A 144,179-nucleotide genomic window follows, 5' to 3' on the forward strand; every position below is an offset into this window, starting at 1 on the left:
AGAATCTGACTGCAGACAGGAGGCCCAGGGAGCCTTCACCTAACTTTTAGTCATCATACAGAGCAGGACCTCAAAGTGCCAACATTCAAGGCCTGCATTCCAGTTCAGGCTCATCATTTTTGGTCTCCTCACTGTAAAATGGGAAATAGTCACTGTCTCATGGAGCGCAGCAGGTTAAATGAGAAAATTGCATCTATTACAGGGCAGATGTTGACAGGGCTGGGCTATAGTTTTGGGGTTTAATTGTGGTAAGAATACTTGAGATCAATCCTCTTAAGTTTTTAAGTGCACAGTACAGTATTGTTAACTGACTTAGTTTAAACAATCAAACTTACATCGCATTTCGCTGGTTTCATATGTTCTCATGATATGTTTGTTCAAACATTAAATGAGTTCTTACTAAGCAGCAGCCTTGTGAAGCACTGAGAAGTCGATGGTGAGTAAGACACTACCCTACCCTCAAAGGTCACTCATGGGTTCTTAGAAATGTTGACAACGAAACCAACAGTGATGATTCAGTGCGATGAGCGCCTCGCTGGAAGGAAGGAGGGCATGCCACCCAGCCTCTGGAGGAGAGGAGTGGCGAGGAGTCGGGAAGAGTGAGGGAAGATGGCTCAGAGGAGGAAGCTCTCTGATCCTTCCTCACTTTCTTTGGCTGGCTCTTCTTCCGATGCCTGGAGCTGCGCACAGACCCCATCCTTGACCCCTCCTCTTCTCAACCCCGTGCTCTGGAAGGATAACACCTCTGGTTCCACATGCATGCTGTTGACCTTCAGGTCTACCTTCCCAACTTGATTTTTCTTCCAAGCACCAGATTTGATGGCCAATGTGTCAGCTGAGTCTTTCAGAAAGCAGAGGCTAAAAGAGTTAGAAGATTTTTTGGGAGTAATACCTGTGAAAGATAAAAGGGGATGTAATATTTAGCCATTGCTGTGTAACAAATTACCCCACGGGTTTTGTGGGTCAAGAATATGAGCGCAAGTTAGGTACTTCTGACTCAAGGTCTCTCGCAAGACTGCAGTCAAGCATCGGCTGAAGCTCTGGTCTTATCTGAATGCTCGCCTGGGGAAGGCTCGCTCATATGGTTATTGACAGCATTCAGCTGGCTGTTGGCTGGAGGCCACCCTAAATTTCATGCCTCTCCACAGGCCAGCTCACAATATGGCAGCTTGTGTCATCAAGGTGGGCAAATGGGAGAGAGAGCCAGAGGGTTACAGCAAGACCAAACTCACAGTGTTTTGTAACCTAATTTCAGAAGTGATTTCCCATCACTTTTGCTGATTTCTATTTCTTAAAAGTGAGTCACTATGTCTGGCCAATGTTCAAGGAGAGGAGATTACATACGGGCATAAATACCAAGAGGTGGGACTCACTGGAGGCCATCTTAGAGGGCAGCCTGGAACAAAGGAGGAAGGAGAATTGCTTAGGGAGAACCTCCGGACCACAATGCATATCTGACTCTGATGAAAGAAAAGTGAGGAGGCAGCAGGATTAGGAAAACAGATCCTTAGAACATGATGTTCACCTGATTAAGTCTGAACCAATTCAACAGGAAGCTCCGGAGCAAAGGTTGCCATTGTTAGAGCTCTGTGTTGGGCAAAAATGGCCTTGACCTGGTGACTACGTAGGAAGAGCACAATCTTGGTGGAAACCTGAGGTGGATTCTGAAGGCCAACAGCTGGAGGCTGTCAGTAACGGCCTTCTTTGCAGCTGAATGTCAAGTTCTTTCTCAAAGGGAGATGTGAGTGGCACACCTTCGGCCAGCGCCTCCATGGCATGTAGATAAATGTTTTTTGTACAATCTAGGCTCTCATCAAATGCTTCCACCAAATGCTTATCCAATGCATAAATTGTTAATGATGCTTATAAAAATATCAATTATTCATTATTTATGTGAGATGAATATTCATAATCGCATTGAGATGGTAGTCAATTTATAAGCCAGACACGTAGTCAACCAACGGGGCTGTCTGATCACTTGATACATCCTCAGAAGTTGAGCTCTTGCCTGCTTGCTCCAAATGATCTTGGCTTTGTGCACACAGCCTTAGAAAAGAGGCCTATGTGGACCAAGGTAGCTTTAGACCCGATGGGTCCCTCCGGCTCTTGGTCTTATGAACTCTCCTCTGAAAACAGAAACTCTCCAAAGTGCTGGTGGCTGGAGCGTGACCATGCATCCCACTTGTGGGAAGCCCCTCGCATACCATTAGCCCCTAGGAGAATGTCTGTTATTTCATCTGTCCTCCCCCATCAGCTCTTTCTCACTAAGGTTTTGCTAAATAAAGGCACCATTTAACCAAACTAATCTTCACATGTCATCTCCTGTGGCACATTCTTTTGTGAAGTGTAGCTATGTTGTAACAGTTTGTGATTATCTGTTGAATGTCAGTTGTCCCTCTAGATTATAAACTCCCTGAGGGTAGGAACAATGCTTGGCATCCCCAGCCTTTCCTACTGGGCTGGCAGAAATGCAGGGACTCAATGAATGAATGAGTAGAGAGACACACCCCTCTTTGATCTGTTTTGGGAATTGAGATTTTCAGGCATCAAACTTGCCCAAGGAATGAGGCCCGTGTATTTGCAGATTCTCTGTGAGGACAGACACAAAAAAGCTCATCTAACTCAACGGCCCTGGCATAATATGCCCGGTTTAGTCAAGTTCGTGGTCAGCTTATGTTTTGTTACAAGTTTTCATGTTGAAGAGCTTTCTGAAAGATATTTATCTACCTATCTGGTCAACCTATATTCATTAAGTGTGCCATTCTAAAAGAGATTGCTAGATTGTCTCTCTTTTACCCTACCTATCCATTTATTCTCCTCATTTGTATGTACTTTATCCACTCATATATCCATTCACTTATTTATGCACTCCATACCTTATTCCAATATGGATTCAAGGTAGTTTATAGAGATTCATAAAATACATCACTATAATATAAATTATGAGTAGGTGAAAGATGAAAAGGAAAAAGCATAAACTCAGTATGTATGGGCTGAATGCTAATAACTCAGACTCTTACCTGGCAAAAGAATGATGGGCTGGACTCTGGCAATCTCAGCATGTGCTCAGGTGTAAGACACTAGGAGAGATCTATCATAAAACACTCCCCGTGGACAGTTTTCTTCATTTAACCGTTGGAATAAATCTCTTTCTTTCTCAGGTTTGTGTGTGTTTTAGGGCGCTTTGAAGATTTCAAGTACTCATTTGTTCACTCATTGCTTCTTTTGTTGTTCTAGTATTTACTGAGTACTTATTATGTGCTCAGCACTTGCTAAGTATTGTGGTGCTAAGGAAAAACGTGCTGAGTGCCTGTTCTTTACTATCAAGAAGCCCCGGGTCTGAGCTATAAGACCTGAATTCTGCTCGTGGTCCTGTGGTTGCCTTACTGTGTGGCCTTGGCTAAGTCCATCCCAAATTCTGGACCATAATAATATCCTCATGTGCAAGCAATGGGCTACATGATCTTGAACATCCTTGACTAGATCCAAAGTTACGTTATACAGGACAAACCGGTTGAAGCAAACCAATTCAGCAATTCTGTTGGTCCCAACCCATTCCTCCAAGGTTAGATCAGTATAGCTTGAGAAAAATGATCAATGACTCCCGGAAGGAGTATTTTTAGCATTTTATCCTCAGCTGGCATGCACGCCACATGGAAGTGTTCTGCTAACAAGACCCCAAGGTGCTGTCACCTGCCCTTTGAAAATATTTTGGCCTAAAGAATAGTGCTTCTATAATGGAAGTCTACTCTCAGGATTCACAAGGATTTAAATGCAAATGTCCTATATAAAAAAATAATAACTAGCACTAATTGAGCTTGGCGAAGACCAGGCAGTCTTCTAAACATTTGAAAATGCATCAACTCATTTAATTCTGGCAACAACTCCGTGAGGCAAGTCTTAATTATTAACCCATTTTACTGAGAAGGAAACTACAGCGCAGAGAGGTTAAGCAAAATATCCTACGTGGTAGGTTGGAGGCGTGAGTCTGAGACCCCAGAGCCGGGCTCTTTCTCTCACCCCACCACCCCTCCTCCCAAAGTGTCATACTGTTGTTCCCCAGGTATCCTGTTAGGCTGTGGCTTAGTCTGCTTTAGAAAAATAATGTCTTATTACCTCTAATCTGTTTCTGATGCTTCTGGCTAAGAAAATAAGTTCCGGCAGATACATCAGAATCTTTTTAGAACTGATTTTCAACTCCAACAGCCTAATTTTGATTCTCAACAAAAAAGTGCATGAAGATACTTTTACTTTCAACCTAGGGCTGGCCCACATTTTTGTGAGAGGCAGATGGTAAATATTTCAGACTCTGGAGGCCGTGAGGCGGCTGTCACGACTCTCAAATCTGCTATAGTAGTGAGAAAACAGCCAGTAGTCAAACAAATGAACATGGCTGCATTCCAATAGAACTTTACTTTTGGACGCTAAATTTTGAATATTATATGGGTTTTATGTGTCATGAAATATTAGACTTCTTTTGATTTATTTTTGCAAACATTGAAAAATGTAAAAACCATTCTTACCTTGGAGAGTGAACAAAAACAAGCAGCGGGCTGGATGTGGCCCCCAGGCTGTTGTTTGCTAATCCGGGCTCAAAACTGCTCACTTATATCGGAGTCAATCTATGGGAACAAAAAAGGCTTTCCTTAAGAGAAAAATAAAACCTCTATGTACTCAGCTTTCTAATTTCTTTGCAATATGAAGCTATATTTTCTTGGACAAACTTTGTCATGTCTTCCTAAAGATTTAAATTTTTATGTCAATAAATATTTCACCATCAAGAGGGGTAAATTCCACTCTGCCTTGGCTGCCAATAAGCAGAAATCACGGCCGTTGTCTCTACTTGTCTCGAAATTCAAACCCAAGACAAAGTAAAATATATTTCTGTATATCTACAAATGCACACATGAAATATAGGTGTATTTTAAAGAATAACCGAACAGAAAGGACTTTAAATTTCACAGCCACTGCTAATGCAGGCAGCTAATCCTATTTACATTCATATTAGCCTCGGTATCTTTTTCCCTAAGATTTACCTATTTGTATGCTTGCATGAGTTAAACTGCCTTTTGCATGATATCAGTACTTTTGTAATTTAAATCTATAAAAGGCAATTTCTTTTAAATATACTTCCTAACAGTGGGTGAAAGAAGCACCAAAGATATTTGAAGCTGCTCACCTCAGTAAACATGTGCACTGAACTCCAGGCGATGGGCGCAGCGCGGGAATTAATCTCCTACTGTAGGAGTGGAACGGAAAATAAAATCAAGGCTGAGAAAGAAACAGCCTTTGAAAAGGGCCAGTTGGTGTTGTTATCGAAGGAAATGGTGTGTTTTAGAACTGGTATTTAGACAAGGAAAACTTTCTCCCCTTCTGAAAGAGTATTGAGGACTGCTGCTTTCATCGTGGTGATTTTTCACGTCCAAAAGGACTTTAGCTACATGATAAGCAAGTTCTACAATTTACTGTTGGTGTTGGCTGCTAAGCAGAGCATGGTTGACCATTTGGTGGCCAGGGTAAATTTTAAGATGTCGACTGTGACGCGCGATGGAACAGAGGAAGCAGTCCGAGTGGGTATGAATTGGGAGTAGGGGTGAGGTTCCAAATACATAGACCGTGTCTTGTCTGGTTGGAGTTACATTTTTCCTGCACATAATTCCAATGAAACATTCACCTTCACCATTGTCAGTTGACATAAATGAGATGCAAATAGGTTAACACGTAATCTTGCCCCAAAGAAGTAGTGTCTTCCCAATATGTACGGCACACACATCAACACGCTTCTCTCCTAAGCAGGGCTGGGATTTTCCTAGCAAAAAGCAACAGGGTGTGAAATCAGAGGGGACGGCCTTCCAGACCCATGCCCTCCCTTCTGGCTACATTGAGCATATTCTCCCAAGAGAACTGGCCCTCAGGTCCACTTCCTCTGACTCAGGCCAGGGCACATTTCCTGGAGCTGACCCGGTCACCGGCTTGAAGGAACCCATCTCAAACTTCAGTCTCATGGTGAGAGGAACCCCACGATGACACCAGGAAGATACAGTGTTCCAAACTGGGCATCTGGAGCAGATGGATGGTCAGACTTGGGGCCTGAGATCCCCTCAGAACTAGCCCCAGCTTCAGATGGCCCTCAGAAAGGGAACGCCCCTCCATTTAACCTCTAAACTTTGCCCTGTTCTCCTACCTCTGGCTGTAATGTCTACACAACACCAAGTATCTGGATGGAAATTGGCATTCTGCTCATTACCCAGATAATTACACAAAGCTTCAGCCACTGCTTCATGATTATTGGTTCTTGAGTGTATACCACATTCGTGTGCACACATGCACACACACACAGGCACAGACACGCACACATGCAGGCACAGACAAGCACAGACCCCCAAAATCCGCCACCCTGAAGGGAGGCATTATAAATGTTTCATGTGGAACTTTCACAACCCGTCAGACTCACCAGAGTTTTCAAATTAACTCCCTTTCTGCCCAAGGGGATCGCTCTGAAAGAGATTTCTCAGCTTCGAACCTCAGCAAGAAAATTCTGAATTTGAAACAGAATGCAAATAATGCATTTTGACTCCCTAATCAACAAATGGGATCAACTTGAATTGATTAAGAACCTTTGAAATTAGCTGTCTTTAATTCTCTCCGTGGTCTGCTGCTGGTACTCTGAAGATAGGAGGGGTGTGTGTGTGTATGTGTGTGTGTGTATGTGTGTGTGTTTGGGGCAGAGATTGCAAAGTCTGGTCTCATTTTCTCTTGGAGCTCATATAATGATCTTTTTTTTTAAAAAAAAAAATACATTTTTTTATTTTAATGGTGACACAACTCTAAGAAAGAAAGCATTCACCTAGCGCAATTATATGACTTTTCGGGGAAGTACATTTCCAATAGTTACTTGGCTGCATGAAACCTGCACAACTTTAGTGAAAAAAAAAAAAGCTCCATAAAATCTGAAATGAATGTATAAATAATATGCAACTGTCTAGACAGTATAGGTCACTTGCAAAGAGAGCAGGTCGGGAAAAAATTGTCCATCAGTCAGACAACCATAACTGATTCTGATGCTAAATAATGGTAGAGATATTCAGCTTTCTCTCTATGCGAAAGGCTTCACTGAGCATTCGCTCTTCCCAAGCCAGTGGTCGTCTACTTATCTCGTGCTTTATGCAGCCTTTGGAAAATGCACTTGCTATTTAAACATTAAAATTAATGCCCAGAGAATAGCGGTTGAGCAAGGGGTGCCACTGACCTGTGCGATTGGCCTTTGGTAAAGCAAAAATAGCCCTCCTCCATCAGCCGCATGAGCTTTCCTTACCCACAGAATCTTAAACAGATGTAGTTATGGAAACTTTCGGATAGCAAAAGACGCCCCCCCCAACACACACCCACACACATTTCATGGAACATTTTTGCTCCCTGGTAATAATGTGCGGCGACAGGCTCAGGTATTTCAATCTTGTACTGTAGCTGTTTTTTAATTATAATAATCTGTGTACATAGCAAAAAAAAGGCTTGAAAACTAAATCAGCCTTTTAGCACCATAGAATGTGACCACACTCGGAGCAGTCAGGGAGCAGGACGATGGTGGTTGCCGTTGCTGCCCTCCCAGACTGTGAACACAGATGGGGTTCATGAGTTTGTGCCCGGGGGTGGGGATGGCCAGCAGCCAGCTCCCAGCCCGCCCATCCCACATGCTTTTTGAGGGAGACCCAAAGTTTTGTTACCGTGCATTAGGCCCCATGCCTGCAGGAGGAAAGGTCCCTGCTCACCTTGCCAGGGAGGAAATGCGCGGGCAGACAGGTGGCTGTCCTGCTCTGAGCTGAGCAACCACACTCTCCAAACGGGTCAGACCCTTAGGGAAGGCGGTGACAACAACAAAATAATAATAAGAAGAAGAACAGCTACCATTTACTGAGCATTTACCAAGTGTTAGGCGCTGAACTCAGCAAGGTCTTTGTGTGGAGGACTGTCTGATTCAACCTCGCAAAACCCGCCAGAGCCGCTCTGATTTATTATCCCCATTTCACATTTAAGGAACTCGAGGCTCAGAAAGGTTAAGTAACTTGCCTGAAGCCAAACAGCTAGTAAGCGGCAGAGCGCAAGTTTGACTCCAGGCTCCTTTACGGCTGAGCTCACGCTCTTAACCTCTGTGGTGCTTTTGTCTCCTGGCTGCCAGATCTGCCTACCCCCTCAGGGCCGACGTTTCCATGAGGAACCGTGGGCACAGCGCCGGGGCCCACAGCACGACAGCGGTTGCTTCCTGCAACACACAAGATACATACTTTCACTGTGTCGGTCTAAAAACGAATATAATCCAGACTTGATTATATTTATCTTCTACCAAAGCAGTTGTAAAATATAATTTTAATTGTTTTTACTAGAAGAAGAGGCCATGAGGACAAAAATGTTTAAGACTCATGAAATTCATAGGGCAGCCCCGTACCCACTAGATCTTAGCAGTCTTTCGGAATCTATCTTCTCACTTTACCTAGAGGCTCAGGGATATGTCCCAGGTCATCCAGCAGGTGAATACTAAACCAGAACCTTTCACCTTCGGAGCCATTTCCACGTCCAATCCAATGAGCCAGCACCCGGAAGCTGCTTCTTTCTGTTCCTTCTTGTCGTTTTCCGCTGCGAGAAGGGAGGGTGTCCATCCAAAACGGCTTTTGATAGGCTTTTGTATCTTTCTACTCAACATCTCCCAAGTGAGTGTCTTTATGCCTTTTTTAATATTGTAAATAGAACAAGCCCAACTGAGAAATACGATGACTCTAGGGGGTTCTTCCGTTGAGTTTCCACCTTTTTTATTAAAGGCAACCTGGACAAGAAAGGATTCTGAGAGGGTGAAAATTGCTTATAGACCCAAAAAAGATTATTATGAGAAAGCATTTATTAGGCCGAACGTTTAGAACTGAAAAACGAAAACAATTTTCTTTCAAAACTGCCAACGGACACTCTGGAACACCTATCTCAGGAACGTACCTCTTGATTTTAAATTTGCCAGAAGCGCCCTTGCTCGGGACCTCTGCCCAGGAGCCGTGGTGGTTGAGCCCTGTTACCCGGGTGGCCTCCCTCTGCCATCTCTCCCTTCCGACAGCCAGAGGTCCCCGCCAGGTCTGCCCTGTGGCTGGGGCCATTTCATCCTCCCATCTCTTCCTTCTGGGCCTGCCTCTGTTATTTATTTTTAATGCCTTTGATTCATTTCCCTCCTGTTTGGACCAAGCAAACAGCACACATCTGCTGCCACCAGGAGGTGTCCACAGTTCATACTGCTCAATTTGTACGCCCCAAACCCACGGGAGGGCGGATTTCGCAATGCCTCTATCTCAAGTTTCAATTTCAAAGTATTATGCTGCGTTCTTGGCATTAAAGATTCATAGGTTGAATTAAAGATTTATTTTTAGGGGTGCATTATTATAAGGCAAATCACGTTCTTTTCATTTTAGACATATTGGCTATTACGATTTCATCTTTTTTGCTAAAAGCTCAATTATATCAATATCACTCGAGACCCTCCAAACTCTAAGCTAGAAGCCGGGATTCTCAGCGCCCCAATGCCTAGTGCCCTTTAAGGATTAAGTCATCTAAGAATGGGTCCCATCCTCCGATGCAGAGTTAGCTCCCTCATAAAGAGCCGAGCAAGTTGCACGTCTGCTGGCTTCCTGTTGTTTACAGAATGAAGTGTAAACTTCCTCTGTCTTATGAAGACTTCCCCAGGCTGGGCCCAGCCCCCCCTTTCACAGCTTCTGCCGTACGTGTTGCTCACCTCCACCCCAGGGGAGGTCAGGCCCTGCCCGAACGGCCCATCTTCTACCTCAGAGATTGCCTCGTGCTGCACCCTTCACTCAGGACCTAGGTTAAATGATGCCCAGTGTCCCTCACTGTAGGGCAGAGCGCTCACACAAGTCTGCGTGCCTTGGAACCCGGCTACCCGGCCACATTGTAAAACACCTGTATGTGCACCCCACCTCCCAGACTGAGCTCCCGCAGACAGGCATTGAGAAGTCCTCCTACTGTAACCGTGGGCTTCAGCACAGTGCCAAACACACTCCATAAAGTCTGGAATAAATGAATGAGCGAATGAATGAATCCAACTGCCCAAGCACTCTCATGCGTGATGGTCAACAGAACACGACAACAAAATCAGCAACATCAGTGTTTCGATTCTTATATTCAATAAGTCTAGAAAAACCTGAGTCTATGCAGGGGATAGTAAAATTCCCCAGGGAGCCTTCTGACACAGGCTGTGACTGGAGCAAGAGCCCAAGAATCGGCCAAATGGTCCAGCCTCGCTTGGAGCCTAGAGCTTCTGAGATGCGCGTGTTGGGCAGAAGGAGGAAAAAGTCTCCAAATGAGGGACAGCCACCTGGGCTTGTATGACAGCATGAAAGAGGCCATTCTAGAAAGAAAGGGTCACAGACTTTCAATTCTTAAGGATGAAGGAAGTGACAAGGATAAGGACCTCTGGGGAAGAGGTAGGTGCATGTGATGGACAGGGAAATTTCTAGAAGAATAAAACATGGCTCTCGTGACTCAGAAGCAAAGAGAGTGGCTCCTTTGCGAGGATGGAGGCACTTTTGCTTAGGGACTCAATTGCTGAGCAAAGTTTTCAAGGTGCTGTTTTGTACTGTGAGTCTGGAAGAGCAAGGATAAAATACACTGAAAGCGGACAGCTACTGCCGTGTCCTCACGTTGCTGAGAGCAAGCTTACACCCCCTCACACTGCTGGTCACCTACTTCCCCTTCACCCCCCTACCCCAAAGGAGAAGGAGCGACCTGCCTGGTTGGTGGAGCTCTGGGAGGGGCTGACCGTGGCTAGGCCTCTCCTGGCTCGCTTTCAAGTCTGTCTGCCTGTAGAGGGTATCTCCTCTTGCTCCAGCATCCACAGCATAAGCACATTGCCTTGGGCCTGGCATCTCCTTTCTGGAGGCGGGTTGGAAGGCCATTTCCATTGGTCCGAACTAATGAGATTTTTAAGATGGGAGACAACGATCCCATTGGCAGCAGACCAACGAAGTGTCTGCTTTGCAGCGGGGCCATCCTAATGCCTTTCTTGGAGGAGGATGTGAGAAGCAAGCTGTGGAAGCCCACGTACTGGGCCTTAGCTTCCAGCCGCATTTGCTAATTGACGCCAGCAACAAAGATGGTGTTTTGATGTTCATCTGTCTGATTGTCGTAGCTATTTCTTCACTAATTCTGAACTAAGAGGGGAAAGGGTTTCAGTTAGCCACTTCTGAAAGCCCAACACGTTGCCTGCCTTCTTTCGGCTCTGACTTGAATGATGGGCCCCTGGACCTCTGCAGGAACCCAGGGAAAGATCCGCTCATTCAGCGGACATTTCTGGTTTAAGGAGTCTGCCCCATTTGATCTCATTCGGGATCTCCATTTACCGTTCCAGAAGAGAACCCTGAGTCACACACAAGTGCTGGAAGTACGAGCTAAACCAAAGTGTGAATGCAAACCACCACAACAGCAACAAGAACTCCAGAATGTAACAGACATACTACCTGGTGAACTACAAGACAGACTGAATCCAAGCGTTCACCGGACTCAACCTGGAATAAGCGAAGTTTTACCAAAGAGACACAGAGAGATGCTAAAGTCAAGTTACCAAAGATACTAAAGTTCATTCAAACAGAACTGAACCTAGATATTTTCTTAAAAAAGAAAAAAGACCTCACTCACTGCAAGGAGATAAAATCAAATCTTCAAAATATTTTCTGAATTGGACTACTATTTCATTCTGTTTAAGTATCAAATACATATCAGATGGCATTTTTTTCCAGGCATAGAAAAATATTCAGCAAACTCAACCATGTTTATTGCTTCCCTCTCATGCTTTTAATTCCTATAAATTAAATCACATTCCCTTTTGGTCACCACCTTTCAATTCTATTTCATCTTTAATAGCATCTATGCATGAATGACCAACAAAAGTAGCCAAAAGATTTTATCTAAGTTGGTCTAGTATTTCGTGTTCTCTCAAAGAAAGAATTTTGAAATTCACGGGTGAAGCACATATGATGATGGCATTTCCTCTTCTTAAGAAGCTTGAAAGAATTTTTTCAAGGATGATCTTTTAATAGATTTCAAGTGGATGAAACGTGTCCCGTTGCCATCCGGGTAGTTAGCCTGTGGGGCGTCTAGTTCTGACTTGTCCTCTGCTCAGACCAGACAGCAGACAACTATTTGAAGAAGAGGTTTAGAGAGTCATATGCCTGTTCGGTAGTTTGTCCATTTGCTCATTCATTCACTCAACAAACGTTCAGCGAGCTCCACTGGGACAGGCCCACAGTGGATCCAGGGGAAATAGTAGTGAATAAATCATAGGCCTCCTTGCAGTTCACAGATTAGTGGAGGACACAGAAACATCCGTGAATAAATCACCATAGAATAAGGGCTCCCGAGAGCTGACAGAGGACTCTGAGAGCTCTTTATGCTTCTGACTAATGGTAGTGACCGTTTATTAATCCATAGATGAAACACTTATTTCCAGAGAATTCGAGTTCAAATAAATAAGTTTAGCCGACTCTACTTAAGTGCATTCTGTCTTGCAGGTGGTACTTCTAAACCTCACCAGGCCCTCTGAACAGCGTCAGTGACACAGCGCTTGGCAGGCTGGGCTATGGTTAGAAATGACACAAACCAATAGTTGTAGCCAAATGACTCTGCACTCACTTTGGGCCAGGTGCTGTTCAAAGCTCTATATGTCACTGTGCCCTCAAAACCGCCGGGTAAGGTGGGTGCTATTCTGACCCCCATTCATGAATGATGGACCTGAGACACAGAGAAGGTGACGAGCTCGTCCGAAAACAGTCTGTAAATGGTAGAGCATGTATTTTTATTGACTCAACGGCATACAAGCTAGAGGGTCCCTCTTGAGCTAACTGCTATTGCTTCTCTCTCTCTCTCATAAAAGTGATGTGTAGGGGCCGGCTCCGTGGCCGAGTGGTTAAGTTCGCGTGCTCCGCTGCAGTGGCCCAGGGTTCGGATCCTGGGCGCGGACACGGCACCCCTCGTCAGGCCACGTTGAGAAGGCGTCCCACATCCCACAACTAGAAGGACCTGCAACTAAGATATACAACTGTGTACGGGGGGGTTGGGGGAGATAAAGCAGAAAAAAAAAAAAAAAGATTGGCAACAGTTGTTAGCCCAGGTGCCAATCTTAAAAAAAAATAAATAAATAAGTGCTGTGTAATATTTCCAAATGCAAACAGACAGAGAGCCAACATAATTGTGCTTTGTGGGTTTGGGGATTCTAAGTTAATAGGAATTTTCTGTTTTGTCAAAAATTAAACTTTTTATCTTCTATGAATACACTCATATAGGTCTAAAACATACAGACTGTATTTTTAAAAAGCAGTAACTTGATATTTAATGGGTAAAAATTTATAATCATAAAAATTTTATGGAAAATATATATAAATAATAATTAATTTTTCCTTCAATGAGATAAACCAAATTTGAAACAAAATCAGGAAAGTTCAGGTCCCTAAATTCATTTAAGAAATATGCACATAAAATCATTGCAAAGTTCTGGGGTGTTCAAGAAAAATCCTAAGAACAAGGCCCTCCCTTACTTTTCAAAGATGAAAGAAGAAAGATTTATTGAACTCTAGTGAAGTAAAGATTTGAACGTTCGTTCTGCCTGAGGGACAGAATCTTAGTCATCACGCCTCAAATTCTCACAACCGGAGACACTGCTTTGAATTAAAACATTGTCACAGAAGGTCTCTATACTCTACATGGTACCTAAGAGGAGAGGAAGATCCTTATAACATATCAGCATCTTGTGATAAATTATAACCGCTTTATTTGTCAAATTAGTCAACTACAACCTTGGAAAACATTCAACAGAAATATGAAAGAATAGGACTCGGGAAAAGTAAATTTTAATTAACAATGAATCTTCATGGCTTTTCATGTCCTTTTGAGAATATTATTTCTCATTGATTTGTGAGAACACTTTATGTACGTTAGTGAAAATCTGCTGGCTGGCCCCTTAGCAGTCCTTTTTCCTTCTTCCAGTAACAGAATCGATCTCTGTTGTGAAAAACGCATTCCAGGTATTTCGTAGGGCACTGACCTGCCCCTTTCCCTGCCTCGAGCGTAGCACATAATCCATGGCTGGCCGGAAACATCGGTGGATAACCCAACTCGAATCTAGGAACAAAAGAGAAACACGAGCAAAAGAGAAACAGGAACAAAAGGGAAAGAAACCTTCCTCCAGCCACAGAGATTATTCAGGAATGGAGCTATGACCCAAGCTGAGCCAAAATCTTTGCAAAAGCTTTTCCACTGGAGCTATCGGAGAAGCAACTCTCTTTCCTGGGGGACTGGTAAGCTGGTGGGAGAGGAGGGCCTCGGCTCTGGCGACCAACTTGCCCTCCTCATGAAGAGAGCTTCCCGCACCTCCATCCCTGGGCTTTCCAGCTACAGAAGCTGGCAGACTCTCTCGTGGGCCTCAGCGAGGCTGAGCAGGATCCTTTTTACTTCCGTTGAAGGCAGCCTTATGAAATCACATATTGAAGATATGAACATTTTGTCGGCCACGTATGTGGCAAGGGTTTTCCTCAATGCTGGTCTTTTAATTTTTTTTAAGTCTCTGTCATATAAAACTTTTTCATTTTCAAGGAGTCAATCCTTTCCCTCTTTATTACCTAGTTTGGTTGATATAGTTCAAAAATCTTCCTCAAAATCCTTCTCTAACCGAAGTCCAACAAATAATTATTTTTTTCCTAGTAATTTTATGGTCTTTCTTTTACATTTAACCTTCAATCTGCTGTAAATTTGCTCTATTGTAAAGTGTAATTGGTAGCTAACTTTATTTACAGACGGTCAGTGGTCCCAGCATCATTAGGTAAACAATCCAGACTTTTCCCAATTATTTCAAGGCAACCTTTACTTTGTCCCAATCCATACTCATGCTTGGATTTGTGTCTCGGCTTTCTCTTATGTTGTATCTGGGGCTCCCTCTTCCTGCACCAGATCTGTACCAATTTAATGAATGAATCCTTATACATACCTGGTAGAAGAAAGTCCACCCTCATTATTCTTCTTTTTCTAGTTATTCTTGCACATTTATACTTCCAGATTAGTTTTAGAGTAATTTTTTCAAGTTTCATAAACACTGGCTGGAATTTTCTTGGGACCGGATATGTGCATGAATCTGGAGGAAGTAATGTCTTTATAATATTGGGTCCATTCATGCATAGATGAGACACACTTTCGAATTATTAAAGTGATTTTTATAACCCTTGGTAGAGTTTAATAACTTTCCTTACATTGGTCCTTGGCATTTTGTGTTTTTGTTAATTTTTAAAATGGATTGTTTTAAACATTATATTTTCTAAATAGTGTTTACTATGATGTAGTATATATATAAAACTATTGGTTTTACAATTAGGATACGAAGCCCTCTTGGTTCTAACAATTTCTCAGTGTTTCTTGGGTTTTTCAGGTGGACGATTTCAGTAACTGTAAGTGGCTGTCTATTTGCTGCCTCTTTTCTAAAACAGAAACCTCATTTCTTCTTTTGACTAATTACACTGCCGAGCACTTGCAGAACCTTGTTAAAATACGTCATCCATGACGGGACAGGTTGATCTTGTTTCCAGTTGTGATATGATTCTAGTGGGTATCAGTAGTAAGCAAGATAGGAACTATTGGTTTGAGATTATATATATGATAAAGTTGTTGTACCTAGATTAAGGAAGTATTCTATATTAATTTCACTAACATTTTTCTTTCTTTTTTTGCCTCTTATTTGTTTTTCGTTGGGGCAAAAACTTACCTGTGAAATGCACAGATATTATAGTTTGATGAGGTTTGAAAAATGCATACAGCCATATACCTCACACTTTTAATAAAATATAGGACATTTCCATCGTCTCAGAAAGTTTCTTCCTTTCTTTTCTCTGTTGATCCCCAACCGTGCTCTGACTCAGAGGCAAACATTGCTCGGATTTCTGTCACTATAGACTAAGTTTTTACTGAGACATAATTCACATACCATAAAATTCACCCTTTCAAGTGTACAGTTCAATGGCGTTTGTTTTATTCAGAGTTAACAGTCATCACTACTATCTAATGCCAGAACATTCTCATCACCCCAGAAAGAAACTGCGTGCTCATTGGCAGTCGCTCCTCCTCGCTCCTCCTCCCAGCCCCCGGCAAGCCCTAATCTACTTTCTGTCTCCATAGATTTGCCTGTTCTGGTCATTTCACATAAATGGAATCCTACAATATGTGGCCTTTTGTGTCTAGTTTTCAGTCAACACCATGATTTTAAGGTTTGCCTATATCACTGCATTTATTGGTACTTTCTTTCTTTTTATGGCTAAATAATATTTCATTGTATGAATATACCACATTTTGTTTACCCATTCATCAACTGATGGGTATTTGGGTTGTTTCCACTTTTTTGCTATTATGAATAATTCTTCTATGAACACTTGTGTACAAGCTTTTGCGTAAACACAGGTTTTCAGTTCTCTTAAGTATAAACTTTGGACCATAGGTTAGTTTTGCCTGTTATAAAAAGTGATATAAATGGAACCATAGTTCTTATGTCTGACTTCTTTTGCTCAGTGTAATGTTTTATTGAGATTCATTTATGAAGGTGGTTCTTTTTTACTGCCCAGTAGTACTTCTTTCTATGAATATATCACAGTTTGTTTATTCATTCTCCCATGCATGGATATTTGGGCTGTTTTCCCTCTGGGGCTATTATGAACAAAGCTGCTAAGAACCTTCTTGGACACATTTTTTTTGTAAGCCTATGTTTTCATTTCGTTTAAGTATACAGCTAGGAGGTGGACTGCTAGTTCATAAAGTAATTGTACGTTTAGCTTTACATGAAAATTTCAGCATTTTCCAAGTGGTTGTATCGTTTTAAACTCCTAGGTGATATAATCAAATTCTGGTCACTCCAAACACTCAAGAACATTTGCTATTGTCCATCTTTTAAAATTTTAGCTATTCTATAGCATGTATAGTATATCTCATTATGGTTTTAATTAAAACTTTTCTGATAACCAATATGTAGAATTTTTCTCACATGCTTAACGACCGTTTATATCTCTTCTATTGTGAATTGTCTGTTGAACTCTTTTGCACATTTTAAAATTTGTGTTGTCTTTTCAGTAATGAGTTATAAAAGTTCTTTATACATTCTAGATACAAGTTCCTTGACACCTTTATTTTTTATGAATATTTTCTCCTAGTCTTTAGTTTGTTGATTCATATTCTTAATGGTGTGATTGGATGAGCAGAAATTTTTAATTTTGATGAAATCTGATTTATCATTGTTTTAAATGTTATGGTTATTTCTTGCAGTATCCTTTCTGAGACGTCTTTGGCCTAAGATCATGAAAAATTTCTCCTATGTTTTCTTCAAGGAACTTTGTTTTTCTCCCCAAAGCCCCACTGCATAGTTTTATATCCTAGTTGAGGTCATTCTAGTTCTTCTGTGTGGGATGCTGCCAAAGCATGGCTTGATGAGCAGCGCATAGGTCCGAACCCAGGATCCAAACCAGCAAACCCTGGGCCGCCAAAGCAGAGAGCACGAACTTAACAACTTGGCCACAGAGCTGGCCCCTCTTCAGGGAACTTTATAGTTTTGGCTTTTGCAGTTAGGTCTATGATCCATCCGAAATTAATTTTTGTATATGGTATAAGGTGAGGGTCAAGGTTCAGTTTGTTCTATCTGGATATTCAGTTCTTCCAGCATCATTTGTTGAAGGTTTTCCTTTATTGAATGATTTTGCTGCTGTTATCAAAAATCAATTGACTGTGGAAATATGGCTTTATTTCTGAAATCTCTATTGTGTTTCATTGATGAGTCTATTCCTACACTGATCCCACACTATATTGATTACTATTCCTTTTTAGTAAATCTTGAAATCAAGTAGTATGAGTTTTCCAAACTTGTTCTTATTTTTGAGGTTGTTTTGACCATATTCATTTCTGCATACATTTTATAACCTGCCTATCAACCTACCCCAAAAAGCCAGCTGGGATTTTTATTGAGATTGCATTTAATTTAGAAGTCAGTTTGGGGGAGAATTGTCATCTTAACGATACAGAGTGCTCATATCCATGGACATATTTTCTCTCTCCATTTATTTAGGTCTTATTCAATTTCTCTCATCAATATTCTAGAGTTTTCAGTACGGTGGTCTTGCACATTTTTCTTAAATTTATTTTTAAGCATATTTTTTATGTTATTGAAATGTTTTAAATTTTCTTTTCCAAATTTTTGCTACTAATAAACAGCAGTACCATTGATTTTTATATACTTGCCTTTTATTCTGGAACTTTGCTAAGTTTGCTTATTAATTTGGCACTTTTCTTTTAGTTATCTTAGGGTTTTCTATGTGCACAATCAGGATATGTGTGAATAAGAACCGTTTTACCTCCTCTTTTCCCATATACGTGTTGTTTACTTTTATTTCCTGCCTTAATTGTACTGGCTAAAATCTCCAGCACTATGTTGAATAGAAGAGATGGACGAGTATGTCTTTACTTTGTGCCCAGTCCTAGGCGGAAAGCATTTCGTCTTTCGCTGTTAAGTATGATGTTAGCTATAGGATTCCCAAAGACGCCTTTACCAGGGTGAGAAAATCTCTTCTGTTCCTCATTTCCGAGAGGTTTTTTTTTTTTTCAGAATTATAGATGAGCATCGAATTTTGTCAAGTGCTTTGTTGCCTCTGTTGAATTGATTATGTGGTCTTTCTCATTTATTCTGTTAAGGTGTGGATTGCATCAATCTTTGAATGATAATTTGCATCCCTGGGATAACCTGAGATGGCCATGAGGTAACATCCTTTTTACGTGTTGTTGGATTTGGATATTTGTCTGTAATTGTCTACCCTCGTAACTTCACTGAATTTACAGAGCAAGACTTAGAGTTTATAGATCAACATCTTCTCTGTTCTGCTCTCAGGGCTCTGCTCCCCCAATAAGATGAGTTCAGAAATATTCTTTCTTCAACTGTTTTCTGATAGACTTCACGTGAAATTGATATCATTTCTTTCTTAAGTATTTGATAGAGTTCACTAATAAAACCATGAGGGCCTGAAATTTTCCTTGTAGGAAGGTTTCTAATTATTAACTCAATTTATTTAACAGATACAGGGCTATCCAAATCTTCTGTTTCTTCCCCTGTTAGTTTTGGTAGTTTCTGTTTTGCAAGGGATGTGTTCATCTTATCTAAATTGTCAAATTTATTGGCATAAAGTTGTTGATAATATTTCCTTGTTATGCTTCTAATAATGTGCATAGATAATGTCTCTAGAGATGACCTCTCCTTATTCATTCTCGATAGTGATAATTTGTTTTCTTTTTTTCTTGATTAGTCTAGCTAGAAAGTTATCAGTTTCACTGAACCAGTCAACTTTTAACTTTGGTAATTTTTTGTTATTTTTCCTCTGTCTATTTCACTGTGTGCTCTTATCTGTTATTTCCTTCCTCTGCTTGCTTTGTAATTAACTTACTAGTCTTTTTTATTGCTTTTTAAGGTAGAAACATACATCATTAATTTAAAGCCTTTCTTCTTTTTTAGTATATAAGCACACCCAGCTATAAATTTCTTTATGAGCACTTTTTCAAATGCATCTCACCAACTTGATATGTTGTGTTTTAATTATCACTCAGTTTGTAACATTGTCTAGTTTGTTTTATAATTTATGTAACCCACGAATGTTTTGGAAAAGTATTGCTTGATTTCCAAATATTTGGAAGTTTTTGAGATATTATTTGTTATTATTATTGATATCTTTAGAGATTACAATATGCATCCTTAATTTATAGTTTTCCATGAATTAATGATTTACTACTTCATGTCTAATCTTAAAACAATATCACCCATTTCCCTCCTCCCTTCCTTTGGACAGCTGTTCATGAATTTTACTTGTATATGTTATAAAGAACTAATACATTGCTATTGTTTTTGGTGAATTATATATATTTTTTAAATTAAGAAACAAGAAAACAGTCTTTTACATTTACCCATCTATTCATCATTTCTGGAACTCTCCATTCGCTTGTGGAGATCATCTTTACTTCTTTTATCAAGATGCACATTTCCATTTTCCTTCTTGAAGATCTCCCTTTAGCATTTTCTTATCAATACTGATAAATTCTCTCAACTTTTGCTTTTCTGAAAATGTCTTTATTTTCTCATTTTTAAAAATTATATTTTTTGCCTAATATAGACTTCTAGTTGACAGGGTTTTGCTTTCAGCACTTTAAAAATGTTGTTCTTCTGTCTTCCAACTTTCATAGTTAATGACAGGAAGTCAACAGTCATTCCTATTTTCCTTCCCATAATTGTAATGCTTCTTGTTCTCTAACTACTTTTAAGATTTTGTCTTTGTCATTAGGTTTTAGAAATTTGACTATGATATGTCTAGATATGGCTTTCTTTGAATTTATCTTACTTGGGGTTTGTTGAACTTGTATCTGTGGATTAATATTTTTCATCAAAAATTGAAAAAACTTGTGTCTCCAAACTCTCTTTACTCCCTCTTGGGACTCCAATTATGTGTATGTGAGATCATTTCATATTTTGATGACTCTCGGATGACTGAGGCTCTGTTTATCTTTTTAATAATTTTTTCTCTGTATTTTTGTTTGTTTTGTTTATTTTGCCCCATTTTCAAGCTCACTGATCTTTTCTTTTGCAGTATACAATCTGCTGTTAATCCAACGCCATGATTATTTAAAATTTCAGATATGGCATTTTTCAGTTTTAGAATTACCATTAGGTTCTTTTTTTTTTTTTATGTTTATTTCTCTACTGAGGTTTCCTATCTGGTCACTTATTATATCCATCATTTTCTTTAAATGTTTAGCCATAATTATAATAACAGCTTCAAAGTTTTTGTTTGCAAATAACAATGTCTTTGTCATTTCTGTAATTTCTATTACTTTTTTCCTAGCTATTGATCACATTTTTCTTTGCAGTCCTAGTAATTTTTTATCATATGCTGGACATTATGAATGCCGCATTGTTGAGAGTCTGGAATTTTCTGTATTCCTTTAAGTAGTTTTGTGTTTATTGCTGACAGTCATTTAATTTACTGGAAACTTTATCCTTTAGAGCAGGAGGTGTCAAACTATCACTCCTGGGTCAAATTTGGCCCACCACTTGTTTTTATAAAGTCTAATTGGAACATAGCCACACTCATTTGTTTACATGTTGTCTGTGGTTGCTTTCACATTGCAACAGCAGAGTTGAATAGTTGTGTCAGAAACCATTTGGCCTGCAACATTTAAGACACTTACAGTCTTGCTCTTTGTTACGAGAGGTCTACAGTGGTCTTATTCCTAAGGCACAACCTCTGGGATCTTGCTTGATTACCTAGGATGTTAGACAAGGTTTCTCCACTCTGTAGCATCGTAACACCTATGTGTCGCAACACTGTGCAACCTCCAAGACCTCTATTTGGGTCACACACACCTTAGTTGCTCTTCTCTGACTCTTGGGGACCCCGAAGACATGGGCTTCCCCTGCGCAGATTTCTGGATCTCCTTCTATGTACATATTTCTCTTCTCCAGTAATCTGCTCCCCAAATTCCAGCTGCCTTGCCAGCCCTGAACTCTAGATTCTATCTCTTCATATCTTGAGACCTTTGTGCCCTGCTTGGGCCCCACCTCTAGGCACTGTGATCCAGAAAGTACTTTCAGATAGAAAGCCAGTGTGGATGTGGGGCTCACTTCACGTGTTTCCCTTCTCTCATGGGCATGGTCCTGGTCTGCCTGTTATCCAGTGTCTGCAAACAGTGGCTTTATATCTGTTGTTCAGTCTAGGAGTTGTTTCCTGGGCCATGACTAGTCCAAGGCCAGCACTCTGACATGGATGTAATCAGAAATTTTTCGTTTGTTTTTTGAATCAGAAGTGGATGTTGAATTTTATCAGAGGCCTTTTGGGCATCTTTTGGGCTAATCATGTCTCATTTGTCCTGTTATTTAATGCTTTTTTGAATGTTCATTCTCAAAACCTCAACTTTGAGAATATATTTACATGAAAAGCTTCATCAGGAAAGTATATTTCTTTGGCCTGATTCAGCATGCAGTCAGCTACCCTCGCCTGTCCCCATCTCCAGGATTCCCGTCCTGCCCAGGCTTGACTCTCATTAGCTGAGCCTGAGAATGCAGCCCGTCTTGTTCTGGTCTTTCCTCACCACAGACTGAGCCTCTGGTTACTCTGATATCTCACCTTTGCAGCTTATGGAGTTCTGGCTTCTCACCAAGGCAAAAACTAGTTGCACTCTCTTGCTTTCTAATGCCACTCTTCCCTGATCCCTGGATTTATGTGTTCCTCAACCTATCCAGGCCCAGCACAAAAAACTTCTTAGGTCTACCTGAAATTTTAGTTGAACATCTATTTTGTTCTCCATTTCTTGGGATTATCTACAGAGAAAAATAAAAGGAAAGCGACATTTACTACACAGAGTAATAGAAAAATTATTAACAGACTGTTTAATTTTTAATTTCAAGTTTAACATTCCCCTGCAAAACATATACATATAATCTTTGGTCAAAAAACTGAAACAGGTGGCATAATGATGATAAGGTATAGAAGAAGGTATAGTGATTTTTTTTTAATGCAAATATGGTAAAGTTAATGCTGTAGAGTCTCGTGACAGATCCTTCTGTAGCTTTACCAACTCAGTGTGAAGTCCTCGGGAATCAGTCTTTTTAACTTTATTTTGTCTCACTTCCCTGATTTCTCTTCCCTTCTTGGAAATATTAAATTTCTGGTCACTTTGCCCAAGATGGCCTCTTAGCTTTTGTGATAAATATTGTCAATTCACGTTGCACTTAACTGCATCGTTATGAATTTTGTCATCTCCAAGTAACCTCTGATTCTACATATAACAGAGTTCCTAGTAGTCCTAAGTTTTAAATTTTCAAAACTGGAAACTCATCATTTTGGCATCATAAACACTGCTACGTTCTAGGGTAGGAAGAAATTTCTTTTTTTTTTTCCAGGCAGGTCCAATTTGGAGGTTGTTTTAGCCAACAGTGTATATGGGGCATATTCCTACCCAAGGGTCTTGGCAGAAGTCCTGAGTCCATACAGCAGCCAAAACAGAGGTATTTCCCACTGAGGTGCTCATTGTGGATTTGGTAATGAATGTGGGTGTTTGAACAGATCTGTGCTCCTGGAGAGTTGGAAATCTCTTTTCTCTTGAAATCTAGATTTAGACTGATATTTGCATGAAAATTACTTCTAGTTCCTGAGAAATGTGTTCATGTTCTAATCTAAACATCGCTCACAAGAGATTGTCAGTTACGGAGATGCCCCATCTCCCTTTCTTCTAGCGGGCCAAGAGATTTGTGATAAGAAACCGCATGGGTTTGGTACAGAGCTACCCAAGTTGGACTCTTAGGGTCCCATCCACGGCGTCACTTAAGACCCAATGACTTTGAGTTGAGGACATCCCTGTGGACCTCTGGGTTTGTCCAGGCCATGAGGTTTCCTGACTGTTACTAATCAGACTGAGGCAGGAAAGGAGGTTGGTCTTAAACCAGAGGAGAGATTTCTTTCTCTCTCTGAGGCCCGAAGGGAGGTCAAGTCAGGGCTGTGGGTTCAAGGAGAGACAGGTGTGGGATTAGTAGGGTGAACGACTTGTCCAGGTTTGCCCCGGACTGTCCCAGTTTTAAAATTGAAAGTTCCTGGGAATTCTCTTAGTCCTAGACAAATTGAGATGCTTGGTCAACCTAGGTCTTAGTCGTATGTTGCCCTTTATGTTGCAATACTGAGACCCCCAAGACTTCAGTAAAACCTGGTTGGAAGTCTGAGCTCTGTCTTCACTGTGCTTTGGGGAATAGAGGGAGGGGCGTGCATCCATGGTGAGGAGAAACCTGTGGCAACCTGCCCAAAAGTGACTTCCCAAATCTGGTGAAAGGCTGCCAGCTGAGACTATGAATATTAGCCAGGACTGGTTAGGGGAACACATACACCGTCTCCAGAGGCCCCGAGAGAAAGATGGGGAACGGGGTAGGGATAGGATGAAGGTTGGACTTCCTGTGGGGGCTTAGAGCATTATTTGAGTATTATAGAGAAATCCTGACCTTGAAGCTGGTGAACTTGGGGACATCTGGGTTACATATATTTCTAGACATCTTCCAAAATTGTATGGAAAAACACCATGGACAATGCCAACCTCAGAATTGATTTTCCATTTATTCCTTTGGTGCCAAATACACAAGTGACATTTTTCATTCCTAACACCAGGTGTCTCAACGCAGAACTGCCTCTACATTAAACTCTTCTGCAGTGGAAGGAGTTAGACAGCAGTTTTAAGACCTGGTTCTACCATGTCCTAGTTGTAGAACCTTAGGAAAATTTCTCCAGTCTTCAAAGCATCACTTTCCCCATGTTTGCCAGTCTTTTAGAATTACTCAAGAGAATTAAATGAGGTAATTTATGTCAAGCAGGGCCACATTATGAAATCTGTGGGCCCTTGGCACTCACGAGTCCCTTCCTCCATTTAAAAGGGTTAAAGGACAAATATAATCCCTGTGGGACTCATTATTATATCATTATTATTATATTAATTTTTAATTTCACTGTATGAGTTTATTAATATATTAATATATTATATTATTATTATATTCATTGTTTTCTTCTGATCTCAAAAGAAATTAAAATTAAAACATCTCCATAGGCTCTAGGCACTGAGCCTACTTGGCTCCTAAGTCAGCCCTGAGGTCCAGCGCCTGACACAGGATGAGCACACAGTAGGGCTCCCCAATTTTTATTCTCTTTCTCTTCCATTGCACATTGAAAGGAAATTTTTCAAAAACTTCAAGTGGCAAATTAAAATTCAAGAAATAAAGTAAAAAGAAAAAGTTCCCCAAGCCAGTGGATATCTGTAACAGCAGGTTTCACTTATAGTGAATATCACTTTACTGCTTTTAGCAAACTTCAAAGAAAATGTTGTAAGGCCATTCATTCTACATGTCTGTTTCACATCAGTCACAATTATATCCCAGCCCCACTTCTCTCCCCTTGTTATACCTCATAAATTGTGTAACTAGAATGTATGCGGAGGATATGGATTACATTAGGAATTGTCAGAAGTAGCCTGATAGTAAGCATTTGCAGTCAACCCCCTTCTGGCGTATCTGAGCCGCTCTCAAGCTATGTTAATACGCTGCCCCTGCAGTCACGGGGGATGAAAACACAGTTCAGAGAAAGGGACCCTGCATTCTCGATAGTTCCTCTAGAGAACTGCAACTGTGTTTGACACATTTAAACAACAGTGCTGCCGTTCTGTGACAAACATATTTGTTTACCTGTCGGACGGTCATGCAAAAATAAAAGCAAACATCAAATGTCCACCCAGAATGGAACCTTGTTTGTGGAACATGGGGGAAATGTGGGTTTCCAGAGCAGGTTAGTTGAGCCCTAGAGATGTGGTTCTGGCCGCAAGGAGTGAAATGCTGTTTTCTTATAAGAAATGCTTTCTGGCAAATGCCTGTCAATGATTGAAACTTCTCTGGGATTCCCAGCTTCGTTGTCCCCTGCTCTTCATTCACAACGAGACCCCCGGGTGTCCGCAGCCATCCTTCGCATAAGGAAACAACTACAGAGATGGAATGGCAACCTGGGGCCTCTCTGGCAACCATTTGGACACCACAGAGCGCTTTACCTTCCCTCCCCTCTCCCCCGCCCCCACCTCTGGCCCTCCCCCCTCACGTTGTAAAGAATCAAGGACTCGACTCATCTATGGCAAGCATATTTTTCTGCTTGAAAGACGCAGTAAAAAAAAAGTTATATGGTCAAAGAATACAGATTCCTTGTTCTAAATGAAAGAGCTTTAATAGATTTATATTTATCACTCATGTTGCATTTATAAGATCATTGAAATTCAAGACTGTCTCATTTATCTCACAACGTTCCAGAGGGAACTGCTTCCCACATGTGGCTTTTCCTGATAACCCAAGCTTTATACCCTTTGAAGCACCAACACTTGTTAAAACTGAATCTTTTTTTTTTTTTTGATAGAAAAATTTCCAAAATATCACACATGTTTTTTCAGTCTTTTTAAACAGACTTTCCTGAAACATAATTTAGCTTTCCTTGAGGGTCATCCTACGGCGTCTGCTAATGCATGGCGAGGGATTGTGGTGAAAGGACTCTGAAATTAGGCAGACTGGGCTCACAGGAAACTCCAAGCCTGCCCTATTGACCATGAAACGTTGGGCAGCTACAAATCTCTGAATGCTGCTGTGTCCCCATCCACAGGGACGGACTAAAACCTGGCGCCTCTGAGAGACGCTGGGAGTGTTAAGTGACCTGCTCCATATTTAAAGTCTTTCGCATGATGCTTGGGAGATGTTAAGCATTAAAAAAAGAAGTGTAGTAAAACGTAAATGTATAATAAAATAAATTAAATGAATAAGCAAAATAACGTAATAAAACTATAATGAACTGAAAGAGCATTGCTGTGATACAGACATGGCTTCAAAGGCTTTTTAGGAAGCGTGGTTAATTCCACCTGTCCCGAATGGCCCCAGAGATCCTTCTCTTGTTTTCCTAACTTTTCTTTTTACAGTTCAGCAGTCCTCCCTTCTCATGGGAGTCAGCGCCTGCTTCAGGTTAGGCATCTCCTCCAGAGTTTTGCTTCTAACATCCTGTGAGATGGAAACCACATAAGCAAGTTGGGTAGAAGTATTTTTAAGGAAGAGCAAGTGAATTCTAAGGTATGGTTTTAGGTAGATTTTTCTAAGGGGGGGAAAATGTGTGACCTTTAATGCATTATATTAGTCAGGATGGGCTAGGTTTTGCGGCGGGAACAAACCGCTACAAAGCCTTGGGGGGCTTAGCACAGCAAAGCTTGTTTCTCTTTCATTGTATGTGTGCACTTGGGTTCCAGGAGGGCTCCCCTCAGCATTGTCACTCAGGGACCAGGCTAACAGAGGCTCCATCTCCACTTCCACAGTGTCTGTGGAGGGCAGGGGAAGTGGTGGATTGCTCACGAGGTCTTACAAATTCTGTAGGAAATAACATACGTCTTCATGCTTACATTTCATTGGCACACAAACCAGCACGGCCACATTTAACTTCCGGAGGGCAGATGAATGTAGTTCTCTTACGGGCTGGCGATGGAGACGGAGGAGAGCTAGGTTATCTCATGCACGGCTTTGGGTTTATCTGTGTTAGCTAATGATAATCCCAGCTTATATTTACTTAGTGCTTTTACCACGCGCCATGTGCTGTGCTGGTTGCTTCTTATGTAATACCTATTTCCCCTTTTACACGTGAAGAAATTGACTTACACTACGTAAGTCACTTGTCCACAGTCATAAAGATAATGATAACATGGCTAAATTGAAACTCAAAACAGGTCTGTCTGACACCAAAGCCCATGTTCTTAATGGACTTTTTCTGAATCTCAAATACATTCTAGATCGCTGAGGTCGATAATAACCTTCAAATAAGTGACTTATGTTATTGTTTTGTCTGTCCAATTTATCCACCAAAGAAGGGTCAAAACTTCCTTTGTTCCTTTCCTTTCCTCCATTGCCTTTCCACCAGAGGGACTGCTTTCAATTTAGCACATACGTTCCGAGCATTTACTCTGTGCTGAGCTGTGGAACATGCCGGAGGGATTCCAGGACAGGGTACAATCAACACGACAGCTCTTGACCGCTGGGATTCTGTAATCTTTTAAGGGAAATGTACTGAACAAAAGAGATATAAAATATAAGATAGCTATATAAAAATAAGAGAGAGTTAAACAGAATATAATTATGTATTATGTGCTACAGACAGCTCTGTTTGCTATTGACAATATTGGATGGCAGGAAGAAGGGTCTTCAGGGACTGGCAGGATTTGAACAACAAAGGCATGAAGCCTAAATTAGCAGAAGATGTATGAAAAATGAGGAGACTGGCCTGATGGAAATAGAACATGTGTGTTGAGAGTTGGAGAGGGAGCTAAGGTGGCTGGGAAGAGCAGGGGTAGGTTATGAGGGACTTTAAATACCACGGAAAAGCCTGGACCATATCCCACAGGCAAAGGGAAAAAGAAGGATACAAGGCATGTACTACTTATTTCGTTTTCTAAATGTTTTAAAAATTTAGGACATTTCAGATAAAGTTGAAATTTTCTTTGCCCCCAGCTCCTCCTGGTTGCAATCACCTCTTCTCTCTCCCAAGAGGAAACTGTTATCATGGTTTGGTGGTTAATATACCAGTTCACACTTTCCAAGTTTCTTCTACTGGTGGGCATGTTATGCAGTCTATCTCTATTCTTTTATGGCTATCCTTAAATTAATATTCACACCTAAATTAAAATCTAGAATTAATCAGTACCACTCACCTCCTTCCCCATAATATATGCTTTAACTCTGATCTGCTCTCCCATCTTTCATGGTTTTATTACCTAAAAATTTATTTCTACCTGATTTTTAAATGCTTACAAAGGAGTCATTTTTAATTCTACTATTGAAGGTTTATTTATATTTACCCACACATTATTCATTTTTTTAAATGTTTCTTGCATGTCACTTCTTCTTTTCATGGTAAGGTAAATCTTCACGTACTACTTGACAAAGTACTACTTGCCAAAAAAAGTCTTTTGATGCCCAAAATTGACTTTATCTTACTCTGGAATGATCATTTTCCTCTCAGCAATTTAAGTGCATTGCTCCTGTACGTTTATAATTGCATTTGTTTCACAATAGCTGTGTTCTGCCAACTATTGTTGCTTTTGAGAAGTATGCTCTCAGTCTAATTGTTATTTGTTTGTAGGTAATTTGTTTTTTCTTTCTGGTAGTTTTTAAGGTTGAGACTCTGCAGTTAAACTACTGTGTTTAAAAGTAGATTTGCTTTTAATTACACTGGATGGGACCTGGTACTGCTTTAATTTGAAGACTCATGTCTTAGACAATGGAAATTTGACTATCTCTTTGCTTCTTACTCTGTTTTTTCCATATGAAACTCTTAATAGACATATGTAGGACCTTTCCATTTGGTCAATTTTTATATTTTCCATCTCTTTGTCTTTGGTGTTATATTCTGGGTGATTTCCTCAGATCTGTCTTCCAATTCATTTATTCTCTCATCAGCCATATCTACTTTACCATTCAACTGGTCTATTAGGTTTTCATTTCAATTATTTTTCATTTTTAGAATGTTTGGCTCAAATCTACCTGTTTTCAAATAGTTTTATTCTTGGTTTGTGGTTACTATTTCATATCTTGAAATGTTTTAAAGTACTTATTTTAAAGCCCTTTTTAGATTGTTGTTCTATTATTTCTAGTTCTTGAGATGCAAATTCTTCCGTTTGTTGCATTTATTAGCTCAACTTCACTGTGGTTGACTTCTCCCTATGGTTTCTGTCCTTTTTGTTTCTGTAGATTCTTTCTTACGGAGATGAGAGAGAAAGTGGAGTCCATGGAAATTTCACACGCTCTAGAGCATCCCTGTGGGGTGTTGTTACCATTACTACTTCTGTACAAGATTTTAGGATAATTTCTTAGTTTGGGTCCCTATAGCACATGAATAATAAGAATTCAGACCTTATATCACTTGTGGCACAAATTCCCATTTCTTTTGAGTGATTCCTATTACTCTCACGGCCTAAGAAAATTACAAGTTTCCCTGTTATTCCCCTAAGCTAGTGGATAGTTTCTTGTATCCAACTCAGAGGACACTAGAGAAGCTCTTCAGGACCCCTGGCTTTATGCAGATACCCCGGTTCCTGCTCCTGGCACTCATGGGGCTCAGGCTACATGATCCTGCTCACAGAGCTTCAAAGCTTCAGCTGCCAAGAACTCTCTCTCCTCCTGATTCACATGTGAGCATTTTCATTTCACTTCCCTCTTACTACTGTAACTTTGGGTATTCTCTTTTGTTCTGGCACTTGATTTTCTTTTCTTGGTTTTGAGTTTCAACCTGTATCAAAAATTGGGGAGGGAGTATATTTTCACCAACATTTATATATGTATGAAGTGGGAGAGTTGATTTTTTGTTGTTGTCTTTTTTTTTTTTTTTTGCATTAGCTCAGATTGATGCTGTTGAACTGCAACCATGAAAAGAGAATGTTAAATGAAAAATACACATAACTTGGCAACTGATTACATGGAATTGACTTAGTTTGCATTTCTCCTTACCATAAAAAAGGAGATTCTGAGGCATTGACTTGAGAGCAAGTAATCAATAAGGAAGGTGAAGGAAACACCAGCAGGGAAGTGAAGAAGTTAAACAGGGAAGGGAAAGTGGCCAATAAAGAGTGTTACCAGTTGAGTTACTATTCTGGGCAAATGGAACTTAATCCCCCAGGGGAAACTCTGGAAGTTCAGTTATCCTACCCAAGGGGTGAAGAAGCTGTGGTATTTATACAAACTACTGTATGTCATTGGTTGAAGGATGCTTCCAGAGGTAATTCGCCAACATTTCCATCCTGCCAAGTGAATGGGTTTAGTTATATAATGCTGTGCAATAAATTATCCCCAAATCTAGTGACTTAATACAAGAATAAATAGTTATTATTTCATATTGGTTTTGAGGGTTAGGAATTTTGGAATAGCTTAGCTGGTTGGTTCTGGTTTGGGGTTCTTCATAAGGTTGCTTTATGGGGTTCTGCACGAGTTAAGAAACCAACAGGACTTTAGCTATCTGAAAACCTGACTCAGGCTGGAAGCTCTGCTTCTAAGATGGCTCACTCACACGGGTGGCCAGTCAGTGCCAGATTTGGGCTAGGGGCTTCAATTTCTTACCACGTGGACCTCTCCATTTGACCACTTGAGTGTCCTCAGGACAAGGCGTATAGCTTACCCCAAAGTAAGTGATCCGAGAGAAAGCAAGACCACAGTGTCTTTTATGACCTTGTCTTGAAAGTCACACTGTCATGTCCACCACATTCTATTTGAGAGAAGCGCGTCAGGTCAAGAAGTCTGGCCCATGTTCAAGAGGAGAGGAGGGAGGAGTGTCAAAGCACCTGTGACCATATTTTTAAGCATCACAGCAGGCAGCCAGAGACAGCCCTCACGAAGGGAAACACAGGTGCACGTGGAAGTCAGGCAAGCCCAAGTGGTCCTGGCAAAGGGGAACGGGTGGGGCACCAAAGCACCGTCTACAGGAATAAATAACGATAAGGCCAACCCATTCTCAAGGCATGGGGAAATAAGCTTGACTGTGACAGGAGGAGTTGCAAAATGACATTGCAAAGGGCATGGAGACAGAGAGGGTGAAGATTTGGGACATTTTAAAAGTCACTCTGCTGTGACCACTAGGAAAGAAAAAACACTGCCAACTAGATTACGATACCCCATTAATTATAAAATGTATCCCTGTTTTAGAGACATGAATATGAGAAAAAAGGACACCTTACAATCATCAAATATAGTAGTTACACAAAGAATTTCAGAGTTTCACACATACAACTGTTGCAAAAACAAACACCTCTAACTTTTATCTTTCATCTTATATAGATGTCACTAAATATTAAGCATAAGCAGTAGCATGATACGGAGTTTTAGATTTTTATCCTTTACTGGGCCGTATCTCAGAACTTGAACAAGTCATGTAATCTCTCCAAGCCTCAATTTTCACCTCTGCAAAGTGGGGATAAAGCACTGCTTTGACTGTCTTATAGATCAACTAAAAATGAATTCAAAATAATTTTAAAATTACGACATTATCAAGATGCAAGGCGTTACTAATGTGCACAAGCAGCTATGAAACTCACAGGTAGCATGAAAGAAAGCAAACTTTTTTTCCTGGGAAGCTCAAGAAAAACAAAGCTACTAATTCCTCATGCTGCTCGTCAAACTGAAGTGATTCCTGCTTAAAGGCAAAATGGGAAAAAATGGGAGATGGTTGTCAGGGACTCGAGTGCAATCTTAGACAAGCAGATCCTGCCCGTAAATGAACTGAAGAAAAAACCGAGTTGGTCATTTTCTAGCTGGCGCAATAAACCCAGGCACAGGAGAGCAGCATACCTCCTCGGCTGGAGCCAGCAAACCTGGTTATTGTTCGCACATGGCCGTTTCCGAACAGTGTCTGCACAAGCCGAAATAGAGACAGAACTTGGGGCTTTCAGCCAGAAAAACCCAGGCTGCCACTTGGGGAGCTGAAGCTTCCCAATATAAAGAAATGACACACACCTGAGCAGGTCTGATATATATTCCTTTCTGCAGAGGGCAGTGGAACATATTCCTGGGCCATTCATCATGTTGCTAAAATTAGATCCTGCTTAGAAGGAATGATATATTACTGATTACATAATAAAGATAGCTATATTTCTCATGAGAAACAGAAGGGAGAGATATATCTAGGCGTAGGGCAAATATATCCTTGATATGAAAAATGGCTTCATTAAGTATTTAATCTTTATACCATTCGTGTGAAATAAATGCACACATACATCACACGTGTTTTAAAGTGACTTGATAATTAATATTGTTACACTTGAGAAAAATCCTGGCTCTCCGTCAAGAAGTCATGCCATGAGTCAGAGAATGCAGGCCGAGACCCGCCCTCCGCCGATCTCTGAATGGAGCGCCTTGGCTGCGGTCGAAAAGCCAAGGGAACCACCCCAAGCGCACGGAGAGGGTGAGGCGTGGCTTCGCACGGAGATTGAGTCTGAGTGTGGCGAGGCGCAGGGGATCCCTGGGGCTTTCCGGAAACAGATGTGTCCTAGGTTTCTAGGGGCGGCGAAGATGGCGTCTGAAAAGATCCCAGGGACCAAAGGTCCCCTGTTAACTGACTCCAGCCTTCATTCTCCCCTCTTCACAAGTAAACCTGCTCCCTGTACATCTCATTCTGTTTCCCTCCTCTGAGATCCTTGCCTTAGAGGGCAAACCACACATCTGTTAAAACCTGTGGCCACAGAGGAAGCATTTCCAAATATCCCGGTGATGAAATTCCAACTTAAAACAAACACGAGCGTGTTTGATTGGAGTTTAAACAAACACAGATTCGTAGCACCTCAGGTGTCAAAGATCAGTAAAAACAAATCTGGATGAAATGAAAAAACAAAATAATTCTCAGAATAATAGCTTTGAATAATAGGGTGATCTAACTAAAGATTATTCTAGAGGTTATGGTTAGTAGTAAAATACTAACAGGCTAGAAGGGGTTAAAAATTCATCACTTGTATGTTTGCGCTATAGGAAAAAGACATCCACTTTGAAGTCAGATGGACTTGGGTTCTGGTCCCAGCTCTGACATCCACTAGCTATGTGATTTTTAGGCAAGTGATTTAACCTCTTTGAGCTCTTCTTTCCCATCTATAATATAAAAATCAAAATCCTTTAGCCATACTGTTCTAGAGGTTGAGTGCACACACAGCATCTCTTGCAGTGCCTGGTCCAGAGCAGGAAGTCAACAAGCACCACTTCTCCACCCTCTTGAGTCTTCCGCCTTGGATGAGCATAGGAAGGTGGAGCCAGGAACTTTCTCCCTCTCAGTGGTGAAAAATTACTTCCCCCTATTTTACCAGACTAGAGGTAAATTTTAAAGTTCTGGAGCCTTTATAGGGGCTCATTCATAGGGAAAGTCCTTGAAGTGGTCAGGATAAGCTAAGCTCTGCTGCAATAAAAAACAACCCCCGATGTTATTTATTAGCACAATAAAGGTTTATGTCTCTTATGCTATCTGTTCAACGTGGGTCAGCAGTTGGCTGTGCTCAGTTTAGTCACTCAGGGACCCAGGGCTCCACCACCTTTTGATGCCACCATCTCAATGCAAGGTTGACAGTTCATTGTCAGAGGGGAAGAAACCACAAAAAAAGAGAGCGGTGGCTCTTAATTGCTTCCACAAGGAAGTCATATATGATGCTTCCTCCCTCACACTTCAAAGGCTGTAAGGAAGTACCATCCGCCCAGGCGCCCGGAGGATGGGAGATGCAGAGTTGAGGTTCCTGTGCCAGAAGCGAAGTGATGAACTAAGTGCACCTGGAACAACCAAGTCCACAGACACATCTGATACCCCAACTGCGGCAGTCACTGCAGCCCTGCCTCGCCCGGTCCTCTCCCGGGAGAAGGCAGCTTGGCGATGCTGATGCCGGCCCACCAGTCTTTGTCAGGATCCAATCCCAGCCCCGTCTCTCCCCCAGTTCAGGCTTGTAAGAGGCACTTGAAGTTTCCACTATTAACTTATCTAAATAATGTGTACACCTTTCTCAAGTCACATCTGAGTTGCCAAACTTTTGGACGCTTCATGGCAGCGTGATCAAAGTGGCTATTTTCTCACCGGGCACACCTTATTTCCTCAGATCAAATGAAACTCCCTCTATGGCTGAGGCTCACACACTTTGTTTCTTTCCCAGAGGCTTAGTCAGTATCTCCCTCGTTTGCTTCCCATCTGCAGTTGAGGGCATTAATGGCCCCCGTTTTGCACCCTCCCCTGTATTCAGGCGCCTTGCCACGTGACTTTGCAAGGCCTCTTGCTAAAGAGGTGGGGCTTATTCCTCCATGAATTCAAAGGCCTCGTTGAGGAGCTGTGTTCAAGGAGGTTGACCCGGCAGGGGACTCGGCAGCAGCAGGAGTCGCCAGCGGGTGAAGAGTCAGGAAGGAGATGCCACTTGGATTCCAGGTGGTTCAATCTGTTTGAAGCAGGACCCCAGCCAGCAGCTTGGACATGGGGGACCAGGCCCTGACTCGGCAGGAGCTATGCAAAGAGTAGCCAGGCACAGACGAGCAGGCTGAAGTTTGCGGGGAGGGTCCATGAGGAAGCTGGAGAACAATCGGCAAATCGGCACAGGAGGCCAGGACCAAAGAGTGGGTGCTGTGGCGGCACCACTGGGCTCATGGGACACTATGGTGAAGATAGCAAGACTAGTTCCAGAAACCACCGACAAGGAGAGAGGGGCTCCTGAGCCCTTCCCAGGCTCAGTCAGAGCTGGATGAGAATCAGGCGCCTCTGCCCGGCAGGCGCGGGGAAGGCGGCAGCTGACCCCTGCACCCTGTCACCACTTTTCTTAAGAGGGGACCACTAGCAGCCTGCTGATCCAGTGGTCCTCACCCTGGTCTGCAAATGAGATCACCTGGCACACTTTAGGAAGGACAAGTACCTGGGCTCGCCCGCCAAGATCCCGATTTGATGGGCCCTGGATGGCAGGATATATCATTAATAACGTGCAGCCTGAGTTGAGAACCACTTAACCAGTCTGCCCCAACCCTCCTCCCAGGACAGGCCTCCACAGCCGTCTTTCTACACCCCAGTCTGGTTAGGCACCTACCTGCAAGTTTTAAAGAAGAAAAGTTAGTATTCACACATGCGTACAAGGATGACAAAAACTACTTTTTGAGAATAACTTTTTAATCTACTGATTATATATACGAGTTATTTAGAAAGTGTAAGGAGACCAAATACAGGCCTGTGCTCCCAGCTGCACCTGGGAACGGCCTCCACAGCAAGGGCGCGAGTCCTCAGGAAGCCAGGGGGCGTGCTGGGAGCTGTCAGCGTGCTGTCCACTGAAGGGAGGGCTTACAGGACTCATTGTGAAGCAGATCACAGTGACTTAAAAATGACACGTTAGCTGATCAATGTATATTTTTATCCATTCTCACCAAACTCTGGAACCTTAGAGTTCTTAACACAGAGTATGAGGTGCTAAAGAGAAAATAAAAGAATGCCAGGGGACGCCACTGACGGGCTCTTTTGGCCCCAGGGCCAGGGCAGGCTGCTTGATTTGAGGCCTGAATGAAGAGAAGACGGCCCTTAGGTGACCATCTGGGGAAAAAGACTTCCCGGCGGAAGGGACGGTCAGCAAGAACGTTCTCTGGGGGATTTTTGCTTGGTGATCAATGACGAAAAGCCGGGTCACTCACAGCTGTACCCACCCGGCTGCTGGGCACCCTGAGCGCCTGAGGCAAAAGCGAATACCACACAACAAACAGCGAATAGGAGCGAAGTATGTCTTTAAAGCCCCATGAACAAGCACAGCGAGTGTTACAGACAGTATTCTGGGGACGGTATTATGCTCTTTTGCATAATATTTATAAGGAACAGAGACTGGAATGGCCCTCGTCAGTTTTCCCTATGAGAGATATGAAATAATCTTTTATTAATCTTATTTTAAATTTGTTACCATTGTACATGATCTCAGAAGACCAAGTGGAGAGCATATTACATAAATCAAAGGAATAAATGAATATGAACGAAAAGACAATTATATGCCCAAATAAAAATGTCCGCCCATTCTGTTACACTACAAAGCATTTTGTAAATGTAAATATTGTACATAAGTGTTAAATAAATATATTAATATAATCTTCCTCTGGGTTTTTTAAAATGAGAATCTCAGCAGGCAAAGAGTTATAATTTCATATTTAGAAGTTCTCTCAGGCCCACGTTTCCAGCCTCTCACGGTTACCACAGGGAGGCCATTATTTCGGTAGAGACAGTGCAGGCGATGGCAGAAAGCACTGCGCTGGGGGCAGACAGAACTAGGGCAGGTCCTCACTTCGCCATTTATAGCTTGTGGTCTTGGGCAAGTTGTATCGTCTGTCCAAGCTCTTGTTTCAAAACGTGAAGATTCTTTTCATTTCCCATTGTTGTTGTTGGAACGAAAGGAGATTATTCAGAGAATGCGGCACAGTGGCCGTGCCATCCTCACCTTCGTCATTGCATCATCCTCTCCTCAGAGGGAACGGGTGCGTGTGCAAGGCTCACACACTTGTAAACTTGGAAATACACAAGATGGGCTCACTCAGGACAGGCTGTGGTGTGGCTGCTCCCCTCCCACGGGAGGACTCGCTGGACAAGGAGCCCTCTGTGGCCTCATCAGTCAGTCCTCGGACAGCTAAGAATCCCGGAAGGACGAGATCAGCCTGTTGCTAACTGGTTGTGTGTTTAGCCTAGCCAGTTTGGCTCCTAATTCTTCACTGAGGAATTGGACAATAATCTTAAGAACGGTTTCTCGAGAGAATGCTTCCTGCAACAAATTGTCACCTGGAAATTCACAAAGGATACCACCAATCCATACTAATAGAAAGCCAACTATACAATAATTATTTACTTTGGAGAACTGTAAAGATTAATATTACCTGTGATGGAGAAAGATATTCCAGTTTAAGCATATTTCCTGTGTTGCTACAGAAGTATCAATATATTTTCCCCTCTTTTCCATTCAAAACAAAGACAATGAGTGCATTAATTAGAAACAGTAGGATTTATTCCTGGTAACAACCCAGAATGTAAATGAAAAGGACTCCATAATCAGGAGTCATCCATCAAGACCTCATCTGCTGGGGAGGTTACGCCTTCTAGAGTTCCCCTGCTGTCTGTCCTGAGTCATTCTGCTCTGCAGCTTTGGACCCTGCACAGAGTGACCGCTCCAAATATCCATGGCCTCGTGCTTCATCAGAACCACACGGCCACCTGTAGTCAACCAGGAGTCCTTGAAAACTCAGAGTATTTTAACGAAAGCGCGTGGATGTGTCCTTATTGACCACCGATCGTTCCTTATTGATCATTCCAGATCGGGTGTATCAGGAGGACAAACTTTGTTCCCTGTGGGACCAAAAAGAGAATAAGTTTTAAAAAAACAGGCTGCCTCTTTTAGTGGCTGCTACTGATCGCTAAATGATCTTATAAACACAAATTCTTAAAGGTCTAGCACGTTTGCAAGCACTTAATAAAATAGATGGATTCTGTAAAACAAACTGGCTGCTTCGTCTCATGGAAAAAAAGAATCAACCCAGAGTGAGGACTTGGCTTCAAGTCCAGTCATTTACTGAGTAGCTGAGTGACCTTGGGGCTGGTCATTTCACTTCTCAGACTGTATTTACTCATCTATAAAATGGGAATGATAATATTTATTTCAGATTCCTCATAGCACAGTGGTGGAAATTAAAACAGATAGAGCATGTGGAGGTACTCTGAAAACTGTCAGAGGAACTGCCCCGTAAATAATTTCTAAGAATTACTGAACACCATCTCCTTAGACCATATCAGCAAGCGACACGTGACAAATGAGAACTCATTACTGTGTCATATCCCATTGTCTCTGGCTGTTTTCATCCTGAGCTGCTAGGGTGGGCCTATGCCGCCCTGTTGCATAAATCCTTGGTAGAGGGCATTTCTCTAAAAGTGGAAAGAACTTCCAGCTCCCATCTCCTCCCATCTCTTTCCACGTGCCCATGTTGCCATACAAATGTCACTCGAATTTCTTAAAGCTAGAAGAGAAACACAGGAAGTCTTCAGACACCTCTGCTTTAGGTTTCCCGACTCTTGTCAGGATTCTTTATAGATTCAAATGGCCTCAGCCTCCACTCCTGAAATCTCTGCATAACAATGACTATTTATTTACCATTTGTTGAACACTTACTGAGCACAACCTACTCTCAGGATAGGTTGTTAGGTAGCATACAGACTTCCTTCAGCATCAGAGTAAATAATGTCAAATGAGTAACTTTTTCATCCAACAAATATTTATTCAGTGCCTACTCTCTGCCAGGGACTGCACTGGCAAGGGGGTGGTCATAAGCTAAGAATGAATCCAGTCCCTTAATCCTCTGGCCCTTCCTGGCAACTTTCTCCCTAAGATACGTTGATGTGCATTGCATTACGAAAATCTCTTCAGGGGCCACCCCGTGGCCGAGTGGTTAAGTTCGAGTGCTCCAGCTTCAGCGGCCCAGGGTTTCACTGGTTCGAATCCTGGGCGTGGACATGGCACTGCTCATCAGACCATGCTGAGGCAGCATCCCACATGCCACAACTAGAAGGACCCATAACAAAAAATATACAGCTATGTATTGGGGGGCTTTGGGGAAAAAAAGGAAAAATAAAAAAAAAAGAGAATCTCTTCAAATTAAAAACAAACTCATGAGGATTTTCTATATTATTTATAAAAAGATTCACATTGGGATCCTTTCAATTTCATTCATTCAATCAGTGAAACTACAAATATTTGTAAGGTGCCTCTTAAGAGTCAGAGATTGTGCTAACAAATCTAAAGATAATATTTTATCTGTTAAAGGCTTTCTTAACTCACAGCTATTTCAGAAATACTAGGGAACACCAAACGCTAATACTTCTTAGTTCTCAGTTATCCATCTTGACGGGGAAAGAAGATAGTTGGGATAAAAGGTACATATATAGAAATAGACATATGGATATATATGTTGCTTTTGATATATACATTACAAGTTATACACACACACATACATACACGTCACTGTGACCAAGAATTTGAGACTCTTTCCACTTTAAACTTTTAAAAAGATCTTTTGAGCTTATAAACAATCCTCTTATTTAGCTCTGTGAAAGAAGTATTTACAAACAGTAGAATAGCTAAGAATTAAGGTGCAAAAAAGAGGGAAAAGGAAAAGTGAAAAGCAGTATGGGTAATGCAGGAACCAAGCAAATTCTTGAATAACCACCATCATTTTTAACGTGTTTTCCGTGGTTCCTGAGCATCCAGATCCAGTGAACACCACTCTGTATCATAAAGCTTGTTTTCAGATGTGCGGGGGCCTTCTCTCTGGAGAGATGTGGACTCCTTCAAGGAAACAGCCCTGCCATATTTCTTTATACCACTGCAGTGAACAAAAAAATTCTGGGCACGTAACAGACACTAGGTATGTACTTGCTGATTAACAGACTGAGTCCTGGAGAGGTGACACTAGTGCAGGAAGGGCTGCAGAGGCCAAGACCAAAGATTATTCCCATTTGTTGAAGGCAGTTAGAATTTAGTGGCTAAGAAGCCAAGTTCTGTCATTTTCTATTTCTGCATCTTGGGCAAATTACTTAATCTAACTGTGCCTCAGTTTACCTTCATCTGTAAAGATGAGGATAATAAGAGTGTCTATATTGTAAAGTTGCTGTGAGAACTAAGTAAGTTAACACAAGAACAGCATTTACAACACTAGCACACAATAAGCGTACAATAAATGTTAGCTGCTATTATTTGTGATTCTTTTCTCTTGTTTTTGAGAATTCAAGCATCCTTTAAAATGAGAAAATAAGATATAATAGAGTAGTTCACTTCAAAGATAGTAGAAAATTTAGTCCTTAATTTTAAGCTTAATTTAAATAATGAAACTCAAATTTGACTTCCAGGTAAAGATGGAAGATTGCACACAGGTATCTACTTTCACTCGTCCTGGCAGAAAACAATCTTTTAAAGGGATAAACCCACAAGGGTTTGGAGAAGAAGAGCAGAGACAACAACAACACAATCTCTTCGGTCCGACCCTCACATACTTGGAAACTAGGTTTATAACAGTTTTGGCACTGGTTGCAGAACGGTGGGGAAGGAGGGAGGGTGGGGCTCAAAATGCAACAGAGCATCCAGGAGATATGGGACAGCACCAGAAGATCTAACCTGTGTGTAATTGCCAAGCCAGAGAAAAAAGACAAGGATAAATAATATGTGAGAATTTTCTAAAGTGAATGACAGGTACCAAACAACTGCTCCAAGACACTCAAAGAACACCAAGCAGAAGAAAAGCTCTTCCTGCAAAAGAACCCCCACACCATAGGAAAATCCCATTCAAAGTGCTGAAAACCAGAGACAAAGAGAAAATGATGAAGGCAGCCAGTGCAGAAAGACACATCCCATGGAAAGGAACAAACAATAAAGGTAAGAGTTACAGTAGACTTCCCATCCGAAACTATGCAAGCCAGAAGGCAATGGAATGGTCTCTGCAGCTGAAAACGAAATCCATCAAGTCAGAATCCTGCACCCAGTAAAAATGTTTCTAAAAAAAGGAAGGAGAAATAAAGACTTTCCTGAACCAAAAACCAAAACCAAAAGACAAATCTGAGTGAATTCCTTGCCAGTCGAGCCACACTATAAGTGATGCCAAAGAGACTTCTTGAGGCAGAGGAATACAATAGCTGACAGCAACCTGAACCTACACAAAGAAATTAAAAGCACAGGAAATGGAATAACTAAAGCTAAACAAAGTTCAAATTCATTTTTTATTACTTTTAATTGCTCTGAAAGATAACTACCTACAGCAAAAATAGTAGTATTGCGTATTTAGCATATGAAAGAGTAAATATGTGGCAGCTAACAAACAAGAATGGGAAGGAGAAGTTGTTGTTCTTATACTAGACACAAAAGAGAATATTATTTGAAAGTAGATTTGATTTAATAAGATGTATATGGTAAACTCTAAGGCAACTACTTAATTTTTTTCAAAAGAGGTATACATGATATTACAATACTAGAAACAACATTGAATCATAAAAAGTGCTCAATTAATCAAAAAGAAGGCAAAAACAAAGAAAAAAAGAAACAAAGAACAAATGGAACAAATAGAAATAGCTGGTTAGAGGGTCCATTTTAATTCAACCATATTGATAATCACGTTAAATGTAAACCACACAAATTAAAAGAGAGATTGTTAAATTAGCTAAAGAGCAGGAACCAACTATATGCTGCCTCCAGAAATACCACTATAAATATAAGGACATGGAGATGTTAAAAGTGGAAGGATTGAAAAAAGATATGCCATGCAGACGCTATTCAAAGGAAAGCTGAAGTAGCTTTATTAACATCAAAGTGGGCTCGGGACAAGAAATACTACAGTGACAAAGAGGCTTATTACAGAATGACAAGGGAGTCATTTCTCCAAGAAGACGAAGGCACTAACAATTTTATGCCTATAAATTCAATAGCTTAGAACAAAGGGACAAATGTCTTGAAAAGTACATTTGACAAAATTAGCACAAGAAGAAATAGAACAATTCAAATAGTTTTATATCTATTTTCATAATTGAATTCATTATTAAAAACCTTTCAACAAAGAAAACCCCAGGCCCAGATGGATTTACTCACAAATTCTATCAAAGGCTTAAGGAAAAAATTAATATCAGTCTTACACAAACTCTTTGAGAAAAAAGAAGGAAATACTTTTCAAGTTGTTTTATGAGGCCAGCATAACCCTGATACCAAAATCTACCAAAGACATTACAAGAAAGGAAATTATAGACCAATGTCCTGTATGAATAAATACACAAAGTCCTCAATAAAATATTAAAAAATCAAATTCAGCATTATATGAAAAGGATAAATGTTATTAATATGCAGAGCTTGTGCCAGGATTGCAAGGTTGGTTTTACATTATGAAATCAATAGTTGTAATTCAACACATTAACAGAATCAAAGAGAAAAAAAAACATCTCAATTGATACAAAAACGTTTTTGACAAAATTTCACACTTGTTCATGAAAAAAACTCTCAAAAAACTAGGAAAAGAAAGGAATTTCATCAACCTCATAATGGACATATACAAAAAAACTCCCAACAGTTAATGTCATACTTAATGGAGAAATATTGAATGTTTCTTAGTTGGGGAACAAGATATCCACTCTCTCCACATCTATTCAACAATATACTGGAGGTCTTAGCTAGTACAACAATGTAAGAAAAAATAAAGGCATACAAATTAAAAAGAAAGGAATAAAACTGTCTTTTTTGCAGTTGACATGATTGTATGTATAAAAATCCTAGAGAATCTGCCCAAAAAAACTACTGGAACTGAAAAGTGAATTTAAGAAAGTCATAGGAATCAAGGTCAATATACAAAATTTAATTCTATTTTGATTTTTTTATCAGCAAACAATTAGAAAATGAAGTTAAAAAACAATTCATTTACAATCACAGGAAAAACATAAACTACGAAAAAATAAATTTAAGAAAAGATATGTAAGACGTGTATTCTGAAAACTACTACGTATTGCATAGAAAGATACTAAATAAAAACTTCAACCATATAGGGAAAGGGAAAATTAACATTGCTAAAGTGTCATTCCTCCCCAAATTGATAAATAGATTCAGGGCAATCTCAATCAAAATTCCATGAGGCTTTTAGTAGAAATTAACAAGCTGATTGTAAATGTGTATGAAAATGCAAAAGATGAAAAATAATAAAAATAACCTTAAAAAGAAGACCAAACTTGGAAGACTTATACTACTGCTTTCCAGACTTACTGTAAGACCATAACAATGAAGACACTGTCTTATTTTCATAAGCAGACATAAACAAGTCAACAGAGCAGCACGAAGCCCTCAAATACATCCATACATGTACGGTCAACTGATTTTCAACAAAGGCACACACACCCGATGGGAAAGGGAAGTTTTTGCAACAAATGATTCTAGAACAATTGTATATCCATATTAAAAATTTTAAAAAGAAAGAAAAAAACATGACTTCTACCTCACACCATACACAAAAATTCGATTGAGATAGGAGGCCTCAATGTAAAATCTGAAACTATAGAGCTTCAGTGTTTTCCAAACGAAAACACAGGAGAATACGTGCACAATCTGCAAAGATTTCTTTGCTGAGACACAAAAAGCACTAGTTGTAAAAACAATCATAAATTGGACATAATCAAAATTTAAAAGTTCTGCTCATCAAACACCATTAAGAAAATGGAAAGATAAGACACAGACCGGGAGAAAGATTTGCAAAGCCTATTGCTGACAAAGGATTTGTGATCTAGAATATACAAGAACTTCTACAAAGCAATAATAAAAAGACAACCCAATAGCCCAAAACTGGAAAAAACGGAACGAATATCAATAAGCGAATTTACAAACAGTGGTATACTCATACATGGAACACTGTTGGGTAGCTAAAAGGAATAAATTTCTGCATGAATCTCAAAGACGTCATTCTGAGCAAAAGAAGCCAGACATAAAAGATCACCGCTGTATGATGCCATAAAGCAGTTCCAGAGCAGGTACATCTCATCTATGATGAAAGAAATAAGGAAACTGACTGCTTCCTAGAGGGGCTGACTGCAAAGGTGTATGAGGGAACTTTCTGGGGCGATGGAAATGCCCCACAGTTTGGTGAACATTTACGTGGGTGTATTCATTTGTTAAAACTACATTGAAAATCTGTGCATTTCATTGTATGTAAATTATACCTTGGTTTTAAAAAAGAGTGATTAAAAGAAAACCTACCCTGATGGTAAGTGGGTGAAGCAAGTCACAACGGTTCCATTTCTATAACATCCCAAAACTGGCAAACTGAAACAACCTTTTTCTCACTGTGAAATCAATTTCTAAAAAATTTGCCACAAGGGTTGAAAGTGGCTGCCTCTGGGGAGGGGGAACTGGGACTTCTATTTTTCTCCACAAAACTTAGAACTATTTTACACTTTAAAAATCTGTGCATATATAACTTCAGTGAAAATAAAGACCAAAAAAAATCATAGCCATTTGCAGGTTGGTGATATTGCTTCAATGGAGAGTTGCTGGCATTCATTTCAAATGGGAAATTATTTCTGATGGGTGAATCTGGCAGAAACGTCAGGCCGTTAAGTCCAGGAGACCGAGTCCATTTGCTGTTGGTTGTATAATAGGGGCCACCTTGTTACTAGTGAAGCATAAAAGATGGGGGGTGGCGGACACTCAGCACATCAAGTGTGACAATGCACTGGAAAAGTGTGCATTAAATTACAGCAAGGAGTAGAATTGTGACAGAAACCCGATCTGCACTCCCTAATTACAAAGTCTCACTTTCACCAAACTGACACAAATGTGAAGTCAAATTAAATATTGTCTAATTAGCCAGCATACACAAGACTTCAAGACCGGCGACTAGGTATTATTCCGTAGAATAAAGGAAACACAAGGACTTGCAAATCCTCAGCCAACTCAGATCTGCCATCTAGCCCAGGCCCTACACAGTTAGGCCATTTTGTTTTCACACATATGCCCTTTCAGGGCCCTGCTCGTAATATTTACAGAAAAAGGCCATGCTGGTAAACAGTTTCACACAATGAGGTGTGAGAGCTGATAGGGTCCTCTTCAAGCTCTGAACTCCCCTGACGAGCTGCCAAAAGTTGTTATGAATGGCCCCGCTGACAGCGCGATGACGGATAAAGGGAAAACAAACAGCTCGGGTAATTCGTGAAAACACACAGCACCAAGACAACTCCGAGTGGCGAGTGACAGTTAAGATAATGGAATTCTGGAAGCTTTTCTTAATGGGTCCTCTCCATACAATTATTCTGTTAATAGATTCTCTCTTAATGTAGCTGGATCTTCAACTTTTTTCCACCGGAAAATACTCACGATGATTAGAGGCAGAGGTGCTGGCCTCGTACCTTTATACAGTGGTGAGTTTTTCATACAATTTCCTCTTTCTAAAGCAGGATGAATTTTAGTTGAGGCCTGTGTCTGCCATTTAGAGAAAGAAAACATCCTATTTCCATTTCTATTACTAGAACCATTTCAAAGCTTTCTTCCCTCATTTCTTTCATTTATAAACCATTTGCCGCAAACCTTTGATTAGAAAATAAATATTGGTTTACACACTCAGCTGCTAATATTTTAAAGAGAACAATTTAAATGTGGTTGAAGTCAATTTCCAATTCACATAGCCAATTTTGGGTTCATTTCCTTAAATCAGGCGTGACCAAGCAAGAAAGTACCAATTTGTCAATGTTTTGCCTTTGTACCCAATGGTTTTGCATGAAGTACATTGTGGTTTCTGTAACAATGGCCTATTTCTCAATTAATGTTTTAGAAATATAAAGACACATATAAAGCATGTGTATGCGAGTACATAAATACCATCGGATCACGTGCCTGGAGAAAGAGAAGGAAGGAAGGAAGAAGAAAGGAAGCAGAAGACAGCAGGCGTGGGGAAAACGTCCAGGAGCTATGTGTCTGAGGGCCTGGCCACCGTGAGGTCTGGGCACAAGTAGCTTGTTGGGAATGCACACTCTCAGTCCTGCCCTAGCCCAGGACTAACTGAATCAGAATTTGCATTCAAACAAGCTCACTGGTGATTCATTGGCATATCAAGGTTTTGAGAAGCTCTGTCATTAGATGATGGAGTTTTCTTTAATAGTTTAAGTTTTATAGCTGTAGAAGCTCACAAAGTATGATGATCTATGTTTTACAAAGAGCTTAAAACTGTATCATAAATTATTTGAAAGCTACCTCAAAGTAATTTAACGTCTTCATTCCAATTTCTTATTTTCTTCTCCTGCCCCTGGAAAAGTCTTAGAGTGTCTTTGAGCCCACCAAACTTCCTAGAGAAGTCCACCCCTTCATGAATCAAGTTCCTTTTATTCATAGACTCATCCAGCACATTTCTGAGTGCCAGGCGTGGTGCTAGAGACTGGGTTTTACAAAGTCAGTCACTGTAGTGAACCATAGGACTTCTCTGACAGTAATAAAGACATTCTTGAAAATCATATCTTGATTGCAGTATCAACTGTTTAGCTGCTAGAATACCGAGGAGAGCATCTCAGAGGAGAGACGAGAGAATCACCGGAAAGACCTTGACAACAGAAGTGGCCTTCACCCACCTGCTAAAGTCACGCAAATCCACCATTGGACACGCATTCCTCCAGGTTTTGTGGTCATTCGTATTTATAGGGTCTTCTTTACCCATGAAGGGAGCTTGAGATCTAGTCTAACTCTCAATAAATTTCCTAGGTTTTGATAAAGTTAAATATGTATAAATTTAAAAACTTAAGGTAGACAAAAACACTATAAACAAAGACAAAAGACAAAAGGTAATTTGGGGGAAATATTTGCAAGATCTAAAGGCCCATTTCCCTAACTGGCAAAGGGTTTATGTAATTCAGCTGGAAAAAGACACACCCAATGGAAAAATGGACAAAGGATATGAAGAGGTAATTCACACACAGAAGTAAAAACACAAACAGTGAATAGATGTGTGGGATGGTGCTCGAGCTCATTCATAATCATAAAAATATTAGTATATTGGTATGTGATACACATTTTTTTAATGGCAATACAAGAAACACCTAATAGTGTTCAGCTATGTGGGAAGAGTGAGAGGTGGGAGAAAGCCTTTTAATTTTAATTATGTGTTTATCTTTCGAATTTTCTAGAAATGTTAGTGTGCATGTGTGCACGTGTATGCGTGCAGGCATTGTGGGTATGTGAGCAAGCAATGCCTTGGCATTGAGATTGTAAGCCATCTTGTTTAATTAAGTCCCCAATGTAAGAATATCGGGGAAAACTCTTGGGAGGGAAATTAATCTCTGTGAACTCATCTTCACCATCGAATTTCCACAGGCAAGCACATTTCTCAACCACAAATTAGCTAGACTTCCCAAAGAACTGCTGTGTCCTCTGGAGGAACGATGATAACACTTTTGGAGGTCATGGAAAACTTTGGGAATCTGGTAAGAGTATGATCAGAAAAAGTTAGCTGCACACAAAATTCTGGGTCCATGCAGGGGTTTTATAGTACTCCTGAGACCCAGCCATAGATTGTGTGGGTTCAAGGCCCTGAGGTTAAGGATTAGCTGCCCTAGAGAATCTTGAGGTCAGAATAACCCTGACTTTATGATGTCGTGCACAGCCCTTTGCCTGGGCTAGTTGGGCTTCAAGACCCTGCCCAGGGGTTGCTCCAATGGGAAGACCTTCCTGACTCTCCCACACCCAAACCAGCTGGATCAGGGGGCTGCTCTGGCGATTCAGTGGCACTCCATGGCAATCCACGCTTGTCTCTACAAAGTGTACTATCTCTCGTGCTCTGTTATTATGGTTCACTTGTCCGATTCAGTGTCAAGATGGTGAGCTACTGCTGGCCAAGGGCGCTGGTTTTATTGATCTTTCGTTTTTCAATACCCAGAAACATTAAAAATGAGCAATGAATGAACACGTGAATGAATGTCCAGTACAAATCACCAAATCTTCTTGAATAACTATGTACAAACCTGGTATAATCCATCCTGGGCAGCAGAGCCGTCTTTCTGGCCCCACCATATAACCGGCATGATACTCTTTGGAGTCGTGAAGAAGCTCTGGGGAATTACGACTTTATAAGCTCAGGTCCACATGGATCTCACATGCCATTTCTCTGATCCAGGGCTCTGACTCCTTCCCTTTACCCCACTCAGGCCTCTGGTGCATTCTCTGGTCACGAGATGGATCCAGCCCGTGAGTGTAGATGAGTGGCTCAAATCAAACCATCTAGTCTTTGGAAAAAGAAGAGTGAGTCATCTGGTCACCATCCCTCAAGAAGGGCAATTATTTTGTTTCCTAAGTTACACCTAATTTGGTAAGTTAGGCAATTGGTAAAAAAAAAAAAAAAAGGGAGGGAATAAATATCATTTGGACATCCATTAATCCAGCCACCAACTTGCTTCCTCTCACCAATACTGGCAGGCTGGTGAGGAGGAAGAAGACAAAGAAAATTACAGGGACCGGGCCTGTGGCCAAGTGGTTAAGTTTGTGTGCTCTGCTTTGGCAGCTCGGGGTTCACCACTTTGCATCCTGGGCGCAGACCTACACACTGCTCATCAAGCCATGCTGTGGTGGCATCCCACACAGAAGTAGAATGATCTACAACTAGGATATACAACTGTGTACTGGAGCTTTTGGGAGAAAAAAAAAAAAGAGGAAGATTGGCTCAGGGCCAGTCCTCCTCACCAGAAAACAAAAACAAAAACAAAAAAAAAAAAGAAAGAAAATTACACTGTAATGTCCCATGCCAGCATACTCTAGGGACACTAAAATGTTGCAGAGTGGACTTCAGCCCTCCTGCCTGTCCTAACCAGAGAGAGAACATTAGCAATGATAAAGGGAACTCTGCAGCCATAGATGTGTGTGGGAGTTCTAGACCAGCATCCACGACATCATAACCAGGTAACTTATTTTCTCTGGGACTCAATGTATTAGTCAAGACAGGCTAGGGTATGCTTCAGTAACAAATAAACCTCGGAACATCAGTGGTTAAATACAACACAGGTTAATTTTACTTGCCTCAAGTGCTCTGTGAACTGGATGATTCAGCAGGGGTCCCTCGTCCACGTGATGACTCAGCAATCCAGGCTGCCTTATTTAGTGACATTGCCGGCTCCAGACGTGGCTCCCGGGTTGCTGTGACAGCGGAGGAGAGAGCGTTGAGCCCTCACACCCCCTCTTCTTTGTTCCCTCTGGAAGTAACACACGCCAATTCCATTTACCACTGACTAGAACTAGTCATGTGGTCCCAAGCTAACTGCCAGGGAGTTGGGGAGTACAGTCTTTACAAAATTACAGTCCCATTTTGTTCCTGCTCAACACAAAGAATTATCCCTGCCCCATTCAACGTCCTCGTCTGTAAAATAAGAATGATATCTACCCCACAGTGTGGCCGCAAAAATTAAAGTTACGCATGTAAAGGGTCTAACGCATAGCAGACACTCAACGAATGCTGCGTGGTTCTTTTCATTAAGCCCATGACTCCCTCTCTGCTGGGCCGTTGCAGAGGCTTCTCAGCTAAGGGCACAGCAGGTCGTCAGGGAATGAAGCACTGCATGGTGTGAGCAAGCGTGCCCGTGGGCGTGTCCACTATTATAGGGAGAAACGCTGGGTCTGGGCATGACACTCAGGGTGCCATGGGCCGTGGGAATCTGCTCAGAAAGACCTGCTCACCACCCCCAAGCAGTCACATCCCCGTGAGATGCCTGGACAGAGCTACATTACAGCGCTTTCCCGGGCTTACACCCGCAGCCAGCAAAACCCAGCAAATTCCAACAATACTTCACACGAACAATGAACTCAACTTTTTGGTGGTGACGTTGTCTGTTTCTTTTTCTGTATATCCTGCTAATTTGTTGTGCTATTATAGGTATAACTACTACGTGATAAAGTTGCCCTTAGTTTGGTCAAATATACTCAATTTATGTCTAATCTGAGGGTCAGATGATACATTTTTAAATGCAATGTGATTAATTTTTAACTCATCGGGTGAAAGAAGGAACAACAAAGAATCAGGAATATTCCAATAGGAATATATGCAGTCCCGGAACTAGGTAATATAATCACATTACCTTAGCATTTCCTGGCTTCCCGGCTGCACGCCCATGTCCTCTGACGCACTAGGCCTTAAACCCAGCGCTCACCCTCTCCGCCATCAAGCTGCATTTATCCAGCTGAACTGAGTGGGGCGCTGTGCCCAGCATTCTCCAGAGGCAGTGGTGTGCTACCTTCTAGAAGCTGACATTTTTCCAGTGACTGCAAAGAAGTGGGATAGAAATACAAAACTTTTAGGTTAATTTCCTAGCTTCCCTTAAGCATCTCATTAATGACAAAAATACTCGTTTTGAACAGTTCCATATTTTTACTTGTGGCCTTCTACTACGAATAATTTATAATAAGAAAATATAAATTTTGCATTGTGTCTTTGTGAAAATAATTTAGCTAAGTAAGTTAAACCATTTATTTCAATTATTTTCTCTAAATACGAAAGCAATAATCACAAAATAATAACCAAATATAAGTATTCTCCAATAGCCCACCTAACCTAAAGATAGACAAAGCATTTCTAATATTCTTAATTCATTTCATTTGCCTTCAATTTATTCTTGAAAGAAGAGCAGCAGTACAGTGGCTTTGTTTAGGAAGACAAGCCGGCTTCCAGCGTTCAACAAAGGCGCCCGGGACCTCATTCTGTAACGGGCCATTTGCCCAGTGTTGGCCTCTGCATGGCGGCGCGATTGCAGTGCCATTTCACGGTGGGGTCATCTGAAAACTGGTTTTTAGGGAATAATTATCATCTCTTATTCTGGTCTTTCAGGGCTCCCCAGAAAATCGTTCAGCTGCTCCCACAGCTCAGCTTGTCACCCAGCTCCCAGGAACGCCCCGCTGGTATGCCCAACATGCGCTAAACACAGGTACTGCTGGTCTGATTCTCAGTGCTGTGTCACATTTATGACATACAGCCAATGAGTTAAATCCCTTTTGACATATGACACCAGCCTCTGACACAATGCCAACATAAAATGACATACTGAAAATGATAATACTTAAAATTGTGATAATATATAGATCCAAATATCCAGCATGTCATAACACTTTCAAATGCTAAAATGTAATGATAATAATTACTTCGTCCCATTCTGAAAATGCATTCTTCTCAGAATAACGATAACCAGAAATAATAATAGCCACTAACATGTTTAATAGCTGTTACGTACAGACATTGTTGTGAGGACTTTATATAGATCGCCCCCCATCCTCCTCTCAACAGCCCTGTCAGGTAGGTACTCTCAAATCCCCATGTGATGGAGGAGAAAACCTGCCCAAGGTCCCACAGCTCCTAAGTGGCAGAAGCTCTATTAACAACCTTGCTACTTACACCTCATTTGAAAGGAATCTAGAAATTTCAGTGGGCCTTTTAAAACTTACCCCATTAACTAAATTATATCTCTGACATACACAGCTGCATAAGAAACCCAGAGCATATAAATGGTATGCTGGGCTTGCTGCATGAACGTCATCTGGCCAATGACTCAGCCTCTATGGACCTCCATTTCTTTTTTTTTTTCCTTCTTCTCCCAAGACCGCCCCCCAACGCCCCCCCCCCCCCCGCACCAAGGACATAGTTGTATATCCTAGTTGTGGGTCCTTCTGGTTGTGCTCCGTGGGATGCCTCAGCATGGCCTGACGAGTAGTTCCAACCCCAGGATCCGAACTGGTGAAACCCTGGGCCCTTGAAGTAGAGTGTGTGAACTTAACCACTCGGCCACAGAAGGTAGCATGCTGAAGTTTCCTTGAATGAAGCCACCTAGAGCAGAGCTGGTGTAGGAATGTCATCTCAAGGGCCAGTTCCAGTCACTTGACTTGAACTTGTGTTGAGAAAGGTTCTGACGACACACTGGGCTCATAAAAGAGGGCCGCAGTGGCTTAGGGACGGCTGTTAGAACACGGGGGGAGGACAGGAGTCAGTGTGCTGCATAGTCACTATTCTGGACCTGCTAACTGGCTAACGGGCCCTCTGACGTTCATCTTTCAAATTTAAGGCCCATCAAAGATTCAGGCTATTATGAATATCAGATTTATATTTAAATACTCTAAGTCAGCAACTGTGAATTCCCTAAAAAGTAAATGTTTTTCTTTATACATATATTTCTTGTGACATTTGAGCTTATTTAAGAGCATAAAGAAAATTGTTCTGAGTTAACAAAGGCCATAAGCTGAACCATTTTTTAGGTTTTTCTAAAATTAGAGTTGATTAACCCATAGAATCAGAGATTTTTCAGAGAAAGATAAGTTTTTCCTCAAAAAGTCACCATGGTAGCCTTTTGTTTACCACCAAAAAATAGGTTTGTGGCTCACACATTTGCATCGATGGCTTCGTAATCTCTAGGCATTGTTGAACTCCCAACAACTGCATATTATCGTGGGGTGGACTAGCTTGTGGGATGTGTTGCCCACTGAGCTGTCTCTGGAATGGGAGAGGGGACATACTGGCCCCATAATGCCTGGACTCTGTTTGCATCGAGGACCAGGGTTCAGGCTGTAAGAGTGAGTTGGTGCTGATGCCGCAGCCAGCCAGCCCAAACCCATGGCCCCCTGGAGAAACGGGGCATCATTCCTAATGACTGACAGTGAGCATTCGCATCCGAAGTGCCAAGCCCAGGTGTCTAAAGAAAGGTGCTAAGAAGTCCAAGACTCTGGGTTGAAGCCTCAAATGGGCCAATTAGCTTCACACAGGGAAACCTCCAGCCCAACTCCAACCACAGTCCACCCCACGGGTTAGACGGGCAGAGAGACAGAAACACAGACAGAGAGACTGACTCGAGCCAAGCTCAGCATGGCTGTGGAACAACTCACAGAGCAGGTGCCCCTGAGAGGGGGCCCCCCCATTCCTCCCCAAGATAATCACAACTGAGGCACGTTCAAGGCTCAGAATGTGCCACTGCCATAGGGGACAGGGGTCTTCAGGGTGCTAAGTTGGTCAGTTAATGCTAAACCCCTGATGCCTACAGTCTCTAGCACAATTCCGTACACACAGGGGTGTGCAATAAATATCTTTTGACAGACTACATTTTAAAATAAAATTCAGTCTATCACTGTTCATTTAATCTAACAAATTATGACAATGTTTCTATTAAATCGGTTGGAGTAAGTAGGCTCATGCAGTAACTTATTATACTGTGCTAAAAATTCTGCCAGAAGTCTGCAAATTAAAAACTTTTAATCATTATCTTTATCACTATATTTTCACTTATCACTTAATTTATCACATTATCACTATATTCATTCAAAATATAAAAGTGGAACAAAACAAGGATTAGGTTGCTTTATTTTTGATATGGAAAACTATCTAGAAGACTTCAAAGACCTCTTCCAGCTCTGAGAAACTCTAACAAGCAAAAGAAAAAAATTCAAACATCTGACAGGCCAGCCACGGCTACGATTTTCCGGATCAGGAGGCGTCCGGCTAGCTGGTGTTTACTCCCGCCTCACTCACGCTTTCCAGCTACGCACAGAAAGGGTTTGTAAACGGCACATTTCTCGTGCCATCCTGTAAGCAGCGCCTTCTCAGGCTGGCTTTGCCTGTCACCAGCAGAGCTGTCAGACTGTAGGAAACACTCCAAGGGCCTGATTCGCCCTGAGAGATGCAGAGATGACCTTTCATATGTAACACGCATTTTCTTAACTGATTCAGTGTACCTTATGCATCTGCTATATGAAACTTCCCAATTGAAATTACATTTACTTATGCTTTAAAAATGTTGCTTCTGGGAGAATGCAATCTCTCAGTCAAAGATTGAGGTTTCTAGCACCTTACCTTGAGAAATGCCTCAAATTCTCTGCACCTCTGTCTCCCTCATGGCTCTAATTACCAGGAAGAGCAAAGACGGAAAATGAATTCAGGCAGCGCATGTGGGGAGCCTGTCCCCCATTTCCTCTCCCCTGCAACCCCATGGAATGCTTTTTGAAGTCAGAAGGAGCTCCCTAGGAGGTGAGGGCTGACTTTGGCTGCCAGCAAGCAGCAATGTTCAGCTACTTAACACTGGGCCACGTGGGGCAGCCACAGAAACACCACCAGGAAGGGCAATCTACTTACTTCGATGGTATTCTCCTTGCCCTTGAATCCTTTCAAACCTAAGGAACTATGGGAGTAGGTGAACTTGAGGGAAAGAGTGGGGAGAAACATCTTGTGATTTTAGTCCACAATTTGTATTGTATGGTAAATCTTGGAACATGTCCTACTGTTTTTATTCCACATTGTCCCATGAGTCTGCAACCTCAGGCTGTGAGAGGGCTGCATTTAACACAAAGCCCAGTGGGACAGAGGACTTGCAAAGCTGGCCTGGGCTCTTCGGTGTTTTACCTTAATTGTAAGTCAGAAGGAAATATCTGTAGAGTAAGTCCCCAAAGTGTCTTTCCGGGCTAAGTACTCTACTTAATATTTAAGTTACTCCAGAGCATAGCTTCTTTTATCCTGTGGACAAAGGGCTTGTGAGCATTTGCCAAAAACGATTTGGGGCCGGCTTTTGTGCCCCTCTCCGCCTTGGTAAGCTGCAGATTCGAGTCCCACTGTTCCACGTGAGGAACTGACTGCAAAGTGATGGTGCTCACTCTGCAGATGGTCGATGGCTGGAAATGTCAGGCTTACATTTCTCCTCAAGGCTGGCAGGAGTGGGACCAGACAGACGGCCTCTGTGATCTTTTCTTCCTCCGAGATGTCGTAGCTCCAGCCAGTGATACTGTGATGCGGAAACACAGAGGGAGGAAAGCACCACAGAGAACCGAGAACACAACTATGCCAGCAGAAGCTCTGGCATCAGACAGACCCACCGGGTCCAAGGCCTAGTGCTCTCGTTCATGAATCCCATGAACTTCAGTGAGCAGCTCGTCCTCTCTGAGCCTCAGTTTCCTCGCTTTTAAAAATAGAAATGACAGGGACAATCTACGCCTGTCTGAGGATTAAGAGAGAGCATGCGTATTACACACGGAGCATGGTGCCTGGCAGAGTAAATGGTCACTAACATGAGCTTTCATTATTGAGATCGAGAATTAATTTCCAGCCCCAGAACTCCAGTCTACGCACTTTTCTCTGAAAGGGACAGAGCTTCAGTCATCACAGCTGGAACACAGATGTGGGGGGAGTGACAAGAAGACTGAATCTTCCTCTCCACATGGATCCCAATTTCAGGCCTTCATAAAGCAGCATGTGGTCCGGATCTGGCATGTTACGAGGCAACATAGGTGCTTCTGATGGCAGCTTCCTCCAGGCCAGGCAGAAGGAAAACTTCCTCCAGTCTAGAACAATCTGGCCCCACTTTGGTTAACCTTGTTTATTCATTCAGCAAATATGTATCAAGAAGGTACCAGAATTTGAAAAAAGAGTGATAAAAGACAGAGCTTGCAGCCTAGAAAGGCAAAGAGACAGTACATGATAGAGAAAATGGAGATCCAGGAGGGCGTCTCTGAGGAGGTGTCAGTGAGCTGAGACCTGAAGGAAGAGATGAGAGTTCCAGGCAAAGAGAACATAAGGGTTAGAGGTGGGGAAGGGAACCAGGAAGATCAGGAAAAGTCAATCAGTAACTGCAAAACACCTAGGGATGGCTCAAGAGGCATCCACAGTCAAGGGTGCCTCCTTCCAGAAGCTTCCACATGGAGATCATCTCGCCCATCCACAGAGCTCTGGGAGCACAAGCACACAGCAACTTTCAGAACCTTCCCAGCTACCTACAAGTTTAACTAAGATACTGTCTGTAATGAGACTGAGGTAGATTAGACCCAGATCACGAGAGGGCTCAGAGCTTTTCTCAGCTGGAAAATTACAAGCCTCCCTTTCGCTGCATCGACTCAGAAAGGCAGAGAGCGTTGGCGGCAGTGGGGAGGGCGTGATTTCCATCTACCTTTTCACTTGCTTTGTCCACAGCCAGTCGCTACACAGCTCCCTTCCTCGGAATTCAAGCTACTGACAGGTACAGAAATTCTAAGTTGTACGCTAATTACAGGCAATTAAGAAATTTACTCCTATTAGTCCCTTTTTCTTGGCATGCGTTAAGACCAAAAAGAAAAAAAAACAAAAAAAAAACGAAAGAAAAGTAGATATCATTACTAGGTGACTGTCAATTCTCCTTCCTGAGCACAGGTCTGAGTCTCCATTCATGAGTCTGTCCATGGGGCTGCCCTGTCTGTCCTCTCCACGAGTGAGCACAGATGGAGCACACGGTGCATATATACAGCACCGTGAGAACAGCACTCTTCAAAGGGGTGAAACTTGCTCCTGAGGTATTTACAAACTAGCAGAAGGGGTGGATATACATATAAACTATTTATGCAACTGGACATAGACACCAGACCAGCCATAGGCCAGCAAGACCCAGAGCACGCCAAGAGGGTTAGGCAGGGGGCTTATAACCTATCTCTATCCGCAATGATCCGGTTCACCTGTGCCCTTGTGCATCCTCGCTCTCCCCCCAGGATGTAAGCTGCAGGAGAGCACAGATCTGGCAGAGGCTGTTTAGAGAAGAGGTGCTGAGGTTGACGGGGGGTATGTTTTACCACCAGCCGGCAGGCAACGCTCCGTGGTACTCAGAGGGATGGAGATTCTCAACTGCTGAGTCACAATGAAGTTGTGTGTTCTCAAGACTAGAGAGCAAAACACTCAGAAAACAAAACAAAGCATCTTCTCTGAGCCGCGGGGCTGCCCTTGCTTCCAGGGCCCTACTGCTCATCTTAAGGCAAGGGGACCCAACCAAGACCCTTCACCAGGATTTCATTCCAATAGATTTTCTTTGAACTAGTCCTCTTTTCCCTGGACACATTCGTTCTTCTCCCACTTCTCACCCAAAATGACTTCCTCTGAGATGCTTCAGCTGTAAGAATTTCATGGCCCTGACTCTAACCTGCTTTCATTTTCTTCTGCTTAAGTTTTTTTCTCTAGAAATTTATTACATCTGCAACGATTAGACCAACACATGATCTAAAGTAGATTTCTCTGCTTGTGCACACATCTGTTCTTTTTCTTCTCTAATAATTTTTCTTAAATCCCTGATGGGGCATCTTCTAATTCCCCATCTCCCGAGCCAGCACATCCCATCAGAAGTCCCCCATGTTTTCTGGCCTCAGTCATGCAGCTCTAACATTACTGATGTTCCTAAGCTATGGACTTAAACACCATCCCTGACTTTATTGGTAGGAAGAAAGGATTATAACCCACTCCCCACATCTAAAGTCAATGGGTACTTTGTGAAAATTAGAAAAAGACCCCCTTTTCTCAAAATGTTTTATTTCCATTTGCTGAAAAACTGTGAAGATAAATGTACAAAATCCAGCATGTCCACAGTATGAACAATGTTCTGGTGCGTCACACACCTGCAGAACCATACACGGTGGCGCCAGGAGAGGGGAAAGATCACCCTCCAGGTGTGAATTTAGTTATCAGTAGACAAGAATCAGACGCAAAGGGCCTATCCCTTAGCTTCAGCACAACATCGTAGTAGGACTGAACTCTAATGTGTATTATAACCATCTTAACCACGCCAGCATAATTCAGGCCTCCAGCAGGGGCGACTCTTTTTAGAATAAGGTCTACTAAGTTATGTTACAATGGATACTTGCACAGACTCCAACTATTTCTCCACAGATTACTTATTCATTTCAAGGAGAAAACTTGGAAGAAACTTGACAGACACCACTGGTCAAAATGAATATCACTAATATGGAGACAAAGCAACATCGTGTGCGTTCTGTTGTGATGAACTGAGAAGAACTCAGCATCACTTCTGGGGTTTTCCTGTATTTAATCATAAGGAAACAACAGAGAAACCCAACCGGGGGGACATTCTATAACACAGCTGCCCTGGACCCACTCTGAACGTCAATGTCATGAAAAATTTAAAAAGCCTTTTCTAGATTAAAGAAGGCCAAAGAGACATGACAACAAATGAAAAGGATAACCCTCAATTAGATCCTAGATTAGGGGAAAATGCTATAAAAAACTTTATTGGAATAACTAGTGAAATTTGATTACAAATTAAATATTAGGTAATAGTCTTGTATTGATGTTAAATTTCCTAAATTTGATATCTGTACTGTGAATGTACCTGGGGGTAGGAGGTCATGAAATCAATGAGAGATGGTTAGACAGAAAGCAAAGGGAACAATGTGAAACAGTGGTGAACCAAAGTGAAGAGTATACAAGAATTCATCGCACTACTCTTGAAAATTTTCTATACGTTTAAAAATTTTTGAAACAAGAAGTTTGAAAATATGTTTTGTACTGTTTGAATAAATATATTATTCTGGTGGGGATAAGCAGTCATCGCAGACTTTCACTCAAGATTAACTTCCGGTTTAAACTGGAGGATGAAATTAACAGATACTTCCGTGACAGCATGTAAGCAAGGAAGGAGCCATCAGCAAATTAGACATTAAAGGCATTTCTGAAATATGGGGGCAAGTAGTTGAAAATTAACTATGAGAATGCACTGTGTACATTTAATCTCTCCTCTTTTCTAAAATCCCCTAAAATTATTACAAAGAAATAAAAAAGAGCACAAGGAAAAAGATGAAAGAAGACACGACTGCATATAAGACATCAAAATCATCTGAAAGGACATCAAAACAATTTAAGAAAGCAGAAAATGGATGGAGAAGTGATAAGTTGGCTTTAAAGAGCAAAGGAAGCTAGAAGCTAAGTTCTGTAGAAGAAAGAAAGATAAGAATGAGGCCAGGGCACCTAGAGAGAGGAACCAGGTGTGGTGTCAGTGGGTATGAGGGCTAACCTGGAGATGGGCTGAAAGTCTGTGTGTGCAGCAGTCAGCTCCCAGATCCCCTCCCCTCTCCTAGGCATACAGGCAGGAGAAATGGAATTAGAGGCTTTAGGCTTAGAGATACCAGGCATAGAGAATGGCTGGAGCAAGGCACAGGGCTTGAGAAAGGAGCATCCCGAATGGGGAGCTCACTGACCCCTCCCTTTTCCTGCCTCCAGAATGCCAGCAGCTAAGTGATGCTCCCAAATAGAAGATTTGGGACTCGAACCTAAAGAATGAGAGACCTCCAGTTCCAGGAGTTCAAGAGTCCCCCACAGCCAAGACTGGCTTTCCACTTGACCATCCTGCAGTGAAATTCATCCACCAACAACTCCACAAACATACGCAGAGGTTCCAACCAGCTTCTTACCACCTTCATCTTAAATATTATCGCTAACGACCACAAGACGTTTGAGGAGATGCCCAAACATGAAAGATAAAGACCTAAACAGAAAAACAGGACCTGGAGGAAATTGAGACCATGCAGAGAAAGAAAACAGTGTTCGAAATCAAAATATTAACAACTTCAGAAAAATAAGGGGAGATAGTGTATCTATAGAACAAGAACAGGCTGTCAGAGAACAGGAACAGGAGGAGTAAGACAGAGCTCTTAGAAAAGTGTGACACCTACAGTAAAGACATTTCCAGATGAAAACATTTTACTTTCACGCATACTTCTGTAGAAAGCTGTGGAAGGATGTGCTCCATGAAAACAAAAAGCAAGAAAAGAAGATATAATACTAAGAACAGAGGAATCCAACACAGGAAAACACAAAGATAACTTTCAGAATGACCGTCAAGTGGCAAAGCAAGAAAGCAATCAATCCAAATTGGAGAAGGACAAAAAAGTTTCCTGGAGCAAGTTCTCTAGAAAAGAAAAACCAAATAACCAGAAGAGAATTGATAAATTATTATCTGATACATATAACTGTTTGGAAACAATTGATAGTCTATAACGGATTTGATGAAGCATATAGAAACTAATCAAATATGGAAACAAGCCATTATTAGCTTCGAGAAATTTTTTTAAACGATTAGAGAAGTATAAGTACATTATTTTGCCCAGCAGTAAAAACCAAATCCTCATTTAACTAAAAATTATATTGGAAAAATAAAGTTTCAGAGCTTTAGGGATGGTAAACTAACAAAGCTACGTACTCATATGTCATGAGGGAAGTCAATAAAACATAGCTATAACTGATAACCAAAGAAACAGCAGAAATCATTTTATTTAGAAATGTGAAGACAAATGCCAGAAGAAACAGCAAGAAATTTTTTAAGGGTTGCCTCTCAGGAGCAGAGAGGGAGCGAGGAAGGGAGAGGGAAAGACCTCCTGTTTTTCTTTATAAGCCTTGTAGTGCTATTTCATGGTTAAACAATTCATCATTGACAGCTTGATGAAATAAAAATAAAAAAGACAGAAATAGATTAATCGAAACACCAGAGAGAGTAAATCACAACCCCAAAATGTATAGGTATAACTACAATAGAAATGAAGGATGTGCTTCTTAACGGAGCAGGGAAAGAGCGAATTCAGAGATGACGAGTATGAAAGACCCAGAGCGGGCAAGGGGCTATCTTTCAAGATCACAGAAAGACCGGCCCGAAAACACTGGGCTCTGTTAGCAGGCTGGGACTAAGGGGAGGAGATGCGGCAGCTAGAATGCGACATGCAGGAAGGCCCACTCCCAGTGTCCTGCCACCCCTGCCTGGCCTTGCCTGACGCTGAGCGCGGGCCTCCACTTTGGCCCCACTGGGCCCTGCGGCTCCCGCTAGTGTGGCCGGCCTGTGAGACCCCACCCTCACCACCGGGACAGCGGGTTTCACCTGCAGTGTTTGCCGCTGAGAACTGCTCGCCAAATGGAAAGACAAATAGGTTCGGGGAAGGCTCCCTGCTGAGGGCTAGAGCAGAGGGCGAAGCAAGGAAAATGCGAAGCAACTCCTCCAAAACGGGGGGGACAAGAAAGTCACGAGGCAGCTCTGGCAGTGAGTCTAACACAGGAAGAAGTGCCACACTGAGGCAAAGACTTCCTTCGCAGGGAAAGGAAACAAGAGAGACATTTTACATCAATTACCCGTGCAACGCACCAGAAGATACAGTAGACCCGAACCTTCACTCCGAGAAAAAACAAAGCATCAAAATATATAAACAAGTTCTTGGAAGTACAGGGGAGCTTCTGACCAGTGTTCTGACCGACAGTTGAGGTATATGGAAAATAAGAATGCGGAATATTTGAAAAAACCCAAGTAACAAGCTTCATTACTAAAGCACACTTAAGATACTTTTCCTAAAGAGAGAATATGCCCTTTTTGAACATGTGTGAAATGTTTGCAAAAATTAACTGACTGCACAGAGAATCTCAATATATTACCCAAAGTGGACATCATACGGGCTGTATTCTCTAGCTGCAATGAAAAAGAAAAAAGAAAAAAACTAGAAATGAACAACAAATGGACAGCTCTTCCCCTACCCCCAAAAACTACTGCTCTAATTTTTTAAAATGCTCTTTTCAAAATAACTCTTTGGTTAGAAAAGAATAAAAGTATAAAATTATGCACTATTCTGTTATGAAACATAATGAAAGCAATATATATAAAAACTACTAGACACAGCCAAAATAGAATTTAGAGGATAACATCGCCTAAAAATATTTATTAAAAAACGAGAGATTAAAAAAGAAACAAATTAGACATTCAGCCAAAAGACCCAGGAAAAAGTTAATCATATAAACTAAAACAAAGTATCAGGAAGAATCAAGATGAAAGGAAAATCAGACAATTGCAAAAAGAATATATCAATACAACCAACATCTTTTTTAAAATGAAAAGACCAGTAACATAAAACTGGCAAGTCTGATAAAGAAAAAAAGTGGAGAAATGAAGTTAAACCACATTTGGATTAAGAAAGTGGACATAATTACAGATATGGGAAAGATTTTTGAATGAAAATATTATATAGAACCTTACAGTGATAAATTGAAAAATCCAAGTGAAATGGGTCATTTCAAGAAAATACAAAAATATTTAGAAAATAATAGAATATTTACTCCCTTTTCTTCTCCAAAAATAAAACAAAGCACATATTCATTCGTTCAAAAATATTCATTAGCTGTTATTCTGAGCTATCACAAGCGGTCAGGATTAGAAAGTTATCCATCCCTCCTCCAGATTAATCTATAAATTCAGTGTATTCCTAATCAAAACCCTGAAGGAATTTTTTTTTTTTTTTTTAAAGATTGGCACCTGGGCTAACAACTGTTGCCAATCTTTTTTTTTTTCTTCCCCGCTTTATTTCCCAACCCCCCTGGTACATAGTTGTATATCTTAGTTGCAGGTCCTTCTAGTTGTGGGATGTGGGACGCTGCCTCAACGTGGCCTGACGAGCAGTGCCATGTCCACGCCCTGGATCCGAACCCTGGGCTGCCGCAGCGGAGCACGCAAACTTAACCACTCGGCCACGGAGCCGGCCCCCCGAAGGAATTTTAAAATGGAATTTGTAAACGGATTCAAATGTTGATCTGAAAAAGCAAATGTAGAAGAAGTTAAAATTTCTTTTGAAAAAAGACAGGAGACTCCCTTAAGAGATGTCAAAGCATACCATAAAAATCTCTGCAGAGCGTCCCCTGGCCCCCAAAATACAAAATCACTCAGAGTCATAACCTGTCGGGACTGGACCGGGGTGTGCGGTTCCAGAGGGGCAAGGAGAAAACGGAGAAGACTTTTTGCTTTTCACCTTGGGATTCGTTTTCTATTGCTGCTGTATAAATTACATAAACTTGGCAGTTTAAACAACACAAATTCATTGTCTTATGGTTCTGGAGGTCAGAAGTCCGAGCTGGGTCTCCCTGGACCAAAGGCCAGGTATCGGCAGAGCTTTGTTCTCTTCTGGAAACTCCGGAGGAGAATCTGTCTCTCGCCTCTTCCAGCATCTGGTGGCAGCCGGCGTTCCTTGGCTCATGGCTCCATTCCCTCACGGCAGAGCCAGCAGTCGGCCACGCTCAGGGGAGAGTTGAGACCCTCTCACGTTGCTTCATTCTGATACTGACCCTTACGTCTCCCTCCTGCACATTGAAGGACCCCTGTCATGACACTGGGCCCATCTGGATGATCCAGGACCATCTCCCTGTTTCAGGCTGGTTGATTAGGGACCTGAATGCCATCTGCAGTCTTAACCCCCTTTGCCCTGTAAGGTAAGGTACTCACAAGTTCTGGGAATAGGACATGGTTATCTCTGTTTACCACCTCTTTATACCTTTCTAAACTATTTGTATTTATTAACATAAATATGTATTACTTTTTAACTTAAGATTAAGAGTATTTGATACAGACTATTTTAAAAAATTTAAAAGATTTGGGGCTGGCCCTGTGGCCAAGTGGTTAAGTTTGCACACTCTGCTTTGGTTCGGATCCTGGGCACTGACCTAGCACCACTCATCAGGCCACGCTGAGGTGGCATCCCACATGCTACAACTAGAAGGACCCACAACTAAAATATACAACTATATACTGGGGGTCTTTAGGGAGAAGAAGAAGAAAAAAAAGAAGGTTGGGAACAGATGTTAGCTCAGGTGTGCCAATCTTAAAAAAAATTTTTTAAAGATTTAAACACATTTAATTATAACGACAAAAAGAGTGATGTTGCAGGATTAGATAAATGGAATATTCCAAAGAACTGGCAATCCAGAGACATATATAGGTGTAATATAGCATTAGACAAAGGCCATGTTTCAAACCATGGAGAAGAAAGTGGAGAATTTACCAAAAGAAACTGTGGATGTTACTGGAAATAAAAGGTTTTCTCTTTATCTTATACCACAAGCCACATAAATTCCATGTGGGTTAAAGATCAAAACTTGGAAAAAAAAAAGTAATAGAAGAAAATGTAGGAAAGCATACTTGTAATCTTGGGGTAGGAAAAGACTTCTTTATATCTCAATCCATAAAGCAAAACTTGGTCATAAAACAAAGTAAAAATATAAGGAACAGACTTAGAAAAAAATACTTGATAAAATGTAACAGAGAGTCAAGAGCCATCATCAATAGAGATCTTTTGTAATTTGATAAGAAGACAGCACTACGGGAAAATGACCAAAGACGACATGGACAGGCCACTTCTCAGAAGAAATGTCATGGCAATAAACATATGAAACAACATTCAAACTCCCTAACAAAGAAGGGCAAATTCCAAGAAAAAACAAGGTATTCTGCAGACACACTGTGCTGGGTGAGAATTCAGACTGCGGTGTGACAAAGCTTCTGGGTTTGAAGTCTGGATCTGCTGATTCCCGTGGCCTTGGGCAAATTACTTAACCTCTCTGTGCCTCAGCTTCCCTGAGAAGGGAAAATAGGGATTATAATACATGTGAAATAGCGATTATAATACATCTTAACTCGTTATTGTAAAGATGGAGTGAGTTAATGTATGTGAAGTGCTTTGAATAACGCCTGGCACAGAGTAATCACTCAGTAAATGTTAGTTCCATATTTTACTGTGACGCATGCACAAAGATGCACACATACATGCCACAAACACAACTTAGGCATCATCTGAAGTTCACTGTAACATTACTGGCCATAGGAAGACAATGGAGATGACTTTAAATGGCATCAGTAGGCAACAGATAGATAAACTTCATACCTCCAGAATTTGGAACGACAATTAGCTGTTAAAAAGAATGAGGATGATCTGGGCACCAAGATAAGAAGATGTCTATGATAAATTAAGTGGGGAGAAAAGCAAGTCATAGACTTCTATGAAATGAGCCAAATTACATTCTTTAAATACACTATATGGATTACATACACCTAAATATGTGTCTATGCAAATATATAATACACACAGAAAATGCTATAAACATCTGATAATGTTACGAAACCGTTAGCAAAGCGGACCACCAGGGAGGGAAGCAGGACTGGGGGGAGGGTGAAAAGGAGAGCTTATCAAATAAACCTCCACAGTGTTCTTTTCTCTCTTTTCTTTTAAAGTAAGCAGGTATTGTCCTAAAAATTACAAAAAATAAAATAGAAAAGAATTCATTATCAATTAGAATAAATTCTCAAAACACCGACACAAAGACAATGGGGAGGAAAAGAAGTCCACTTGTCCTGCAAATGCTTTTCCTCAAGAAGAGACAGAGTGATGGGCAAAGGGCTTAGTCTAGTTACGCTCCAAAGAATGTCAGTTCAGCTCTGGTTTCTCAAGTACTTTGAATGCGAACTAAAAATGCGAAAGTCAGACATCTTTCAAGGACAAAGATTCTTTGACAAATAGCCTCCATTAATTGTTTCCATTGTCCAGAATATTTTGTAAGTTTTACATCCCCAGGAAAATAACATTTGCAAAGTTCAAACCAGAGACCTTCAATATTACTGAGACGACATAAATAAATTAAAGTAAGGCCAACTTAAGCCAGTTGTGTTTATCAACCTGATCCCCTCTGAAAATGAGAAATGAAGTCAAATACCCTTTAATGCTATTTATTAGTGGAGTAATAGAATACATTTTGACAACTTGAACAGTTGTAACGGGCGGCTGTTAAAGTCTCTACAGGGCCTGTTTAGAATGAAAAACAGGGCTGAGAGACAGCTCTATAACTGGGTTTTAAGAACAGCTCAGCCATCAACGGTATCCTAACCGAGTACTTTTATCCAGTTAATTCTCGGAGGGAATCCCTCAGGGTCTCTAGCCGTCTACCGCCGCTGCTCATTAGAGTCCAATATCCAACTTTTCTCATTGTAACACTGGAAGCATTTATGCTTAAAATGTAATTAAACTTAAAACAAACACAATCTGTATTCCCTGACAGTCCCGCTATTTTTAAATTGACAAAGGCATGAACTTACAGCGGATTATTTAGAAAGCACTATACGTTGCAGCCACTTATGGCAAGACATTTGCCCAACTGTTCATCCCGCCTGCAATTAGAAATCTAAATACTTGGGTAACGGGTTCCTATTGGGAATTAAACTTGCAGATCTCTTACAAACGAGTAATGCGGTAAGACTTGCTGTCCAATGAGGTGTCTTATTGAAATATCCCAGGCCGTTTCACTTGTCACAGCTGTCGTTTTAGCCACTTGCACTCACAGTGTATAGCTTTCATTACGAAAATAGAAATTTGTGTCCTAAGTGCTGTTACATTACTAATGCTAAATATTTAATTCCCCGGGGTTCCAATTATGGTTGAGCACTGGCAACATTGATTCTACTTTTTAATAACAACTGTAAAAGCAATTTGAGCATTTTTCAATTAATTAAATACATAGTGAACGAGTAACCTCTTGTCATTTTGCCCTCCAGGACCTAGCTAATTGGTGTAGAATAAAATGTTTTGAAAATTAACTGATATTCCGGTCCGCACACTGTTCTACCATTAAATTACAGTTTGCAAGATGAGGTTTGTCTTCTAATAGTTCCACTCAATAGAGTCTGCAGATGTGAGAAAGGACCTGCATTTTACAGACTTCACGGTGCCTCTGAGGAGAGCGGAGGTGAAAGTGGAGCCGAGTTCCTGTAAACACCAGTCAGCATCAATAATACTTGGCATTGTTCACAGATAAGTGCAACACACTGCAACAGAGGAGACTTTCCCAGTTTTCAGTACATGGATCCACAATTTAGCTTAAACATTTTAAAAGTTTGCTGTAAGAATTCCTATCCTTAATTACATTCACACAAAAAAGTTCAAAGATAAATGTTGAGATCTCTTTCGCAAGCGAAAGTTACAAATCAAAGGTCTGGGCAAGTGCTTCCTTTTTAAACACTTTGTCGCAGTTTCTCCTTCTATGGTAGAACAATGTCATAAATAAGCTCTAAATTGGTTTTTCAGCTTTAAAAGTCTGGCGAGGATGAATCATAAAAGCAGATGCCGTTTTACCCACATTTTAAAATGAACCTTTTTCTGAAGTGCAATGAAATCTGATTAAAGAGACCATCTCTGTAGAAAAACGTCTCTGACAGGTGTTCCTCCAGCTCTGAGGCTTGATTGGCTGTAATCTAAAAGCCATGCTCAGAAAGGGAATGCCTTTTCGGCAGCTGTCTTTCCAACAGAGACAATCCTCTCAACAGGTTTCACCGAACCAGGCCTCTCGGCAGCAGCATTACTGCTCACGGGGTGAGACACAGAGAGTGAAATTAATCACTCTGGGAGAGAGGGAAAAAAATAGGGAAAATTTAATCATTTCCATACCAAATTTTAGGGTTTAAATCTTTAATATTTCTAAGAGTTTAGTAACATCTTTGAGAAATGAACTTTAATTATAGGATTAACTGGATAGTACCAGTCTGTTAATATAAATAGATCAGGCTAAATGTCTGATTTTTTTTTAAACTAAACTGGGTAAGGAGAACATTTTAGAATTTGGGGGCTGGGTTGACTTCTCAAGAAGCAATTTCCAGTCCAAGAGCAAATACACCTCCACTCATGTAGATGAAAATAAAAATATAAATTTAAGGTTTATTTAAACATTCTATATGTATTGTAAAATCTTAATAGACCTTAATAGACCTTCAAGAACAATGGCTTAATATAGCCTATCATTAACACATCTTACAGCAAAAAGACACAGAATTTGTAAATGACATATTAAATCCAGTTGTGCAAATTATTTTTGCCAAAGACTATTTTTTCTAGCCCAAAGAACAGCTATATTGTAAAATCTAAAAGTAAAAATAAAGATACAAGTGGTACAGATATTGTTTGCATTAAGAAATGGGTCAGAATTTATTCCAAAACACTTAATAAGTAACTAATTTTGAAAAATAATAATTTCACTAATTGACTACTAATATGTGGCCAAAACACAATTAAACAAAACAATACTTGGTTCTCTCAAAACACTGGACAATTATCTACATAATAACTAAAGCCACTATATTTAGTCCCAGGGTCCCCAAATTATTGCAGCCACCTGACCAGTTGGTCTTCAGACCCCAAATGAGCAGTCCCAGCCCTGTCTAGAGTGGCAAGATCACGGCTAGTCCAAGATGACAGACTTCCCCTCAGGATCAAAAGGGATCAGGGTCCCCTCCTCTCCTCTCCCCTGGATGATAGGGTACTTCATATTTTTGAAGGGGTTGGCAGCCCCCATGGGCACAGTGAGAACTAAATCTACCCTATTACTCACTAACACGATTTCTTAGGGGCTAGTGGGGAAAACCCCCTGGTCTGGGAAGCAGAGGATCCGGGCTCAGTGCTGAGGACATTAACAGTGGTGTGACCTTGGGCAAGTCACTGGGCCTCTGCACCTCCGTCTCCTGGTTCTGACGTGGGAACAATACCATCCCTGTGTTGTTCCGAAGATGTGATGAGAAAACACGCTGGAAACCGAGGGGAAGCTGTAAGGTACCTTGGGAATGTAAGATAACCAGGACTTCCAGCCTAACGTTCATCTGCCAGGACACTTAACAGAGCATTTTGCACTCTGTTACCATGCAAAGAACCTAATGCAAAACATGTATGGGGCATCTATAATATGTGCATAAAAAAGAAAAAATGAGAGTCATAAGAACTCCGCGGTTTTGACTAGAGATTTGTTTTTTAGAATTAAGGTTTTAGCTTTAGTCCCAATCAATTACAAACCAAATGAACATATTTGAGCACTTTATTAAAAAAGGAAAAAGCAGCAACGGATAAAGAAGAGGAGGAGCGTGAGCAGGGTATCATCACAACATAGGCATCGTTTAATAGACTATGAGCTTAAAATGAGGCCTGTTTTAAACCCGATTTTCTTTTCTAGGGAGTGTTCAACCAGCTGCCTGGTTCTCACCCACAAAGCCAGAGCTCCGGGTCCTGCTGGAGTCGGCTTCTGCAGAGCTCTGCAGAGCAGGGAAGCACGCTGAGGAAAGGAGTTAACGATGGATCTCCCCAACTGAACACCCAACTGGCTGAAACACACACAGAGCCACACATCAGTGAACACGCGTTTTCAGGCAGACAAGAGTTCCTTGAAAGTTACCGCACAACTGCGCCATGTGACTGGCCAGGGGGCCCTGGGAGTCGCTTCCCCTGCCTTCCTGCATGCTAGCCAGCTCCAGCACCCGGTCTCCAGGTCCTCAGCAGCATAAAAGTGCAATTCGAAGGGCAGACGAGGGACTGCAGGAAGGGCCCGTGGGAGACACAGCCAACAGCAACTGGAGAAGCAGGACTTGTTTTCAAAGACTGGCACCTGAGCTAACAACTGCTGCCAATCTTCTTTTTTTTCTTTCTGCTTTTTCTCCCCAAATCCCCCCAGTATATAGTTGTATATTTAGTTGTGGGTCCCTCTAGTTGAGGTATGGGGGACGCCACCTCAACGTGGCTTGATGAGTGGTACCATGTCCACACCCAGGATCCGAACCAGTGAAACCCCCGGCCGCCAAAGCGGAGCGCGTGAACTTAACCACTCGGCCACGGGGCCGGCCCCGAAACAGGACTGTTTTAAGACATGCCAATGAGAACTAAAAAAACAGAAAAACTGAAACAAAACCCTCAGGTCCTCTCATGAGAGGGGAGTTAGACCCTGCAGTTCTTTCTGATGACCACGAGTAATCGAAGGTCGATGGGACTTGATACATCGTTTTCAAGATGAGGGAGAGGCACGATCCATTTTAACAAGGTTTGCATCACAAACAGTTAATGTGAATTCTTAAAACTTGGTTATCTTGAACAACCCACTCCCTGAGAGTTCCAGATTATCGTGGTTTTACTGTAGTTAGATAGTTTTATGGGTAATGTACTGTGGTATAAATATAGTTTAGCCTAAGCGTCTCCACTAAAAATATGTATGTCATAAAAAGACAAATAAAATAGGTCAGTAACCAAACCCACAGTAAATAATTCAAACGTAAAAGTACACAAGGTTAGAATAAACTAAGATAAATTAGTCCTCTTCAAAATTGACAATAAATTTACTTAAAAATGGACTTTCAAGACGAAAACTTAAATGTCCAAAGATAAATGGTGAGAAAAGAGGTATAAAATTGCCAACTTCTACCCTTTTCATAAAATTATATATTACACTCATGAGAAGAGGCTGTCGGAAAGTAAGCCTAGCTTATGCATGTGTGTGACGATCAAGGAATTCTCACCATTCTTACTCCATTTCACATCATAAAGATATAGCCGGTGCTCATTAAACTGTTGCTGAACTTAAATATCATTTGTAAGTGTTTGGATGTCACATAAAAAACGGTGGACAGCAGGAATATCATCAGCTTTTCTTGGAGGTGTCCAGAGATCTAAGACATAGGAAAGAGCAAGGGAGGAGTCTGAGATTGTAAGGGAAACCACTCCACTGATACTATAAAGCACACCTGACTTGGCATCTGGGGACAAAAGGTGCCGGGCGAATAACCTCCTGTGTTGGTTGGCTTTCAGAGTAGGAGAATGTGGCTCATCTGAAGACACTCAGAACAGCACCCGGAGATGAAGAGGACAAAGTCGGAGTCCCGGCCTCACAGCTCCCCTGGCACCAGCGTCGCGTCTAGGGGTCCCATTCCATCAGGCCCACACAAGATGTCCTGATTTGTGACTTTGGGGAAACAGGGTGGCCTCCATGGAGCCCGAGGGCAGGAGGAGGTGACAAAGGCTGTGTGTATCATCAGCAAGCTTCCTTCATCTCCTTCCTTGGTGCTGGTTATGTCAGGGTTTTAGGAACTCCATTGTTGGAGATTTTAATTGACATGGCTATCCGGTTTGAGCATTTTATCAAGTATATGCCTTTACTGTCTACTGGCCTAATTTACGCATTGCTGTACTGCCTACTACTCTTTTGACCTTTGTAGTTTTTCCCGTGGCTGTGAAGTCCAGACAGTACTCCAGACCACGGACATGGTGACCCTCCAAGTCCCTAGCCTCATTTCAGTTTAGGAAAAGCTATAGTCTACTCTCCAGCTCCAAAATCCACACAGCCCACCAAAACACAGCAGGACGCTGCTGACATCACACAGCTGTTCCACCGCAAGGCTTTAGTCCCCAGGTAGCTTCATAGTAATAATCTCATGTATCTGTCTCATAAAGACCTGGTTCAGGATGAACTTTACAAACACACTCCACTCGTATAGGACATTTCAGGCCTCTGCAGCTGACGGGCGAGTAGTGGCAGATTACTCATTGTTTATGCTATTTTGGAAGGGAAAAAATTTCTAGAGATTTAGAAACTCTAAAGGTAAGCCTTAGGTTGTTTAGAGACAGGGCAGAAGAAGGGGTCCATTTTCTCTCCTTTGAGCGGGAGTTGGCAATGTTGTAGGAGCAGGAGCTGTAAATGTTATCAGAATGCTTTTGTAGAAGTGTCATCGGAACACAGCCACACCCACTTGTCTATGGCTGCTTTTGTGTTGCAATGACAAAATAGTTACAACAAACACTGCGTGCCCCACAAAGCCTAAAATGTTCACTATCTGGCTCTTTGTAGACAAAGTTTGCCAAGCCCTACTTTCCAGGGTCTCTCTCTGAGAAGGATGGGAACCCCAGGAAAGCTGCCTCCACCCTGGATGGCTACCCTCCCCCACCCCCAACCACAAACAGCCTCTCCCCCGTCTCCCCAGCCCTGAGACGTCCAGAAGCCAGCATCACTGTTATTTGGTAGTTACTCCTACCTAATGGCCTAAAACACACCCCCATTCCAGTTGTGGGATGCCCACTGAAGACACAGGGCCATGAAATTATCAGAGGTGTGGATGAATTTCTAGCTTCCAGCTCCACACTCACTCAACACTGACCGAGCACCTGGGCCTGCCCCTCCTGTTCATTTGATGTCAAGTACAGGAAAGCCCCAAGGAGGAAGATGGTAGAGGATGTGTGGGTTTCACCAGACAACAGTGGGAGGAGCGGGGGGGCCTTCCAAACAGAAGAGGCAGCAGGTACGTAGGCATGGAGGTGGCAGTGCATGCTGGGGTCTGCTCCAGGAAAAGCAGCCGCTGGCTGTGAGAGCTGGACCCTGGAGAGGTGGGAACGAAGCAGAGGAAGCGCGGGTCAGGCGGTGAGTACTCTTGTGTGTGGCGCTGAGAAGTGAGGAGCGTTAGGCAGGAGGATATTTCTAAAGGATTTAAGCAAGGGCGTGATATGGTCAGATCTCCGTGTAGATAGCTCTGACAGCAGGGGTGAGTCGGTGGGGGGGATGGCTATGTGCTCCCCCATCCTGCTGTACCCTCCCCGCCATGTCCACTCTGGAAACCCCTCATCAGCCCTCCCTCCACGCTCCAGGCAGTTGGACTGTCTTCCCTGGGGAACTCAGGGAACCTCTGGACAACAGCAAAAATGGGATCATTTCCACCCCAAATCATTTTTCTCGACTGCCTCCTTGTCCCACGCTACTCCATTTATCTGTAGTGAAGGACCACTTGTTTGTTGTTTCTTGTTTCTAATTTCCAATCTTCTGCAGACAAGTATTTTTGTAAAATACAAAATCCTGCATGTGGATATCATGGCAATGTCAAATTGCTATACAAGTTTCTAAACACTCTCTCTTATTTTTGGTATTTATCCTGTCACAAGCTGATAAAAAATGTTTGTGTGAATGAATTCAGTAAAGTTACAGGATACAAAATTATACAAAAATCAGTACCATTTCTATACACTAATAATGAATTTTCTGAAAAAGAAATCAATCGCATTTACATTTGCATCAAAAACAATAAAATACTTAGGAATAAATTAAACCAAAGAAGCAAAAGGTCTCTACTCTGAAAACTAGAATACACTGATGAAAAAACTCGAAGATGACACAAATAAATGGAAAAGTGTCCTGTGTTCGTGGATCAGAAGAATTAATATTGTTAAAATGTCCATACTACCAAGAACCATCTACTGATTCAATGCAATCCCTACCAAGATTCCAATGGCAATTTTTATAGAAATAGAAAAAAATACTCCTAAAATTTATATGGAACCACAAAAGACCCTAAATAGCCAAAGAAATCCTGAGAAAGAAAACAAAGCAGGAGGCAGCACTGATTTCAAGTTACACCATAAAGCTGTAGTAATTAAGACAGTGTGATACTGTCATGAAAAACAGACCAAAGGAACAGAATTGAGAACCCAGAAATAAACCCAAGCATATACAGTCAACTCATATCTGACAAGGGAGCCATTGTGAAGTTCGGGCAAGAGGCACAAGCTCCCTAAAAGGCCGAGACCTAATCCTAAGTCTACAGAACGCTTCCCCTCCCCCCACACCCATCACAACATATTAAAGGCCGACTTACAACAGGTCCTTCACCCAGTACATTGTGTCTGGCTGCCAAGAAAAAACTACAAGGCACACTCTAAGGCAAAAAACACAATTTGGAGAGACAGAGCAAGCATCCGAACCAGACATAGCAGAGATGTTGAATGGGAATTTAAAACAATTATGATCAATATGCTAAGAATGCTAATGGATAAAGCTGACGGCATGTGAGAACAGATGGGTAATGTAAGCACAGAGATGGAAATTCTAAGAAAGAATCAAAAAGAAATGCTAGAAATCACAAACACTGTATCAGAAATGAAGAATGTCTTTGAAGGGCTTCTTAGTACACGGAGGAAAGAAATCTCACAGCTCAGGAAAGAGCCTCTGAGGTTGAGGATATCGCAATAGAAACCTCCAAAACTAAAAAGAGAAAAAGACTGAAAAAACTGGAACAGAATATCCAAGAACTGTGGGACAACTACAAAAGGCGTACCTATGCATAATGGGAATGCTAGAAGGGGAAAAAGAATAGAAGAAAGATTTGAAGCAACAGTGACTGAGAATTCCCCCAAATTAATGTCAGACACCAAACCACAGATCCAGAAAACTTAGAGAACAATAAGCAGGATAAATGCAAAAAAACCCCCCAAAACCCCAAAAAACTACACCTGGACATATCATATTTAAATTGTAGAAAAGCAAAAATAAAGAAAAAGTCCTGAAAAAAGCAGAGGAAAACATACCTTACAACAGAGGAGCAAAGATAAGAATTACATCTGACTTCTCAGAAACTGTGCAAGCAAGAAAGTAGAGTGAAATATTCAAAGAGTTGAGAGAAAAAAAACACCAATCCAGAATTCTGTGCCATAAGAAATTATCCTTCAAAAGCAAAGAAGAAACACTTTCTCAGACAGACAAAATGTGAGATAATTTACTGCCAGTAAGGCTGTCTTGCAAGAAATGTTAACAAAAGTTCTTTAGAGAGAAGGAAAGTGATAATAGGTTAGAAACTCAGATCTAAACATAAACACAAAGAAAGGAAAATATTGGAAAAGGAATAAGTGAACGTAAAATAAAAACTTTGATTTTCCTTTTCTTAATTGATCTAACAGATAATAGTTTTTGCAAAATAATAACAGGAACAATATATTTGATTGCGTATGCATATATATATGCTTATGTATGCATACATATAAGTGAAATACATGACAGCAAAGACACAAGAGACAGAGGGAAGAATTAGGATTACTTTCTTATTATAAGGTAGTCGCACTACCTGTGAAGCAGTACAGTGTTATTTGAAAGTGGACTTGTATTAGTTGCAAATGTATATTGCAAACACTAGGGCAGCCACTAAAAAAAGTAAAACAAGAGTGTAACTGATGCACTAAGAAAGGAGAGAAAATGAAATAATATAAAATGGTCAATTAAAACCATAACAGGCAGAAAAAGAGTAGAAGACAAAAATAGGAACAAAGAACAAGGGCAATAAATAGAAAACAGTGACAAATATGGTAGATATTAATCCAGCTATATCAATAATCACTCTAAACATCAATGGTCTAAAAACACAAATTAAAAGTTAGAGATTGCAGGAGTGGATTAAAAAAAACAAGACCTAAGCATATGTTGTCCACAAGAAACCCACTTTAAATATAAAGACATATAGATTAAAAGCAAATGGATGGAGAAAGATGTACCATGCTAACACCAATAAAAAGAAAGCAGGAGTATCTATAGTAAATTCAGACAGAGCAGATTTCAAAGCAAGAAAAGTTATCAGGGCTAAAAAGGGGCATCACACAATGACAAAGAGGTTGATTCTCCAAGAACACATACTGATCCTTAATATGTATTCATCTAACAACAGAGGAAATACTGATTCATGAAATACTGGGGCAAAAACTGATAGAACGGAAAGGAGAAATACATGAATCCACTATTACAGTTAGACTTCAACACCCTTTTATCATAAATGAATAAACCCAGCAGGTGGAAAATCAGTGAGGACATATTTGAGCTCAACACCACCATCAATAAACTAGATATAATGAACATCTATTGATTACTTCTTCCAACAACAGCAGAATACACATTCTCTTCAAGCTCACATGGACCATTTACCAAGACAGACCACGTTCTGGGCCATAAAACACACCTTAACAAATTTAAAAGAATAGGAATCATACAAAGCTGCTCTCACACCACAGTGGAATTAAACTAGAAACCAATAATGGAAAAATCGTTTAAAAACTCTAAATACTTGACTATTAAACAACGTACTTCTAAGTAACACATAGATCAAACAAGAGATCGCAAGAGAAATTTAAAAATATTTTGAACTAAAAAATGAAAACACAACTTACTAAGTTTTGTGGGAGGAAGGGAAAGCAGTGCTTAGAGGGAAATTTATAGCCTTGAATGCATATGTTAGAAAAGAAAAAAGATCTAAAATCAATAAAATAAATTTCCACCTTAGGAAACTAGAAAATAAGAGCAAATTAAATACAAAGTAAACAGAAGAAAAGAAATAATAAAAAGTAAAGCAGAAATCAATGAAACTGAAAGGAGGAAATGGATGAAACCAAAAGCTGGTTCTTTGAAAAGGTCAATAAAAGTGATAAGTCTCTAGCCAAGCTAATGAAGAAAAAAGGAGAGACGACACAAATCACTAGTATTAGAAATGAAACAGGAGACATCACTACAGATCTGATGGACACTAAAAGGCTAATAAAGGAATACTATGATTGCCACGCTCACAAATCTGATAACCTAGATGAAATGGACAAATTCCTTGAAAGACACAATCTGCCAAAACTCACACAAGAAGAAACAGACAATCTGAATAGTCCTATATCTATGAAAGAAATGGAATCAATAAATAATAACCTTCCAAAACAGAAAGCACTGGGTCCAGATGGGTTCACTGGTGAATTCTACCAAATATTTAAGGAAGAAATTATACCAATTCTCTACAGTCTCTTTTGGAAGACAGAAGCAGAGGGAATACTATCTAATTCACTCTATGAGGCCAGCACTACCTAAAACCAAAACCAAAGACATCACAAAAAAGAAAACTACAGACCAATATCTCTCATGAACATAGATACAAAAATCCTCAACAAAATATTAGCAAGTCAAATCCAACAACCTATAAAAGAATTATACACCACGGGTGTATAAATATACACCATGGGTGTATAAGTGGGATTTATGCCAGGTATGCAAGGCTAGTTCAACATTAGAAAATCAATTAATGTAATCCATCACATCAACAGGCTAACGAAAAAAAAATCACATCAATATATGCAGACAAAGCATTTGACAAAATCTAACATTCATGATAAAGACTCTCAGTAAACTAAGAATAGAGTGGAACTTCCTCAACCTGATAAACACCACCTACCAAAAAAACTGCAACTAACATCATACTTAATGGTGAGAAACTAGAAACTGTCCCACTAAGATTAGAAAGAAGGCAAGAACGTCCCCTCTCACTACTTCTTTTCAACATTTTACTGGAAGTCCTAACTAACAAAAGGAGACAGGAAGAGGAAATAAAAGGTATACAGAGTGGGAAGAAAGAAATAAAACTATGCACACAGAAGACATGATCATCTATGTATAAAATCTGAACAAATCAACAAAAAACTACTAAAACTAACAAGCAATTATAGCAAGATAGCAGGATACAAGTTTAATATATAAAAGTCAATTGCTTCCTTACATACCAGCAACGAATAAGTGGAATTTGAAATTAGAAATAAAATATCACTTACATTAGCACCCCCAAAATGAAATTCTTAGGTATAAACCTAACAAAGTATATACAAGATCTATATGAGGAAAACTACAAAACTCCAATGAAAGAAATTGAAAACTTAAATAAATGGAGAGATGTTCCATGTTCATGGACAGGAAGGCTCAATATTATCAAGATGTCAGTTCTTCTCAACCTGATCTATAGATTCAATGCAGTCCTAATCGGAATCCCAGCAAGTTATTTTGTGGATACTGACAAACTGATTCTAAAGTCTACATGGAGAGGCCAGAGACCCTATTTTGGGTCAACACAAGATTGAAAGAGAAGAACAAAGTTGGAGGACTGACACTACCCGACTTCAAGACTTACTATAAAGCTACTGTAATCAAGACAGTGTGGTATTGGTGAAAGAACAGACAAATAGATCAACAGAGCAGAATAGAGCCCAGAAATAGACCCACATAAATCTAGTCAACTGATCTTTGACAGAGGAGCAAAGGCCAAGCATGGAGCAGAGAGAGCCTTTTCAACAAATAATGCTGGAGCAAGCGGACATCCACATGCGAAAAAAGGAATCTAGACATAGACTTTATGCCTATTATGAAAATTAACTCAAAATAGGTCACAGACTTAAATGTAAAACATAAAAGTATAAAGCTCCTAAAGGATAACAGAAGATCTCGGTGACCTCGGATTTGATGATGACTTTTTACATACCACCAAAAGCACGATCCATGAGAGAAAGAATTGAGAAGCTGGACTTCATTAAAATGAAACATTTCTGCTCTGTGAAAAACAAGAAGACAAGCCACAGACTGGGAGAAAACATTTGCAAAGACACATGTGATACAGGACTGTTATCCAAAACATACATACTACTCTCAAATCTCAACAATAAGAGAATGATCAACCCAATCAAAACATGGGCCAAAGACCTCAACAGACATCTCCACAAAGAAGATATGGAGATGGCAAATAAGCACATGGGAAGATGCCCCACCCCATATGTCATCAGGGAAATGCCAATTAAAAGAATGATGACATACCAATACCTACCTATTAGAATGGCCAAAATCCCAAACAGTGACACCACCAAATGCTGACAAGGATATGGAGCAACAGGAACTCACATTCATTGCTGCTGGGAATGCAAAGTGGTACGGCCACTTCTGCAAGACAGTTTGGCAGCTTCTTATAAAACTAAATACTCTTACCGTACAATCCAGCAATGACGATTCTTGGTACTTACCCAAAAGAGTGGAAAATTTGTGTCCACACAAAAACCTGCACACAGATGTTTATATCAGTTTTATTCACAATTGTCAAAACTTGGAAGCAACCAAGATGTCCTGCGTTAGGTGAGTGGATAAACTGTGGTCCATCCAGACAATGGAATATTACTCAGCCCTAATAAGGAATGAGCTACGAAGGCACAAAAAGACATGGAGGAAACTTAATGCACATTGCTAAGTGAAAGAAGCCAATGTGAAAAGGCTACATACTGTTTCATTCTAATTATACGACAGCTGGAAAAGACAAAACTGTGGAGAAAGAAAAAGATCAGGGGTTGCTAGGATTAGTGGGAGGAAGGGATGAATAGGAGGAGCTCAGAGAATCGTCAGGGCAGTGAAACTATTTTGCACGATACTGTAATGGTGGGCACACGTTATTATACATTCGTCCAAATCCACAGAAAGTACAACACCAAGAGTGGACTATAGCGTAAACCATAGACGTTGGGTGATGACGACGTGTCAATGTAGGTTCATCAATGGTAACAAATGTACCACTCTGGTGGGGGATCTGCTTATTGGGAGGCTGTGCATGTGTGGGGCAGGTGATATCTGGGAAATCTCTGTACCTTCGCTCACTTTTACTGTGAACCAAAACTGCTCTAAAAATAAAGTCTATCAAAGTAAAGAGCTGTGTTCTGTCACAGTCTATGGACCACATTTAGAGTTGCACTGTAGACTGTGGACTTTCGAGGTACAGAGACCTTGATTCCTCAACCCTGTGTCCCCAAGTATCTCTGAGAACAGACTAAGGTGGGGGATTTTGAGAAATTTTAGAATAAAGAATTGACCTAACCTGGTAGAGTCTATGAGAGTAACACTGACCTGATTTGGTAACTGGGGCAAGAGTGATGCCATGAACCAAGATGAAACGTTCAGCAGGGCAGAGACAGAAGGTGGCTCAGGGCAGAACAGACAGCGGAGGGGTGATCAGGAGCTGTCCCACTAGACAGCTGAAACTGAGACAGGGCTCAGGCAAGGGAGCAGTACTGAAGCAGAGGGCAGCGCCCCAGAGAGCAGCAACCTTTGAGGGGCACACCAAGGGAGGGAGCCTGCAAAAGCGACAGTCAGGGGCCAAAGAACCCAGGGACAGCAGCATCTCAGAAGCCAAGGACACTGTCACGTGCACAGAGAGGTTAGGTCGGGTGAGATCTAGGCCTTTAGATAACTAGAAGACCAGAGGGCATGGGGACGAATGGACAGTGAGAGTGGAGAAAGCTACCATAAGCACATTTCTACAAACGCATCCTTCTACAAGCTCGGCAGTTAAGAAGGAAAAGATTCCGAGTGGCGCTTAGAGGAAGAGACTAGGTCTAGAGGGGACTTGTAGAACGGGAGTGATTGAGAAAGAGAAATGAAGAGCGGGGATGTTAAGATCCGGAAGAGAGCTAAGAAATCAGGAGAAAATGGAAAAGAGAAAACAAGTGGTTAGCTAGACAGGAGAAGGGATACCCATTCCCCTGAAAAATGAGGGACAGTAGTAAGTAAGGTTGGGCACAGAAACGGTACAGAAATGTGCTGTGGTTTGCTCAAAAAATGATCTAATTTGGTTTTAAAATCAAAAGTCTGCAATAGTTCAGCTTCTCAATGGATGTCAAGGTTTTCAAAGTCAAAATGTGAAGGAAGTACCAAGTTTCAACTTCCTTCTAACTCTAAAACAAGCGTATTCGATCTCAACTCTTTTCATCCTTACCCTTTTGGGCAACCAAACCATCTTAACTTCTCAGGCCCCTCGGGAATAGCCAGGAGCGACTGTCCACACCCGCTCCAGGTTCCTGCCATGAGGAACAGTTCCACCAGCCCCACCTCATCAGGCAGAAAGTCCCAGGAGCCCTGACCCTTTCTTTTTCTTCCTCCTGTGAACATGGCAGTGTCCTCTGGAGGTATAAATGCTCACTATTATGGGATTTCGGAGTCATAAGTTGTCCTCATGAGGTATGTCAATTATATTAAGCAGACACAGACAGGAATATCATAAAAAGCTACCTTCAGGATTTCTAATCTACCAGCTAGACTCTAAACTCTGTGAGGGAGGACCACGCCCACTGTGGCCTCTACTCTGTGGCCCACACTGTCTAGTACCTAAGACCTAGTAGGTGCCAAGTAAGTACTTAGGGAATGAATGTTTGAGGTAATAAGATCCAGGTAACAGTCCATACTAATCACTTAAGTATATGTTGTAATTCAAACTCATCAAGTTTCTAAAAACAAAAATATTCTCCAGAGCTTTTTTCTTGGAAATGTTTCGCCTCTCTCTCTTTAAATCTCCAGGCACAATTGAAATTTAGTGCACTTAATTCACTGACATGTTTGGGGACAACTGCAGCTAGGAACACTCACTTTCCTTCCTTTACACACTTCTGAACCTATGCTTTTCAAAAAAGCCCTGCCCAGTAATACTGAACAGTTCATCTCAGACTTTCTTTTCACAGGATAATTACAACTGCATCATACAACAATAAAAAATTAATAATGAAAGAAAACACATTTTTTGAGAAATCTGCCCTTTAAGAGAAAAAAAAGTTGCACCAGTACGAAAGAATGTTCCCGGCCTGCTGCTAGATTGTGAGTTGCAAGCCCCTTGGATATTCTAGCAGCGCCTCCAAAGCAACTGCCCCGCCCACAGAGTGTCTTTTCCCCATCAGACCTGCTTCTCCTCGGCTCCCCGTCTCACACCACCACCGCCACCACCTCATTGCTGAAGGCCTCTGGACAGCCTCGTTGACACGGGACGCCTTTACCTTCGTGTGTCACCAGTCCTCACTCCTCTTACTTTCCGCATCTTAGTTTCCCCCATCAATCCCACAGCCTCGCCCCTTCCCCTGGCCGCTCTCTCGGCTCAGGCAACTGTTCTCTCACCTGAACAATTACTTGCAAAGATCACCTAACTGGTCTCTCACCGTCCCAGCCTGCTGGCCTCCACTGCATCCCACCCGCCACCCAAAAGTGGTATCTCTCAGCACAGAGCTCCTCAGGCGAAGGAAAGATGCAGCCCAAGCTCCCCGGCAGGCACACGAACGCCCTCTGCAGCCTGGCCCCTCTTCCTCTCTCTCTCCCACCTCTGCACACATCCCTCCTGCAGCTCCCAAACTCCTCGCAGACCCCCAAATGCACCCTGCTCGCTCTTGTGCCTGGCCTGTGCTCCCCCGTGTGAAGCCCTCTTCCTTCAGGGCTCAATTCCAATGCCCCCTTCTCTGGGAGGCCTTCCTTGACCTTGCCCACCCTCTGTCAGGCTCGGTTAGGACTGTGCCCCCGTGGTCCCACAGCACCCAGCCTTTCCCTCTCAGCATGCTGTGCTGAAATGGTCTGTGTATGCCTTGTCTCCACTGTAGATGCTAAAGCTCCAAGCTCCACAAGGGCAAACACGGCATGCTGTTCACCATCTCATCTCCAGGCCTGAGCCCAAAGTGCACTTTGCTGAATTCAGGAAACATGCTGCATTCATATTTAATTCCCAGATTTATCACAATGCTAAAACACAGCAGGTATGCAGAAATAGCAATGAATAAACGAAACATTCTATTGGTTAAAACTCAGTTCTGAGATCAATACACTTTAACTTGCTACTTGTATCCATATTAACTTGTTACTTGTACTTGTATTTGGAGCCAAAATGTTTGTATGACACGTACAGATGGCAAGTAGACATTTATTTCTGACGTCTATAGAATAAAACATTACTAAGAATAGGATTGTGATAGAAGCATCTGTAAATTGAATTTCCAGAATTGGGGACGAGCATCTTCAAGTTGGCAGCATTTGCTTTGGAGTCTAAAGATCCTCATTATCACTTAACAGAAAGTCATTTCATCTTCCTGAGACTCAGTTTCTTCATGTGAAAAACAAGTCTTCTCCAGCTTCAAAAGCCTGCAACTGGAAGTAGCATGCTATTTTTATGCACTGAGTTTGAAAGGTATTTTGAATAAGAAGGCTCCTGGAAAAAATTACATAGTGTCCTAGCGCGTCTTGCAGCTGACACTTATTCATACACGAAGTTTAAAGATGGCAAGTGGGTTAAGGTAATTCAGCAATAAGTTGCCCTAAACACATTTTGTGGAGAAAATATACATAAACAATTATAGACAAAATTATAAAGTGCCTGGTGTTTTAAAGGAATACACAGAGAATACAGCAATCATGGCCGAGTCAGGAAGTCTACTGGTAACCAACCTATGATTTGCAGGATTTGTAAAATTTTTTTTAAAAAACTGTCCAAAATTGCACCGTTTTCTTTTCCTTTTATTTTTTTAACTGCTAAACAGTATTACAAGATGATTCCACAATGCCTGGTCATTACATACACTCTGAACTTTCAAGTCACCAACCTTTCACAAAACACAATGCATTTTGGCCTCCTCATTGGCAATGCCATAGAGTTGAGGATATTGGAATCGATATTATTACATTTAAAATCCCGATTATCTTACTTTTGATGCCTTTTGTAACCACTTTGGTCAAATCTATGATTCATATAAATTCAAAGAAACTCTAATAGACCCTTCCATCTCTTCCTTTTTCCAAGGTCTCAAGTTAAAGGGACCTCGGTCTATTAGAGCTTCCTACTTCAGCCCCTAAAATTGCATGCATATTTAGAAAAGGCTCTTCTCTCTCTTACTACCTTGAACACTTTAAGAAAAATGCACAGAAATAGTTGTATTTTTTTAGGTTGCTCAAAATAGTTTCTTAGCAAAGCCATCAGCTCTCTATATAATCTTACAAATGTACTATTCTTTAGGAAACTTTTTATCTATATGAGATCTTGCAATTTTAACTTTGGAGCTCTTCCAAAAGAACTTTAAGTTCTTTTGTTATTTTACGCCTAAAATAAACAAAAATTTTCAAAAGTATTATGGTCTTATAGATAATGCATTTAAGACCCCAGAAAAGTATAAAACATCTTATTCCTTATCAAACATAAAAGGAGGAAAATAATATTCTGTCTTATACATAGACACATACAAACAGATCGAGCTTCATTACCTGAAATATATTTCCAAGCCCTAGTTTTAGGCGGAAGAGTATCCATTTGCTTTTTTACTCAAATCCACATATTTAAATTCAAACATTACTCAAAAAAAAGCTTGCTGCATTTCTGGCAAGTTCCTAAAACATAGCAAGCTGTTAAATATACTTTGGGGCAGTGACATAGCCCTTTGATGCCCCAGGAAATTCTAGCCAGACCAGATTCCACTGCACTTCCAACCAACCACACTGCAGCTCATCTCCCCTTTCCGATGGGCGCCCTCTCCACATCGCACAGGCGCACAGCGCTCCTGCAGAATTCCAGCCTGCCGCTCTCTGTGAGGCCTGCTCCAGGGTCCCAGCTCCCTGGTCTCTCTCCTGAAGCGTGAAGGCTCTGGATTTGTACTAACACATAATCATGTTGGTCTCTCTCTTTTTCTTTTTACTTTTCTCCTCTCCCCACCCCGCAAGCAAAGAGCCATGAAAACCAGGCTAAGAGAAGAGGGGCTGTGTTGCTCTTCTTTACTGTTAGCTCCCAGCGCCTAGAACTGCTGGAACCTGGGGCGCTTCCATTGCTGCTTAATGACCAGTGACCACTGATACTTAAAGATTCCAAGTGTACACATATCTTTTATTTAGGTCATTTTTAAGGGCAAGGACTATTTTATTATCTTATGTCATTTATATCACTATGGTCATGACCACAATGGGCTAAAGGTGAAATTACATTTAGAAGCATTGAAAGATTGAAAGAGCCTAGTGTCTCACTCAAAAAAGCTAAAGATTGATAATATTGGCTTTTGTTAGAAAGATCACCATAACTAGCTAATGATATCCAATGTTTCTAAAAAAGAAATGGAACTGCATCTTCAGTGAGAGTTCTAAAGTCAATATATATGGTAGAAAATAAGAGTAAAAATTACCCTTGAAAATCTTTCCAGTGGGTCTCCCTAGAAATATAGCACAGATGGTTTTGTACATACCTCACTAAGTCTCAGTAAGCATAACAGTATAATTTCCAGGTTTGGAACTAAGCCGTTTCTCCCATTAAGCATCTGTAAAGTAGTTGCATTTTCAGGAGCCATACTAGGAAAAGATACTTTTCGTTTCTTCTTTCCCTCTTTTTCCTACTAAGTGTATAGAGTTGAACTAAATGAGCGTTAAATGCAATTCTACTGAACACAAATTGTAAAGATAGTGACTTAATTCTACACACAAAAACTATGGGGGAGAGGACAGTGACAAACGCTAGTCTCTCAATTCAGAAACTATCACAAGGCATTCTGGAATGTCAGGTCTCTGTCAACACCTGGAAAATCCCCCAGTTTTTCCAAGTAACCTGTCAGCTTTGCAACATCTTTTCTATAGTGTATGTCTCCCTTTATTCCATTACACAAACATTTTACCCCAAAAAAGAAGCAATTTTTTTCAAAAGCACTACTCAAAAATAAGAACAGAATCTAGGTTGTGGAAAATGTTTTTGGATATCTGGCTACACGTTATTTAAGATAGTCTGTATGTTTTAAAATCATAAACAAATGCAGTTAAAGTAAAAATGCCACAAAAATGTGGATGTCCTCCTTGTCTCCGCTTCCACACACACAGAATCAAGGTGAGTTTCAAAAAGCAGTTCTCTATGTAATTATCAGATGAGCCACAACTGCACTCCTGGGCACTTATCCCAGGGAAATGAAAACTTACGTTCACACAAAAACCTGCACAAGAATGTTTACAGCAGTTTTATTCATGATAGTCAAAACCCAAAAACAACACTGAAGCTCCCAACAGCCCCAATGGTGAACGGTTAAACGAACCGTGGGACAACCAGACCACGGAATACTACCCAACACTGAGAAAGAACAAACTCTTCATACAGGCAAGTCGAATCTCCAGAAAATTATGCTGAGAAAAGCCAAAATTCCAAAAGGTTACAAACTATATGATTTCATTTATATAACATTCTTAAAGAGACAAATTATAGAAATGCAGCACAGACTAGTAGTTGCTAGGGTTAAGGTGGGGAGGGGATGAGGGGGGGCAGGAGAGAAGGGAGTACGCATTTAAAAACGCACTTCAAGGAGTGCTTGTGGTGATGGAAATGTTCTGTATCTGGACTGTATCAATGTCAACGTCCAGGCTGTAATATTACACTAGATATTGCAAGATGTTACTGTTGGGGGAAACTGGGTAAAGTGCAGGGGGACCTCTCCATTCCTTAGTACAACTGCATGTGAAACCTATAATTCTCTCAAAATACAAAGTTTAATTAAAAATAAAAACAGAAATACTCTACTAGCCTAATAAATTTATTTTGCCACATTGAGATCTGAGCTTAAGAATTCATCACAGCACTTTGACCCTTTGTAAAAACTACAGAAGTGGATGAAGTACAATCTGGGTCACTCACAAAACAGCAACTCCCAGCAGCGTCTACAAGCGTCATCAGCATCTGTGAGTCTGCCCAGCTCCCTCGCCAGGGGCTCTCTCCGGCCAGACAGACCCCTTTCTCAGTGTTCACACCACAGAGGCCGGAGGCCTGCCTGCCACAGAGGAGTCCTTCCGTGTTCCTACAGCTGCCATAAAGGCCACAACAAGGAATTTCCCAATGGCAAGGCAACCTGTCATTATTCTACCCAAATGTAAGAACTCTGTGAAAGAAATGGATGTCAACCTTCTTTATGTAAATCAAACATTCAAACCCATAACAAATGCTCTGCCAGTTAGGGCAATTTTTTCTGGTATCTGAGTTGAGCTAATAGATTTGTCTCAGGAAAAAATGTTCTATTCCAGGGAGACTAATATGGAGAATAAAATATATATACAGATGCCTTTCAAGTCTTTTTTTCTCCCAAGAATATACCAGAGTCATGTTAGAAGGTGATTTTAAACCTACTCTAATAATATCAGATTGCCAGAAGAATTGCTAGGATGGAGAAAGGCATTTTTTAACCCTTTTTTTTTCAGGTATAAACATTCGTTCAATCCAATAAAGACATTTTAGAAAAAAATTCAATATATAAAATTGATTTAATTTTTTCTATACTTTTGACTAAAACAGAAAATGGTGATACTCTACAATACTAAGCATTTCAAATAAAAGTGGTGATCAAGAAAAACATAACCTTCTTCTGCATGACAACTGAGGATTTTAATTGGAAAAATGCTGTAGTCTATAAATAGGAACATCCAAACATATTTAAACCACTTGAGCACTTGATTTTTCCATGTCCTTTGCATCTAGAATGAACAGACCACAGGAAATTTCAAAGACCGATAGCTGAATCTAAAAGGAAAAAAAAAAATCCATTTAGTTGTCACGATCACTGTCACCATCAATCCCTAATATCTTATACTTCACCGACCGCACTTAACTTCGCCGCGCTGCTTCATGCTAGGGGAAGACAAATCACTAATCAATTCTGTACACTAATTAAAAATGCTACCTTTAGGAGGCATTTTAATAACTTCGTAATAGGGGTGAGTATTTCCTCTAAATGCTTATTTTAAAACATTTCGATAACACATTAGTGAGGACACACTGAACATTTGCAAACACTTAAAGCTACAGTCTCCATAAACTATCAAATTGCTCCCCAAAAGTGGTGGTACAATTCCGCAACTGGCTGAGGTCACGTGGAAAATAGAATTATATGCTAATTTGTTTCTATATTAAGTTATCATCGAAGGTCAGACCAAACACAGTAAAATGAATTCTGGAAAAAAATTAACTAAGTAGATCGGTATGTACCGTATCAAAGTCAACTATTTATCTTAATAGATACAAATACAAGAAAGATTTTTACGACGAGGGCATTTTCTCCTTTTCAAAAAATAAATGTTTTAACCAACCCCAGGCAATAACTTGCATGATTTAAAAACACTTTACATAAATAGTTTTTCCCTAAAGGAGAACAAGGGCAGGACATTCTTTTCAAGGGGAGACAAGAAACGGAGAAGGGCACAGTATCCAAAAGAGAAGAATTTCCCCAGAAAAAGCTTTACTTTATCTACACATTTATTAAATTTAATTCAGGTAAATAGGTCTACACATGTACTGTGAAATGAACACACGGGATTAAAGGAACGATGGGGTCACGAGGTGCTGACTGTAACACAGTTATTATTTTACTCCAAGATAAACTGGATGACAACACAGATGCTTTCCTGAGCGTGGATTTGTCTGAAGAAATTTGTTTTATTTTAAAAAACTATTGAGGGAAAATCTTGGTCCCTTTTTCTCCCGCAGGGCTAGCTATGGATGGGCCTGCTCCTTGGGCGAGGTCTGTGGACGCTCCATCCACTCAGAACTACACACTAAATGAATGGCTGAAGAATCTGGGCCACCGGTTTCATATATGATGATGGTGCATCCCTCATATTTTTATTTTCAAAGATCCTTTCATAGAAAAAGGGAAAGGATTTGGGGAGGGGCGACAAAGAAATGAACTCCCACAGCATTTGAAACCAGGGGACCAGGAGATTTGCTCAAGCAGCCAGCTTCCTGCAGGACAGAAAGCAGGGGAGGGACAGAGAGCGTCTGTGTCATGCCCTTAGGCAAATTCCGGGGAAAAAGAAAACAGTATTTTTTGTTCTACAGTTCATCCTTTTTTCCATTAAAAGTATGTTTATACTTTTCATTTTATTGCAACATGTCCAACGCCACGCTCCAAGAGAACTAGCACTCACAAGGAGCCATCTGAATTTCCTTTAAATCACAACTCATTCTTAATTTCTAAAGAGACTTTACCTATTGCTTTTAGTAAGATTTTATTACTATTAGTTATAAAATACGTTAGGCTCCCATGAAACGTCAGTCTGACATCCTGCTCACATGCCTACTTTTCTGCTATATATCACCGGCATTGTTTACCCTATCTTGTCCTCACTGACTTAGATATGGAGATACATATTCAGGCATAGAATCTTCAGGTTCCTTGAGGGACTATAAAATAAAGCTATATACTTCCCTATCATTCTCATTTGAAGGACCTTATGTATTGGGATCTTAATCCTTAAAAAGTTGAGAATTACATTAAAAAAGGGAGAAAATTCCGACAAAAATAAAAACATGCACTGATGCCTAAAACATCATGACGTAAGTACATTAATCTTCATTCCCACTGAGAGCAATCTGATGTCCCGGGACTGGGGACTATTCCACCATGAAATACGGCACATTAAATACTACAATAACCCATTTGAGATGTCTTAAGATAATTATTATGTCATCTACAAATGACTGTACATATAGTTCTATTTTAATATTCATTACTGGAGGTTCCAATGTAAAATACGTTGAAATGGAAAAAATATTCAATCAGGTAAAGATAAGATCAAGCAAACCAGTAGCCGTTCTATGACTAAAGTAAGACTCCAAATAAGATTTGAAAAAGAATCGATAAAAGCAAGGGCAAAATATTTGGACCCTGGTTATCACAAACAACCTATCATTCCTGATGGTTTGCACAGAAGACTCCTCTCCACCAGCTAGCTGAAAAGAATGAAAAGCTTCTTAGAACCAGCTAAAAAGAAAGTCTTTACCATGCTCCTTGAAAAAGCTCATTTTCACATTACTCAGGCTTCATTATGCTAAATCAATATTCGTTTAGTCACTGGGGTTATTGACATATTTTAAAATAAAAGTATACCCTTCAGCTACTGCACTCATTACAGGTAATTTGTCTTGTCAGAGAGCAGGGAATATTATCCTAGTCTTTCAGGGGCTGACAGCCCATGGAAATACCTCCCCATGGTTACAACTGTAAATAATTTTAAGGTAAAATATTGAAAAATCAATGACTGTTTCCTACAATCTGTCACAAACAAATCAATCATAATCTGTACTGCCAGAGAGTATGACGTGAAGGAGACGGGAGCAGATGCAATGCTTGGCTGGAATCTCTCATTTCAGAATCACTTCACATAATGGTGTCATCATTTAAACACTTAACAGTCAGTGCAACTGCCACTGTAACATCTAGTTGGACAAAACCACAAGGAGGGGGAGGAGAAAATGCCATCACTATTATGTTAACAAACATTTAATTTAAATGGTTGCTGCATTAGTAAAGTCCAGCTGAAAACAGTTTTACCTGCCTCCTTTCACAGTCCTAAATTAATCAAAGCTGATTTTTTATGTACTACTGCTTAATAAATCAGCCCATGACTCAAAATTTGACTCTCTAAAGCACATATACCTTTTATTTTAAAAGTCCATTATAGAGAATAAAATTTGGAATTAATAAATAAGACACTTGGGTTGTAGAATATCTATAATTCTATCTATATAACACAGACAAAAGATAGTGTCACAGATGTCAAGATTATACTTTTAAAGTAGGTTTAAAGGTCTCAGTTACCCAGATATTAAATTTTATTCTTTCTTTATATTAATACACATTACATTTCAATTTTGCAATATTGTAGCATATTTTAAGATGACCAGCAAGACCTGGTCAATTCGAAAGTACCCTTGCATTCCATACACAAGCTGTACCGTAGACTGATATTTTAAAAGCTGGAGTAATAACCCAAGTATATGAGGTGTAAAAGTTGGTCAAGGTCATAATATTGAATTGTTTTGCAAATGTAAACTGCTTTCCAAGTAATCACTTTGATATCATCATTTTTTCTAGGCTCCACTTCAATGGCTTCCTCAGCTGCTTATAACCTCTGCCCAGGCATTAATGAAAGAATTTGAGCTTGGTATATTTCCCCTTGCTGCTGTGTTAACCAAAAACATTATTTGATTTAAAGAGTCTTTTTCCCGAAGGTTTTTGTTTTTAAATGTATATTGGCCTTTTGAATGGAAGAAACTGATTTTAGCCACCACATTGCTTACCATTTCCTAACTGTATAATTAGACACCATGAAGCCCTTTATTGTTCTATTAATATCCATCCAATAGATACAGTTCAGGGAGTAGTTATTTTTGTTTACTAGAAAAGTATATTGTTTTTCTTAAAAAGGAAAAAAAATAGATATAAATACCAGTACACAATTTAAGCCTGCATAAACATTCTTAGACACAGTAATTGGTCTTTTATAAAAGGGTTTTACTCTGTTTTCAATTTAACCTGCATATGCAATATGGCGACATAGCATAAGAAGATAAAAGCTTTTCTTATTGATACAAATTGAACGTAACTGTTGTTCCTCAAGACTCTTAGATTCATTCTTTAACACCAACATTAGGTTTTTGAAACTGAAAAAGCACATGGGTAAATATCAAAGACATCGTCCAGAATAAAGCAGCTTCCATTCCACGAGAATCCTGGTGACAGCTGCAAAGGAAGCAGCAAGCCAACCCAGCGAGAGGAGAGGGAAGTGTCACCGGAGCCCAGGATGACACGAAAAATGGACAGGGACCTAAAGCTGTGAACCCGGAAAAGCACCATGTGTACCAGCTCCCGGCCTCCAGCCCACGGGAGCCGCCCAGGCTGGGCCTAGCTCACTCCCTGGCAGAGCTCTGCAACCAGTTGTCCACCACCAAGGCTCCCACTCAGAGTCTGGCTGTGGCCGCCAGGAAATGGCCCTGCAGAGCGCAATCCCCCAGAGAAGGCACGAAGCCTGGGAGGGCGACCAGGACGGCTGAGCAACACGCTAGCTGCACGTACCGTACGTCCACCAGGCGGAAAGGAAAGCCAGCAGAACTGCGCGGGCCTCCATCACAGGCCGCGTTCTCAGAAAGCAGCTATTTTAAGGGTGCTGAGCACGCCTAGATGAGATTCCTCAGCTCTCCCAACACAGCCCAGAGCCCTCGAGAAGCAGCTCACAAACTCCGTGCGGGAAAGTCACACCGTTTTCATACCCCGAATTTAAAGAAACTGCTGTGTACTAGATAAAGTTCTTATATGTAATAAAGGCTCGGGATTACAGAGGAAAGAATTCTTTTAAAAGAGATAATATTACCTCCCTATCTTCAGAATCTCCTCCTTCCACAGCCAGTACAGTAGCTCCATTATGAACTGTAGGTTCTTAAAAAGAAAAACAGCAATAGTTAGCTTCATCTTTCCCACCACTTCCTTCCTTCACGGAATTACAATTTAATTACCAATACTTCAATTGATTTATTCCTGAATGATACATTTCTCAAAAAGCATACTGTAGCTGTTTCCACTAGAGAACGTTTAGTACAACCTTCTCAATTAATCAACCGTAATCCATTACTGTTGAAAGCACGTTTTCTTCATATTTTCAAAAGAGTGGGGAACCCCACACCTATTTTATTTAAAAGGAGAATTAGTTTTAATACTTTGAATACTATTAATACACATGAAATATGAATGAATAATAAATTTTGGTGGACAACAGATATAAAACTCAACCAATTTGTTTACATGTTTAGATTTTTTCCTATGTTTATCCTTAGGAAGAAAAAAACCCCCAATCTTCCTGTCTTTGAAATTCAACTTTACACGTGGTTAAAAACAAAAAGACTGAGCTTAAAGGCAAACAAAGAGAAATCAGGTTGCTCACTGCTTAATATTTTCTTTCTATCTGTGCTGTATATTTTCTAACTTGCTGTAATGCTTGAGCTCTTAGTCAGACGTGAAACCTCTTCTCCATATGACTCAGTGATAGGGGAACATAACTAGTTTAAAAACAATTACACCTTGCTTCCCAGGACATTAGAAATCACTTTAACGCCTCTGAAAGTATTCACAGAGAAGCATTCGGTCTACTGCAGGCTGTACTAACTAGAGTTGGCTTCCATAAAATTACTTTTTTTGGCCATACAACCATCTTTTTTACTTAACAAAATGTTCTCTATCACTACACCCAGTTCCTTGCTCTCCTCACTAGACAACATGAATATTCTGCAAAGTAATTTTTTCTCATAGCTTTTCTCATCTCACCTTATTTTGATGAGAAATGACAAGTTTTACACACACCTGGGCACTCTGTCACTAAGAGAGTTTGGTGCCTATGACTGAAGCTGATACTCCCACTAAATTTATTCTTAAAAGAACTGGGTAATGAAAATAATCAAAATCTGTAATTTGGTATAAATAGATTATTTCCTTTAAGTAACAATTCTGTTTCTATAAAATATCATAACCTTAGTCTTGATTTTTATGAAAAGCACTGAGTTTATAAATTTCACTTCCCAACGATATCATTAAAAATAAATTATTCACTGGATTTCCATGAATCAAAAATTTTCTATTTACGGAAACTTTGTTTAATGCATTAATAAAATTTTAATAATCAAAGGCCTCAAGTGACAATCTCTACATTCTGTACTTAGTCCCTATTACCAACGTAAATACTTTGGTAAAGCCAACACGGACGTTACTTTGGGTTTACTCCGCACACAGCACACCGTGTGCAGACACTCACTTGTGCAGGAGCCTGGGGAGGGGCAAGGACAAATTTCAGCCAACATCTGGAGGAGCCCCAGAGTCCAGAGTGAACTTAGCTGAAAACATCCAAATGTATTATAGAAGCATCACACTTACCACCTACACAGAAAATGGATATGATTCTGTTTAAGGAAACACAGAAGACTAGTTAAATACTTTGGGGATACTAGATATGAATATCTAATCTAATTTTCTCCAAGGTATCACCCCATATTACTGCAAATAAACAAATAAAGGCTGTATCAAGGTGTGGAATATCATTAGCCTGAGAAAAGGCTAGAAAAATGGATTATATAAATGACAACTGCAGGAGAAAATTATATTCCCTTCTCCCGAACAAATGTTAAGTGCATCCTTACTAATAAAGACTTAAACTCAAACTACATTAGAATATACTGGTTTTCAATTCTGAAGCATCTAAGTTAATTTGCCAAGCTGAACTGGTACTTAGGTATGTTCTAGCTATAAAAATACTGCAGATTTATGCAGAAATAAGTCATGAGTATCACACTTTACAGCAATGCTGTGAAAGCAAATCAGTGTCATTATTGGATGAGAAAAAAAATAATTCCAAGCTTTTATATCTTCTTGGAGTTGCATCAGCTGCTAGTCTATTAAGAACAATTATTCTCTATAAAACGGCTAACAATTATACTAAAAAGATGTTAAAAATACAGAAGCCAACACAATGTAGAAATTGAAGGAAATATACAAAGATACTGAGGTACCAGTAAACAAAACAGGCTGTGCTATCTCGGAGTTAAAGCATTATTCCAAAATATGATAGTGTTTTCATACTCTATTTTAAAGAACATGTTTAATTCACTCAGGAGCATATGATTTCACTTAACTGCACATTATCAACTGGAGAACACTTAAATTTTTCCTAGGATTTCTATAATGCAAAAATATATTCATAATTATTTGGCTTTATTCATTAAAACAGATGATAGGTAATTAGCTCATATCCCTATTTCATTTCTTTGAACACAGCACATCAAATGTGAAAATACTACATAGATGACAGCAGAGGATGCTGATCTTTGCTGCTAGAAAAAGAGGTTGATGGGGGAGCTGGGGGATAAGTGAAACAATTATCTCAAAATTAATGCTCGTGTTTTAGTTTCACCAAACAAATCTAAATAAGTCTTTCTTTGATTTTGGTCTGCCATGTAATTCTAGCCAGCTAATTATCCTTGGACTCACAAATGAGCTGTGACTCCACACCTGGCTTGTCGGATCATACGCCTATGGCCTCCTCCACTTTCATTTCCTCTTGCTACAATAAGTTTCAATATTAAAGAAAAACATTCACACATCTTACATACACACTGATGGACAGCCAGCTTCCAGGAAATCGTGAGCTACAAAGAGAGGGGGGAAATCTTAACGCAATACTTATGTTAAAGGGTATTAGGTGCTGGGTAAGCCAACGGTAATATAATCAACCACATCCGTCTTGCTATTGTTTTTGCATTCAGAGATTTGAAGGACGGGACAGTAATATTATTTTAGTGCTCGCCCAGGTTATGATTCAGATCCCTATACTAATAAGAGGCTAAATGCACGGTCTTCCCTTGCTCATCAACTCAAATTGGCAGAATAATATTTTGGAAGAAATAAAACAGTTTCCTTCTATTTCTGGAAATAAAAAACAAGGCACTCCATAAACAAGGTAGCTAGGTACTTGATGATATGAAAAAAGAAATTGTTTTAGATCATTAAAACATTCCAGGAGACTGCTTTCCAAAAAATGAAGTGGCATAAATTTCTCATATATTTTCCTTTTTATTGTGTCCCTGTTTCTGCACATTAAGCATGCTTTCCTCTTTAGATTTACTCTGAACACTACTAAACGTTTGCTTAATAACATGCTGCCGTACTTCTGCTTTTCTTTCTAAATTAGTCACCATTATTCCACAAAGATAGAGCACAAAGAAAGCCGACAAAGGCACTGCCAAAAAGCCACAAGTAGTATTAGTACATGCCAGAATGCTTAACATTAAACTATCATTTCTCTCTAAAAGTCCTGTTGCCAAAGTGCTCACAAAATCTGGAAGCTCAAAGACACGTTTCGAGTGTAATTAAATTCTCCAAAAGCAAAACTGTACAAAAATATGCCGCCCTTCTTATGTCACCATTTTATAGACAACATTTTCTCAGGATCTTAATTAAGATAACGATGCACACCTGTGTCAACATTCTCTGGCAAGACAGCCTTATCAATCATAATCCTTTAAGTACACGCCAAAACAGCAAAGCGATATGACAGGAACAATCTGTTGCCTTTCCTAGGGTGGTGGTGTGTCTCTCCCACAAGGAGGATGAGATCTGTAAAATACAGCAGCCCTACTTTTATGAGTCTTTAAAGTTTTAACTGTAAACAGTTATTACACTAAATAAACAGGAATAACCTCTTTTGCACTTGATTTAAACAATGACAACTGCACAGCCAAAACTCCAAGGGCAAGCTCTCAGCCATGTCTTGGCAATACAATTGTGGATCTTATTTGAAAGCTTTAAATTTTAAGAGTTGTGCATGATTGGATCGTTGCAGACATGACAAACCAATAAACCCTTAGCAAGTTTAAAAAAAAAATCAGAATTGTTTGAAGTCCTACGTTAAAAACAACCAGGGCATACCTATCCCTAGTCTAAGTTAAAATGTTCAGAAAGATACAAATGCAATACTAAGCCAAAAAAAAAAAACAAAAACAAAAACAAAAAAACAAACAGTCCTTTTGGTAACCTTGCATACGAGAGAAGAGAGCTCCCACCTCTGCTGGGGAGAAGGCTTCAGTGACCAGAGCCCAGCGAACTTCTGCTAACAAGTAAGCAGGTTCCCAAACGGGAAAGCTGATGGACAAACGGGGAAGAAGAGGCGGAGAGGGGAAGATATCGTCACCACTACCAAAAGAAAAAGTTAAAACCTCGTGCTGAGCAGCAAAAACGTGAAAGCTTTTACATGAAAACGGAGAAAACCCGCCAGATGCTATCTGAATCCCGTCTGCCTGCTAATGATCAGTTCTTCCCTTTCACATATTAACACAAGTCTATCTCAGACGCCGGCGGCCGCGGCCAGCCGAGCAGCAGAGCCATCAATGTGCAAATAAAGCAGAAAATAGAGACATCCTTAAGAAATGAGTCTTAAATTTGACGTAGAGCGGAGGTGACAACCACAGCAACACAACCATAAATTCTCAATGCTTCAGTATCTTTCAGGATTCTCTCCAGTCCTCCCCGACACCAAAAAGAAGACAGTAAAAAGGAAGGGGTGGGGGAGAGGGGAGGGGGGCAGAGCCCAGCGGCCCAGAGTGGCAGGATGATGTAATGAGGATGTCTGTGTGACAGACTCGGATTCTCGGTGGCACAAACCTCCATGGCTCCATTTCAGAAACCAGCATCCTGGACGAGAGCCGAGAGGGTGAAGCCGCCACGCGTGGATGGAGGGGACACGCCCACGCGCGCCCGCCCGGGGACCGCGACAGCAGGAGAGGCCCGCCCTGCACGCCCGCGGGCCGTGCCCACGGGGCGCCCGGCGGCGTCCATCGGGGCCACGCGGGGACGCGGATGCGCCGGCACGGGGGACGCGGGCTCACCTCTCCTCCGCCGCGCGGGCCGCGGGCCGCGGACGCTCCCTCGTGGCTGGCGCGAGCCCCCGGCGGGCGGCGCGCGCGGGCCGCTACCGACCGTTACCGCGAGGGGCTGCGCCGGCGGCGGCGGCGGGCGGAGCCGAGGGCGGGCGCTGCGGGCGGAGGGGCCGCGAGAGGCGGGAGGAAGGAGCAGGGAAGACACGCTTGGGGCGCTGCCCGCGCCCGCCGGGCCTGGGCCGAGCCGGGAGACAGCCGCCACCGGCCGGCGGCGCGCTCCCTCCCGCTCGGGCCGTCCGGGCCGCGCGGCCTCGCCCACTCGGCCGACTGGCAGCTGCCTGCGCCCGGCCGTGCCCGCCGCCGCCACCACGGGCTTCCCGTCTCCATGACAATAGCGCGCCGACGCCCCGCCCCGCCCCTCGGCGCTACCACTCGGAGGGAAGGGGACTTACGTCGCCGGAGGGCGGGGCCAATCGAGGCCAGCGTCCAATTAGAGGTGGAGGTTGGGAGGGATGGGGCGGGGCGGACCAGGAGCTTCGCGGAGAATGTCCGCTTGAGGGGCGGAGCCTGGAGGAGTGACGGCGGGGAGGAGTCAGCGCGCGTGCGTGAAGTCGCGCTGCCCAGCGAGTGCGAGGGTGCGGGGTGGGTAAGGGTGCGGGGTCTGGGGCTCGGGAAATAAAGCGTATCTCATCTGCGGAGCCATTGCGAGAAACTTTGTGTAGAGTCATGCTTGAGCGTGCGCGGGACCCCACCATGAAAGGCCACAATGTCCCTGATATACTGAGCTCCAGCGGAGTGCCCAACACTGTGCCAACCCCTGTCCTGGTTCACCAGCGCCCCTGTCTGTCCCGGAGTTCGAGTGCGTCTGTGGCTTCTGTGGCGGGTGGCGGCGCGAGGAGGAGAGGCGCGCAGAGGGTCTGTTTTGCATTCTAACTGCGTGGCCGTCGTGGGCAAGCGCTCCGCCTGTGACTCAGTTGTGTGTGTTTGCCTTGCCAGCGCCTCGCTGAACAAACAGTGGTTGGGTTGGGCACTGCTCGGCGAAGTGTTTGCAGTGGAGCGTGGGCGGGTGCGAGAGTGCGAAGGGGAAGGGGGCCCGCTCCCTCCACCGCCACCACAGCCTGGCCGGGCCAGCTACGGAGGGAAAGCCCTGAAAAACAGACAGCGAGGCACGGCGGGGCGGGCGCGGGTGTAGTGGGGTCCGGAGACCTACTCCAGTGTAGCTGCTTCGTCGTCTGGCAGCTCCTGCCACTACTTCTCCTCTAAAAAAAAATAGGTTACCCCTGTACTCCCAGGCCCCCCGGTGTCTTCTCCCTCGCCATCTGGCAGGGAGTTGGTGGAAAGGAGGCTGGGCCGCGACGTGCAAACGTCCAAGGCCTTGTCACTCCCCCACCTGCTGCTGCTGGCTGCCCGGGACAGTCATCCTGGACTCCCTACGCTCTGGACGCGGGCATCCATCCGGCTCTCCCCGGGACTTTCATTCCGGGTCTCTAACTCGCTCTCGGGCCCCCTGGCTTGTGGGGAGAAGCCAGGGCGGGTGGACGGCGATCCGTCTCGGAGCTCAGCCTCCTGGCGAACAAGAAATCCGCTAACTCCGTGATTTACTGTGGCGAGGAGAGAGCAGCGCGTCCGCTGGCGCGCAGTCCGCGGCCTCGGTCCCTTTGTGCTTCGGAGCGGCCCGACCCGCGACCAGGGCCCGCCGTGCGTCGGAAGTGCCGCTCCACCCCAAATGAGCAGGGGAGGAAAGTTGGAAGAGATCGGGGCGCCTGGGATGTGATTGTCATCCTGGGGCCGGCGCTCGAGAGTCTGAGAGAGAGAGAGAGAAAGAGAGAGCGAGAGAGACGGGGAGGGGAGGGGAGAGGAGAAGAGGGGAGGGGGAAGAAAAAGAGGAGGGGGGAAAGGAGGGCTGCGGAGGAGAGGCGGGCGCGAGGGAGGGGCGAGGGGAGCGCCAGCGAGCGGGAGAGGGAGCCGGAGAGGAAGAGGGAGAGGGCGAGGCGCGCCTGGCGGCCGGGTTGGCTGCGGCCGCCCAGAGGCTCCTGCCAGTCCTCCCACCGACTACACCCCGGGAAGGAGGAGCTTCAGGCGCGCACAAGGCGTCAGAATCCTCAATTTCCAACTTAGCATCTTGGCAGGACCTTTGCGAAGCCAAAAGCAGAGCCCCCCAGTGCAAAGAGCGAGGGGGAAAAAGAGAAAGCAGCAAGGGAGGGGGGGAAACCCAGCCGGGGCGAGCGAGGCGCGCAGAGGAGCGGGCTCGGCGGTCGCAGCCGGAGGCGCGCGGGAAGCGAGCGAGGAGGCGCCGCGGGCCGGAGCCCGGAGCCGGGGCCCGAGGAGCGGCGGCCCGGGGCAGCCGGAGGCCAGGTGCCCGCCCGCTCGCCCTCGCAGGGCGCCGCCCGGCTCGTTGGCGGCCGCGGCGCGGCGCGCCCCATGCCCGTGTGTGGCCATGTCCTACCCGCAGGGCTACTTGTACCAGCCGTCCGCCTCGCTGGCGCTCTACTCGTGCCCGGCGTACAGCACCAGCGTCATCTCGGGGCCCCGCACGGATGAGCTCGGCCGCTCGTCGTCGGGCTCCGCGTTCTCGCCCTACGCCGGCTCCACCGCCTTCACGGCGCCCTCGCCGGGCTACAACTCGCACCTCCAGTACGGCGCCGACCCCGCGGCCGCCGCCGCCGCCGCCTTCTCTTCGTACGTGGTGAGTGAGCGGGCGCCGCGGCGGGCGAGGGCTGCGGGGGCCGCGCGGGGCGGGCGGGGGCTGTGGGGCACACGGGCTCGGCGCCCCCCGGACCGCCCCGCCAGGCCTCGAGGCCCCTGCAAACTTGGGCGATTGTCTCTCTCGGCGTCGCCCGGGCCCCGGGCTCAGGAGTTGCTCGGAGGGGAGAGCCGCGTCTCGCTCGGGTCGCTGAGTTGGCTGAAAGGGGTTTTTGGGGAGAGCTTGCTGCAATTAAAGAGCAGCGTTTGGTTCAAACGTGAGCTCCAGGCCGCCCTGCAAATTTTATTTCACTTAATTTTTTTGGTTTTGCCATTTTGGAAAAGTAGCTCAAAAGAAATAGACCCGAAATCTGAGCAGAAGCGTGCTAAGTCGATGTAAATGTGTTTGGCCTCGCCTTTAATTAGTCCTCCAAAATGTTGCAAATCCGTAATCCTATCTTCACAATCCGATTTGGAGGTATTAAATTTCTGAAAAGTCGGCCGCGCTGCGGTGCATCCGGGATTTTTCGGCCGGGTACACTTTCTGGGAAAGCGCCGTGGCTTCGGTTTTGGGTAACGTTTTTGGAGGGGTGGGAGTCCCGGGACAAGAGTTAGCTTTTCGTTTGCCTTTCTCTGGGGGGGAAAAATGCCTTGACTTCCCTTGTTCTCCCGCCTTGCGCCTAACGTGCAGCCACCCGGGCGCGGAGCGCAGAGTCGCCGCCGCTGCCCAGGCCTCTCTCTGGGTGGAGGGCCTGGCCTCGGTGGCCGGATCTGCGCACGGGGGACGGACGTACCCAGGCAGACGGGGACCAACAGGGTGCCGCGGAGGCCAGGAGGACTTCAAGCGCCCCCGAAGGACCAGATTCAGGAGTTGGTGCCCCCGCTGCCTTCCGAGGAGGAGGAGGAGGGTTTCCCCTTGGGTCTGAGCCCGCCAGCCCTACCTCGGGGGAAGCCAGAGTTGGGGCCTCGCAGCCGGCAGATCCCTGGGCGCAGGGAAAGTGTGCCTGGGTAGCCCAGGTGGCACTGGGGACCACGGCCCACGCTCACCTTCTCTTCGCCTGTTGCCTGCAGGGCTCTCCCTACGACCATACACCGGGCATGGCAGGCTCCTTGGGGTACCACCCATACGCGGCGCCCCTGGGCTCGTATCCCTACGGGGACCCCGCGTACCGGAAGAACGCCACGCGAGACGCCACCGCTACGCTCAAGGCCTGGCTCAACGAGCACCGCAAGAACCCCTACCCCACCAAGGGCGAGAAGATCATGCTGGCCATCATCACCAAGATGACCCTCACCCAGGTGTCCACCTGGTTCGCCAACGCGCGCCGGCGCCTCAAGAAGGAGAACAAGATGACGTGGACGCCGCGGAACCGCAGCGAGGACGAGGAAGAGGAGGAGAACATTGATCTGGAGAAGAACGACGAGGACGAGCCCCAGAAGCCCGAGGACAAGGGCGACCCCGATGGTCCCGAAGCAGGTTGGTGGACACGGGAAAGGGAGTGTTGAACGGGAGTAAGAAGGAACAGGGGGGCCTGACGAGGGGGCGCACAGGGTTTGGAGGATGGGGGCAGGGGTCTTTGCCTGTGCGGGCGGGGACCTGGGCCCCGCCGCGCGGCCTCCACGCCCTGACGGCCTGGGTTTCGCCCGCAGGAGGAGCGGAGCAGAAGGCGGCTTCGGGCTGCGAACGGCTGCAGGGGCCGCCCACCCCCGCCGGCAAGGAGGCCGAGGGCAGCCTCAGCGACTCGGATTCGAAGGAGCCGCCGTCCGAGGGCCGCCTCGACGCGCTGCCCGCGCCCCCCCGCGCCGGCGGGCCCTCCCCGGCCGGGCCGGCGGCCTCGCGGCTGGCCGAGGACCCGGCCCCTCACTACCCGCCGGGCGCGCCGGCTCCGGGCCCGCACCCCGCCGCGGGCGAGCTGCCCCCCGGGCCCGGCGGGCCCTCGGTCATACACTCGCCGCCGCCGCCGCCGCCGCAGGCGGTGCTTGCCAAACCCAAACTGTGGTCTCTGGCAGAGATCGCCACATCCTCGGACAAGGTCAAGGACGGGGGCGGCGGGAGCGAGGGCTCTCCATGCCCACCGTGCCCCGGGCCCGTGGCGGGGCAGGCCCTGGGAGGCAGCCGCTCGTCGCCCGCCCCGGCGCCTTCGCGCTCGCCCTCGGCGCAGTGCCCCTTTCCAGGCGGGACGGTGCTGTCCCGGCCCCTCTACTACACGGCGCCCTTCTATCCCGGCTACACGAACTATGGGTCCTTCGGACACCTTCATGGCCACCCGGGGCCCGGGCCAGGCCCCACAACCGGTCCGGGCTCGCATTTCAATGGATTAAACCAGACCGTGTTGAACCGAGCGGACGCTTTGGCTAAAGACCCGAAAATGTTGCGGAGCCAGTCCCAGCTAGACCTGTGCAAAGACTCTCCCTATGAATTGAAGAAAGGTATGTCCGACATTTAACGCGGGCTGCGTCGGTCCAGGACTTTCCTAATTTATTAAAAAACATGGCCTTGGCAGTTATTTTTCCATCAACGAGAGAGAAAAACAAAACTCCCCCTCCTATTAAAAAGTTTATAGTTCGTGGAGGTGAATGACATAAAAATGTAAACATCTCCACACGCAGAAAAATGTCTTAACCAACCGAAAAGAAAAATTAAAAAAAAGGTTTGTATTAAATCTTATTCTGTATATTTAATGTAGCATTTTTGTATTTAAATTGATAATTCAGTATCTTTGAAGTAAATTATGAAATTAAGACACCTGTACAGGCATTTAATGTTTTTTTTGTAATATAAATATATACATTTGTGTTTCCCCCAAAACTGTTTCATAGTTTAAAAATACAAGTTTAATTTAATTTTTTACACCTATTGATTTTTCTGGGTATGAGCTAAAGTATTATTACAGAAAGGAAACAGGTTATACTCTTAGATTTAAAAAAATCAAAGAAACTGCAGCCGCCTTTGTAAAATGCAAAATATTTAATTAAAAGAGATTTTAACATAATCAGAGCCACTCATTACTTTTTAGAAGCCTCAATAAACTGTCCATCGCCTTGGACAAAAGGTGCGAACTGCAACTTTTTTTCGAAGTGGAGAATCGAAGCTTCTACAGGACCTCAGGGTGCCAGGGGGAGGCCATAATTAGGCTGCAAGCTCCCGGGAACCTGGCGCTGCCCGGAGTGCAGATTTGGATCACTGATGCGGGCTGCTGGGGGGAGACTGGACCGTGGAGGAAGGAGGAGAGAGACTCAAGTGTGTGCCCAGGAGGGAGAAAAGATGGCAAAGCCAGCTAGAGACACGCACCACCCGAGCTCCATCGCTTAACCTAATTATTTCCAATCAGTGTCGTGTTTTATGCAAAGCAATCAGCTGGTGAACTTTGCTAATGAGTTCGATTTTATGCCGGATTTAGCCCTTATTACTATTTCAAAGGTGCTGTGGGCTAATGCGAGCGGGGAGCGGTAGGGGATGCCAAGGAGAAGGCATTCCCAAGTCACTGTCTTCTCTACCCCTTCAAAATTGGGCATTGATCTCCTCGTTGGATTTGATTAAGTTAGTAAATGCTCCATCCGCGAGGGTGCGGGTGGTAGGCGGCCCCGTAGAGCCCCGCGCAGCCGCGGGGCTGGAACTGCGGGACCAGCGAGGGGACGGTTCCCCCCTTTCACAGGTAGGTGTCACACTTGTCCTGAATTACAAGCCTGCACTTTGCAGACTCGGAGATTGGAGAGAGAGACGGCGGAAGGGGGCGGGGGGACGCCCCAGGCGCTTGGAGGAAGCGTGGGGAGGCCCGCATGAACCCGGAGAACCCCCCGGCCCCCCACCAGGGGCCCCTTTTTGGACAAGTGGCATTCAAAATTTCGAGGACGTTTGCCTAGATAATGAGGCCGTTGTGGACTCTAGCAGGCTTGTCGTCGCTTTAGCACTTTTCTCGTGTCAGATGCGAGTCCGAGTAGCTACGAAAGTATTTTTGAGGTTTTATTTTCTCATTTTAATCCCGCACATTTCATCTCAAAATGAAAAGCCAGGATGCGTCTCAATCCCAAATGAGGAGGAGGCAGCGCCCCGCGCCGAGGCCCGCCAGCACTGCCAGTGCTCGCGTCTCTGTTTTGCGCCCGAGATGTGGAACCGCGGACGGGTTTCACTTCGTGGGAAATTTTCGGTGGTCGGGGGAGGGGAGGGTTTCCAGCAAAAACTTACTCCAGCGCGGGGAATTAATTTGCTCTATTAAACCCAAGCCTGAGTGTAGAGAGAATGTGTTTGCACATAACACTGGTTTAATTAGGCTAAATCAAAATGCACATATTTGCATTTGTACTCAAGATTACTTTAACCCTACTTGGTTTTTTAAACACACCCCAAACTTCACCGGAGGTTTTACTTTTGCTAGTTTTTTTTTTTTCAAACCTGCAACGGGGCTCCTTTAGCTTATACGAATTTAAAGAAGTTTGAAAGCTGCATTGTCCAGATGTTTTTGCGAACAGCAGTCGACTTCAGAGTTTAAATTAGTGAGAAAATTCATGCAGGGAAAATGATTTCAAAGCTGGAAGTGCGAATGATTAAATATGCATGAGACGATCGTATTTTATTTTGTCCCTTTAATTATAAATGATTTTTTTAAACAATTGAATTCCAGAGATGACTCGCCCAACCCCCCGCGCCCCAGCCCCCTCCGTCCACCCCCTGACAGCCTCATTCACAATCAGCTTTTTCCCCCCTGTTGAATATGCAGCCCCAGGAGTCACCTTGTCTTCTAGAAAAGTCAGAAGAATAGGCCAGTCCCCTTCTCTTAAGAGAGAGTTTAAGGACGACATCAGCTCTGCGGGGTTTTGGAAGCACTGGCCCTAAACCCTGCCCAACGATTCTGAAAAGAAAATTACAGGCCTCCTTGTGTTCCCCGGAATATGCAAATGGCGCGGCGCGGGCCTCCCGAGTCTGCTCGCCACAGCCCGGGGCTGGCAGCCGAGCGCCCGGGGGCCGCCTGGGAACGGGGACCGCGCCGGGGAGCCCGCAGCGGTCCTCCCCAGCGAGGGGCCGCGCGAGGAGCCTCCCGGCTGGGAGCGAAACCGCCAGGGGCTGGCAGGCTGTGCCAGGGTCGCTGCCCCCTGCTCGCATCCTTCCGCCCTTGGCCCCGGCAGGGTCTACGGTTTTCTTTGCGTACTTCATCTTGAGAACAAGCCCCCAATTAAGTTTCAGGTTCTCTCCTTTGCGGAGCTGGGTTGCGGTGGCCAGTGGCTTTTCTGGTGTCTAGAGACTTCTCACGTTGGGGGAGGCCTGCCGGGCAGATCGGGGTTCGGGCATTTAAGAACTGCCGCCCGCCTTTAATCCCAGAAGTAGTTTTGTGTCTTTACAGCCCCAAATCCCGCCTCGAGCCTCCGCTTGGCCGCGTCTTGGGCCATCTCGAAGGGGATGTGTCCTGGAGGCACTGGGGTCGGAGTTTTTCCCAGGCTTGGACTGGCGCGCGGAAATTGCGGGAAGCAGCGCCTGAGACACCTCAGTGTTGGGGCTGCGCCGGCGTTTGCCACCTGCGCTTGGCTGCGCCGGTTCCGGCCCTCAAGGAGCGCCTAGCTTGGCACTCAGGGACTAGGAGGCGCTGAATCCCTGGCAGCAGGGGCTGCAGGATCACTGAGTAGGGTCTATGCAGTCAGCCCCCTGAGGCAGCGCCAAACTGGGGGCGCGCTGGGTCCCTCCCTTACCCCTCTCTGCGGGGCCCAATCAGTTCATGGGATTTGGGGCCGAGGAGCCCCGCCAGGTCCCGAGGACGCATACGCGGACATTGAGGCGAGGCTGCGGAAGGGGGCCTTCAGCTTTCCACTCCTTGGCTCGGGGTGCCAGCGTGCGAAATGTTCTTCCCCCGCCTGGGTGCGGGGCCTGCATCGAGGCCTCCTGGTTTGCAAACCCCTCGGGGCCTCTCGTTCCGCGTGGTGCGCGCAGCTCTTCGAGCCTGGAAGGTTAGGGGAGGGTCGTGCGTGCGGTTTCAGAACGGACCGTGCCTCCCAGCCCACCTGTCCCCCACAACTAGCTGCCAACGCTGGAGGAGGCACCAGCACCGAATAGCGCTTTGCAAAGCGCCCAAAGAGAAAGGAATGTGGTTGCGCTCCCGAGAGGGAGGCCGGCGCCAATGCAGTTTAGGAAGGGCGCCGCCTACTGGGCCCCGGGCGCCACGCGGTTCACAGAGAGCGGGAGTTGGGTGAGACCCGGCTATGCCCCCCACCCACCGCCCGGCTCTAGTTCTGAACCCTAAGAGGGGTCAGACTTAAACTGTTCCGTCACCTCACTCGCTGCGGCCCGGGACCCAGGACCCAGTTAGCACTGGGGATTTGGAGAGCAGCGCCCGCGTCTAGAACAGGTTTAACCCTACGGATTCCTGCCACGGCTTGGCACAGCCTCGAAAACCGGGCGGCAAGCAATTGAGAAATACGCCGACGACGGGAACAGCCTGCCGGTGGGGGCTGCAGCCGTGCGCAGCCGGGCGGCGCGTCGGTGCTCCGCTTGGCTTCAGGTGCACGCGCTTCCGGCTCTGCCGGCCTGTCCACGCCCGGGCTCTGGACCCCGCACCGTTTCCATTTGCGGTTTGGCGCATCCCAGGTCTACAGCGCAACCGCGCCCCCAAAGACCGTCTCTGTCTTTCGGGCTGTGGGTTGGACATCTATAGGCAAAGGAAAAACAAACAAAACTACTCTCCAATTCTTCAAACCCTCCTATTTCGAAAGCACCTTTATTGAGGTCGGCGTGGCAAAGCAGGAGGCGCTCCCCTGGGCGTCCCCCTTCACCCCCGCAGATGCGCTAACGGGTGCTATCAATTGGTCTCCCTCTGGTGCAGGGATATGGGGGGAAAGCAGGAGCGCGCCCGTGGCCTGGCTTTTCGCCTCCGTCACCACTCCGCCATCGACCAGGAGGAAAATCGGGCCTGACTGGGACCTTGCCGCCTGCCCTCCTCCCACACTGGCCAAAGTTGCAGGACTGTCCCTAGACCCACTCCGCGGGTCTCCGTTTGTGACCGGGCCGGAGCTGGTCTCCTGTTCGTTTTCGCGCTAAATGCGACTTGGATCCCGGGCACAAGGCGGGGCCCGGGTTGTGGCCTAAAAGATGATCTCCTCAGGGGCGGGGATGCAGCTCTGGCTGCATCCCCTGCGCTGGCCGGCCCCTCCCGGCCATTGGAGGGTCTCTGGCCTCCTGTCCGCCACAGGCCCCGGTCCTGGGTCCCCAAGGCCGCCCGCCCCGCCGCGCTCGTTTCCGGCTCCCGGACGAGCCCGGCGCGCCCAGACGCCACTTTTCCCAGTGAAATCTGCTTTTATTTGCTCCGAGCAAACCCCGGGCTCTCAGCGCTCCCGCCTGATGGATGCAAATGTAAATGTGCACTTATTTAATTGGATCAGGCCCCAAGATAAAAGAGATAAACGGCTCCCCGTTTGCTAACTTATTTTCCGAGGCATGCAGCGCCGCGTGGAGGGGAAGCTAATGAAGGGGATGCGCCGTGCTCGGCGTTCGAGCTCTCCGCGGCCGGCGCGCGCTGGCCAGCCAGCGCGGTGTGGGCTGTGCCTCCTCGTCGACCTCCTTTGCGTGGGCCCTGCCCGCCAGGTAGGGTCCCCGTGGCGCCTTCTGTGCACCGAGACAGGAAAGGGAGATGACGCGGCGTTGGCTTAGCGCTTGCAAATACCTCACCCCTCGCACAATTTTCTCCGGCTTGTTCCCCTCTCCTTTCTTATCCAACTCCCAGTGCTGGAGCCATTCCGGCCGGGCCCATTCGATAGAAAAGCCTTTCTTGCTCACCTCCCCAGGCATCATCTTTCACCCCAGGTGGTGGTTTCAGAAAGACGTGAGGGCCATGAAAAACACTAGGCGCGTCCACGTGGGCCACCAGGGCCCCGTGGAGCCGCTCTTTAGACGGAAGGATCCTCTTCTCTGTTCCCTGACGGCCGGCTTTTGCAGCCTGGGGTTTCTTTGAGAATCCGCAGGAAGCCATGGATAACTCCCTCCCTCCTGTAATGCAGGCACGCAATACACACAGCCCTTCAATAATTTCAAGGGGTCGCGGAACCCCGACATCCAGACATTAGGAGGATAAAGAGCTGCCTGGCTCTTTCCTCCCTGGGGCTGGAGTGCCGAACTTCAGCGCCCGCGCGTCCTCCTCCGCCACCCTCAAGTTCGTTGCCAGTTTGGGGCCTCGGTTTTTCCCGCGAAGTTTCTCTTCTGTTCAGAAGGTCTGGGGAGGAGGTCGGGGTGGGCGAGGACCAGAGGCTGGACGAGACGACCTGCGGAGCATGGGTGCAAAGAAGCCTGGGAATGGGGGCGCCCTAGACGGACACCCTCGCCAGGTAGTCCCCAGAGACTAGGTCAGGCAGGGCTGGGAGGGCTGGGTGAGGCCCGGCCGCGTCCCGTCCCCAACGCGCTGATGGATTGGCTTGTCAGGAGAGCTCCGTGCGCGGAGCCCATCAGAAAGCACTTACCTCGCTAAACTGAAATTACTGTCTTTTCAGGGGCTAATTTGTGTAACTCCCATGGAGGGGCTTGGAGGGGGTTTGATGAGGCATAAAATGATGATTAATGAATTTATTGGCCGCTGCTCATCAAACAAGGGCTGGAGAGCTCTGGGCTGCACCGTGGCCTGGCTGCGGAGCTCGTCACAGCTGGGGTCCGGCCTCCGGGGCTCAGCGCCTGCAGGGGTTTCCCCCAGCATCAGGCGTGGACGCGGGGCGCTTTCCTTGACCTTAGCTGCTTTCCTCCGAAGGGCCCGGATTCGGGGCGCAGGCTCCAGCCGTGCCGCCATCGCCCCCTGCGGGCCGGCTGCTCAGGCCTGGGGGAGGCCCGGGCTCCGGTGGCTGCAGGCCCTGAGCGGATGAAGGCCTCTCTGGACTGACTGTGACCAGAGCACCCCAGGCAGCGTGGAGATGGAGACATGCGCTGTTGTCCAGAGACGTTAAGGCTTACTAGTTGGGTGCTTGGGCCTTGGTGGCTCGGTCCTACCTCTGCAACCTACTAAGCTGTGTGTCTTGGATAGATCAAATGACCTCACTGAACCTCATCTCTAACACGGGGTGGGTGTTAACTAGTGGGTGGCACAGAGTTGCCCTTCAGTATAGTTATTAGGGTCACGCTCTCTTAAGACTCCACTGTGGACACTAGCCAAGGCCCTGGGTAAGCGGTAGCCATTGAAGACAGAGGATTTGGGTTCTGACTTGGGGAGAATCCCACCAGAATGGCTGATGTCCCTTAGCACTTCCCTCCTACCCTCCGCCTGCTCTGGCTACGTCACTCCCTGGTGCTTGATGGGAAGACACTGGGGCGCCTGGGGAGGCTGTTAGACAGGGGAGCGGCCTGATCCGAGCTGAGCTTTCTGGAGATGACTCGACCTGCCTGGGGGTAGAATCCAATGTCAGGTCAGTCCACAGGACAGTTCAGAGCTCCTCCTGCTCATAACCCCCTTGGTCTGTGGCTCTGTCTTTTGGAATCTGTCCACAAGGGCCTTTCAACTCCTTCCCCTGGTCTCCTTCCAGAACCTGCAGCCCCTGAACTTATCGGTCCAGCTGGGACTCTACCTCCCCGCCTGCACCCCCGCAGTGCCGCCCCTCATCTCCCAACAGTCGGCTCTTCCTTTGACCCCCCAGGACACCCTGCCCTGCTGGAAAGACCCCGGCACTGACCTCTCCAGTGGAATGCTGAGGCTGGCCTCCATGTCAGTGCCATTCCACGTAAGCTGCTCCCTTCCCTTCCTCCAACATGTACTGATTGAGCACCTGTGATATCCCAGAAGCACTCTTCTCTGTGCCGATGGATGATGCAGCGATAAGCAACACAAAGTCCCTGCCCTCTGGGAGCTTACATTTTAGAGGGGGAGACAGAAAGAAGACAACCCAGTGTGATAACGGCTTATCCCAATATCCAGGTCATGAGTGTTAAGGGAAAAATTAAGCTGGGTAAGGACATGAAGGGCGTGTGCTCTTTTAGCGAGGGCAGTCTTGGAAGTGTCCCTAGGGAGGTGGTATTTGAGCAGAGACCTGAAAGAAGTTAGGGAATAGGCCTTGCAAATATCTGGGGAGAGCAAGTTCTGGGTAGAAGGAATAGGAAGTGCAAAGGTCCTGAGGTGGGAGCAGGTTTGGGCAACAGCAGGGAGACCTTCGTGGGAGGGGATGAGGCCAAGGCGAAGCCAGGTTGTATGGGGTCTTGTAGGTCCTGCTGAGATCTCTGGGTTTTATGATAAGAGAGAGAGGGGGAAGAGAATGAGGGTTTTGAGAAGAGTGACAGGATGTAATTTATGTTTTAAAGGCATTCTCAGGTATGAGGAGCTAAGACGCGGGGAGGCAGGCCATGAGGAGCAGCAGGGACCAGTTAGGAAGCTGATAGAGAATCCAGGAGGAGGTGATGCTGCCTTGGACCAGAGTGGCGGCCAGAGGGTGGGGAGAAGTGGTCAGGTTCAGGCTACCTGTTGAAGGTAGAGACAACAGGCTTTGCTGATGGATTGGAGTGGGAGACGAGAGGAGGGGGGTTCCAGATGCGTCTGTGGCTTGGGCCTGAGCACCCAGGGGCATGGTGCAGCAGGGTGGAGAGCGTGCCATTTGCTGAGATGTCAAACAGTAATGGAGGAGCAGGGGTCTTTTTTTTTTTTCAGGGGGGGGAAGTAAGATGCTCTTCAACCTGCCCTTTGGGTTGGTTGGCTTGGAGACCCCCCAGTCCCTTGGCACTCCTGGCCATGCTGGGTATCTGGTGGCCGAGTCCACAGAGTCCAGCACAAACCCAAGAGGGAGCAGACCCTTCCTCCTGAAACCAGAGATCTCAGTGTTCTCTGACCCCCACATCTCTCCTTTAATTTCTGCTTTTACTTATTTTTTTAACCAGTGGAGAAACTGAGGTTCTGAAAGTGGAAACGACTTCCCCAAGTTCACATGTGAGTTTCCAGGCAGAAGCAGATCGGAAGCCCAGGTCTCCTGACTCTTAGGCCGCGTTCTCCCTCTGCCTCACCCGAGCTCAATTCTCCGGGATATCTGTATTTCAACAGAGAGCTCCTGAAACAAAATGCCTTAACAGAGAGGAATGAATTTATAATGGTGGAATCTCAGACACTGTGACAGGCTGTCAAGGGAGATATTTTTAGGCTGGGCTAAGAAACATCTTAGCCCTCCTCGGATGCTGCTGGAGGCCCGCTGCCTCCTTGGGACTCCGTGCATGAAGTACAGATGAGGGAAGAGCCAGGAGTGGACCAGCCCTCCCCACTCTCAGCAGCAAGGAGGCACTGGGACGGCTGCCCCTGCTGGGGAGTGGTTTTTTTCCCTAAATAATTGCTATCTGAAAAGATTTCTCATTTCTCCTGCTGGAAGCGACTGTCTGCCCACCCACAATTATCTCATATAGTACAAGCAAAAATTAATATTCCTTTGCCCATCATTTTACAGAGAAAGTCCTGTCAAACAAAGATTTGGGTTGGGGGCAAGGCCCAGAATCATGGGTCTTTCATGCATTTATTGTGAATTTCTTTTTTTGTTTGTTTTGATGTCTCAGCCTGACTGTTTTTCCCTCAACCCTTTTCTTGAGTCTTTGTGTTATATATATGGTCGTCATCTTGGGGAATTTTTTCTGTAAAACTATCAGTGGCTTTTGTCCCCAGGGGAACCCACAGGCCCTTAGGAACAGCATCTCGACATCTTTCAAACAGAGTGAGACATCTGTTAGCCCGGATTCCAAATACCCTCACGGTTCCAGAACAGCCCAGACGCCTTCCCAGCGAACACGGTTTGACATCAGACTTACCACACAGTTGTCATTTCTGAGACTTTTTTTTTTAGATCCAAACCGCAAGGTTTTTTTTGTTTGTTTGTTAGTTTTGTGTGCCTTCTATTTGTATCCAACATCTAAATCCAAACCCTGTGGTCATAGGTGGCTCTTTTTCCAAATACTCATACGTGCAAAGATGTTCATTGGTAGTTGAGGACTGATTTTCCTGGATCACATAAAAAAGTGGATTAGTGGCAAGGTGGAGAAAAGGGCTCATTTGGAATAAACACCACCTCTTTGCTGTTAGGAAGAGTGTGGCAGAAAAATCGTTGGCCTGGTTTATTTTGGTCGGTGGAGTTCTTTCTCTCTCCAGATTTTTTTTTCTTTCTTCCTTTCTTTTTTCTTTTTAATTTTCCCTTTTAATCTGGTAAATGCCTGACAGGTCCTAGAACCTGTAGGAGGGATGTCTGGGAAGGCTCCAGAGCACTCAAGACTGCGAAGAATGAGCCGTTTCTTTGCTGAATGTTCCTCAAAACTTACTCCTTCGAGCCCCACCCTCCACATCCTTATCATAGCCTCTGATATTGAAATTGCTATTTACAGAAGAGTTTCCCTCGAATTTTGTCACCATTTACTAATTTTGAAAGGAATATTTAGACTGCCACTGTAAGTGAAAATCTTTTATCACTTGCCATCAACAGAAAACAATTATGAAAAACCAATTAATTCAATAAAGTTCTTTCTCCTGGGCTTTGAAGGCGACTGGCATCTCTCAGGGGCTGTGTGCCCCTCGAGGTTTCCCTAGACCGACTCCTTCAGCTCTGCAGGCTGCCCTCAAAGTCATGTGGGCCACGCAAGCGTCACTTCTCCGCCACCCAGAATCGTCCGCGTTCCCCGGAGATGTGCTTAGCACACTTGGAAAGATGGTAACTGCGCACTTTACAGAGAGGGGAGCCGAAGCCCTGAGAGGTGAAGCAACTTGCTCAAGATGGCGCAGCTGGCTGGGGACAGAGCCAGTGTGGCTGCCTCCGCGTCCCCACCCTGCTCCCGCACACCCCTTTCTTAATAAATCCCTTGCGCTCTAACCCTCATCTCAGGGCGTGCTTGGAGGAGGCAAAATGGGAGGATTTCATAAACCTGCTGAGCTATTGTTCCTTGCATCCCACTCGTTCTGCAGGGCCAGACCCTTTTGTCCTGTCTGGGGGCTCACTCATTGGGGTAAGAGGCCAAGACCTGCCACCCAATATGGTTTTTGACACCACAGAGGACTCTAGTCCTTATCCTTTCCTTCTGCAGGGGGAGAGGGGGGCTGGAGCGTCCAGCCCGGAGACGAGTTTGGGGGGTGCTGCTTGAGAGGGTGGGTGCCATCTCCCTGTGAGAGCTTTCTGCCCAGCAGTCCCTTACAGGTGTGGGGTTCCCATCCCACTGCCGTCCTTCTGGAGGCCAACCACAGGGACATGCGCTGACTGTTTAGTGCTGACGAGTAGGGGGCTGCTGGGTTCCTGACTGTAATGTCATTCAAAGCCACCCCCCCACCCTGTCCCTTTGGGCTCTCTTTTCTCCCTGGGCGGGGGCCTTTGGCATAGCTTGCTGATCAGCTAGGCCCTCCCCCACCTGCCCTGGAAGGCCTGCCAGGACCCTCTGCGGTGCTGCAGCACACCTGCCTTAGCATCCAGCCCCAGCTCTCACCGCTGCTCTGGGCCACACCTCCGACGGCTTGAATGTGTATCTCCAGGCCACAAGCAACTCAAATTCAAAATGTCCCAAAATGTTCAAACTGAAGTCACCCCCTACAATTCCTACCCTGACCCCAAGCCCAGACCTCTTCCCTTCCTTCATCCGGCCACCCACTGGAAGGACTTCAGAAACATACCCCACATGCATTCGCTCCCCAAGTCCCAAAGATCTTTCTGAGGGATCCCGTCGGATTGCCTTCCCTCCCCTGCACTAGTCTGAGCTTTTCACCTGTGGATGGACCATTGCATCCCCTCCTGGCGGTCTCCTGGCCCCAGTCATCTTTGCAGCACCAACGTAGAGCCCAAAGCCAGGTGTGTCCTGGGTATTCAGTACATGTTGATGGAACGAAAACAAATGGATGGGTCCCAAGCCAACATGCTTGTTTGTATTTTCTCACAGAAATATGAATTTTGAAACAGCTCTGGCGGCAGACAGATGTGAGTTCAAATCCTGCCCGTACTCTGTTATCTTGGGTGTGTTAGTGAGCCAGGTGAAATGACGGAGAATCTAAACAAGGTGGACTCTGGTGCCAGACTGGTTGGATTCCATTCCCATCTGGGCCATTTGCCTAGCTGTGCACCCCTGGGAAAGTTCCTTAACTTCTCTGAAATTCAGTGTCCTCATCTATAAACAGGGATATTAACAGTATCTACCTCAGACTTGAGGATTAAATGAGATAATGTAACCAAAGCCCACCAAAACTCATGGTTGACTCTCCATAATGTAAGCTCTTACCATTATTACTTGATAAATACGGTTTGATGTTGTTGAAAGTGACTTCATCTGAGAATTTCTAAAATTGCGTAGTGTGTTTCGCCCAGTTCTCAACTACCTCACATCTTTTTGCTGATCAGCAATAGTTAAGGTGTCTAGAGTTAAAAAAAAAAAAAAAAAAAGCTTATTTTAAGAATCACTCCTTGGAACATTATTTCATTACTTAAACTTTCTGCTGACTCATCTGTTCCTTGGTAACTGAGTCTTTCTTTACCAATCACTTTAATTGCATCAATCACTCATTCCAAAAACTGCTGAGTAATGAGAAGTCCTGGGGGTGACACTGTGGACTTCTGTCACACAAGGAGGGACTTGTGGAGGTAGAACAGATTTTCCTTTCCTTTGCTTTCTTTTTTATAGCAGTCAGTACTTCAAACCAGGGAAATATGTGAGCTTTCATTATTTACTATCTGTGCGTCTCTCTCTCTCTCCTCTTTCTCTCTCTCTCTCTTTATAATTAGCCATCTTCATAGCAGGAGGCTTGACAATTCGTAATTTCTTGAGTGGAATGGAATGGACTTTCTTTCATCTGACATATCTTAGTCATAAGGCCCGTGTCTCCATCTTGGGGGTAAAATAAATGATGTTTGAGAATTCCAGCACCAATGCCTTGGCTAAAAGCTGCTATTTGCATCATTCAAGGGTTAACATATGACCTAAACAATTATTTTGTTATCTATAATAATAGCTACCTTGTTAAGTTCTTGGTATATGCCAGTGGTTGTACTAAAGTGGGTGTATGTTTACACACATCATCTCAGTGTGCCTCATCAAACTTATGGAGGAGGTACTATTCTTATCCGCATTTTACAGATGAAGAAACTAAGGCACTGAAAGGTTTATTTGCCTAGGTAGGTGTCAGTGTGAGACATAAACCTGGAAATGTCTGCCTCTCATTTCTGTGCCTCGATGGAGCTGGGAGGGAGCTGCTGGTTGCTCTTTGCTGCTTTAGACCTTAGCTGTTCTTCTGGCTGCTCCTGGCTCAGTCCTGCTGTGAGTAGAACAAGGTACCTGCTATTCGCTAAGCTTGAAATGCTATTTGATCTTGCAGGGAAGCCGTGATCCTCAATCTGGGCAGTGTAGGAAGTGGGGTGTGGTGGGGGCACGCACGTCACAAAACCTGGCCCCAAACTGCATGTTCTTCCCCTCCCCTCCCCTCCACACCCTGTGCTCTCCCTCCTGGACGGTGACAGCAGCCTCCTCATGGGTCTGTGTCTCAAGGCTCTCCCCCCATCTTTCCATCTACACACACTTCCCTTCTTAGCCTGGAGACGGAGGCCAGGGGAGCGATTGGAAGGTTGAGGAGCAGGAGAGTGACAAAATCAAGCTGCATTTCAGAAAGAGTAAAGTCCCAGCTCCTCTCTGTGTAGTTCAAAGCTCCTCTCTCTCTGTGTCCACTCTCCGCTGTGGCCTTGTCTTCCCAGACCCTCCATGGGTGTCTTGTGCTGTGGTCACACTGGCTGAACAGTCACTCCCAAAGCCCTTTTCCCAGCTGCTTCCTCTGCCTTAGAGTAACCCATCCCAGTCACCTGTCTAAATCCGTTTGCCCTTCAGAGATTGAGCTCAAGCGCTTCTAGAGGCTTCTAGGGCTTTTGCAATGGCTCCAGCCCACACTGCTTCCTCTCCATGTGGGGCTGCTGCTGAGGAAGAGGCAGCAGAGTGCGCCAGCTCTGGGGTCAGGAAAAGCTGGATTTATGTCCCACCTCTGCCATGTACCAGCTGTGTGACCTTGGGCAAGTGGCCTAACCTTTCTGAGCCTCAGTTCTGCCACAGTAAATTAATGATGATAATATCTGTGTCCCGGGAGTTTGGGTGGGATACGTGTGAGCATGTCTGTGGGGTGCTTTAGAAAGTCATTCATTCTAGCACTGCCCACAAAGCCAGTGTGTTCGTTGGTCACATATTGAGGGCCTGTGTGTGGGACTGGAAACAAGATAATTCCAAAAAACACACATTTTTGTGAGCTCTGAACTGATCTTTCATCTTTGCACGTATAATCTGGTTCTGAGCTGTCCTGGTCTGTTGGTCTGGAGCCGGTACCATACTCTTTGTCTTGCTGTGGCTTTGCAGTGTGTCTTAAAATCTGGTAGGGCAGTCCTTACTTTTGCTTTTTTTTTAAAAAAAAACTATTTGACTTAGCTATTCAGGGGCATTTACTCTTCCAGGCAAATTTGAAGACGAGTTTGTCACGTGTTTAAATCATTTATCCTTCTACCCTTTCCCTCAACACTGTGCCAGGCAGAGTCTTAGCTTCAGGGTAATGGGAGTGAGAGCACCAGGTGATTCTCTGAGGATACGGGTGGAAGAAGTAATGAAGTGGCTGCCAGAGCTCCAGCAGGATCTGTCTCGGGCGCGCTGTCAGTCCTGAGCTGAACCTGAGGGTCCAGGTGTCTTCCCTCGGATGGAGGGGAGGAGCAAAGGCCCCTTGCGGCTCTGAAGCCCAGTGAGGGATGAGCTCCCTTCCTGCTCCTGGCTGGTAGTGCTCAGCTGTACCCGGTGCTCTTTGCAGGCTGCTTGAGGACTGGGGACTTCTGGTGTACCCACACCCAGGGAGGGGATTTCCTCACCTCGACTGGGGGCCCTCTGATGCCTCTGGCCCACTGCTGAGTCCTGACCTTCCCTGGTGGATGACAAGTGCAGGGGAGTCAGAGCTCACTGTGACTAAGGGTGCAGGCTGGGAGCCAGGCTGCCTGGGTTCCTGTCCTCTACACTCGCCTCCCACATGTCCCCCCTTAGCGAGTGGCCCCACCATCTAGCAACCTGGGAGCCAGTCTCAGCTTTTCCCATCTTCTCCAAATTGTCAGCCCCGGTCACCAAATCTGGATGCAGATTTGGTGGAATCAACATGCCCAGTTTTTACCTTGAATCTCGACTTCCCTTCATTCCTACCACTGTCACTGTCATCCAGGCCCTGTCATCGCTCACCTGCTCAGTGGCATCCCAGTTCTAGTCCCGCTCCCTGCAGTGAGCCAAGTTTCCCTACTGAAGATAGACAACTGCATACAAAGATAGACCCCTCTCCCCTCCCGGAAATACTCCATGGCTCTCTACTGTCCTCACACATGGTCCAAACTCCTGAGTACGATGCTCTTTCAAACTTCATGCTCTAAACCTGTAAAGCTGTTGCCATCTCTAGGCGCTATTTTGCCTCTGGGCCTTTGCACATCCTGTTGCCTCTGCCTGGTACGCCTGTGTTCTCATTCTCTACTCCCATCTTTCTACAGTCAACGCCTATGTAGTAAAAAGTCTGTGCTTAAAGCTCCCTCCTCCTCAGTCCTCTGCCCCTTTCTATGCTAAAGGTGTAAAGTAAGGGATAAGCAAAACTTACCAGCTGTGTGACCTTGAGTATTTAATTCGCCTCTGAGGCTCAGCTTATCCATCTGTAAAATGGGACACAATATAGCGATGAGTCTATTCCAGGTGGACACACTTTAAAAGTTAGTGTATGACCCACTGCCACATAGGATTGTTGAGAAGATTAAAGGAGGTTATTGCTGGCACATTTCACAGACCACTGGAGGAATAAACAGAGGCATAAAGCCCAGTCCTAGCCTTAAGGAACTTTCAGTGAGATCAGACTCATACCACCATGGCTGACAGCTCCTTGAGAGCCATTCGCTTCTTTCTTTTTTCCTGAAGGAACCCCAGCTTTATTTAGGGTGTCAATGTGCCAAGCCCTAGGGGATGGACCATTTATGCCTAGGCCAGTTGGGATAATTCCAGTCTCCTTTGCCAGATGTTCACTTTCCCAGCCTCCCTTGCAGCTAGGTGGCCATGTGACTGATTCTAGCCAATGAGACATGAGGAGACATCTACTAATCTTTCTGAATCTCAGTCTCTTCTTTTGTAAAATGAGGAGGTGGGATCAAAGATCAGTGATGTTTAATGCCCCTGCTTCTTCTTCTTTTTTTTTTTTTAAAGCAAAGGACTCCCTTTTTTGGTTCCAAAGAAATCTTACATGGAGTCCTAATATATCTAACAGACAAAGCACAGTGGCTCTAACTGAAAGGGAGACAGAGTGCAGGAACCTGTCCTCATCTTCGCTGGCAGCCCCAGAAGCACGCCTCCAAAATGACACGTGGAAAACTGCTGGGTTGGAGGATCTCTACATCCAGTAGTGGACGTGTCTTATTTTATTTGTGTGTATTTTTGGACACTTATTCTAGTCCAGTATCCTGAATTTCCCTTGGGAACCACCTCTCCTGTCCTCCAGGTCCATATGCTTTTGATGAAGTTTATTTGGTTCTGGTTCCAGGACTAGACATATGATTTAGGCCTGCCCAACATTCCATCCCCCAGACACAGTGACTGGTTCAGGAATGTGCACATGACCCAATTTGGGCCAGTGAGATTGAGGTCTATAATTTTTATTAAATTTGAAGAGAAGGAGAGGCTTTCTTTTCCCATTGAACTTGAACCCCAGATTATGAAACCTTGAATGAAGTCCACATGGGAGGGAACAGAGCTGAGAGATGGAAAGGGACAAGATTTTAGAGACTCTGTGCCCTTGGATTAAGCATTGCCTGAAGACAGACAGATCTACTGCTGGACTTTTGGGTTTGTGAGTCAATAAATTCCCTTTTATTAAAGTAGTTTGAGTTTCACCTTCTATTTTTGCAACCCAAAGAGTCCCAACGCCTACAAATCCTTCCAGATCCGGAATCCTGGGATGCTCTAAGAGGTAGATATGAAGGCTGTTCACAAATGTCCCAGTCTTTCTCCTCCTGGGCTGATGTTGGGATTGTCCTTCCCAACTCACTCTGCATGAGGCATGGCATGCAATTTCGTGGGCAAAGGAAGGAAAACGTGTCACCTCCAGGTGGCTCTTTAAAAGTCAGTGCATGATTCACTTTCCCTCTCTTTCCTTCCCATAATGATGTTCCAGATGGCGGAGGCTCCATCGACCCGAGTCCCAGACTGAGGACAGCGTGGAGCAGAGACCCCTGCTGACCCTCGATGGATATGTACCATGAGCAAGAAATAAATTTTTGTTGTTTTAAACCATTGAGATTTTGGGTCATTTGTTATAACAGCATAACTTAGCCTGTCCTGAATAATATAAATATACTCAGAATTATTCTCCTCTTCCTCCTCCTTCCTCCCCCTCCTTCTCTCTCCTCTCTCTCCCATTGCTGCTTGCTCTGCCCTGCAGTCTTATATAACTCTATTTCTTAACTTATCTTCTGTCAACAGACTGTTAAAAGGCTTCCATGATTGCTCATTTATGGCCTTCCCAGTGGTATCCAAGTGGACGTTGGCAGGAGATAACCAGCCTGCCCCGACAAAGCTGTGCCCCTGGCATCACCAGCAGTGCCAGTCAATCACAGCTGTCAGTCAGTCATCCTCCCCAGCACTGGCCTCAGCAGGCCAACTTCCTAATCACACTCCTGGACTTACAGGGCTCTGAGTTCTGGAATAAAACCTTCTCTAGGAATTCCCATTCATTATCCTATGCAAATTAACAAGACCCAGAAAATTAACAAGATCCAGAGCATCACAACATAATGCTCTGCCAAGATGAAAAAAATTGACAACTAAAAAAATTATATACATTGGCCTTCATTGTGAATAAGAAATTTCTGGAGCTGATCAGTTAAGTAAGCCGAGGCACAAGATTCTGTAGCTGGGGTGGAGGTCTGGCCATGACTACATTCTTTGGAAAGCAGAAAAGCAGAAGTAAAACATTCCTAAAGCTCGAGAGTCATCATCATCATTAACATATATGACACTTATATAGCTCAGGAGTCTTAAACTTAACTGCCGACGGGGGACAGCCAGGCCATGTAGGTGGGCGAAGCAGGCACATGGGGGTGGTGGGCCTATAGGGAACTGCAGAGCGATACCTTTTCTGCATCCAGCTCTAGCTAATTGTCACCACGCAGGAATGCAGACCCAGTGTTGGCAGTTCTTTCGATTTTTTTTTTCAGGGAAAGTTGAAATCCATATAAATTGTCAACTATATCACATTTTTTCTGAAATACTATAAGGTCCAAACTGAATTGACGACCACAGGTAGAATGTTTGACAGGACATCCTATGCTCAACCTTATTCTCTCTTCCCATTCTGCATTACCTCCATTTTACAGATTTGGGAAACCGAGGCTCAGAAAGGTGAAGTGAGTCACCCAAAAGGACATAGTCAGACTCTAAAATCAATTCCATGTCTTCTGACTCCAACTCAACTACTTTCTCTTCCTCCTGTATCACAGCGATCTCCTCACGGCTCCCCGATGTGGCAGAGAGGTTAACTGTCTGCCAAAGATTTGCGCTCCCACTTCTAGAGTATAGGTTGCCGGGGGGAAGCAGCTACAAGCCAGGCCTGTACTTCCCAGCCTCTCTTCTAGATGAAGTCATGTGACTAGTTCTTGCCAACGGGATGCGATAGGAAGTGGTACATGTCATGTCCAGGCACCAGCAGTTCAGAAATGGGTGTGCCTTCACCACCCTCTCTTTCTCCCTCCACAGCCCCTTACAGATGAGCACAGACACCCGGGAGACCATCGTTGAAGGGGAAAGGACTGCAAGACGGAGTGAATCAGGGCTCCTGAAGCATCCTTTGGAGGAAAGCTACCTCCAACCGGGAGCATCCTTTTTGGACTTGACATCAGGGATAAATAAACTTCCATTGTATTTGAGCCATTATACATTTTGGGTTTTATTTGTTACAGCAACTAGTATTATCTAAACCATACAAATATGGATGGATTTTTAACAATCTTTCCTTTTTTCCCCTTCCTATATCATGGGAGGAGTTTGTAAGAGTCAGGGTCATCCATTTGAATCCAATGGGTCCTGGGTGAGAAAATGTCACAAATTAAGTTTGTTTCTGGGGATAGGGGTATAGTGGCCCTGAGTGTTGCTGCATCTTGTCCCCGCCCCACAACCTGGCTTTCAAGAGGGACTTGTGCGTGTTTCAGCTGGAGGTGAACATATTATCATTGAGCCCTCCTGGAGGAAGACGAAAGACAAAACAAGCATTTGGCCTGTCTGGGCCACACACTCTCAACCAAGATAGGAGTCAACATGTTTGGGAACTTCAAAGACAGTGTGATATGTTAAGCATAAGGAGATTAACATTTACAAAGGTTTGCCTCTCGGCCTGTTCCCAGGAATCCAGCAGACAGAGCCAGAAGGGACAATTAACATCACCCATCACGCTGGGGTCTTCTGGCATCGCATCTTAGAAGATTTTCTTTTGAGCTTTCTGCTAGATTCAGGATGGAGGAGGTAAAGTCTGGTCTCCTATTTAAGCAAGAACCCTCCAGACAAGAGAGATGTTAAACTGCATGGGGAAATACTAGCGAAGGGATAAAGTCCTGGGGAGAATTCAGCCCCAACAAGCACAAAGCCACTCGCACTCAGAGTGAGTCTGGAGCCATCTTCTTATAGTCAGAAATGGTTGGTGCCCCCCTGAGCAGGGCTGACACAGTCTGCATGGATGGAGGAGGGGTGAGGCCCTGGTTTGTCTCTTTGAAGCAAGAGGCCAAGAATATCTCAACATACTCCAAGTACCAGCAACAGTAGGCAATGGATGGGGACCAAAATCCCTTACAGCTGTTGGAAACCCTACCCTATTCAGAGATAATTGGCAATTAGTTAAACAACTCCCATTTAAAACACTCCTCCTTCCCACCCCCAAAGACAGCTGTGTTTAAGAAGGGGCAGGGAGGGACTCCTCAAGAAATGTGGAAACCTAATCTTCAAGTCGATAAAACAAAACAGGGCTCTGGCAGGAAACGAGTTAGAGAATTAAAAATATGCATAGGCAATGGAGCATCTTTCGAAGATCAACTGCTCTGTTTTTCTTTGCAGTAGAACGTGGTGGTCAAGGACACAAACTTGGGGGTCAGAAAGGCCTAGGTCTGAGTACCCGCTCTGCCACTCACCAGCTGTGTGAACTAGGCAAGTTTGTGAAACTCTCTAAGCCTGTTTTCTCGTCTGCAAAATGGGGATGGTAGTAATCATATTGTGAGGATTATATGAGATGATGCTTGGAGCCTGGCATAGAAAGCACTCAGAAGTGTTAGCTCTAAGGCATGCATGTTTACTCAAACCCAGATTCCTTAACCCGGCATTCAAGGTCCTCCACAATTTGTCTCCAACCTGCTCTTCCAAACTCTTCCCCACTTCCCATCCCATATTAACTAGCCACCAAAAGGACCCAGTCCCTAGGCCTTAGCTTCCTAATTTGTGAAAGGAAATAAATGAACTGGATGCTCTCTAAGGTCACTATTGATCCTTTCTTCCCGTCTCCGCATGTCAATCTTTCCAAGTCTTCAAGGTCAGGGTCAGACGCCATCGTGAAGCCTTCCCTGGGAAGGAATTGATTTCTTCTTGTAGAGCTCAAACCAGAGCTGCAAACTGGTGGCCCTTTTGATTGACCTGCACTATATTTTTAAAAACCAGAATATAGCACAAAAAAATTTGGATTTCTTGATTCTCTTAAAAAAAGTCAGAAGACCTGGTAATCCTAGCGCCGCCTTCCCGGACACAGCTGTCTGGAGATGGGTCACTGCTGCCCCCTGCAGGTGGGGCAGGATTTCTGGATTTCTCCACTTCTGATGCTTCTTCCCTTATTGACTTTGCCTGCCCGAGCCCGGAAGGCAACTGAGATCCCCTCCTCCCACCTCCTCCTCCTCTTTCTATTTTTTTCTGGTAGGGGCTATTTTTCGCTTTCTACCTTATGTCAGAATTATGGATGTTTATAGGTATCTTCATCTCCTCTGCTACAGACTATGAGACCCCTGTGGGGGCAGGGGTAGGGGGCCTCTCTTTATTCACTAATGAAGCCCAAAGGCCCAGTGCCTGGCTTCAGAGAGGGAACAAACAGGGCCCCTGCATACATGGGAATGGCACCCCCTGGAGTTCTGTAAACCAGCCTGTGATGGAGTGAGCTAGACAGTGAGTGAAAGGATGAATGAATGATGAAGACGGGCACTTGAGTAGCACCTTTTATGTGCCAGGCACTGTGCCAAGTACTTTATACATGCGAACTTCTTCATAAAATGAATGAATATCAAATTGATGGGTCCCCGGGCTTGGTTCTCAGCCTGAGGCTGGAGAGCCCTCCTCTCTGGAAGAGATAACAGATATCCCAGCTCAGAGCCTGGGAGCTCTGCGGGCTCCCTTCAAGAGCTGGGTCTCGGTCTTAACAAGATCCACTGACCTCAGTGGAATGGGGCTAGGGGAGACTGTGATGGTTCCCAGCCTGGAGCATTGTCCATTGTCCAAAGAGCTGCCCCAGGCCTCAGGGGAACCCCAAGGCCAGGAGACAGAGGTCACTGTGGCTGCAGAGCTGGACACTGCCTTAGCTTCCCCTCCAGTGTCACCCAGAGCATCTGCTCGAGTCTCCTCCCTTGGAGTGAGAGTAAAGCACTCTTTGTGCTTGCATAAGTATTTGCACCAATCTGTTTCACGTGTATGATGTTTTAAAGCTTCAAAATACTTCCTCAGTCATTTTCTATTTTGATCTTGATGAATTATCCCATTTCTCTCTCTCCTCCCCACCTCCATTATGAGGTATACAAAACATCCATTACCTTGTACCCATTTTACAGATGAGAAAACCGAGGTCAACACGGAGGAAAGGACTTGCCCTAGGTCACGCCGCAAGGCAGAGATTATAAGTTGGACTTCTGGCTTGACTCTTTTTCTATGTTTCATTTCAGAAATTTCCTTAGGTGGGGAAAACGTACCACTCCTCTGGCCACCATTGTCACATCAACTGAGGCAGGCATGGTGGTTCTGTAGAGGGAGAGTGGGGAGAGAAGACGCAGGGTGGAGAGGCCAGCTGGAGTGCAGCTGGGGAAGACCCTGAGGGCAGGGGTCGAGGGGAGAGGGACATCAGGGGACACTAGAGTGCAAAGGCCAGGGGATTTGACGCTTAGAGAATCAAAGTGGAAGAAAGCAGGAAGGGGCCTTGGCAACCACGACAGGAGCGGGCAGAGGGACCAGGAGCACAGCAGCTGGAGCTGGGCAGCCCTGGGTTCAAATCTCCCTCACTTCTAGCTGTGCGATCTTGGGCAACCGACTTAACCTCTCTGGCCTCACGTTGCTCATCTGTAAGCAGGGATTGCGACTGTCCCCAGGTTGTTGTGAAGGTGAACTGAGACTGTAGTGCTAAGGGGTCGATAATTGGTAGCTGCTATGAGTGTCAGCTACTTTGAACTTCCGGCTGCCTGTTTTGGGGGAAGGAACGGGCTTGTCTCTAGCCTCACAGTAAATGAGAGGCAGAGGCTGGGCCTCGGGCCTTCCAGCCCCCTGCTCTTCCAACACGTCCCTCAGCATTCTGCGGGGGTGGTCCGGAGCCTCCTGAGGGGGAAAAGCCCACTCCTCAGCAAACAGATGCTGCGCCCCCATCTTCAAGAGCCTCGGCTCGCCCCAGTCTTGGCAAAATTCCTTGTTGGCCTAAAGGCCGGGGTAGGAGTCCCAGCAGGAGATGACATTTTATGCCACCTTCAGTCTCTCTCTTTCCCCCCAGAAATATGTTCCTTCTTCCTAGGCTGGGAGGGTGGGACCCGATCCACCCTCGCTCCACTGATGTCCCAGGACCACAGGAAGCAGCTCAGCCCTCCCTGGTCCCGGCCCCAGCCCCTCCCCTCTCCTCCAATCACAGCCCTGCAGCTGCCGCCTCCCTCTGCCCCCGTGACAGCCCTGCGTCCTAAGCCTGTTGCCCTGACCCTCGTCCTCACTAAAGTTCAACTGCACCCCTGCCTCTGAGGCTCCGAAGGGTCAACCATCAAAGAGCCATCGACAAACGCAATAGAAATTAGAGCCGGTGGGGGTGGGGGGGAGAGGCAGATACATAATTTATGGCATGGCAGAGTGTGAGTGACGGGCAGCAGCGGGAGGCCGCAGCGCCTCATCGATCCTTTCAGAAAACCCGAGAAAGGGCCCCGTGCTGAGGGCCAGGGGAGGCATCGAAGGTGCAGGAGGGGGCAAGGCCATTAAGGACGCACTGCGACCAAGCTGGCCGCCGGGGTGGGCGGGGGGCTCCGGCAGGTGGGGCACGCACACACGCGTGCCTGCGATCGATGGCACCATGTCAAAACATAAAATGCATGCTTTGGCTCTTAAGCCAAATGTGCGTGAGATTTTTTAAAAGCATTGATTCAGGATGGATCAATGGAAATCAAGGCAGATTTTTTGTTTCCATGTGCAAAAAAGCGGGTGATAATGCTCTGCAGAGAGGCCCCCGGCAGGGGTGGCAGGAGTAGGTGTTCCTGGGGAGCGCCTTCTCCTCCGCCGGCCGCCAGAGGCTCTGGGAGGAAGGCCAAGGTGGAAAGTCAAGGTGTTCACCTCAGCCTGCCCTCCTGTAGTGGAGGTGCCCACCAGAGCTAGAGGGTGAGGGCTTCCTGGTCTGCCCCCGAGGCAGGGTCTGCATTCCCTTCAGCCAGCACTCACTCTGCCATCATCCAAGGATGATCCACTCTTTCTCCAATTCCTAAGCAGGTCCGGCCAGCTCTACCTTCCAAATACATCCAGGAACCCCCAGTTTTACCATCTCCACTGCTTCCACCTGGCCCATCTCTCACCTGGACCATTGCCTCTATGTCCACTTCCCACACAGCAGCCAGACGGCTCCCATCCCACCCAGAGTAAAATCACCGTCTGCATGATCTGACCGCTCATCCTCTTGGCCTGACCTCACCGTCCTGGCATTCCTTTGCTCACAGACTTTCCGCAGAGACTCCTTCCCTGACTGTGCAACCTCGTTGTGCCGCCCTGCCTGCTCCCCCACCCTGCCCCACCCCACGACCCTTGTACATTTTTTTCCCTAGGGCTTAAGACTAAGGTATTGTTGTTCGTGGATTTGTTTATTGTCTGTAATTTCTTATAGAATGTAAATTACATGAGGGCAGGGACCTCGTTTGTCTTGTGGCGGGCTGTATTCCCAGAGTTTAGAACAGGGTTTGACACAGAGTAAGTGCTCAGTAAACATGTTGAAATAAGGGAGAGGAGGAGGCAGGGAGGGAGGATGGGTGGGGCCGCCACACCCAAGCAGGAAACAGCAAGACCCTGTGAAGCTGCCCTCAGCTCTGCTGCTGTAAAATACACAGACCAACCAGAAGACCCACCTTCATGACCCGCAAAGACTTTCACAGGTGCTGGTCATGTGACTAGGCGTGCAACCAGGAGCTCTGAGGTTCGGATTTAGAGTGCTCGAGCAAAGTGTGTTATCAAAATTGCTCTTTTGGGGGGATAAGCTCACCTTTCTGCCTGAGTCCAATGAAACTCAAGCAGCATCATAAGCTTGTTCCTCCCGCCTGGCTCTTTTCGGGGGGCGTTATTAGGGGGGAAACTGTCTTTACCTGGGGTCCAGGAGGGTAGCAGACGCTCCTGACCTATAACGGTGGGGCAGAGGGCTTCAGATTTTTCTGGAGTCTCAGGGGGGCCTGGGCTCCCTGTCATCCTGTGGGCTGCCATCCAGGCTCCCACTTGGGGACGGAGGCTGGAGGCCTGCTTTATTCCTCTGCTGCTGCTGCCCTTCCTGGAACCACCCGTCGTTTATCACTGCTGTGAGCCCTTACCAGCCGGGATGGCCAGATGTGATGATGAAACGAACCTTCACCACCCGTGGGAGAGAGAGAGCTCAAGAGGTAATTCCACCAGCAGGCCTGTGGCCTGGTCCCCCTCCCTTCCCCCACCACCCGGCCCCATCTTGGAATGAAAAGGGGTCAGAATCATTTTATTTGGCCAGTGCTCACAAAGACAATTATTTAATTATTTCCCCCAATCATTCTCAAAGACGCCCATCTCATTTTATTTGTTATTTATGGGGTAACTTAATCACTAACTTTGAGGAGAGGGGGAAACAGGGGTGAGACGAGGGCTGTTGGGGGAGGGGAGATTAAAAAGGGCTGGCTCAAAATTGTTTTCTTTCCTTTCCTTTTCTCCGATTGCTTCAATATGTCTCTCAGAGTTCCCCTTCTCGCTCAAGCCCTCCCACTCCCCTCGTCTGTCTGCCTCCCTGTCTGTTCTAATAGTCCCCCTCTCATCTGCCCACTTCCCCTGCCTTGGTCCCCAGCCTGGCTCACAGACAGACTTGACCCCTAATGCTTTCTGATGGTGAGATCACCCCTGTGCAGAGCAACAACGCACCTTCCCCAGCGTATCTCTTACTGGGTGCATCCCATGGTTTCTGTTAGTGACAGCCCAGCCCCTGGGAGCCTCGAACAGGAGCCGCTTGTTCCGGGGTCCCTGATGTCCCAGCTGGGGTGCCTCCCGACACTGAGCTGGGCTGCATCAGGGCACGCAGCCATTCATTGTTGCTGTTGAGGGTCGGGAGCAAGTGTTCCCGGCGCCCACCCCCCATCGAAAAGCAGGAGGGCTCTGGAGCCAGACTCCACCCACTTAGCAGCTGTGTGATCTTGGGCACACTGCCTAACCTGTGTGGGCCTCAGTCTTCTCATCTGTACAATGGGGGTAGGATGTACCTCCTGCGTGGGGTTCCTGGAAGGATGTGTTAATACTTGGAAGCACTTAGAACAGTGGCTGAGGCATTATGAGTACACGGTCAATGCCAGTTATTGTCAGTACCCACCATCTCACATCTCCCTCCTGGCGGGATAGATGTGAGCTATGGGAGGTGCCATCTGGCCTGGACCCAAGTGGAACAAGCCTGTTAACTGCTGCTAACAAGGCCTAAACTTTGGGTAAATCACTTTCCTCCTCAAATCTCAGTTCCGCTATCTTTACAAGGCTGGTGTTGCTAGCACCCTGCTCCCGGAGTGTCAGGAAGTTGAATGAGCTAATGCACGTTAAGAACAAAGATTCTAAGTCAGGCCTTGTGAGTTCAAACCTTGGCTCTACCACTTATTAGCCGTGTGATCTTAGCCAGGTTACTTAACCTCTCTGTGCCTCAGATACTTCATCTGCCTATTACCCCTCCCACCCCCGACCTCATGGGGTTATTGGGAGGATGAAATGAGTTAATTCACGTGAAGCACTTAGCACAGCGTCTGGCACAGAGTTGCACCTGGGCAAGTGTTCGTTATTACCGATTCCTCCCAGGAAAATGTTTCTCACTGCCTTCTGTCTCTGAAAGATTTCTTCTCCTCTCTTCACTCTTCCCGTTAGGTGGCTTGGGGCAGAAGTTCCTAGTTTTTAACCAAAATCCAAATCGTTCTGACAGACTCAGACTAGCAAGTCTTACCTCCGGAGGCAGAAGGGGAGGTGAGCTGTCAGGAGGGGACCCTGGTCAGTGAGAAAACGGAGAAGGTGACGAGGAGATGACACTGGGAGAGTCAGGCCTTGGGCGCTGGTCCCGGCTGGGCCAGCCACTCCCCGAGTGACCCTAAACAAGCCCTTAGAGTCGTTTGGCCTCGTTTTTCTCGTCTGTGAAATGAGATGACTGCTTGCCCACTTCCCACATTGTCACAAAACTCAACTGAGAGAACCAGGAAGATGTTCTGAGACTGGAAGCAGTGCTACAGAGCTGCCTGCTCTAGTAAGGTTCTGTCGGGGTCAGGAAACAGCCTCACTCCAGGGCCCTCACGTCACGGAGGGCACATGGGCAGGGGCCAGAGAAGGTCCTAGAAAGAAGGATAGGCATGGAAGGGAGGCTCCGGCCCTACGTCAGGAGTGCGTGGATTAGCTGCTCTCCCACCCTTGGAGGCTCGCTGGGGGTCTGCGTCTCCAGTCTCCCGGAAAGTACCTAGTTCCTCCACTTTTTCGGAGTTCTTGCTCCCTTAAAACATCAACTTGCACATGGCCTTGCTGGGCTTCTTGGTCCTTTCTCAACACACGGGTCACAAATGCACTTGCCCAGGGGTGCAGGCAGCTAACATAATGGGTCCAGTGGGCCAGGTGGCAAAGTGATGCTATCCAGCATCTGTGCCATCTGAAGGGTGACTGGTCACTCACCTGTTCCCTCTCAGCTCCACCCGCCTCCCTTTTCCTGCTGTGTGCAGCATCGCAGGTGTGGACCCCTGTAAACTACATTTCCCATGCTCCTTTAACACCCGGTTTCCAGTGAGGCTCAGCCTACAGGAGTTGCTGGTTGGAGACTGGGGGCAGGAAGAAGGGAGAAGCCGGGGTATTTCTGCCCCTCTCACTGTTGGGGGTGGTGTCTCCAGCAGCAGCTGTATCTCCCCCGTGATTCCTCCTTCCACTGGCTGACGCTTGTCCCCACCATCCCAGCTTTTGCAGGTCAGGCCCTCCATGATCCTAGCCTCTGTTGGTGGTCTTCCTTCCTGATCTCTGACAGCAACACCTCCTCCCGTTGTCCTTCTAGTCCCAGTTGCTAATCTCAACATTACCTTACCTCCTCCTTGTTGTCTTTTTTTTTTTTGGTGAGTAAGATTGGCCCCGAGCTAACATCTGTTGCCAATCTTCCTCTTTTTACTTGAGGAAGATTGTTGCTGAGCTAACCTGTGTGCCAGTCTTCCTCTATTTTGTATGTGGGATGCTACCACAGTGCGGCTTGATGAGCGGTGTGTAGGTCTGTGCCTGGGCTCCAAACCCACAAATACTGGGCCGCCAAAGCAGAGTGTGCAAACTTAACCACCATGCCACCAGGCTGGCCCCTCTTCATTGTTTTTTTGGCTCTTCTAACACCTTTGTAGCTGACTACCTGCATTAAATTCCCTCTCTTGAATTCCTGAAGTGGCTTTTGTCTTCCTGGATGCACTCTGAGTGACAGCCACTGGGCAGCGGCTGCTCAGTGCCAGCCACCTGTTGCCCAGCAGGCATGTGGGCTCAGCATTGGCTAATCTTCTGATCTCTCAACCAAAACCGGATATCTGAATTTTATGATGTCTGATCTTTACACTTTAGCAACTAATTCAAGTTTTAAGCTTTTATTCTGAAGATCAAGGAAAACAAGCTCACAGTTTCCAGTCTGCAACCCTGCTCTTGATCGTCACCCAGTGTTTCTGCCACTGCTTCCTTCTCTCGGTGTGTCCTGGGCCAGACCCCAAGGAAGGGAAGGGGGTGGGCCTGCTGTGTCTTTAGGCCTAGTCTCTGGTCACTCATTGGATTCACTGCTTTTGGGTCAGGAGCCGTCCTCTGGCCAGGGGGCCTAGGCAGGGGGTGGTCATGTGGGACAGAACCAAGTTGATTAAGGAATATGAGGCTGGATATCTGAATGCGTGCAAGAGGTGGTTTGACAAAGTGGCTTGACTCCCAGCCCAGTGCTCTTTCCATTTTACCACTTAGGCTTTCTCTAGTTATTCAGCACTGTTTTGTTTTTGATTTTGTTCAGAATCGAAGACAGTGCTGTAACCCGGGTCTCCAGACTTGGATGAGTCTGTTCTGGTCTCAGGACGTCAGCTTATTTTTCTGAAAGATGAGAGGCCTAGACCTCCTTTCTGAGGATCACTCTAGGCCTGATGGTCTATGGTTCCACAGCTGCTCTTTCTGTGACACCCATCCACCTATTCACCCATCTACATCCATCATCCATCCATCATCCATCCGTCCATCCGTCATCCATCCGTCCATCCATCATCCATTCATCCATCCATCCATCCACATATTCACCCATCTATCCATCCATCAACCATCCATTATCCATCCAACCATCCACCTATTCACACATCCATCTACCCAACAAATATTTATCAATTGTCTACTATGCACCAGGTACTGTAGTATGTACTGGATAAAGTAATAAATAAGACAGACTAGGACTGCCCTAATAGAATTACATTCTAGTCAAGGGAGAGAGACAATAAATAAGCCAATAAATACATATATCGGATAATTTTAGATAGTGGTAATTGCTATAAGAAAAATATAACAGAATAGATGCAAGGGTCAAGGGTGGAGGAGTGCTTTAAATTGGCTGGTCAGAGAAATCTGTTTGAGAGGTGACATTTGAGCTCAGATTTAAAAGAGGATCAGGAGGGGGAGAATGTTGTAGATAGAGAATGTTGTAGATAGAGAATGTTCTAGTTAGAGAATGTTCTAGTTAGGGGGTTCAGCAAGTTGGAAGGTACTCAGCGGAGAGGGAGGAGCAGAAAGAAGGCCAGAGTGGCTGGAGACCGTATTGGGGAGAGAGTTACGAGATGAGGTTGGAGATGGAGCATGGATCAGATTTTCCAAAGCCTTGTGGGCCGTGGAAAGAACTTGGGTTTTTATTCCGAGTGCAATGGGAAGCCATTTCTGCTCAGTGAGGAGCTCCCTTGCCTGTTATCTCACTGTGACCACTGCTGGGGTTTTATATCTCCACAGAGACCAGCACCAGCTGATGCGGCCAGGCCAGGTCCCAGAAGTGACTGTGTCAGGATGGAGGGTGGCCCTGGGCATCCTGCCATTGAAAGCTGATTGGAGCTGGACCAGCTTAGGCCAGTCTAGAGCTGAGGAGGTGTGTGTGGGGTCCAGGGCTCTAGATGTCCTCCTCAGCCTGGATGAGGCTGACATCTCTCCTGTAGGCAGGGGTGGGCATGGGGAGAAGGCTCATGACATCAGGCAGTTCATTCCGGTGGTTAAGGGCCAGCTAGGCTGGGTTTGAATCCTGCTCTGCTGGTTACTGGCTGATGACCTTGTGCAAGCTTCTTCCCTCCTTGAGTCCCAGTTTTCCCATCTGTGAAAAGGACACCATCACAGTGCCATCAAAAGGATGAAATGAGATGATGCACAGAAGAGCTGAGTGCATAGAGCTCAGTACCTTTTAGCTGTTTTTCTTATCATTATAGTATCATCAAGAGCAGGACCCTCTGGAATGTGGGTGCTTGTGGAAAGAGGTGAGTGGGGGCTCCTGGGTCCCATTTGGTCTGAGGCCAGTGCTCCATCAGAGTGGAAGTACTGTCTGAAATAGCCGTCTCTGCCCTGACTTCACGTGTGGCCTCAGGTTCCCCATCTGTGGCATGAGGGAAGTGGACTCAGTACCTCCTTGGTCCTTCCCCTCCGGCATGCTGAGACTCATCTCTGAGCACCCCCAAAAGTGGGACTGAGTTTGCCCTCAGTCATGGCAAAGTTGATCAGCTCTTGAGCCCACGATTGGGCAGAGGGTCATCTGCAGGCTCGGGGTGACTCTGCGCAAGCTTCCTTAGCTCCTAGTTAGCTAAGCCTAAAGGTCTTCGGTTCCCAACGGGGAGAAACTGGTCAGGGGCAAATCATGGATTCCACTGCTTAGGATGCAGTTGTCACCAACCAGGCAGCATTTATCCATTCACCAAAAGCCCAAGTTCTGGTACATGCTCTGTCCCCAGCATGGCGCCAAATCACTTCCGGACAACTCTGGGAAACAGATATCTCCATTCTATAGATGAGGAAACTGGGTCTGAGAGGTTACGTGAATTGCCCAAGGTCGCACAGCCAGCACGTGCTGGGTCTCAGCTCTGTCCTCTTCCCAGTATGTTCGCTGCTTCCCTCTAGTCAAAGCCATCGCGATCTCCCCGCTGGAAGACGTAACAGCCTCCCCACTGGCCTCCTGGCGTCCACGCCTGCCTCCCTCCCATCCATTTCCCCTGGAGAAGCCAGAGCCGTCTTTAAAAAATAGATAGGTCACGCCTAGTATGTGCCAGGCGCTGTTCTGGTGCTGGGGCTCCAGCCGTGCAAGCTACACTTGTGTCACTCCAGCAGGACAAAAATTAAAATACCAAGTGTGGTAATGGGGGTAGGACAACGGGAGTGGTCTGCCCCAGGGGCTGGCAATAAGGGGTTCATTGTTTGCACAGAATGTAAAAACAATAATGAAACCAACTAAAACTTTGTCTTTTTTTATTATCACCATGCACCTGCAGATCTAGACAATGTCTATGTAAATAATAAAATGCTCCTCCCCACCTTGACCTGAAAGTGGGTGGCGTTATAATTTATCGCCCACACTGGGACATTGGAACAACAGATGTAAACTGAGACCTGTAAGATCCTATGGGGTCTGGCCGCCACCAGCCTCCCTAATGCAATTTCTTCACACTTTCTACTTCATTTAAACCAAACGACCCATTCTTGGCTCCACAAATGTTCTAAGCTTCTTCCCGCCTTGTGGCTCTGCCCAGAATCTGAAGGATGGGTCCTGGCCAGGGTGTCGGGCGGCAGCCAGAGGGAGGGTCCTGCCTGAGGGCTTTATGGCTCTCCCCTTGGGCCTTGTCCAGGATCTTCAGGCCATGGAAACACCTTAGAGTTTTGGCTTTCATCCTCAGAGGCCCTCCCTACCACTAAGCCTAGAACAAGAAGAGGTCTCTGGTACAGGATTCTTCCCCTTCACATCGGTTTGTACAGTGGGGATTGTTTTTTTCTTTGTGTGGCACCATTCTCTCCCCAGCCCTGTGGTACCCTTCTCTCCCCAGCCCCTCTCCCCAGCACCCTGGAGATCGGTCCCGTGATGTGGGGGACTGGAATTGGCCACCCCATGATATGTCTCTTTGGCATGAGGATTATTTTGGGCTGGTTACTTTTAAAAACTGCAGACAGGAAAGAAACTCTGAAAAGTTGAATTTACCTACCCTTTGTTAAGAGATATTTACACCATAAAGGAAATCTCCATCTGTAAAGGTGCCTTCCTCTCTGTACCAGGAAGAAGGGGGGATGACGTTATCTCTAGAAACTCTTATCAATGTGGAAGGCAAGGACTCAAGTCTGTGTAATAACCTGACTCTTGTTTACTGTACTTTTCTGGTAATCTCCTGTAAGTGACTCCCCCCCCCCCCCAACATCTTCCTTTGTCTTTAGCTGAAGATGATATTTAAAGTGGGGGCTTCAGCCATTTTGGTGAGTTGCTCAGGTTGCCTGAGCTTCTCCCATGTATACACGTTATAAAGCTTTGTTTAATTTTCTCCTGTTACTCTGTCTCATGTGAATTTAATTCGTTCTCCAGCCAGAAGAACCCAGAGCGGGTAGAGGAAATGTCTTCCTCCCCTACAGTGATGTCAGAGGCCATGTCTGCTTTGGTCATGCTTGTCCCCTCCACACCTGACACAGTGCCCAGCACCCACCGAGTATTGATTGAGTGGATGGATGGATGCACATTGGAGCTGAGACCCAGACTGGCCCACGTCCTCCCACACCTGCATCCTAAGACTGCCAGCCTGGCTGGAAAAGCTGATCATATCCGGGCTAGAGATGCTCCTTATCAAAGTCAAGGCCAAGATCCATGGGAAAGGATCAGGTCACAGCAAAGGATCCAGAGGAGCAAATTCCCTTCCATGAGGCAGATGTGACCCAGTGATTCCACTCCAGGCGTGACCAAGTGCTGATTTCTCGTCTCCATGAAAGGCATTGTAGCAGGTGCAAAACCCGGAGATTATCCCAAGAATTAAGATATGAAAAGCGTGTTAGATCACTAAACTCCAATTAGGGAAATGAAATTGTGCGCATTCCCCTCCTAACACAATATCGGGGTCCTGCATCAGCTCTGGGTGCTGGGTCTAATGAAATTAGAGAATAACACTTTAATTGAATTGTGCTTAAAAGGATCATGCTGACAAATGTGATTGTATCTGGCTGGGATGCACACCTTCTCCGGCAATCATTAAATCCAATGAAATGCCAGTCTCAGGATCGCGACAGTTCCTGAAGCAATCTGTGAACCGTGCTGTATCTCGGAGCATCTAATCAATTTAGAGCCGCCTCATTAGGACTTGGCTGCTAACGGATACTTAAAAATCAAAGCAAATTACTGCACTCCGTGGATAACTAGCTAATCATATCGATACAACATGGCTGGATTGTGTTGCAACAATTCATTTCCTCTTTAAGAAGCCACTGTCACCCATAATTTAGGGATTGAGATTCATAAGCCTGATGCAGACAGCTCCCATGTCAAGGATTTTCCTGAACTCAACAGCAAGGGGTGCATGCCACCCCAGCAATTGTGAGTGAACCAAAGCCAGCCCCCTGACTCCTTTTGTTTATACCCTACCTACCCCCTAGGCTCATTCCTGAGTAATGAGCCCAAGACCTCTATTGTACAGAAGAGGAATCAGAAGCTCAGAGACGGACAGCATCTTTCCTAAGATCACACAGCAATTAGTGGCACAACCAGGATTTGACCCTTGTTGACAGCACATCAAATTTTCTAGTACTTTAATAGTAATTTAGAACAATAATTATTCTTTCACTGACAGTTTACTTGGGTCCTATTTTAATATTCTTATTGATAATGAACCTCGCCATCATCATCATCATCATTATAATAGGAATAGCCTATACTTACATAGAACGTATTACAAATGTAATTCATTTAATTGTGTCAACAACCCTAGAAGTACGTTCTATGATTATGGTAGGCGTTAATGCTAGTCGCCAACTGTTTCCGGCTCTTCCTCTCCGGGTCACGCGGTAGGACTGCTCATCCTGGCCCCCTGCGGCTAGATGGATCAGGAGACCAGTTCTGGCCAATGAGTGTGAACAGAAGGGACCTGTGTTATTTATGGGCCCAAGCATGATTGCTGGGTCAAGATCTCCATCATTCTTTTCCCCTCCAGCTCATAAACCAGCAACACTTGAGGTGGGAGCTTTTCTGAATACAATGAGCCGAAACTCCTCGCCCACCCACAATGGACTTGTCGCGTGAGTGAGCAATAAACTTGAGTTATTGGAAGCCACTGAGCTGTTGGGGTTGTCTGTTACTGCAGGAGACCTCGCTTGTCCTGACTGGTAGAATTCTCACCCCTATTTCACAGATGAGGAAACTAAAGCACATGGAGATGAAGTGGCTGATGCCGGGTCCTGTCCTGTCACCATCAGTAGATTTCCCCACAGCCGGAAGTCTCCTTGGCTCCTGCTCTGGCTGCTTCGCAGCCTCTCCTCATTCTGCGGCAGCTCCCTGATACCAGCTCCTGGGCCCGCAGGGCTCACAGCGAGGGGTGGGTGCAAAGAACTGCTTTTCAGAGACTCAGGTCGGGCCTGTCCAGACCACTCACCCGCTCCTGCTCAGCTTGCGCCTGGCCAGATCTGCTCTTTAATATGCTCTTTTTATGCATCTGAACCATTGGCTTCCTCTCGGGAAGTCCCTTTGGTGTCCTCAGAGATATAGGTTGTTAAGCAGGCACTTATGAGAGCCACGCTTTACCAAAAGGACTGGCTGTTTGGTGGAGAAATTCCAGGCAGAGTGAAAATCTGGGCAGGGACCAACGGGCAGAGACCTTTCTGCACTGTCCCCTCTCCGCCCTACGCCTGGGCTAACTAAGCCCGCAGCCGTGGCACGAGTTGTGGGTGGGGAAGTCTCCGCAGTGATGTTCTCTTGAGTGTGCCTCACCATCGGCCTCGCAGGCGAAGCTGGAGGGCTGGGGCTGGAGGGGGAGAGTCCAAGCCCCCAGCCCTGGAAGAGCGAGAGGAGCAGGAAGTCCGCAGAGATTGTACACGGCTCCAGGAGATGCACACCCTTTGCGAGCGTATCTGAGTGATTGCAGACCCTCCCTGGCACAGAGAGGGCAGGATGGCGCGCCTGCTGCTATGATGTTCTCTCAGGCACACAGCTTATTGACAGGAGGACTGAGGGGCAGTCGTCTGGCGGTTCCGGGAGCAAGGGCTGCCCCCTGATTCCCTACTTGCTCTTGGGGCCATGGCCAGCAATCCTGGTTGGCCAGTCACAGGTACCCCTTGCCAGGATGCTCCGAGGAGCAGCTATGGGGTGCAGATGTTTAACTAGGTTCCATTATCAGCACCCTTTCATGCCTCACGTCCTCCCCACCTGCCATATGTCCAGCACAGGCCAGCACTGCCCCAGCTGGGCTGCTTCATTGGAAGGAACTGGAGGTCTGAAGGCAAGAAATCTGGGTCCTGGTCTGGACCCCATTCCTCACCCACTGTGGGACCCTGGCAGGTTCCCTCTGCTATCACATCCTGTCTTTCCACTTTAAAATAAGAGTCCCATGAGATTGGTGCTTATCACATTTAGATTATGTACCCAATCCTTCTGGAGGGACACTGAGGTTTCACACAGATTATTTTTATTTTAACATCACTTCAATATTTATATGTATATTACGGACAGCAGAAGACAATGGTGGCTAACATAAATAGAAAATGTGTTAATGAAGGATGTGGAGTGGCTAACAGACTCTCCCTGAAGACCAGGGAACAAGGAGGAGGCCTCATAACATCCAATCAAAAGGCAGAACTCGTCCTACAGAGCTTGGGGTGAGGCCACCACTGGCACAGACGCCAGAGCTGTCTCTGCAGACACCACCCGTGCTGGGCCGGCTGCAGCAGCTCCACAGCCGCCCACCCACCCTGAAATGGTCCTGCATAGGGTTTCTCCTTGTTTCCATCATGAGTTCTGATCAAAGTCTGGAGACAGGGCATCTGTTTGGCGGACCCAGGTCAAGGATACTCTAGCCACAAGGGAGGCTGGGAAAGCAAATTGCTGGTATTTTCAGCTTCTCCATTTGGAAGTAGACCCTGATTCATAAGATGAGGATTCTACTGTCGTAGGAAAGGAGTTCAAATGCTGGGTGACAAACAGATCAGTGTATCCCCTGCAAATTACAAATACAAAGCTAGCTTATAGCTCTTATACAGCTATATAATGCAAACATATTGATGAATTAAATATAAACCTTGCTAAGGGAGTAGTAACACAAATTTTAAAATATTAATATCCAAATTTTTAAAATGAAAATATTTAGGATGAAGAATAATATTCTTTTACTGAAACCAAATCATCACTTGAAATAAGAATATGGTGCTGTGACACCAATGCTGTTTTGATTCTGGGAACATTCCGTAATATATTTGTTGGTTGGCACTAATTTAGCACTAATGCATGTTTTCATCTTAAGTTTCTGTGTGTTCTTTTCTCCTTAGCGCTTGATGATCACAGTTGGATTTTTTAAAATCACTTTATTGAGGTTATTGGTTTATAACATTGTGGAATTTCAGGGGTACATTATTATGTATCAGATTCTCTATAGATTGCATCATGTTCACCACCAATAGTCTAGTTTTTATCTGTCACCACACCAGAGTTGTGTTTCTTGATACTGATGTGATCATAAATACAAAAGCAGGCATGACATTGGAACGTGTGACAGTTCTTAGTTGTAAGCTGGTCGTCCCAGTGGCCAGAATATTCTGAGAATAGAAATGAATGTGAGAACTCTTTACAGTCTCCAGAATCTTCCGTGATCTAAGGGATGCTCTCACACGCTCCTTCCTCCTCAGACTTTGACATGGTGGATATTAGTCCCGCTTGACAACATGCCCAGTTCTCTCCCGGTCCAGACACAGAGGAATTGCACTTCCTTCTTCCCTTGAGGCTGGGTGTGGCTTTGTGACTTGCCCAGACCAATGAGTACAGCCCTTCTGGGTGGAAGCATTTCAGAATTACTTTGCAATTCTCCACTTTCCCTTTACCTTTCACGATGGCCAGTGGTATTGCAGATGGGGCCTCTGTTGGCCTATGTGAATAAAGATGACTGGAGCAGAGCTCTGGGCCAACATGTGAGAGACATGTGTGTGTGAGTGAGCTAATAAATCACCTTGCTCTAAGACACTGAAATTTTGAAGTTGTTTGTTATGCAGCATGACCTAGCCTGTCCTGACTGATAGACTTAGTAAGATAGGCATTACAGTTGCTGTTACATCTTTTTATGCAACAAAGAACTCTGGTACAGAGAATTTGAGGACCTTGCTCCAAGTCAGACAGCTGGCAAAATTCAGATGCAGGACTCAAATTCCAGTCCAAGTCATTCCAATCCCATGCTTCTCCCAGCGACTTGCACAGCTAAGCCAGAGTCTCTGTGACCAGCAAGGAAGGCTAATAGAAAACACAGCACGTCTTGGCAGCTGGAGTACAAAACTTTAGAGCCACCCAGGAGCGATCATTCTGACTGCCAAGCACATTTCCACTTCACAGTTGGCGGACTCTCCCAGTGAGGCATTCTGAGTATTTAAATTTAAAAAGTCATAGTTCTCAAACCGCCCCCCCTCCAACAGCCAGGGCGCTCAGCAGGATGACAGACACCTTTGGAGCTGTTGGGCTGCCCTGCTGAGAGGTACTCTCAGGCTGTAACCCAGGAGCGATGTGTGTCCCCACGTCTGTGGAGGGCCCTGCAGTTCTCAGGAGATGGACTCAACTTTCTGCTTTGAGGGCTCCGGCCACCTTCACCTGGGAAGCAAGCCTCTTACCCGGAGGCAGGTAATGTGGCCTGTAAGGCAGGTGGCTCAGGGTCACGGTCTCTCCCACAGGATCGCGTTAGGGGATGCAACTGGAAGGAGGCTGAGGCTGCAGATTTTAGCCCATATTTCTCCAAATGCAGCAGCATTCACGGGGGTTCAGAGCTCAATTCTGGCCTCACATTTTGAGCACCAAATGCTTCCTGCAGGTTCCTGGGCATTTCCAACTTGTGGGTTTTGCCAAGCCATCCAGGCTGAGATCAAGTGTATCAGTGTGTGTATATAAGTGTATACACATATACAAGCCTATGTGTGTGTGTATGTATACAGAGAGAGAGATTTATTTTAAGGAATTGCCTCACATGATTGCAGGGATTGGCAAGTCCAAAATTCACAGGGTGAGCTGGCGGGCTGGAGATTCAGGCGAGAGTTGGTGCTGCAGGCTTGGGTTCACAGGTTGGAAACCCAGATTTCTATGTTGCAATCTGGAGGTGGAATTCCTTCTTTGAGAAACTTCAGTCTTTGTCCTTAAGGTCTTCAACTGATAGGGTGAGGCCCATCACATTATGGAGAGTAATCTGCTTTACTCAAAGTCACGTGTAAATCGCAAGTAAAAAAATACCTTTACAGCAACAGCTAACAAGTGTTCACTTAAGTCTGGCCAAAGCAACACATAAAATTAACCACCACACCAGGACTAATCTCAAGAATTTGCACTGGGGAGAGGCATGTACATGAACAGTGAAGCCAGCTGAGCTCTTACGGGCCATGACCACACACAGAGATTTCTACTTCCGATGTCTCCGAGCTCCCAGGTCCGACTCCAGCTCAGCGATCCTCGGATGAGTAGTAACACTTGACAGGAGAACTAAGAGCGACAGCAGAGAGCAATTACTCAGGGCCGTGCCTTACATAGCTGTCTTCACTGAACTGTCAGGACGATCCTGGGAAATAGGGAGTGCTGTTATTCCATTCTGTAGAAATGGACACAGACATAGGGAGATGGAATTTCTGGTAGTGGGGGCTGGAACCCGATTTCTCTCATCCTCTCTTCTGCTTTCCCTCGGAAACATCCCTGCAGCTCACTATGGAGGGATGTTGCCATTTTATTTTCTTCATCACGGAGCCAGAAACGCCAGAGCTCGGGGACCGAGTATGCTCACTACATGCTGCTGTCACCCTATGGTACCAGAAGCAATCGGTCCCATGGCCCCAGACAGCCAGGTTCCTTTTGGTTCTTATCTGGGAAGAAGACACGTATATGTTTGCATCTGCCAGAGCCGACAGCACCCCTGTTTCCTCATTTATGCATCCTCTTACTCATCTGACAACAATGGTTCTGTATCCACCCTGGGCCAGGTGCTAAAGTTGTAATAATGAAGAATAATGCTGAGAACGGTGGTGGAAATGCTGCTGCTGCCAGTGATGGTGCCGATGACGATACGGCACCCCAGATGGGGTCTGATCAGTGCAGGGTCAACACCTCCCTTACCCTAGATATTATACTTCTGTACAAGCATCCTGGGCTCACATGCAGGGGAACTGATGTCCTGCCACTTGCTAATTTCACAGTAGTGCCAGCGCTTGAGCACATACAGCCGCAAACAAGTGCCATCACCACCACCATGCACAGGCCCTTCCATGTCTGCGTAACTCAGAGGAAGGAGGGGGTCCTCAGCCACAGCAGGGAGCCCATCAGGGCACTCGGTCTTGCTCTCGCACCTCAAGGTCTCGTCTACCTGCTGTCAGGACAGGAGTCTCACTTGGCTGCTGATAACCAGTGGTGATGTCACATGTAGAGCCCAGGGAAGAAAAGGGGCAGAGACAGTGGCCACATCCTCTGGCCACCCCACCTCTGCGGTCTCTGCTGGACCCAAGGATCGGGGCTGCAGCATAAACGTCTGGAGTTCCTTAATGAAGGGTCAGCTACTTCTCAGACAGGACATGGTGCAGAAATAAAGATTGAGGATGATGACCGGCTTGGTCATTCCCTTGTCCCACTACGGCCTTTGCAAGCTCAGACCTTCCCTGGACAGTCCACTACAGCTCCTTCCACTCCACCTCGCCGTGGATGATCTTTGTCCTCCTGACTCCTCACTTTTTTCCCTTACATTTCTACATCTCCCCACATGCAGGCATTTCCAAGTTCTTCAAAATGGTGAATGCACCCCGTCCTCGACACACTCTGCTTTCTACAGGACAAAGAGAAAGGGTTCCACCACACTTTGCTTCCTGTGTCCCTAACAGCCCCTCTGGGGGCCCTCCCAGCTCAGCCACTTCAAGCCCCCGAAGGGAACTAGGGATGGGACCAGGTGCTGTGAGTGAGGGTGAAGGTGGGCCCTCCAATTCTGCTTCACTCTCCCACCCAAGAGATGAGCACCAACATTCTTTCTTAGATCACCCGCAAAGCCAGCCCGTCCCATCACAGTGCGCATTCATCTTCTTTGGAGTCAGTCAGTTTACTCCACCCCAGGCTTATTGTACTTAGAAGCATTCGCTTCTCTCTTTCTGTTCCTGCTTATAAAGAGTGTCATGTCAACCGTAAAGAGGTCTGTCTGTGCAAGCCAGGAGGAGAAAACCAATTCCTAGCAGATGCTTTTGATTTTAAGTCTCTCCCTGAAAGGAGGGGTGGGCTCCTGCCATACCCACTTCCTTATTTATTCTCCCACCTATCGTGTGATGAATGTATCATAATCCCCATTTTGTGCATTTGAGGAATCCAGGGTTCAGAGAAGTGGAGTCACTTTCCAAGATCACACAGCAAGTAAGCAAGATTTCAAATCCAGACGGGTGAAGGCTGCATAAGGTAAGGTAACACCAGCTGCTACAACAGGTAAACCTCAGACTCTCAGTGGTTTAATGAAGAACAAGGTTTATTTCTCACTTATGTCCAGTGTCTCCAATTGGAAGTTTCTCCTACAATCCAGGGGCGCAGGCACCTTCCCTCTGGTGGCTCTTTCCTTTGCAGCACTTGACTCCTGCTGTGGCAGGGGGGCCTTTCTAGTCACAGGCGCAGGGGTGAGGGTCATGGGAGAGTTCTGCCCACCGCTCGCCCCCGCCCAGACCTGTTCTGGTCCACGCTGAGTGGTTTTGGAACCTTTTCCATATAGCCCTGTAGGAAGTCGCCACTATTCACTGAAGTTGACACCTAAGATGAAATTTTCTGCCACTTGATTTGAGCGGGTCAAGAACACACGTCTTCTTCTACTCTGCTTTGGAGGTGGGGAGGCGGTGGGGGCAGGGACCCATCACTGTGTTGGGAGAAAGTGTGAAAGGCTTTGAAACAGGCAGAAAAAAAAAGTTGCTGTGTGTCCTCTCCTCCTTCTGGATGATTCCACAGCTCTCAGTCTTTGAGCTATTTCTCATCTCCGAAAGTTGCAGAAACTGATAATAATTCCAATGGTCCTTGTCCGTGGGAATGCAAATAAGTTTTGTTTGGTCAGGAATGCAGTTGATCAATGCCTGTGGGTTGGTCGGTGGATAGATACTTTTGCATCTATTTGTAAATTCATTTCAGCTTTCTCGATTGCCTGTGTGTGCGGGTTCTTTGAATTCTCCTTTGAACAGTTGTAATTGCCTCCTTAATTAATGAGTTAAGTAAAATCTTTGACACGTGTTCGTCTTATATTTGTGTGAGTGAGTCATGATTTTACCGTATATATACATATAAACCTTTAACAACTAAAAATCCCCAGAGGGGGAGGAAAACCCTGCATTGCGTTACACTCAGGGGTTGCTCAGGAGCCTCACACTCAGCCCGGAGGAGAGGCAGGACAAGGATTGTTAATTCCCTTTCGTAGCTAAGGAAACTGGGGCCCAGAGAGGGCACTCTCAACCACCGAGGTCACACAGCTAGAAATGGTGGAGCCGAGAATTCAGACCCAGGTGTGTTCGATCCTAAAAGCTGTGTTCTTAACGCTTTGCCTTGTTTCTCATCCTCGAGGCCAATGGGATATTAACAGGGTGGATATTAACACCTTCCTCATTTGGTGAAAGATGAAACTGAGGCTCCGAGAAGCTAACTGACTTAGAGGTCAGTTTGGGTTCAGGACCTGGCCCTGGACCTCCGCTTCCTGAGTCATCTTTAAATAACCCAAGTTGAGTACTTTTCTAGTTAGGCTGTTCCTTGAACATCTGTTCAAGCTTTTTGTTTTGTTAAAAAAAAGCGACAAGACAGTGAAGATTACTAGGTGGTTTTGGTTCCTAAAATGCTCTCTGAACCTTTATTCATAGAAGCGTGAGTGCGGCAGGGACCTGGGCCAACGCGGCCAGCACTGCTTGTGGGGTTCAAGCCTGAGCCCTGGAGAGAGCTGCGCGGCACGCTCCCCTGGGGCTGTGGGAAGGTCACGGCCTGGAGAAGCTCCTGGTCAGAGGGCCCTGCCCAGACATCCTAAGGCAGAGCAGGGGCAGGGTTCCAGGTGTCCGTGAGTGTGGAGGCCTCGTGGGCTCTGGGGTCCAGCAGGCCTGGGTTTGAATCCCGCCTCTGCCACTCAGCAAACATGCGACTGAGCATTTAACGCATGACATCTCTCTGGGCTTCAGCTTCTTCGTTGGTGGCGTGGAGATGACAACCCCAACTTCACATGGGGCCCCGTCCAGCCTGCTTTCCACTCCGCCAAGCCCTGTGCCCGTGGGCTGCTTCCCCTGAGCAGGGACCGGTTCTCCATCCGCACCGGTCATCCGGGCCTGCGGCAGCCTGGGCAGCACCATCGGCGGCATGGAGGGTGGAGAAGCCTTGGAACCGTCTGGCCTTTTCCTCGTGCTTCTTCCCTCTCTCTGGTAATAAACCTCCTTCGCTTCTGCAAGATGGCCACTACCTGTCACAGCTGGCTAGTCAGGTGCCTTGGCGTCAGCTCACAAAGGGTGAGCAGGTGCAGAGGAGGGAGCTGGGCCCAGCTCCCCGCTGCTCCCACTCCCTGAGCCTGAGCTGCGGCCCCGCCCTGATGTGCTGGTCAGTTTGTGACCCAACCATCTTATTTATTTCCGTGTCCCCAAGAAAATCCACTCCAGAGAAGCCCAAGGTCCACCTGGCTACGTGAGTGGCTTTGGCGGGGTCATGTCACCCCCAGGCCCTCGTTTCGGTCCCCGGCAGGCCGGGGTCCTGCGGGAATCCTCCGTAAACCTTACCTCTAGGCATCAGTTGTCCTTCAGGAAAATTGGCTCCTGTGACACCGTTTTAGACAAACCATAATGTGTGTGGAGCTGAAAGAGGTTCTATTTACAAGTCTGCAGGAAATAGCCCTGGGCAGAGGATGGTAATTGTAGGGTGAAGGTTCACGGGGGCTCACAGGGGAGAGGGGACCGCCCTGGGGAGCCGGCGCTGAGAGGGGCAGGGGGAGTGCCGGCTGCCTCTGCCCCGGACCGCTCCCAGGATGCTCTTCCCCAGGTATTTCAGGGGCTCATGCTCTCACATCCTTGGAGTCCTGGTTCAAATCTGACCTTCCCTGGTCACCATTCCCAGCCCCCTACATCATCTCACACCTGCACACACATGCACATGCACACCTATGCACACACACATATACACGCATGTACACACACATGCACCTATACACACACACACACTCTCCCTATTTCTTTAACACTGCTTTCCTCTTCGTCACAGCCCGCATCACCTGCAAACACACGGGTTCATTTATTGGTGCCTGTCTGTCTATTCCTCCTACAACGTAAGTTCCGCACGGATGTGGGGCGTTGACTTGCTCCCCTTGGATTCCGAGTGCTCAGAGGAACACCCACGTGGAGACGGAGCACACTCAGAAACTCTTTAAGGAGAGCACAGAGGAACAAATGAGTGAACGAATGATTGAGTGACTAGAGCCCCATATGAAGGGCCCCTTAGTCCCCTCCCCTGATGTGTCCCAGCCCCCCAGGTGGAGGTGGGCTTGCTCATGCAGTAGCCCTTGGCCTTCAAGCTGAGTAAACCACAGACCCTGCTCAGTTGGAGCCCCCATCGGGTGGAAGCTGTGGGGAGTCGCCCAGATGGCTGTTTACAAGGTGGTCAGAGCCAGAGACCTGAGGCCGGGGGAGTCGAGTGGCGTGTCCGAGATCACCCGAGATCAAGGTGTGACTGAGCCAGGATTCAGAAGGGCCCTCCTGCTCGGGGCCCCAGGGCCCGCTCGTGTAGAGCACATGGGAGAGCAGAGAGAGCACACAGCTGACTGGGGGCCTTGCTTCAGCCATCCTGGAGGAGGTGGCCTTGGCTTGTGGGATTTAGATGTGCGGGCAAGGGGCACAGGTTGGGGGTGGCTGGGGTCTTCCTTCAGTGAAGAAAGGGCTGGAGGGGCCTGGGGAGGCGACACCATCGTGCAGGCTTCCTCCACACCATGCTTTCAGCAGGACGCCTCTGACTGGGCTGCCTTTGCTCCACTGACAGCTGCTTCTCAACGTCCCAGGCGTCTGTCCTCCACCCCAACTACGTGACCCCGGCCGGTCGCCTACCCCCCAGAACCTCCCGCCTGGCGGTGGCTGTGACTCCCATTAGCCGAAACCTGAGGACTCCTGGGTGGGTTTGAGCCCTCAGGGGCCTGTCCCCAGGAGACGACAGGGACTGGGGTCTGCTCCCCCAGGGAGGGCGGCCGGGCCAGGGAGGGTAGAGGCCGTCACCTCAGTCTGGCCTCGGTATTTTTAGCGTCTTCCCTCCTGTCCTCCCTCCCACAAGCCACTAGCCCACTCCTTGCCCA

The 144,179-nt window shown here is 44.9% G+C and overlaps 1 protein-coding gene and 1 long non-coding RNA gene across 12 annotated transcripts; one reads left to right on the forward strand and one right to left on the reverse strand.

The window, feature by feature from the left end:
- Positions 1 to 37,127: 37,127 nt before the first annotated feature.
- Positions 37,128 to 97,405, reverse strand: LOC103546530 (uncharacterized). 7 transcript variants are annotated; one of them, XR_011537915.1, is made up of 7 exons: positions 95,610 to 95,745; positions 91,988 to 92,109; positions 90,557 to 90,621; positions 49,749 to 49,932; positions 48,697 to 48,869; positions 47,649 to 47,909; positions 37,128 to 37,487 (listed from the first exon to the last, which is right to left on the reverse strand). It is a non-coding gene; the product is annotated as an uncharacterized lncRNA (long non-coding RNA). The 7 variants fall into 7 exon arrangements; XR_011537916.1 differs by lacking the exon at positions 95,610 to 95,745 and adding an exon at positions 95,386 to 95,512; XR_011537918.1 differs by lacking the exons at positions 91,988 to 92,109; positions 95,610 to 95,745 and adding an exon at positions 96,991 to 97,405.
- A 154-nt stretch (positions 97,406 to 97,559) lies between these two features.
- On the forward strand, positions 97,560 to 119,132 carry IRX5 (iroquois homeobox 5). 5 transcript variants are annotated; one of them, XM_070611892.1, is made up of 5 exons: positions 97,560 to 98,286; positions 99,354 to 99,759; positions 99,933 to 100,712; positions 107,766 to 107,960; positions 117,374 to 117,496. In XM_070611892.1, exons 1-4 carry the CDS (start codon positions 98,038 to 98,040, stop codon positions 107,909 to 107,911), a joined length of 1,581 nt encoding a protein of 526 aa, XP_070467993.1. In that variant the 5' UTR covers positions 97,560 to 98,037; the 3' UTR covers positions 107,912 to 107,960; positions 117,374 to 117,496. The 5 variants fall into 5 exon arrangements, with proteins under 5 accessions (XP_070467993.1, XP_070467992.1, XP_070467997.1 ...); XM_070611891.1 differs by having other exon boundaries at positions 107,766 to 117,496; XM_070611896.1 differs by lacking the exons at positions 107,766 to 107,960; positions 117,374 to 117,496 and adding an exon at positions 118,954 to 119,132 and having other exon boundaries at positions 97,561 to 98,286.
- Positions 119,133 to 144,179: the final 25,047 nt, after the last annotated feature.

This window comes from Equus przewalskii, chromosome 3, assembly GCF_037783145.1.
Source record: "Equus przewalskii isolate Varuska chromosome 3, EquPr2, whole genome shotgun sequence".
In the NCBI taxonomy this organism is placed as follows: domain Eukaryota; kingdom Metazoa; phylum Chordata; class Mammalia; order Perissodactyla; family Equidae; genus Equus; species Equus przewalskii.

Bases quoted from the DNA above. Each gene is read 5' to 3' on its own strand.
- IRX5 (XM_070611891.1), top strand. From the start codon at position 98,038: ATGTCCTACCCGCAGGGCTACTTGTACCAGCCGTCCGCCTCGCTGGCG. The intron at 99,760-99,932 runs GTTGGTGGACAC...TTTCGCCCGCAG, and splicing joins CCCCGATGGTCCCGAAGCAG to GAGGAGCGGAGCAGAAGGCG. The intron at 100,713-107,765 runs GTATGTCCGACA...GTCTCCTTCCAG, and splicing joins TCCCTATGAATTGAAGAAAG to AACCTGCAGCCCCTGAACTT.